The sequence below is a fragment of the Arachis hypogaea genome, chromosome 12, assembly GCF_003086295.3.
Source record: "Arachis hypogaea cultivar Tifrunner chromosome 12, arahy.Tifrunner.gnm2.J5K5, whole genome shotgun sequence".
Taxonomy (NCBI): Eukaryota; Viridiplantae; Streptophyta; class Magnoliopsida; order Fabales; family Fabaceae; genus Arachis; species Arachis hypogaea.
In genome coordinates, this window is record NC_092047.1 from 9,257,523 (window position 1) to 9,400,792 (window position 143,270).

Sequence of the window (143,270 nt, forward strand, 5' to 3'; positions counted from 1 at the left end):
CGTGGAGCTTATCCACACTCCCAAAAAGCGAAAGATGTCTTCCAGCCCGGAAGGGGCCCTTACCATAATGGAGAGGAATTTTGATGCTACCAAGTTCATTGACTCCCAACTGATACCCGGGACAGAAGAGCATTTTCATGAAACCGAACTGTCCGGGCAGGCGAGGTGGATGTATCGCACCTTGCTTCGTGGGGCCGTGATAGCTCGAAAGGCCGAGTTTGAGTTATCCGGTATGGAGGCGCTTCGGAGGAAGCTTGAGTCTTCTGTTAAGGCGAACAATGACTTTAAGGCTCAAGTTGAACTCCTCCAAGGTCAGCTGTCCGAGATGGGGGGAAGCTCAGTGCTGCTGAGGAGAAGTCGTCGTTTGTCGCGGAGAGGTTGAAGGCGTCCGATGAAACCGTGGCCCGGCTTCTTGAGCGCGAGATGACATTGGAGGGTCAACTGAACGCCGCTCAGGATCGGGTTATCACCTTGGAAAAGGAGTGGGAGCAGGCCGTTTCGGAGGCGAAGGCCGCTAAAGCAGAGGCCGCTGAGCTTAAGAAGAAGCTTAAGGTGGCCAAGGAGCAAGGGAAGAATGCTATCTTGATGACCGAAGATGCCCTGAAGGCTCAGCTGAAGATTGCTGCTCCTGATTTCGAGACGTCGTCAATTGGCGTTTTCAAGACTATCCAGGACGGAAAAATTGTTGATATGCCGAGGAAGTGAAGTCTTTTAACTTGGGATATTTTGTCGTTTTGTTTGTTTTGAACAATTTGCTTGTCCGTTCAATATTTTGACGCTTTATAAGTTATCGTCATTTGATTGCTGTGGTTCTTGTTTGTTTCGTTGTTTTGTCGTGTTGCCGTTATCGTGTTACCGTTTATTCGGGGCGGGCTTATTTCTTGTGCCCGTGTCGCCGTTTTCACATTTGGCGATAGTTCGGATTGATTTGGTCGCGTCGTTGTCGAATTGGTTGAGGCCTATGAGCCGTCTGGCTCCCGGGGTGATCAATCCCGGGGTGCCGTTTTCACATATGAAGTAAGAGAGTTTTAACAAGTAAAAAATTTGAACAAGTGAAAATTACTCGTCAGTTGGGCAAGTATTTGACAAAGCAGGTAAACATGGATGAATTAACATGTGGATATGGCAAATATCAACTATCTGGCTAGGCTCCCTTATCGGTGAGCCGGTGGGTCAGGAGTAGAATCTCTTTAGGTTACCTGCGTTCCATGTTCTGGGTATTTCCTTGCCGTCAAGTTTTTCGAGTTTGTAAGCGCCTTTGCCGAGTACCTCCTTTACCCTGTAGGGGCCTTCCCAATTTACCGCCAGCTTGCCTTCCCCTGGGGTCGGGACGCCGATGTCGTTGCGTCGCAGGACGAGGTCCCTTTCCTCGAAGTCTCGTTTGAGGACTTTTGCGTTGTAACGCAGGGCTATTCTTTGTTTCAGCGCCGTTTCTGTTAGGTGAGCCATCTCCCTTGTTTCCTCAATCAGGTCTTTCTCGACCGCTTCGCTCATGCCCGCAAGTAGTAGTCGGGGGCTTGGTTCGCTGATTTCGACTGGTATCACCGCATCGACCCCGTATGTTAGGCGGAAGGGAGTTTCCCCCGTGGTGCTTTGCTCGGTTGTCCGGTAGGACCATAAGACGGAGGGGACTTCGTCAGCCCAGTTTCTCTTCTTACTGTCTAGGCGCTTCTTTAGACCAAGAAGGACGACTTTGTTTGCGGCCTCTACCTGCTCGTTTGTTTGGGGGTGTTCTATTGAGGAGAACTTTTGCTTTATCCCCAGGCCAGAGAGGAATTCCATGAACTTCTTGTCGGTGAACTGGGTCCCATTGTCCGAGATAACGACCTCCGGGATGCCGAAACGGGTTATCACCTGCCTCCACATGAACTTCCTGCAGTTGGAGGATGATATCGTGGCTAGCGGTTCAGCCTCTACCCATTTGGTATAGTAGTCAATGGCTACAATGAGGTATTTGACTTGTCCTGGGCCGACCGGGAAGGGTCCCAAGAGGTCGACTCCCCATTGTGCAAAAGGTCGTGTAGTCGTTAGCGAGCTTAGCTCGGAGGCTGGTGCCTTGTGGAAGTTGGCGTTTTGTTGACACTTCGTGCATTTTCTGACGAATTCCTTTGAGTCATTCATCATTGTTGGCCAGTAGTATCCTGCTCGGATGAGCTTCCTTGCTAGGGCTTTGCCCCTGATGTGGTGTCCGCAACACCCCTCATGGACTTCTCTAAGCACGTAGTCCGTTTGGTCGGGGTGCAAACACTTCAATAGGGGCTGGCTGAGTCCCTTTTTGAATAGTTGTCCCTGTATGATTGCATATCTGGCCGCCTCCCTTCTTAAAGCTTTGGCTGCTTTCTCATCTTCAGGCAACTTGCCGAGTTCCAGGAAGTTGGTAATGGGGTCCAGCCATGAGGGGCTCGACTCCGTCAAGTGGAGGGCGACCGTTGGTTCCTTCACCATGCCCTGGATGAGCGACCGGTTACCCGATCCTGGCTTTGTGCTCGCAAGCCTCGACAAAAGGTCTGCTCGTGTGTTCTTTTCTCTTGGAACGTGCTGGATGACGACCTCCTGGAACTGGCTTGTCATTTGCTTAACCTTTTCCAAGTACTTTTGGAGGAGGGGGTCCCGGGCTTGGTAGCTTCCGTTTATCTGCGAGGTGACGACTTGGGAGTCGCTGCATACTTCGACCCTCGTCGCCCCGACTTCCCGAGCCAGCATTAGTCCGCCTAGGAGAGCCTCATATTCTGCTTGGTTGTTCGACACTGGGAACTCGAACTTGGTCGATTGCTCATAGATGACCCCTGCTGGGCTTTCCAAGATGACCCCTGCTCCTCCGGACGTTTGGTTGGAGGCTCCGTCCACATGAAGCCTCCACCGTGTGCCTGTTTCCTCGGGAGGGTCGCCCGTTACCTCCACCAAGAAGTCTGCCATTGCCTGGGCCTTGATTGCGTGTCGAGGCTCATACTGTAGGTCATATTGTGAGAGCTCGATGGCCCAGGTCATCATCCTACCAGCCAAATCAGGTTTTTGAGTATTTGTCGAATCGCCTGATCTGTCCTCACAACTATACGGTGACTCTGGAAGTATTGTCTTAACCTTCGGGAGGACACTAGGAGCGCCAGCGCCAGTCTTTCCAGTTTGCTATACCTCAGCTCTGGTCCCTGGAGTGCCCTGCTCATGAAGTAGACGGGCTGTTGTGTCTTTGCTTCTTCTGTAACGAGGACCGCGGCAAGCGCTTCCTCGGTTACTGATAGGTAGAGGTAGAGCGGTTCTCCGGCTCTGGGTTTCCCGAGGACTGGTGGTGCCGCCAAGATTTGCTTGAAGTGGTTGAATGCCTCTTCGCACGCTGGGGTCCATTCGAACGTCATTCCCTTTCTCATTAAATTGAAGAAAGGTAGGGCCCTTGCTGCCGATGCGCCGAGGAAACGGGACAAAGCTGTCAATCTCCCAGCAAGTCTCTGGACGTCCTTGATGCAACCCGGACTCTTCATTTGAAGGACCGCTTGGCATTTTTCAGGATTGGCTTCCACTCCTCTTTGAGTGATCATGAAGCCCAGGAACTTTCCGGCCTCCATGGCGAACGCGCATTTGAGCGGATTAAGCCTCATGTCGTGTTGTCGCAGGGACGAGAAAACGTCGTTAAGGTCGCTCAGGAGATCGTCAGGTCGTGCGGTCTTTGCGAGTATGTCATCTACATAGACTTCCACTGTTTTGCCCATGACTTCGCTGAATATCTTATTCATCAACCTTTGGTATGTGGCTCCTGCATTTTTTAGACCAAACGGCATTACCTTGTAACAATAGATGCCCCCTGGCGTTATGAACGCCATTTTTTCCTCGTCGGGTCGGTGCATCGGTATCTGATTGTACCCTGAGTAGGCGTCCATGAAGCTCAGATATCTGTACCCTGCCGCTGCGTCGACGAGTGCATCAATATTAGGTAGGGGGTAGCAGTCCTTGGGACAAGCCTTGTTGAGGTCAGAGTAGTCCACGCACATTCTCCACCTCCCGTTGTGTTTTTTAACCAGAACCACATTCGACAACCAAGTCGAGTAGTCCAGTTCCCGGATGAATCCCGCTTCTAAGAGGCTGGCTGTTTGCTTGGCTACCTCGTCCGCCCTTTCCTGCGACATTTTCCTCCTTCTCTGGGCCACTGGTTTGGCTCCTGCCTTTACGGCCAGGTGATGCGACATGAGCTGGGGGTCTATCCCTGGCATGTCGGCAGGTGTCCAGGCAAAGAGGTCGGCATTAGCCCTGATCATTTCCATCAAAGGCTCCTTTATCTCGTGCGGGAGGTTTCTGTTATGAATGTGAATTTATCGTCCTCCTCGCCGACTCTGAACTTTTCCAAGTCTCCTTCTGGCTCTGGTCTGGGTTTGTCGTCTACCCTGGCGTCCAGGTCGGCCAGGAAAACCCCTGACGCTTCCTTGGATTTTTTCCTGAGAGAAAGGCTGGCGTGGTCGCAAGCAATCGCCGTTTCCAAGTCGCCCCGGAGGGATCCCACGGATCCGTCATCGGTGATAAATTTCATCATCAGTAGTTTCGTACTGATAGCTGCCCCCAAGTCGTTGATGGTCTTTCTCCCCAGGATGATGTTATAAGCCGTCGAATCTCGTAATATCACATAGTCCGCCATGACTGTTCTCCGCCTTTGCCCTTGTCCCACAGAGGTCGGGAGTGTGATAATTCCGTCCGGCTTGATGAAGTGGTCACCTAGCCCTACCACACCGTGCTGGTGGGTCGTTAGGTCGGAATCTCTCAATCCCAAGGCATCGAAAACGTTTCGGAACATGATATTTGAGTCTGCCCCCGTGTCTACCAGGATTCGTTTGACGAGGCCAGTTCCGACCCTAGCCGTGATGACCATGGGCGGACTTTCCGGCGCCTCGTCGAACCATTGATCCTCCGGGCCGAAAGAGATAGTTGGGAGACCCTTAAGGCTTCTAACGGGTGAGGTGGAGATCGCTAGGACCTTGGCATCTTTTTTCTGTGACGATTTCGACTTCGGGGCGGTATTTCTGGCCGTTACCACGTTTACCACCGTGAGGCCGTGGTCGTCACCCCCTGGTTCTTGTCGTCGCCTCGTTGGTCGGGATCTATCTTCGGTGTTGTGGTCTCGGTTGCGTCTCCTTGGTTCCCTTATGAGGTGGGCGAAATCGGCGAGTTTGCCGTCTCTGATAGCTTGCTCGAGGGCATCTTTTAGGTCAAAGCAGTCTTGGGTCTTGTGCCCGTAACCCTTGTGATATTCGCAGTAGAGGTTCTTGTTTCCTCCCGTCCTGTCCTTCAGTGGTCGGGGCTTCGCTAGTATCCCCTTTTCTGCTATCTGTTGGTAAACTTCTGTGATCGATGCCGTGAGGGGGGTGTAGTTGGTGAACTTCCCAACTCGGGGGAACGGTTTGGGTGGTTTACTCGGACCGCCGTCCCTGGCGTGTTCCTTTGGTCTTTCTCTGGCTTCGAAGTGCCGGAATTGGTTGTAGGCGGGCTGCCGTTTATTGGCAGCCACAACCCGGCTGACTTCCTCGTCATTAATGTATTCTTTGGCCACGCACTGGATCTCTTGCATTGTCCAGACGGGCTTTGTGGTGAGGTGTTTCCTGAAGTCCTCATTCGAGAGTCCGTTCGTTAAACACAAACTTGCCACTGAGTCCGTCAGACCGTCAATTTCCAAGCACTCGTCATTAAAACGGTCCAGGTACTTCCTGGTCGGCTCTCCGGGTCTCTGTGTTACCCCCAACAAATTAATTGGGTGTTTGGCTTTGACAATCCTAGTTGTGAACTGAGCCAAGAAGGCGTGGCTGATGTCGGAAAATTGGGTCACCGAGCCTTGCGGGAGGTTGTTAAACCACCGTATTGCCGGGCCCGCTAAGGTGACTGGGAAGGCGCGGCATCTGACCTCATCTCCCACCCCTTCTAGGTTCATCCTGGCCTCAAAGGCCGTCAAGTGTTCCAGGGGGTCTTGCGTTCCGTCATATTTCATGTCTGTCGGTTTGTCGAAGTGTTTTGGTAGTCGGACCTCGAGTACAGCGCGGTGGAAAGGGGTCGCTCCTATTATGACGGGTCCTCGGGTAGTTCTTCTCGACTCATTGTTCTCGCGGTGAGCTTCCTCGTCGCCCCTGTTCGACGCGCGCCGCCTTTCGTGTCGGGCGTAGATGATGGGGTCGCGACTTCTCCTTCTGGGGCGTACTCGCCCCCCAGTGCTCTCCGACTCGTACTGGGGGCTCGGCGTGCGCCTTGAGCGGCTCCTTGAACGGGAACAGGTGGGGCTCCGTTCTGGGGAGCGTTGGTCGCGCTCTCTTTCTGCTAGCCTGCGCTCTAAGTCCTGCATTCTGTGGCGTAGTTCTTGCATTATCCTGGCGTGGTTATCACCCGTCCCCCTGAAGGGGCGTCTCTCGTGAGTCTGTGTCGCATCCCTTGGGGGCGACCGTTGCTGTTGCCGGGATTCCGTCGCGGCGGCGCCTCCCCCGAGCACGGGAGGCGCTACCTCGGAACCTGTCCCAGTCTGGACCAGCACGAAATCCATGAACCCGTCCCCACAGACGGCGCCAATGTTCGGTAGGTCAGGTACCGGACGGTTTGGGTTGGGACCCTGAAGTCAACGCTTGGGATGATGGAGAGGCTCGTTGGGTCGTGGTTTCCTGGTCCCGGGTGTGCAAGGTCCCGAGCACTTCGTATGTAGAGGAGGGGTGCCACCTGCAAAGACACTCCGACGCCCTTGTCAGAATATGTGCAGGCGGAAAGGAGGTGGTGTAAGAATGTGACGTACCTTGGGGGGAGAGCCAGTCTCCCCCTTATATACATGTCAGTAGTGGGCCCTTCCAGTGGGCAGGCCCGTACCCTCAAAGGTGTTGTCCCACGGCTGTGTGCAAGCCGTACGGAACGCGTGTCCGGGTCGGGTGGAGAGTGCATTACTGGGCCGGCGAGGACTCGGGTCGGGTTAACCCGCGTGAGTTTGGGTCAGGCCGTAACAATATCCAATATTAGCTTAACATATTTGTCATTTCATCTACATTTTTTTTTTGAAATATCATTTCATCTATATTTATCCGGAGGTTAATTAACATAATAGATCCAATAAACATATAATATTCTATCTACTGCACAAAAAAAAAAATGAAGATGATCAAATCAGCTATAACACTACAGCAAAAACTACATTTAGTAATAATAATATAATAATTATTGTATATTTTATTTAACTTATATTTTTACAATAATTATATATTTATTATTATTATTATTATTATTATTATTATTATTATTATTATTATTATTATAGTAATTATATATCTTTTACGGTTATTAAAATATTTTTATTAATAATTGTATAATTATTATTACAATTTTTAACAATAAAATATACGACGACTAATATCTAATTACTAGTAAATATATTAACGATTATTTTTATTATCGCTAAAAATAAAATAAATAATTAATAAAAATAATTTTTTTTAGTAGTGTAAAGATTATTTTAAGATCCAAATTTGTCGTCCCTCATTAAAAAATAGAATGAAAGTTCCTAGTAAATGTATAAAAACATAACATATAGTTCTATATACTGCATTTGAATTACAAGGTAGAATTGAAGTTGGTCATCAAATCAGCTAATAAAATATCATTATAAGATCCAAATTTAATTTGTCGTCCCTGATTAAAAATTAGAATGAAAGTTTCCATTAATATAATAATAATAATAATAATAATAATAATAATAATAATAATTAGAGTTTTGATATAACTTTTAAAATTTTTTGATATTACAATTTTAAATAAGTCAGTCGAATTTATAAAATTTTTACTGGGTTGGATAATTTGATGATTTAAATTTCGTTACAATTTTATATTTACACATTTAATTTACTTTTTTTATTTTACATAAATCTCGATTTTTTTATTTCAAAATTTAATAAAATAGACACAAGTTTAAGGATTAAAAATAGCAATAATAAATATTATAAATGAGTTTTATAATAATAAAAATAGTATGACTAAGTGAAAAAATTACAGAGCTTTAAATTTAAGAAAAAATTTATAACTTACTTTTACTTTTATATATGTATAAAAACTACATTTATACAGATAATATCAAATTTAAAAAAGAAAATATAGGAATTAAATTTATTAGCCAACATTAACTATATTTAGAGTTTAACTTTATAATTTAAAGGGTTAAGTATTTTTTTCGTCCTTAACGTCTTGGGTTAAAATCAAAATCGTCCCCAACCTTTTTTTGTTATTAAAATCATCATCAACGTTACAAAACGTTATAAAATCATCCTTTTTACAAAAAATAATAATACTTTGACAATTTTATCCTTAAAACAAAAATAAAAATAATATTAAAAAAAAGAGAAAAACCCCACCCACCCCACTCCCAGCCTCTTCGGTCTCTCTCCCCCCCTTCACCCCCAAAATTTTACTGACCCTCCTTTCCAAGTTTCAACTTCCTCCGATGATGCCGCCGCCTCCGATGGCAGGAAAGAAGGCGGCGCCGGTGGCGGAAGAGGATGACGCAAAGAGCAAGTATGAGGAGATGATGGAGATGAAGATGGTGGTGCGGCATTGGAATCACAGAAGTCCATTTAATTACCCGAAAAAATTGAAATCAATTTAATTGGAATCACTTGGATGCCAAGCACCAAAAACAGAACTCAATTTAAAACGAATGACTTGGTACATACCTTCCAACTTGTACTCTATCCTTGGTAGCCATGGATGCACCCAAGTGTGGATAGGAATGGTCTCGATGTAGTTCCCAAGTATTTGCAGACAATTCTGGCAAGATTATGTTGTCTAATATGGCAGTGAGGACTGAAGGAGGAAGCAACTTCTCCCACAAATCAACAAATCGTAGCATTGGCTCAGGATCCAGTGCTCATATCATAAACCTTCTTGAAAATGCTCCTTGATTTTATTTCTAATTAAAAGCAAGAAAGCAGAAACAGAAGCAATAGAAGCAAAAAGCAAAAAACAGAACTCGATCGCAGTTTCAAGCAATTGAGGGGTTTGTTCTCTTCTTCTTGTTTGTTTGTTTTGATAATTAGTTGATAATCAATTTTGGATTTTTTATTTGTTTCATTTGTATGGTTACTGAATTTTTGGGCAATTAAGGGGTTAAGTTCATTGGTTCTCCTTGACCATCACTTCTTCTCTGGATCCATTCCTCCCTTGATGAATCATTACTACTGCTAGTCATCAACCTGTTTTTGTTGTTCACGTTGTTGTTAAGATGCGCTTGTTGCCTCAGTCCCACTTGGACGGCAACAAAAACAGCATGATGATGTTGATAAGAAGGGTAGTTTGGAGGTGGTACTTGCTGCAGCATGTTCTGGAAGCTGAGAGTACCTAAAGAAGACGAAGAAGAAGAGACGAGTTGTTGGAAGTTAATGGCAGTAGTTGGAGAGAAGAAAGGAAAGAGATAAGGAAGTGGGGGTGCAGGTGGAGTAGGGAGGTTTTTTTTTATTTTTTAATATTATTTTTATTAATTGATAAGGGTAATTTGGTAAAATAAAATAAAAAATGTCGATTTTATAATGTTCTATAACGTTGAGGATGATTTTAATAACAAAAAAAAGTCGGAGACGATTTTGATTTTTACCCCAGACCTTAGGGACGATTTCAGTACTTAACCCTAATTTAAAATAGGGTAAAGTATACTTTTTGTCCCTAAAGTTTGCTAAAAATTTCAAAAATATCCCTAAGTTTTGATTTGTTTCAATTTTGTCCATCAAGTTTTCGATTTGCATCAATTTTACCCTAATTACTAATTTTTTGATAATTAATATTTTTCTTTCCAAATATACCCCCTTCCTTATACTATCAGCATCATCACAATCCTCTTTCTCTCTTTTCATCTCACCGTCGTCTTCACCACCATCATCATTATTGAGCAACACTGTCAATCTCCTCCTTCATCGTCGCCGGCCAAACCCCTCATTCTCCTTCTTTCTCCTTTCTTCTCCGACCCTCCATCTCCATCACCACCATCTCTGTTGAGATCCATTCTCGATGACCATCACCATTTTTCTTCTTCTTCGCGGAAACCCAGCACCGTCGAAACCATCGCTCTTCCTCCTTCTCTATTAGCAAACCCAGTTTCCTATCTTTTCATTGCATGTATATATCCTGTATACCCTAATCAATAATTATACTAATAAATTAGGCCCCTTTTGTATTTGACTGCAAATTGAAGCCTAATTGAAGATCCAAAGCTTTGTTATTACTTCTATGACTTTGTATTTGATGATTTGAAGAATCAAGAAAATTGCAGGCTTGAAAATGTTGTAAGTCTTATTATTATTATTATTATTATTGTTATTATCTGTACTAGTATTAGAGAAATTGAATATGCAAGAATCTTGTGGTGAAAAAGCAGCAGCTTGATATGATGATGGCAGAGATGAATACCAATTACTATTTGATGCTTTCTCAACCAAAAAGTTTGAATCTTGATCTTCGATGTTGAAGCTAATTTGGGATTTTTCACAAATTGTGAAGTCATAATAGTAGTTGTAAGAAGAAGGATTATAGAACCAAGGTGTGTTACTGTTATTATGATTATGATTATGGTAAGAAAAATCATGATGATTGTTGTTTGGGAAATTGGGCTGTTGAAGATAGTAGTTTATGGTGGCTTTTCTTGCTTGAAGCTGCAACCTTTTCGTCTTCATCCTCTTTTCTTTGTGAGCATTTTGGTGCCCTCCAAGTGCTTGTAAATTTGCAAATTCCTTCAAACAGTATTGGCACTCAAACTTTCTCATTATTATTAGTGGTTGTGGTTCTTTGATCTTGTGCTGTGGTTTTTTTTCCTAAGCTGGGTTTGCTAACAGAGAAGGAGGAAGAGTGATGATTTCAACGGTGCTGGTTTCCGCAAAAAAGAAGAAAAAGGGTGGTGGTCATTGAGAATGGGGCTCAACGGAGATGGTGGTGATGGAGATGGAGAGTCGGAGAAGAAAAGAGAAAAAAGGAGAATGAGAGGTTTGGCCGGCGACGATGAAGGAGGTTGACGGTGGTTGCTCAATAATGATGATGGTGGTGGAGTTGACGGTGAGGAAGAAAAGAGAGAAAGGAGAGGCAGAGGATTGTAATGATGATGATAGTATAAGGAAGGGGGTATATTTGGAAAGAAAAATATTAATTATCAAAAAATTAGTAATTAGGGTAAAATTGATGCAAATCGAAAACTTGATGGACAAAATTGAAACAAATCAAAACTTAGGGATATTTTTGAAACTTTTAGCAAACTTTAGGGACAAAAAGTATACTTTACCCTTTAAAATATAAGTAAAAAATTTATGATTTTGAGTTTAAATTTAAGATAAATAAAATAATTTTAAAAAGTTAAATATTGGATTAAAAAATTAATTATCTAATGTTATTCAATTTGAAAAACCTATTTTTTTTTAATTGCTCTCATCACATTATTCACTCACCTACTAATTCGTTGCCACTTGCTTTATCTTGATCCAACGTACAATAGCATTCACTTTATCAATAGCCATCATTTAGGCTCAAATGATCTTTTATTTATCTATGTATTTATTTAGACCAAAGAATAGCATTCACTTTATCAACAGCCATCATTTAGTCTCAAATGATCTTTTATTTATTTATGTATTTATTTAGACCAAAGACTAACTTTGATTTCTTTACATATAATAATAGAGTTGGAATTGGAGGGTGTGCTTGTGCTGGGCAGCTGGACTAGTCTACATTTTTCATTAAAGATTATGTTATGTGTAAATTAAAATTAGTCATTAAAATTAGTTATTAATATAAAATATATTCTAAAATATAAATATATTATAAAAATAAATTAAAACCTATATATTTATATATAAATATATTAATGGCTAATTTTAATAGCCGATTTTAATGTACAAATAAGATAATTTTTAGTTGATTCTTTTTATTTTTCAAATATTATTATATTAAAAATAAAAAATAAATATAAATATTTAAAAATAGAACAAAAATATAATTAATTATAATTTTAAAGAAAAATATAAAATAAATAAATTATTTTTGTAATTAAATTTAATTATTTTTTATATTTTTTTTCAATTGATTTTTATTGTTTTTTAAATTAATTTAGTTGAACTTAATTACCAAAATAACTATAAAATACGTCCGAGTACTAAAAAAAAAGAGAGAAGAAGAGTGCGAGAGCAAGAGTTTGAGAGAAAAACATGATGAGGAAGATGGCCATGCAGTCAGAAGAGATAAGGGAGAGAGTGTGGAAGGATATGCATCTAGTGTCAAAGAGGATTTTTCTCGAGAGAATTTAGAAAAGCCATCCAAGTTCTCTTCTAGAGATAAGGTTATTGGTGCATAGAAGTCTAAAGTCTTTGCATTAGTGGGGTTTTATTTCGGGATGATATCACGATGGTGATAGGTAAGCAAGGTGATTTTCGTCCACCGAGTGTCAGTTTTACGAAAGAGACAAAGAGCTGCTTGGCTGAACCAAACAAGGAAGCCATCGTGATCAAAGTGCTGGATAAGTATTATGGTTACATGGCTCTTATGCATAAGCTTCGAACAGTATAGCACATCAAAGGAAGGTTCGATTTGTTGGACGTGGGGTTTGGATATTTTTTAGTTAAATTTGATGCTGCTGCAGATCGTGAGAAGGTCATGTTTTGTGGCCTTTGGTTGATCGACGGTCACTATGTTGTAGTAAAGTCATGGGATGTGGACTTTAGGCCATGCGAACAATCATTCAGATCAACGCTAGTATGGATACAGGTCTTGGGACTTCCGATTTCGTGCAACTAGGAACAAGCAATGCTGCGAATTGCATCTACAATAGGGGTTTCAGTGAAGGTAGACTTGGCCATAAAGCTTGCAGAGAGGAAGATATGTCTGAGCTTGTATTCAGATTAATCTAGGGTTGCCAGTAATCAAATATATTATCGTGGAAGGCGTCACTTATGAAGTAGAGTAAGAGAATTTACAATTGATTTGCTCTACTTGTGCATGATATGGGCATGATAAATCATTATACATGGAGAAGGAATACTCAGAAGGGAAAGGTGATGTTTTCGATGATGGAAAGAATCATGAAGTCCTAACACTGGTGCCACACAAGGATAAAAAAAAATTCAAAAAGAGGTTGAATTAGAAGCTCGTGATTTGGGCAAGGATTCTTGTGATTTGGGCGAGGAATCAGAAGTTGTTAAAGAAAAGGATACGGGATCGAGATCATTGGCTCCTCACGTGCATGATGTTCATGTTAATGAGGCATGCATGGATGATAGAGAGGGCTCGTAACAAGTTCTATGTAAGAAAAAAATCACAATGGGTCATAAAGTCAGGTTTGAATGCCCAAGATGAAAGGTAGCATAAGTCTAGTTTGGGAAGGATCTTAAGGCCCAATTTGCATAGTAATGGATTCAAATCAATTGGAATTAGGACGGGGCAACAAGAAAAGCATGAAAGTGTGCATCTTCATCGCACAAAACTCCTGCACGTCGTGAAATTTTCCTCCGAAAGTGCTTGCGACCTTCCTCCTTGCAGAACTCCCCGGTCACTACAAGAGACGCGGGACTTAGTAGCCAAAAATTGTCGGCTGTTGTCCCAAACCGCTGCAGCTTCATTGAATTGATGCGGTTTCTCATGCGTAATTAAGCCTCGCTCCAATTGTTCTGACTTGAGGCGGTTTTGGGCATTCACCGCATCGAATAACCCTGGGCGCTACTGGCCTGGCCTTTCCTTTCCTTTCCTTTCGTTTTCCATTTCTATCAGACAACTCCAAAACACACAAACTGAAAAGTGAAAGGTGAAAATAGCATAGCACAACCCCCAACCCCTTTCCCTTTCCTTCTCCCCCCCTCCATCCTACGTGTTAGTCCAAAAAATTAATTAGGGCTTCATTGATAGAACACAATCAAGTATCAACCAAAGCCGCAGCGCACACACTCTCTTCCTCTCCAAATGCTTGTTCTCTTGCCCCAAATACCACTTTTAGGTTTTTAGTGAAGAGAAATAGCGAACAGGGAAGGGAGTGACCGCGGCGACGGATAAAGGGCGCGTGCCCGGCTGAAGAAATTGGCTGTGGCTCCGTGAACGACAAGCGGCGGCCGCGGTAACCGGAGGTGGCAGATCCTCTCCTTAGTTCCCTTGGTCTGTACTCTCCGTCTCTCTCTCTTCCTGTACATTTTGCTTTTTTTTTTTCGGTATTAAAAGGATAAGTAAAGAAGTTGTTGTTGAACTTAGTTTTAGGGTTTTGGATTACTAGAATTGTGCTGATCTTTGCAATGAAATGGTAAAGTTGAACCTAGACTTGATGAAGTGAAGATGATGATTTGTGTGTGAGTTGAAACTAATTAATTAATTATGGCTAAATGGTTAGAGTCTATTCCATAATGTGTCATCATATTTGATTAAATGCTTCCATTTTGCTTCATTTAGATATGATATCTTGATTTGGTTTGATTCACCTATTTATTACCACTTTGAGCTGAATTATTATTATTATTGAATATCTCTGAAAATGACATAGATACCAAGAAACTTATCTTCTGATTAGGAGCCTCAACATTTTGATTCATTTTCTTGGTTTGGAACATTTATATGTATCAATTCACCCATATCACCTCAAAGGAAACTTTACTCTGTTCTGTACTTGATAAAATATAAACTTATAAGGGACCTTCTTGATTCAGGGATTAGGGATACTGACAAGGATGATTAGGGCAATTGCCAGTTTCATGCAGTAATATTCCCAGATTGACAAGTTTCCTTAGTTTTCAAAAAAACAAGTAACTTTGAGAATAGAAAATTTTAAAAACATAGAATATTGCTGCAGCTCATTCAAAACTAAATGTAATAAAGAAATGCTTTGGATAGTTATGTTTTTAATTGATGCATCAGTATGAAGTTTAAAAGAATGAAAATTCTTCCCAAACAGATTTTTATGTGCTTGTCAAGCATAAATCCAAAGTTGATTATTGTTCTTTAGGGTATTCCATTCTCAAACTGAGTACTAGAATATATGAGACTTTTTTGGTGTGTGTTTCAAGGTTTGGAATTTTAACACAAGAAGTTAGAGCCAAGGATGTCTCTTCGTATAAAGGCTGTGGTAGATAAGTTTGTTCAAGAGTTGAAAGAAGCATTAGATGCTGATATTCAAGATAGGATCATGAAGGAGAGAGATGCAAAGTTATATTGAAGAGCGTGAGCGTGAAGTAGCGGAGCGTGAAGCTGCATGGAAGGCTGAACTTTCTCGTCGTGAGGTATCCATTTCTCTAAAATTTATAATATTTGTAGTGGGTTTTGCTACAAATCACTCTCATGATTAATCATATATCCTTGTATGATCATATGGATATATTTAAAATGTTAAAGGAATTAGAGAAACGAGAAAGCAGTAGCAATCTAGCAATGCTAGTGTCACTTGACTTTTGATGATTATCCAATGTTTTGATGGATAACCTGATTTTTGTTTAGATGAATGCTTTGAATTTGGATACCACTAAGTATCCCTTTATCCTGTAGTCATCCATGACCATTGACCAAGAAATGATTGTATGAATTCCAATTCTGATGTCTAGATGAACGCTTGACAAAGTGAGATGTAGCAGTTTAATTTAAAGTTGATGGTATTGAAGATTTGATATAAGTGAAATTTTAATGAACTTTCCTGAAACCATAGAGACAAAGTAATGTGGCTTTTAGGTACACTAGGCATTATACACAGCAAATTATTTGACTAATCAGTTAGAGTTGGCAAGTATCACTGAAACAGTGACTTCATGGTTGATTTATAAGATGCTTAGCTGCTGCAACTTTCTGCAAAATTAGTTCTCCTTAGACTAACATTTTTTATCTAAGATTTTTTAAAATGTTAGCTATACTAATAAAATTATATTTTTAGTAATATTTATAGAATAAATGTTAAAAAATATATTTTTTCTCAAATATTAGTTATCTTTTTTATTTTATTTTGTATATTCTCTCTTCTTTTATGTTATTGTGGTTCTTCTTTGTTCTTAAATTTTTTAGCAAGATTGCTCATACTGCTGCCTTGAGCTGTCATCAAACAATCATATTAAAATTAATTTTTTCATATGCAACATTCACATCGATTGTTATTAAAAATTGATTTAGTAAAAAAAAGGGGAAAATTAGGACTTCAGGTCTGATAAGAATAATAAATAATTTATTCAACATGTTTATGTGTGCCTTAGTATATAATAATTATCCTGTTATAGAAGTCTTTGAATGGTGTACTTTCACTCCTCATGATTAGAATAAAATCTCTATTGCTTCTTATGGGTAAATGCTCACACCTCATTTTAAACTATACTAATAAAATGTGTACTAGATACTGATTTTGTTTGAGACTGGAAACACACATTAATTTATTATTTGTTGTTTATGCTTTATTTTGGTATTTTTTATGTTTAGTTCTACCAATTGTTTGTGAAGTTGTTTGTTTATTCTTTATAGCATTTGATATCTTCAGTGTTGATAGAAAGCAAAGCACAATCATGCCCCTTTAAGTTTGTTCACACCAGTCGTGGCACTAATTTGATTTTGATTTTTGAGTTATGCAATTGTTGCTTTAACATTGCTGCCTCCTTTTGCCAAAACTAGATAATAATAACCAATGAAAAAGGTCTTAGATGTTAAAGGGCTATGATGATAACATATGAAACTGTGAGTGAGATCATAATTCAGATCCTTTCCTTTTTGTTAATTAAACTACTCAGGACAATGTTTTTTTTGTTAATTCATCTATTTATACACATCAGTTGCGATGGATAAAGTTACCAGCTGAGCTAAAGCTCATGAAGGAGGCTGCATCGGTTGCTTGTCAGGTACATCCATCTTCGTTGCACAGTTAATAGTCCAATGACTCAAATTCCTAGTGAGGCTGTCTGATACACTGTTGTTAAGTATATTCCTACCATTCGTTGGGTCTAGGTGCAAAATGATAAAATCTTGATACTTTGAACCTTTCTTGTCTGTCTTGAATAGGCCCTTTTGTTGACTATGCTGCATTCAAAAACATACCCTTTTAGAAGTATGCTAGCTGCAAAGGTTGAATATGAATGCAGAATGAAAGGAGCACAGCGAATGGGGTGAGTGCCTCTCTATTTATCTTTCCACCATGTAAAAAATTTTGGATGCAGATCTTGAAGGCAAGACAGATCTCAAGATTCGTGCTTTAGAGGTTGTGGAAGAACTTAGAACTAAAAGAGCAGACAAGCAGGTCAGTTATTAGTTATCACCCTTGAATGCTAAGATCCATGTGTCGTTATCAGTGTTGTAAACTCTGGATCATTGTTTGACCTTTTTCCTTTTGTTGTTTTCCCTTTGTCATTAAACTATTAAGATACTTGTCTGATCACTATTTTAGAGGAGCATACTAACAATTCTTTTGACTTTCTAACAATTTCCAAACAGTCCATGCTCCTGTTAGATGCCTTTAACAAAGACAGGGCATCTTTACCTCAACCTCTGCCAAATCCACCTCCTTTGGCTCCCATTCCTGTTGCTGCTCCTGACCCTCGAACACAAAAGATGATAAATGAGAAGTTGAAGAAAGCCAAGGACCTTGGTAAGCCACTGATCTGATATTCTTTAGCTCATTGGAAGACTGAGGAGAGATGCCTTCTTTAAGGAAAAAGCCCTTTAATTTATATTCAATATATAAGTTTGGATTAATGAACAGGCGAGCAAGGAAAGGTTGATGAGGCGCAAAAAGCATTGGAAGAAGCCGAAGCACTTAAGAAGGTCCTTCACTTTTTATAATATGGTTTTGTTTGTCTTGCTATTAAAATCATTTTGGGTACTGTTTGCTTATTTAAATCGAAGAGTTCATATATACCTGCTGTGATTTTTTCTTGTTAATTTTGATCTGTGTGTTAACAATCTTTGCTCTCTTCTTTTAGTTGCCTTTGTTGCCGAGGCACAGAGAGAGAGACAGAGAGTTTTTGGTTTGTGTTCTTCGTCAAAATTCCTCATCCAAGTAAAATTCCATTAAATTTTTTTTTCAACTTTAACTTTATTCCTCAGTTCATTGTGTTCCTCTGCCCTGGTCATTCCTAGAATAGTAGAATTATTCGCTTTTTTCAGCTAAGTTTAGTCTATGTTATTATCACCTCCAGAATTGGCATATTCTTGTGTCCCCATTTTTCTCAAAACCATCTTTAGTCTCTCGACACTTTATAAAGTTAATATTTTTTAAAATGAGTTGTAGTTCTTATACAAGTATCAAACCACTTGAAGGAACTAGCTTGTCTTTTGTAGCTTAAGATATATCATTGGACATGGGAAGGCTGCAAGGTGTTGAATATGGCTGCAGAGATGTAGTAATACACAGAATAAAATTAGAATGGGTATCACATGGGGATAACGTTCATGTTCATCCAACTGGCCTATTTGCAAGTGTTGGTCAAGCAGGGTTTGGCTTTGGTATTTCACCAAATCCACCACCTGCTCGAGACAATGCCGCAAAACTCCCCTTGGCTAATTCTTCCATGAAGAACGTGTTGATACCTGATGATTTTGGTTTTCAAACTACAACAAGGTTTCAAGGATTTTTGTTGAGTGGTGAGCATGAAGAAGCTGCAACTGAAGGTTAATTGTCATCTTAAATAGTATTGATGCAGTTTCTGACCAAGATTTTGTGATGGAGTTCCTTTCTGCTAATGCCATCACAGTGGTGCATCTTTCTCGGCTTGGTGAAGAATGGGTGTTGTGGACTTCTGAGGAGTTTGGATTTATCACTCCAAGTGACTCTATCTCTACAGGGAGTAGTATAATGCCTCACAAAAAGAATCCAGACCCAATGGAGCTAGTCCGTGGAAAGTCTGCTAGGGTCATAGGAGATTTGGTTACTTTGCTTACATTATGCAAAGGGCTCCCTCATGCATACAATCGTGATTTGCAGGTAACTAAAGAATATAAGGAAGGAAGTGTAACTTCTCTTAGTATATTTCCTTTGTCTTTTAGATTAACTAACATAAGTTCGTTACTAACATAAGTTCCTTTCTTGAAGTAGGAAGACAAAGAACCAGTATTTGACAGTGTTAAAACTATTTTGGGGATGCTTGAGGTGTCAGCGGAGTTTGCACTGAACATCATCTTCAATCGGGACAGAATACAAAATGCTTTACCTGCTGGTCATCTTGATGCAACAACACTTGCCGATTACCTTGTTAACAAGGTAAAGACATGTTATTCATTGGCTCTCTGGTGGTACTTGATAGTCTTAATGCTGTATATCACTGTCCAAGTTCAGATTTGAAATCATTTTCAACTCTGGCCCTCTAGTCGTCACACCTTTGTATAACTTTTATTGACTTATAATTTGTTGCTGCTTCTATTACCTTCCTTGTTTATCAGATATATTGTTTCATTTTATTTATAGAATTTATTGCTTATATTATATTCGAAACCATTGCAATTTTTTTTAAAAAAAAAAACCAACATAAATCTGCGGCGGTTTTGAAACCGCCGCAGATTTTTTTTAAATCCAATACAGAAATAGCGGCGGTTCTGCAACCGCCGCAAAATCGTCAACCTGATTTGCGGCGGTTGTGCCAGCGGTTCATTAGAACCGCCACAAAATCATATTACAACCCCCTAATAGGCGACGCTTCTGAAACCGCTGGAATTTCGTTTTGCAGCGGTTTAAAACCGCCGCAAATTCCTAAATAAACCGCCGCTATTCAGCGTGTCTTTTGTAGTGAGTTGATAGAAATGGCAACGCAATAGAGGGCGCCTCAGTAGATGGAAGCATGGAGGCAGGTGCAGCATTGGAGAGTCCGAGGGTGGCAAATATTGAGGATCAGGGAGTGCCAGCACCGCAGGACAAATCACCAATTGAGGTTGGTGATTCTATAAATAGTTTAAATATGATTGTTTGAAATATTAGGGGTGCTTCTAATAAGTTAGTCCAGGTGCATTGTAAGGAACTTGTTAGAAAATTTAGACTTATTTTTTTTTTATTGTGGTTGAAATTCACTCTCTTTTTCAACATTTAAAATTGTTCTGGAAAAGATTGGGCATCACTCTGTTGGTATAGTGGGGGACATAAGGGGACATTGGTTTCTATCATCTATGCAGGGTGTTTGTTGTAAGTTTATTGATCCCTTTGATCAGAGTGTTATGATTGAGGTTCAGTTTGATCATTTGACTTGGACGTGTAGTGGTATCTATGGTAGCCTCCAATTTAATAAAAGAGTTTTTCTTTGTGATTATCTTGTTGCACAGTTCATGATTTTCCAAGGACCTTAGATTGTTCTTGGTGATTTTAACGAAGTCATATTTTCTCATGAATCTAAGGATTACCAATTTTCTCATCAAAGAGTAGGCATGTTTGTTGCTTCATTAGGGGATAATGGTTTGTTTGATCTGAAGACTATTGGAAGACAATTCTCTTGGTACAAGAGGGTAAAAAATTATGTTGACGTGAAAAAAAGCCTGACCGAATTTGTATAAATAATGGTTGGTTATCTATCTTTCCAGAAGCCTATGTAAAAGTTTTAAATAGGCTTCAATTTTATCATTGTCTTATCCTAGTGTATTGTAAAGGTTGTCCTCATCCTAAAGGGAATCGACGCTTTATATTTGTTGTTGCGTGGGCTACTCATCCCGAGTACAAGGATATTGGGAACTAGTCATGGTGATCTGATAATAGAGGGATTCATTGCGAGCTTTCAGAAGTACAAAAGAATTCCTTAGAGTTTAATTCGAAGGTATTTGATAACATTTTTGTTAGGAAATGTGAAGTAGAGCACCAGATTAATTATTTGCAGAAGCGTTTGGAAGTGGTGGATAACATTTATTTGCATAAGAAAGAGTAGCAGTTGATTGATGATTATAATAATACTCTAGTGCAAGAAGAGCTCCTATGGTTCTAAAAGTCCAAAGAACAATAGGTAAGGTTCGGAGATAGAAATACAAGATTCTTTCACGTTCAAACTTTTGTACAAAGGAAGCATAATAAGATTCATGGCCTTTTCCTCAAGGATGGGATGTGGGAGACTGATCCAAAAGTTCTTAATTAAGAAGCAAAGTCTTTCTACAAAAGCTTATTCTATCATTTAGATGATGTTGATTTGGGTTGTCTTGGTGATGTGCTGCTTCATTCTCTGCCTAAGGAAGCTTGCAATGATCTTACAACGCCAGTTACTATGGAGGAAGTAAGGATAACTGTTTTTCACATGAATTCTATTAAACCTCCGGATCCTGATGGGTTCCAAACTTTTTTCTTCAAGGAATATTGAGAGATCATTGGTCCTAATATTTGGGATATGATTAAGTAGGCGTTCTCTAGTGTTGCTCTTGATCCAAGGATGATGGAGACTTTACTGGTTCTTATTTCGACGGTTGAAACGTTGGTATCCATGAAGGACTTCAAGCCAATTAGCCTTTGTAACATGGTTTAAAAGATCATTATAAAGGTCCTTGTTAATAGGTTACGTCCTCATCTTGCGAAGATTGTTGGCCCACTTCAAGGCGGATTTATTCTGAGATGAGGAACTCCTGGCAACATCATTATTGCGTAAGAGATTTTTCACTTTATGAAAAAGACTAAAATCCAAGAAAGGCACCTTAGCCTTTAAGATTGATCTGGAGAAAGCTTATGACATAGTTGACTGGAGATTTTTTGCCCATACCCTTCAGAACTTTGGTTTTTTCAGTCCTACAATCAATTTGATTATAGATTGTGTCACTGCTTCCTTTTTGTCTATTCTTTGGAATGAAAATCGTCTGAATGACTTTACTTCTAGTTCAGGGACTTAGGTAAGAAGACTCTATGTCATCCTATCTTTTTGTGTTGTATGCATGGAGAGATTGGCATACTATATTAGTCATCAGGTGGATCTGAGCGTGTGGGAGCTGGTTGCTATTTTTAGAGGAGGACCAAGAATATCCTACTTAATATTTGTGGATAATTTGTTTTTATTCTGTATAGCTACAAAGAGACAAGTACAAAATGTGATGGTGGTTTTGGAGATTTTTTGCAAAGCATTTGGGATGAAGATTAATGCGGAGAAGTGCTTTACTCCAGTAATGTCTATGCGACAAGAAAAGAGATTTTCATTGGGGTGTCCTCCATCAGATTTGTCCAGCACTTAGGCAAGTATCTTGGGGTTATCTTTAGCCATTCTAGGGTGACTCATTAAACTTTTAATATTGTCCTGGATAAGATTCGGGATAGGCTAGCAAATTAAAAAGAAGTTTGCTCAACTGGACAGGTAGACTCTATTTGGGTCCAATTGTTGGATACCGAATACCGATAATCTCAAGATGACTGTTTTTTGTGTCCTGAAAACAAGGGCTCTCACATTTGAAGGAGTTTTCGCAAGGCTTGAGAAGTGTTGAAGGATGGGTTTGTTTAATGTATTGGAGATTTGAACTAGAATTTTTTATTTTCTAGTTAGAGGAGAGAATAGCAATTATCTAATGAGATGGATTATGTTCACATTTCTGATTTGAACCTACAGATACAGGATATCTAGTTAGTTGGTAGGTGGCATTTGGAGACTCTTTATTCCCTCTATCTTAGAATATGAAAGGTAATATTTTTTTTTCTTACAATCCAAATGTGCAAATAGGTCCGAAAGTGGGTTGGTATTGGTATGGAGCTAGATCCAAAGTCTATGACTCGTGTAATGGTTACTTATAGTTGTGTAAGTAACTTTTTGGTTGGGAGGAATAGGGAATTGGCTTTAACTTTGGCGCCAGCTTATTTTGGAGAAGTACAAATTTTTAGCTTGACTGTGTCTTAGAGAGGCTCTTCCTACTGCAAATTTTCACTTCAGAAGAGGGATGTCATCATTGACACATTGCTCAAGATGTCTTTCTAGTTTGGAATCGGTTACATTGTATTTGAGATTGTTCGAAAGCTTAGCTTGTATGGCACATGTTAGATATTTATTGTCATCCTTTAGATTTGAAGAACTGGTTCTTACATCATAACAGAGAGTATCCATTCATGTTTTTTTGGAATTTTGGTGGATATGACCAAAAAAGAATAATGACATCTTTAATTCTCATGAGATTTACCCTATGAAAAAAAGTGATTTGTCTGGCTTTAGTTTTAGAAAAAGAGTTTAGGATTTTTTTTTAATTATAACGTATGTTCTTTCTCTCTATTCTAAGTGATTCTTGAAATCCTCCATCTATAAGTACTTTTAAGATTAATTTTAATGCTAGTTATCATGATTTTAGTGATAGTATTAGTTTTGTTTGCATTATCAAAGATTGTAATGTGTGTTGGCAAAGGGGTGTGTGAAAATGATTGAGAATAAAGGATATCATGCATTGAAATTCAAGAGTTAACTTTCGTTTGATTATGAGAGATATAAACACGTAGCAGATATCATGACAAAAATGGCAATGATGTTCAATTCAATCAAACAGAGCTTTCCTCTTCTTAAGAGGAGTTTGAGAGTTGTCTTAAGTAGAACTGTCCATTTATTTAAGCAGTTTCTGACTTTTATTTTTTTTCTTGTTTATTTAACTTATTTAAATCACCAAAAAATTATCAAAATAATTTGATCATATAGTCTCACAATTTTTTAATTTAATTAAAAACGTAAAAACCCTTTATTTTGGTTGTTAGAAACCACACTTAGCTTAACCAGCTCTAAGTGTGGTTGAGTTAATGTAACGTTAGAATGTTCTATATAAACAATTTTGTTAAGCCTAGCGTCTAAATGAGTTTTACCAGTGCTTAGTTCTCATTTTTTCTTATCTTCTTTGATTCGCATAGCTACTCCCTCTCACTCGCAACTCTTCTTTGCAACTAAAAACATATATAGAATTTCACATAAAGCTTGATAATTTTAAAGTGGCATATGCAGTCTTCACTTGAGTCATCACTCATCAACCAACATAAAAGAAGAGACATTACACTAAGGAAACAAGCTCAGACACAGAGTGAGTGGGTCGTCACTACTAATTAAAAGAGCTCATCACGTGAAACTTTGATTTATTCCCACAAAACAGGTTCTTAATCTATATATCCATCAGTAGTCTCACCATGTTGTCCATTTCCGTTTCTTTGATTTTTAATGATATTGTCTTGTAATTTCTTCTCATCATGTATTAATTAACAAGTTCTTTGTATAATATAATTTAGAATTGATTAGCAATTTGCTGTATAATTAATTTGTCATTTTGTCTCTCTTCTTTCGGCACTAATTGGGGTGGGTTAAAGCCTTTTAAAATGCATCATATTCAAATTTGTTGTTATGTTCACATCTATGAGAATCACACATAATTACATAAATAAAGGTGTATGTGTTTGGTTAATTGGTGAAATGGTTTACTTAAGTTGATTATAGATCAATTATCAACTGATATTTTTTTCACCGTTCTTTTCTTCTTTAATTCATATTTTTATAGCATACAATTCATATTTTTATAGCATACAGATACGTGAAAATAGATTTTCATTTTTTTTTCAGTTATTTAGTAAAGTGTGATTTTTTATTTTACATTTTTTCAGTGACACTAAAAAAAATATATAAAAGAATATATTAAATAATAAAAAATATATTTTATCAAACAATTAAAAAAAATATATAAAGAATTCGTTTCTCCTATAAGTCACTGGTGCTACTACTTGATATAAAAAATGCTATAGTTATTATGTATTTCAATATTTATGTATGAATACATATATTATTTCATTAATTTTTAATATATATTTTATATTTTATTACCTATTTTATAAAAATAACTAATTTAATAATAATTTTTTATATTTATATAATATAAAATATTAATTTTTAATTAGTTAATATTAATTAATTTTTTATTATTAAATTATTTATTAATTCATATTTTTAAAAATTTAAAAATTTATAATTAAAAATTTAGAATTTATATTTTAAAATAAAAAATAATTTTAAAAAATTAGTTAAAATGGTTGAACCCTAAAAAATTGGCTCCTTCCTCCTTGTTGGAGTAAATGTTACGTTGGCGTCGTAATTGAACATCTTTAGTCTAACTTTTGTTGTCTAACAATCCTTTTCTTGGAGTGATGTTTTTATCTGTGCATTAAATAAAAACATCAATCAAAATGAAAATACACTACATTTTTAAATTATTTACCTAAATTTTAATATTAGAATAACCAATCGTACACCTAATAAAATGAACATCCGATATATCTATTATTCACATTGTTTAATATTTTCATTGTCTACCTATATTTTTTCTTAAATAAAACTTGAGATTAAAAATGTAACATTATTGTATGCGTATACACTACAAAAGGTAAATTAAAAAATATTTATTTCTATATTTTTACTGTTTAATTTCTATTTTTGATAAATTAAAAGTTAAATAAAATATGTCCCAATACAAAAACTATCTTCTATCAATATTTATATAAAAAATTTCTAGACAACTAATTTTTTTATCTTACATTTAAATTAACACTAACTACTTTTTCCATTTTTTACGCTAAAAGATAGCCTTGTTGGCATTTAGCACTCATCTTTTTATATCTGTCTTTCACTAAACAACTTTATATATCTAGGTATATGTAGTTTTATATTTATATCACAAATAAAATAAAACAGTTTTCGAAACTTAAATCTTTTCTCCATTTTTGGTTTCTATTTTAAAGTTATCCTTTTGCTCCACAGCTATATAGGAAGTGAAGTTTGGTTAGTTGGAGAAACATGGCCACTGCTGCTACTGCTGCTCATTCAACATTGATTCCACCATTATTTGACATTTTGAATCACGTGATCGTTGATAAAGACCTTGAAGACTTGACTCTATCTGGTGATCACATGATCTACACGGTTCCTTCCAAACTTAGGAATATGGATGAAGTAGCTTTCACCCCTCAGTGGATCTCAATAGGACCCATTCACTTCGGCAAAGAAGAGCTGAGCGAAATGCAAAAGCTAAAGTGTATGTACTTCCAGGACTTTTGGGCGCGTTTCAACGAGGAAGCCATTACCATTATGAAGGAATACAAAGGTTTCCTTGAAAGTGAAGTTCAAAAAATAAAAGAGTGCTATGCGCAGCAGAAGTTCCCAGGGATATGCAATGAAAAATTAGTGGAAATAGTGCTGCTAGATGCTGTGTTCATCGTGGAGCACCTACTGACGGAGAGACAATATGCTGATGAATGTATGTTAACCAACTACGTTAGAAAAGGTATCCAGAGGGACTTACTGCTTCTTGAGAATCAGCTTCCATTCTATGTGTTGGAGGAACTCTATAATAAAGTCCCAGCCAGCAGAGATTTTCCTGTTTGCGAATTTCTAACACTTGCCCTCCTTTACTTCAAATCTCTTAGTCTGTACGCGAGATATTCAATAAGTAGATATGACGTAGTTCATTTCCTGGATTTTGTTTGGAGGTGCTGTGTTCCCGATGAGCAGTATCTGAACTTCGAAGAATTGTTTGCAGAGCATGCAATTTTGCAAGTGAACGCAAGCAAGTTGTATGAGGCTGGGGTAAGTTTTAAGTGTGCTGATGATAGTTGCCTGGTTGACGTAACATTCGGGACGATGCGGCCATTCAACGGCAATTTACTTTGCTTGGGTTGCTTGCCATCATCATGCTTGGAGAATTTCAAAGCTCTATTGATGCTCCCGCCGTTTAAAGTTGATAATGCAACAGTAACTGTTCTGAAGAACTTAATGGCCTATGAGCAGAATCGTTATCTGGAAACACCTTTCATCACCAGCTACGTGTCTCTGTGGTGCTCGCTCGTTCACACCAAAGAAGATGTAGAGTTGCTGGTGGAGAAAGAATGCATTATCCGAGAACAGGTGAGTGATAAGGAAGTGGTGAATCTGGTGAAGGAGCTTTCTAAGCATGTCATTTCCAGTAAGACGTGCTACCATCAAGTCATAACAGAACTCACACTCCACACCAAGAGTGGCTGGAAAAAGGCCATGGGAACAGTCATGAGAGTGTATTTCCGTGACACTTGGAGAGGCAGTTCCACCATTGTCGGCATTTGTGTCCTTATCTTCACCGTCGTCAGCTTCTATCGGAATATTCATGCTATAGTTTCTAAACAAAACTAATTGAGCTTCCTTTTAATTTCTTTTCAGAACCATCACTTTTGATCAAAACTTAGCTATCATTTAGCCAGCAGAATATTTTTATACCATCGTACAGTCATTTTAGAGAAATGTTAGTGGCAGAAATTTTTGTGATTTGTAACCATAAAGTAGCCATAATAATGTTTTTAATGGTGTGGAATTTCATCAAATGGTGTGGGATTATTCACTTTTCTTTTGTTGATTACATGTTGGTCAGAATTTAATAGAGTTGTTGATTACATGGTCAGAATTTAATAGAGTTGCTGCACTTAGACTTTTCCGTAATTTTAAACTCTCTCATCAAATCTGAAATGTTTATCGAAAAAGTCTAGGGGGCCAGCAATTTTGTTGCATTTTGGCCAGCATATAACCAGCAGAAAAATGTGAGCCATTGGATGATATCTCACACCAATCTCACACCATCAAATCATCATTGATGGCTAGTTGATGGCTACCAATCACAAATATTGCTGGCCTCCTAGCATTGCTCATGTTTATCAAAGGCAACCTAACTGAAATGTTTGCAGGATTAAATTCTAGAACTGGATGGGTATATATATTGCAGATATTGTCTGAAATTTTATATGCAGCTTTCAAGTATCTCTCTTGATTTGACATATTAGATTTATTGTAAGTTTAAGATCCAACGATTCATTTATCGCACTACAAGAAAATCGGCAGATAGCAGCGGATATTTAGCAGCGGTTTTGTTCCTCCGCTACTAAATATGATCTGCCAGCGATTCTTGTAGCGGTTTCAGAAGACGCTACCAAATGATCTCATTTTGCAGCGGTTTTTTGATAACCGCTGCAAAATGTTCCCGTTTTGCAGCGGTTCTAGGAGATGCTACCAAATAATATCATTTTGCAGAGGGTTTTAGTGTAACCGCTGCACAATATACAATTGTTGAATGCATTGATACACGTTTTGCAGCGATTTTTTGCTAACCGCTGCAATATTATATTTAACTTGAATTTCTTTTTTGTTGGTATAAACATTAATGTCATCTGAAAACAAGTCTAGTCCTCGCTATTTTTTTAGTGAAAAAACATTTTTCAAAAACTGCAACTTAATGCATTAAATAAATTGTCATTTTTGCGTTACACAAAAAATAATTCATTAACTAAAAAAATATTTATAAATGAATAACTAAAAATAAATTTACGAATCAGGTTTTCTCTTGCACTATCAGCCATTTTGAGTAAGTATTCAACCATAAATGGTAACATAAAAATCAAGTGAACGTCCGAATTCATAAACTTGAAACAAAGTTCAATAATGGAGCATAAAAATCAAAATTACTAAAGTAGACAAACAAGTCTTGAGTCAAAATTTCTCATCAACATCATATTGACCTGGCCAGAAATACTCTGTCAGAAATCCGCTGCAGTGACGTGATAACGAATCTGATAATTCATCTCCAAACCATGGCAACTTGTTCAGATCGAAACCCCTTTTTGCAGCACGTACGGCATCTTCTCTATGTTGGGTGTTTAAAGTTTCATTGTCTTCTGGAACCTTATTGAGCTCAACATCCCTGGAGATGTCATATCCACCGGAGGAGATAGCATCTAAATCGTCTTCTGAATCAATGTCTTCTCCATCTAGAGTGTCAGCAACTATTTCGCCTGAATATTCAGCTGACACTGAATATTTGAACATGCAACCAATAACATATAAATCTACTTAAAATATACTCATAACTTCCCGATCATTTCCTAGTTATTAAGGAGAAAAATTGCGGAATTATGGAAAGAGGACTTTCAGAATTAACAAATACAAAATTAACTATTACCATCTCCTTCATCGGTAGTTTGGACAGATTTCTTGGAAAGAAGCTCTGTAATAGCACGTTCTATATACTTCAATTCCTCTGTTGAAGCAATCTCCAACTCAACACCATGCGAGTTATTAAAGCGCATCTGAACCATAATAAAATGTATAGTTGATGGTCTTTCTCGTAAAGCATATTGTGTCTTTGTAATTCAATTTTTATGCCAGAAATTTATTTATAACCTTTAATTCAACAAGTATGTCTTCAGATGTCCTTCCAGCTACAAATGTCACAAAAACATAGCCAAATTTCTTCTCGTATCTTAATCCCCATTCATGAAGTTCCTACAAATTTTAGCATGAACGTAACAAGTATCATTGGTTAAATGTTGTACGCATATATCAAAGTAAAATAATGGAGACTCAAATAATGTTTAACTCAAGTGTTTAAGGGTACGGCTCATGAACAGACCTGCACAGTAGCTTCGTTCGCCGTTTCCAAGTATTCATTAGAACAAGATCGTCCTGATAAAGCCTCCAACCAAGACCTAACATTCAACTTACGGTACCATATGTCTCTGGCAACCGTAATTGCATGTTCCAATGAAGAGAATGGAGAAGCCATAGCCATTTCGTTAGCGAATGTTGTGCCTGCACAGCATGATGAGAAATCCTCCGTTTTCATTACTCCTGTTACAACACCATTTTATATTAAATATATTTGTCAATGATAACAATATCGAATTCAAGATAATTTACTAGATATCGTAATAGGCTTTATTGGAGGTTACGAACAATAACAATGATGATGAGCACAACAAAGCCTTGAAAACTAACTTTTAAAAGCAAAAATCGTTGGAAATGGCAAGGAACTGGTGGTCTTCAAGAAAATCAACTTAAAATGAAATCTTAATTCAAATACGAAAACACATATAGTAATGTCACCAGCAAACTGCGTACATCATGAACACTGTTAAACTTATCAAACACACACAGATACTCTAAAAATTATGTACATGTTTTGCCATGTTTTCACTATGCCAGATAATCGATGTTATCAGAAACATCTGCTATTGGGTCTTCTATATCGTCATTCCTTGTCAACTGTAACTCACTGACGTCACCTGCTGCAGACATGTTCAACCCGGGTTGAGGAGAAAAAGCAGCTTCAACATCTTCATTCTCTCCTCCCATGTCATACAAGTCTCGTGGTTTTACATGAACCACTACACTCCATTCTTGATCTACTTCATCACGTACATAGTACACGAGATGAGCTTCTGATGCCAATATGTACGGTTCATCCTCTTCTCGATCACCGGTGTGAATTGGACGAGCAAAATTGACGCTGGTAAGGTCCAGATGGTCTTGTTTGATTCCTCTGCTCGTAGTTGTATCAGCCCAAATACATTTGAATAAAACCACTATGAAATGGCAGCTGTAGTTCAGTTCGATTATGTCCATAATTTTTCCATAATATGGAACACTACCAACATCCACTTTGTTGTCACGCACGCTGGCATAACTTCTTGTATTGGATGAGACATAAACTCCACTATTTTGTGTTTTCAAACCGTCTTCCTTTGTGATAGTTCTAAACTTGTACCCATTGACGTTGTATGCCCCAAAACGTCTTGCCTGAAGCATGGGACCACATGCCAGCAACTTCATTTCTTTCGAATGGACGGTACTATCCATTGGAACCTAACACCATAAATTATAGTTTGTTTGTATAAAAAATTGGACTTTATAATTTATAATTCTAGGGCACAAATAAGTTGGTCAGGTTAAATTTCTACGAACCTCACGCTTGAACCGGCGAGGAAATTTTGCATGCACAACACGGTCTATCTTAGATTGCGACCTTGTTTGATCCCGTAATTTTCTTTTGGTTTCTGCCCTAAATGCACTTTACGAAGTAATAAGAAATTAGTCCATTGACTGAGTGTTTGAAATTGGTTATAATCGTGCTTAATTTTTATATATGCATACTTACTCAATAAATGGAGCAACGGCCTCGCAATTGACTATCACATGACGATGTGCCTGATCTCTTTCCATTGGGGTCAGTGTAAAATGTGATACAGCCCCTGAAGCTCTTCCAATTTCTGGGAACATATCACATCCTGTATTGTTTGTCGCATCAGCAGGTCGATCGTCAACTCGCGCTGGTCGGTTGATTCTAGTCTCAATGTTATCCAAATATCTGGAGCAGAATGTCAAAATCTCCTCGGATAAATAGCCTGCAATTGAGCCTTCTGCTTGTGCCCTATTACGCACGTATTGCTTCAATCGTCCTAAATACCTTTTACATAAAAACGACATAACGCTTAGTATATACGTAGCGAATTTGAAAAAAAATGTCTTGAATGCGTTTAGTATCAAGCTAACCTTTCTATTGGATACATCCACCGATAATGTACCGGGCCACCAAGTTTTATTTCATCAACGAGGTGCACTGTAAGGTGAACCATGACAGTGAAGAAGGATGGAGAAAAAATCATTTCCATCTGACACAGAGTTTGCACAACATGATTCTGAAGGTCACCAAGATTCATAGGATTTACAACTTTTCCACACAGTTCTCGAAAAAATGAGGACAGATTCGCAATCACATTTGATGCCGGACTTGGCAGTGCATTCTTCACCAAAATTGGAAGTAATTGTTGCATTAGAATGTGGCAGTCGTGACTCTTCAAACCATACAACTTGCGGTGCCGGATGTCAACACAACGCGCAATATTGCTCGAGTAACCATCCGGAAAGACCACGCTCTGTAGAGTCTTCAGGAATACATCCTTCTGTGGGTTCGACATTGTGAAGATTGCTGAAGGATATTTACCACCTTCGTCCGGCCACAATTCAGACCTTATGCCCATGCTTTGTAAATCTTTGCGAGCCTTAAGATTGTCCTTTGATTTGACGCTATCGTTTAAGATAGTGAAGACCACATTGTCACAAATGTTCTTCTCTATATGCATCACGTCCAGGTTGTGACGCAACATGTGATCCTTCCAGTACGGGAGTTCAAAGAACACACTCCTCTTTTTCCAATACGAGTCATCTTGATCTGCATCTTCACCAGTGCGTCTTCTTTTGGCTGTCAGAGTTGAGCTCTTCCCAAACGATACTTGCATGTTACACTGCTGCCTTAAGACATCTGCTCCAGAATACTTCTTCGGTGGATCTCTGCTTTCAACTTGTCCATCAAATCTAATCCGGTCAAATCTATATTTATGGCCCTGATTCAAGAAGCGGCGATGGCCCGTGTAACACCATTTTCGACTGAATGTTAGACGTTGAGGCTTAGCATCCACGTTACACGTGGGACACGCTAACCCACTATACGTGTTCCACTTAGATAAATTTCCCAAACCTGGAAAATCGCTAATAGTCCACAATAGTGCCGCACGTATCTTGAAAGTGGTCCCCTTATTAGCATCATAAGTTTCGACGCCATCCCAGAGTTGCTTCAACTCATCCACCAGGGGCTCCAAATAAACATCGATATCATTACCCGGCATTTTAGGACCGGGAATAATCATAGATAGTATAAAAGATGCCTGTTTCATGCATAGCCAGGGAGGAAGATTGTACGGAATAAGAATCACAGGCCAAATGGAATACGTGGTACTCATGTTTCTGAAAGGATTAAAACCGTCACTTGCTAAAGCTAAGCGAACACTGCGAGCATCGTTAGAAAAAGAAGGATACTTTGAATCAAAGTCTTTCCATGCTTCAGCGTCCCTTGGATGCCTCAAGTACCCATCGTTATTAACTGCCTCCTTATGCTATAACATGTCAGATGAAGTTTTACTACACATGAATAACCGTTGCAGTCGTGGTATTAGAGGAAAGTAACGGAGAGTCTTCGCTGGGAGAGGCTTTCCATTTTTCCTGACAGGTATTTTGAGTTTCGTAACGGAACCCTTTCGCGTCTTCTGCTTCCATCGTGAAGTCCCACACTGCTTGCATCTGGTCGCGCCCTCATCCTCACCCCGATACAACATGCAATCATTCGGGCATGCATCTACCTTTTTGTACTCAATCTCCAACTTTCGGATAGTTTTCTTGGCTTCATACAAAGTGGACGGGAATTTGGCTTGATCAAATGCATCCCGCAGTAAGTCCAAAATCATCGACATAGCCTTGTCACTCACACCACACATACACTTAATGTGATAAAGCTTCACTAGGAAAGACAACTTAGAGTACTTCGAGCAGGCGGGATATAATTCCTCCGCTCCATCCGCAAGAAGATCGACAAAATCCTGTGCCTCGCGAGTTGGACCATCGTACAAGTACGGTAACTCTACATCATCGTCTTCTACAGGATCCGCTGTTGTGGTCTCCTCACCTTCAGGAGGCATTGTGAAGTTAAATGCCTCGTGCACCATTTGAAGATATGGATTCACCTCGGGTGTAGGTTTCTCAACTATTGGTGTGCAAGTAGAGCTCTCCCTAGCTGGTTTCTCACCATGACGCAACCACAAAGTATAGCCAGGGGGAAAGGGCTTTATCAACAGGTGGTCGTACGCATCCTCTCTTGTTTGCATAAATTGAAACCCACATTGAGGGCATGGACACTTTATCATGTTATCCGACGATGCATTCGCAAATGCAAAGTCTAGGAACTTATTAAGTCTTCGTCTATATTCTACGCTATCTCGTGGCTTAAGAATCCAGGTTTTGTCCATATCTATTATACACCAAAGATATGGTTTAATAATTAATGTGATACAACTATTTCATCACTAAAATAATGTTACGTATCTTAAGGCATTCATTCCGCATGATATAATAAATACCGTTCTAAAAACATAATGTGCATGGTAAAATATGTGTGCAACTACGAACTTTAAGATTTACACTAAAATGTGCAGTAAAGGTAGAATTTAAATCTACTATAGAACAAAAAATAGGCCTCATAATTACAATTATAATACGACGATAAAATTTACGCCAATTACTTTTTGGCAAAAAATAACAAGATTCATTTTTACATATAATAGTCATTCATATAAGTTCATTCATGGAGTACCGTACGAAAATTTTGTTGTACCTATAACAATCCTCCTATTAACCTTTTTATATGAGGGATTCAAAATTTCTTTACTATTATTTGTATTCAAGGTTTATTTTTCTGTTTTATTTTAGGTATGTTAATAAAAAATTTTAGCATTAGTTGTAAAATTTTTTCTGTATTTTATAGAGCTATTTTTTTCTGGCTTTCCTAGAGGGGGCGAGTAGTGGCCTCGGCCCCCTCAAATTTTAAGAAACTATACTTATATACGAGATATGTATGTCAGGAATAAAAAAATATTACATAATTTAATAATTTTATATGTAATTTTACTATATTAACAGTTTAGTTCACTTATATTTTTTACTTAACTAACTTAATATCATACCCTCAAGTCTTTGTACCTTTCAAAATATGTTTAATTTAAAATGGATTTATTTTTAAAAACATCCTTTAATTATTTATAATTCTATATTTAATATTTATATTATTATATTCAAAATGTCTTACGTTTTTATATTTTGGTAATCACATTATGTAAATTAGATATTATGTTTCTTGTTAAAAATACTAATTTTTTTTCTCGTGAATTTTTGTTCTTAAAATAAATACTAATATAAAGATATCTTATATCTTGTATCTATAAGAGGATTTTGTAAAACCTTTGAAATTATAAATTTTTGAATAATAAGATATGTGATAATTTTTTATAAGAAACCCGGTATAAATTATTAGTTTTTTATAATTTTATTATGTACTCTTGGTATTGTTATATTTTTTCGTGTAATTATCATATTAAAAATAACACTCTGAAAAAAATTATATAATATATATATATATATATATATTTTGATAAATCTTTTCAAAAATCAACTCTAATAACTATATGTTAACTATCTTTATGGAATTAAAAAATTTATCTAAATTTTGACCCCTGCATATTAAACTGAAAGTATCCGTTTCTGTATATGGTATTAACTGATTAAAGTGTACATAAAAAAATTAAAAAATATAAAGTAACTTCTATAATAATAAATTATTTAATAATATGTAAAATTAAAAAAATGCTTTAAAATGATATAAGTCACGGGAAAAATTCTTTTGGTATAAATTAGAAATCATCAATAGAGTGACTACTAAATTGTACTCAGCAGAAAAACACATCAAAGCCCTAAAAAACGAGACAAACTATTTTAATTAAGTCTTAAATTTTTATAAAATAGGATTGATATTTATAGTTAGATAAAGAAAAAGTTAAATAGTAATTAAATATGTCAAGTAATAACAATACTCATTAATAAATGGCCATTTGTTAAATTTAAATATTCAAAACACCCATTAGCTCTATTATTATGATAAACAAATAAAGGAACAAATAATATGGGACATATTTCAAATAGTACAATATATACACATAAATCATTACGCACCTTATGTTTAGTAATCAAAGATGTCGAAAAAAATAATCTGAAATGGATAAGAAATAAAAATAAAAGAATTAGTAAACCAAATATAATGTCAAAAAATTTATTCTCTTCATCCAAACTTTTCCAAAGAATCCTATCATAAAGAATAACATAAGATAATTATATACTTAACCAATAATTAAGGAATAGTTTATATGTAATACCATATTTCACTTACAACATACCTAAAAAAAAAAAGAAAAAAAGATATCAACAATATAAAAAGTACACAAAACTAATTTATTGTTTTTTCCTATATAGAACATATTGATTAATCGAAAAAATATATATAGAAACATCGTTAAAAATTTTTAGTATAACAAATTTATAAACAATAGCTAATCAGATATAAATTACTTCCGGCATATCAAATAGATTTATTTTTGTTTTTTATTGTTTCGTTAGGTGTAGTCGGCTGATTAAGAAATAATTGGAGATTTTAAAAATTGAAATTAAATCGATGAACCGGCCGAGATCCGGTTTTGGCGAATCGAACCGTGATCTGGCCGGCTATTAGAAGCAACATCACAGTATCCTCTGTTTCAGCCCACAATTAACCCTAACTAGAACCCACACCAAGAGAAACGAAGATATGCTGCTTCTAAAGTTCAGAGCGCCGCCCTCACCCGAAAATCTCCGCCGAATCTCCTCAAGCGCGTCGCCCTTCACCTGCGGCCAGCCATATCTGCGTGCCGCCACCGCTGGTCCTCGGGTCGCTCCCTTTCACTCCGCGGCAACCCTCCTTCCCTTCCTTTAAGCAGCTGTTGTGGTCACCGCGAAGCCTTCCTCGCGCACCCAAGCCGTCGCAATCTCTGTTCGTGTCTCGGTCTGAAGGTGCGCCATTACTGCTACTCGCCTTTGTCACTCGGTGGCTCTGTCTCCCATCCATCAACGTTGACATTTGGTCGAGCTTCCAGGTATTTTTCTCTAGTTATTTAATTGACTATGCATGCTGTTTTTAACTGATTTTTGTTTGTTTATATAACTCGCTATTCATGCATTTTTATTTTTAGATTTAATTTTTATTTTTGTTTACGTTTTCAGTGTTCCTTGTTTGTTAATTTGAGGAGATTATTTTTGTTTGATGCACAGTGAATCTGGTCTCTGTGCTGCTATTTGCTATTAATTAATTTCAGTATAAAACTGTGTTGATTGTTTTGGAAGGATGTGAGCGATAAGTCACGGAGGCTAGCAACGGGGACAATGAGGAGAGGAAGAATGAAAGCATAATGAGGTTATCGAGGGCTTTTGTTATTTCAAGGCAAAAAGAAGATGTTCAGCGCGGGATAGCCATGCTTGAAAGTAAGATAACTTACACTAAATTTTTTTCAGGTCTTCAAGTTGCTTTTCCATTTATTTTTTTAAATATTTCTTCTTGTTTATATAATCACCTTGATCTGCTTTTAGTAATTTTTTCTTGTATAGTGTTAATGTTTACGTTGCTTTCTTTTGCCACTAGCCTTTTATGGTTATTTGAAAACAATTGTGTTCTCCAATTCTTCTAAAAACATTTGCATTTATTTATATGAGGGACAGAAGACTCTTCCGAGCCTTGGTCGATTATGCACAAGGGAAGAAGATCAAAACTTTGACTATTATCGAAGGATTCGAGACTTCGAAGTAAAAGAGGCTCTAAAGCAGATGAAAAATGGCAGGGCAGTAGGACCTGATAATATCCCGATTGAGGTTTGGAAGGGTCTTGGAGAAAAATGCATCAACTGGTTAACCAAGCTTTTTAATGAGATTTTAAGGTCAGAGAAGATGCCTGATGAGTGGAGAAAGAGCACCTTGGTACCTATCTACAAGAATAAGGGGGATATACAAAGTTGCGGAAACTATAGAGGGATTAAGCTTATGAGTCATACTATGAAGTTATGGGAAAGGGTGATAGAACGGAGGTTGAGAAAAGAGACACAAGTAACAGAGAACCAATTTGGATTTATGCCAGGAAGATCTACCACTGAAGCGATATACCTATTAAGAAGGATGATAGAGAGGTATCGTAGTAATAAAAGGGATCTACATATGGTGTTTATTGATTTGGAAAAAGCGTATGATAGGGTACCAAGGGAGGTCTTATGGAAGGTTTTAGAAAAGAGGAGAGTAAGGATCGCATATATTCGGGCAATTAAAGACATGTATGATGGGGCCACAACTAGTGTGAAGACTCAAGGTGGTGTGACAGAAGAATTCCCTATTGGTATAGGATTACACCAGGGATCATCCTTAAGTCCATACCTTTTCACATTAGTCTTGGAAGTACTCACAGAGCACATCCAAGAGCCTGTGCCATGGTGCATGCTTTTTGCTGATGATATCGTCCTTATGGGGGAGTCAAGGGAAGACCTAAATAAGAAGTTGGAGTTATGGAGAGAAGCTCTAGAAGTGTATGGTCTGCGCATAAGCCGTAGCAAGATGGAATATATGAAATGTAAGTTCAGTCTGAGAAGGGAAAACCCCAATATAGAGGTGAAGATTGGAGAAAACACCCTACGAAAAGTTAAAAGTTTTAAGTATCTTGGGTGCATCATACAGGATAATGGAGAGATTGAACAGGATGTAAATCATAGGATCCAAGCAGGTTGGTCAAAATGGCGGAGTGCATCTGGTTTTATATGCGACAAAAAAGTACCTTTAAAACTTAAAGGTAAATTCTATCGCACCGCTATAAGACCGGCTATGCTGTATGGTACGGAGTGTTGGGCGGCTAAAGGGGAGCACGAACATAAGCTAAGTGTGGCAGAGATGAAGATGTTGAGATGGATGAGTGGTCATACGCGATTGGATAAAATAAGGAATGAAGATATGAGGGGGAGAATTGGAGTAGCACCCATTATGGAAAAGATGGTTGAATCGCGTCTCAGGTGGTTTGGACATGTGAGAAGAAGACCGATAGAACATCCAGTCAGGAGGGTGGATGAGATGGAAGATGGACAAAGGGCGAAAAGCAGAGGAAGACCTAAGAAGACCATCCATGAGGTGGTCAAACGAGACCTACATGTAAACGGTCTCTCTGTAGACATGATACATGACAGAGCACAATGGCGTCGTTTGATTCATGTAGCCGACCCCACTTAGTGGGACAAGGCTTTGTTGTTGTTGTTGTTACTCGATGGCTTCAATTTTAATAATGCTAGAATCTATGTACAAAAATAAATCATATGATGATGATTATGGTATGTGTAATTGATAACTATAAATTTTGATAATACTTAAAAAATCAGCTTAAAATCAAAGTTACAATTTTATATTAAGAAACATCTATTACTAAGATTTTTACTTGCTTGAAAACTTAAGAACATTCTTAATTTGAGTTTAAAAACTGGAGAAGAGGTTAGTATCTAAGACTGAAACATGTGGTACCTGAATGAACGTGTGATTGAAAATTGATGAAACTCACAGTAGACTGGTGTTGGCTGCTAACATTTGAAGATAAGATGAGTGGAGACTTTTTGAGTTTAAAAATATATGGGATGAAATATGTTATTATATAGACGACCAAACACCTTTAAGATATAACTAATAATCAAATTTGTTTTGAAGATAAGAAATCAAAAATCGAATTTGCCATATTGACCGAATTTACAGTCACATTATTAACAGAAGGCAGTTGGTTCACATACAAATAATTAATTAAAAGGATAAATTTTTAAATAAAAGGTTAAGTTTGTTAGAAGTATAAACGGGGTACTCTAATCTGATAAATTAAAATTTTAAATTTGAAATCAAATAAGGTAGTTAAGGAAACGGTGAAAATCTGATTGAGATGAAGTTGTTAGGATTTCAAAACTTCACCCAATATTTTAGCAGTCACTCTCTCCTATTTTGTTAACATACTCTGCGCCTCCCTCACCCCTTTCCCACTTTATAATTCTGATTTCGTATAATCTTTTCACGTCTACTGAGCTTACTCTTCTACACAATAACCATGTCTTATTAATCATTGAGAAGAAGGCTCTTTAATTTAGTGGGTTTTGGCTCTATATTTTCTGCTCAGTCACTTAAGGTGAATGTATTTTATTTCATTTTTTCTTTTGTTCATTCTTATGTATTTACTTCCTGTAGTATCTGTCTTTTTGCATTTCATGCTTAGGTCAATGATGATTTCTCCTATGTAACACCTTTTCGTTTGCTCTCCTATTTGTTTTTGGATTTTGTTTTGTTGTTCGTGCAATGTAGTTTAAAATAACAAAGTTAGGCATGTAACTTGAACGTGAATATGAATAGAATTCATTTAGCTTTTCCAAGTTTTTTGAATCATCTTTACAAAATTTTCATTGCATATACTAAGAATCATTATTAAGTATCTCTTACTGTTTTTTAGGTCTTTTGAGTTATTTGTTTATTTGTGTTGAGTCGGGTATTAGGTAGCTAATCTGAGTCATACGGATAAATTGATTTAAAATATAGTACTTTATTGATAAATTGCTGAAATTCTTGTGTGGAAATTTACTACTTTATTTTTTTTATTTGAAATTATTGCTGGAACTAATGAGATTGTTTTATTAGTACATGTCTGATCAGATCAAGGTGGAAAGTGAGAAGACGAATTGAGATTTGAGAGTGGTAAGAAGGAACATAATTGAATTGGATCGAATTGAAGTCATGAATAGGGCTCAGTAAAAAGGGTGATATAAGAGGGGATAAGAGATTCTTCTTCATGTGTTGAGGGAGAGTGAGAGAAGGAACCCGAATGAATAATCAATAAATAAATATTACTAAGCAAGCATGGGTCCACCACATGCATCAGCTTCATGATCATCTCATAGTAAAAAATGAAATCAATATTCTACCCTCCTGCGTCCTTATCTTTCTCCCTCTCTCTCTTTTAAGTATTAACTGAACTATAAACACTCTTTTTTTTACATTTACAGAGAATTAAATCGAAATAACTGAGAAAAAAAAAGAATTCTTTTTTTTTTGCAAGTTAAAAAAATTTCTTACTGGCGAACCACGACAATTGCACCTATCAAAGCAGCTAAGAGTTTGAATCAATAGAGAACCTTTTCTTATGTATCTGTATGAATCGATATTATTACATTCCAATTCCTTCCCGATACTTCCCAAGGAAAATCGCGAATTGGATCTCAAATTGACGGGTTAGTGTGAGCTTATCCATGCGGTTATTACAGTTTATTTTAATTAATTAAATTAGTGAATTCCTCCTATTTTTTGTAAAGACGAAGAAACAAATTCGATTTTCTCTATTCTACTATTTACTACGGCGACGAGAGAATCAATAGATTCCTTTTCGGGAGCGATTCATCCTTCCCGAACGCAGCATATATATATATTAGTCAATTCGTTTTTCCTTTTCTGCTAACATTTCAAATACTACGATATGCTCAAAAAATTTATGCAAAAAAAAATACAAAATGGACTAAAAAATGAAATTCACAGAAATATATAAAAAATCTGTTGTACTTGTTTAATTAACCACAAATTTGTTAATATTTAATTTTTTTATTTGGATAAATATAAGGCAACTAATTATGTTGTGTAGTACATTTCTCTGAAGATATACAAAATTTTATTTCCGCATTAATATAAAAGGGTGAGTCTTGACACAATGATAAGTTTGCTACCTTGTGATCTCGAGGTCACAGGTAAAATCATGGAAGTAGCCTCATTTTGTGTGTGGTAAGGTGCCAAATTGCATTGTATATTATCTTGGGATACAAATGTGACTAAAGTTTTCATAAGTTGCTGAGTTTGGCGTCACTGCAAGATATTGGCCTGTATATATTTTGGGTGCAGTTTCCTTGACTTACAATTAGATAGAGTTTACCTTTGTGCTGCAAAATTCCATCCATGATTAATAATTCTTGTTAAAAGTTTGCCCTTACTAATGTTATTGAGGTTTTACTAAAAAATGTGAGTTGTAGTAATTGGTAAATTTATGGATTTAAGTTCTTGTTGAATCAGAATAAATCATACTTTGAAATCGTATACTTTACTTGAACTGAACAGGTGAAAAATTCATTAGAATAGAATTCAGTTGTTGGAATTACAAACTACATTGATCTTGGGTTTGAGCTACAAACAAGGTATTATTTTTGGCTTAACAAGTATATTCAAAGCTTTTATACATGTGTGCTAATGTGGTGAATCTTTTTTATTTTATTTTTTTGGTGTAAAGTGTTGATGATGCAATAGCAGCAAACAATATCTCCGACTCCACTTTTCAAATTGGTGCATCCTGGCAAGCCAATAAAAACTTCTTGCTGAAGGTAAAACAATATGCAATGTTACATAGTTTTCTTTTGAGTAAATAGAAATCACTCAAGTATTTTTTGTCTCATAGTTTCAGGCAAAAGTTGGACCTAGTAGCTCATCACTGGCACTTGCATTCAAGTCATGGTGGAAACCTTCTTTCACTTTCAGCATTTCAGGTGCCTATAGTGGGGTTTTTCTGTTCAATCATGCTTATGTTCCCTTTGCATGTGTGCTTTATTGGATATGGGGTAACAGAATCTGATGCTGTGACACTGACATTTCTATCCGAATGATTTGCTTTGTATTTATACTCTACTTATCCCAGCTCTGTCGTAAACATTGTTTAGGCTGACATAGATAGTCATATTACAATATTTAATTTAAATTTAATACTTCTTAAAATATTTAATATAAATTAAATTAAACTGGTATGTTAGTCTAGACTATACTTATTATTTAAACGTTTGTTATATTTTCAAACATTTTGATATGATCATCTGTGCCCTGAAAGTATTGATTTAGAATTAGAGTATAGGCTAATTGGTGGCAATCGAAACTACGAGAGTAATTCTTTTCACCGTTTATTTTGGGTTAGGGGAGGGTCCTTGTTTGCTAACTTTCTTGCGAGGAAGTTGTCATCCTTGTATAGTTGTATTGGATTTGAAGTGCTGAGGACGTCCTCTTCTTTTTTTTTTCCCCGCAGCCACAAGGGATCGTGCCGATGGTAAAGTACAATTCGGGTTTGGTATTCAAAGTGAAAGTCTTCGAGAAGCCAGGTTACTTTCTTTGCAAAATTTGATTTTTTTTCAATTCAATTAAATTATCTCCTAATAAAGTATCACTTTTAGTAGACATGCTGGTTTTCTGTTATAAAAATGAGAATTGCTTTCAGCTTTTTGCTTCTCTTTCTAAAATTGTACCTCACAGTGGTAAGCTTGTACATGTACTTACACTTTGTTTCACTTGTTTGCAGTTATCAGAGAGCTGATCCCAATTTTGTAATGCTCACTCCAAACTTGTACTCATAGTACGAATTGCTGTTTTGCGTGATTTTCATGATGCTATAATGCTATTCTTGATTTTGAAATGCCTTTTGTTCAGATATATGAGATATTGTTGCTGGGATTATTGGTTTTGTGAGTTTGAGTTGCATTTTTTCTTAAATGAGTTTCATTCTTAGTTCTGTCTCCAACCACTAATCTGTGATTCTGTTTTTATACTTTAAGAACCTGCTAACATTTTATTATTATTAATCATTCATCCATTGACGCCAATATTTGATTGTTCTTGGTAGTTAATTTCTTCTATTTTTTTGTTTAAGTCCTATGCTGCTTTTTATTGAGCTGGAGCTCTGGAATTTTGCTGTTCCTTATTGTTCCTTTTGTTTATGTTGATCTATTTTTTTGTTTTTTTAATTCTTTCCACATAAAAATTACATTCCAATTATAAGCTTCGTTTTTCTTTTGTTGGATTTGCTTCTTCCTTTGGGTTGGACAGGGAGGGTTAAGAGTATAAAAATCAAGGCATTTTTAATAAAATGAATATAGTATCATATGACATTAAAATATAATACACAGTAGTAACCGATTCCTTTGCATAGTCAAACACACCTGAATTAATTCTTAATATGTGCAGAAAAGTGTATGATAATATATTCTCGAATTTATCCTTATCTAAAAGGGTTTTATTTTACTAAAACACCTATCAAACATTGATTCAAAATAGAAATCTGATTTGCAGGCTGTTGGTTTTAGGAGCTCTCATCCGAACTTGAATGTGTGTTTTATCCCACAGGCCATAAAGGTACGTAGTACGGGCAGGAAGGAAGAAATAATCCTGTATATGTAATCTGTAATGAAACTAATACTGAGTCATTCAACATTCTTGCTTTGGTGTCTTTAGTGTTAAAATATTTGAGGTCTCATGCATGTAGATTTTTTACTTAATATTGTATTAATTTTGTTGTCTAAAGCTGAAATTGCAATGCCCCACATGTATTGATACTTAATTTTTCTCCCTTTGGTTCTTGATGATGTGTTGCTTTACAAGCAAGATAGCCCTGTTACTACGCTACCAAAAATTTACAAAATTAATTAGATTTACTTCTAAAAATTGTCGCTATGCAAAAGTTGAGTAACTATCAATATTCAATGACTCTTACCCCTACTGGTTTGGATTAAGGCCTCAAAACTGGACACGAATTGTTTAGGGAAAACTTAATGTGATAGATGTTTAGAGGTCGTATGATTCTATGTACAAACTACAGTAATGCTCGATTTGTTTTGATATAATTATAGGTCGCAGTTTCATTAATTTCTCACATCAATTGGAGACTTATTTTTTGGGGATAAAAAATTTTTGTCATGTCATATTTAAGAGAACCAAGTTTGTCTCCTATATTAGCACCTTTAAAAGTTGATAACAGCACTTTTTTTAATTAATTACTTTCATGTATTTATTACTATTAAGACATTAAAATTGTTAATTAGTGCACTGTTTTGTTTGAAACTTGATTCATGTAATTGATGTAATCATTGTGCACTATTGAGTTTTACGTTGTTGTTATCTTGCTAATTGTCTAATGACCATGTTTTGTGTAAAGGAAAAGTAAAATGCCAAGGAAACCTCGGTACACTGTTGGTACTGCAGCCGGACCTGTAGCTGCCCCTGATAGTCAAACACAGGCTACACCGGTGAATTATTTAATGCACAACTTAGATCAAATGTTCATTTGCCTTTAAGGATAGACTGTTATTCATTATAATTTGCGGGAATACTAAAAAAAATTGGTTGATTTACTAACTACTTTGATTTTAGCACACGGATGGAACACATGATACGGGTGCAAATACTTCTAGTGCACAGCGACGTGCTAGAGTGCCTCCACCTCCGCATTCCGACAATGGTGGTCGACAATCCCGGGTTAACGCTAGACCGTTTAGACCACCACGCAATGAAGCACGGCTGGCTTCGTCAAGTGACATTCGGGACGCTGGAACTCCTGCGACAAATAAAAAGCGTCTGGATTTACATGAAGTTGTGGATGACCATTCAGAAGATGAAGACTATGACCCGGATATGGATGAGGTCGAGTCGTTCGATGACCATGTGGACGATTTATTTGCTGCACGTGAAGTTGAACGCCAAGGCAATGCCAACGGCAAAAAAAAGGACACCGATTATTGGGTTGTTGATGTCATAGGTATTTTGTTGATGCTAGTTTCTTAGAAAGTGTAATTACTCTTCTCCGTGCATTCTAATTCGCTGAGTAAACTAACATTTAAAGTTCATTCCCTATGTTAGAAAATGGTGTGACTTATTGTATGGAGCTGACTGTTAAGGAGGCATTAGCAATTCCTCCTGGAAAGAAGATCGTGCTAAACCATAACAGAGAGTTGCAACAAGTTGGTCAGGCAGCGGGCCTATTGAGCGGGTTCTTGGGGACATTGGCGTCTGATTTTCAACAATTACCAATTTCTGAAAAAAGTTGGAAGACAATGAGCAAGGCTTCCAAGGAGCATGCCTTTGACCAGTTTAAGGTAATATTTAGTATTTCTTTTATAAAGCAAGGCGTTACCAATGCTTAGTTTAAAATGCTTTTTTTTATCTATTAAATGAACACTACAAGGAGAGATTAAGATGCACACAGATGATATTGACTGTACAGATTTTTATATAGAATATCTTATCATCTGAACTATTTGTAGCGAGTCTTCCACTATGAAGACGATGGAAGAGGGATCATAAAGCGGGGAATTGTAAAAAGAATAGGAAGTTCTTGGAGGAACACAAGAAATCATTTGTTCCATAAGGTTTATGACGAAGAACTGACTTTTGCGGAAAACCTCAAGCGTAAGCCAGCAGGAATAGGGCTTCTCACTGGAGAAAGTTTCTTGAATATCGGTTGGATGAGGACACACAGGTAACAAATATTTAGTTGATATTTCGTTGTTTTCTAATATAAATCGTTATGAATTACTACTAAATATGCTGAATTTATTGTGGTAGTGGAAAAACTACTACCAAAAAGTTTGTCACCTTATCCTTTTTTGTGTTTCCTGAAGTTGTACATGCCTGACTTATAGAACCATTAAAAGTGTAATACTTTATCTCGATAACATTTATGTTTGTCGTTTTGTGTGTAGGAGAAGTGTAAAAAAATGCCGCTAATCGTTCGAAACAACTGTACACACACACCGGAGGTTCGAAAACGATGGCAAGAAAGAGACACGAAGAAGTAATGAATTTAAATTCAGTTCCAGAATGGTGACATGTTTCTGATATTATAGTGTTGTCTGTTATATGATTGTGTGTTGATCATTGTTATAGGAGCTACGACAGGGAAGACCTATTGGTAGAGGAGAGGGATGGACCATGAGTCATAAGAAAAAGAATGGTTCGTATATGAATGAAAATGCGCGTCTGGTTGGGGTAAATCATCTTCTTTACTTTTTCAAATTTCTTTTTGCAATTACTACCATTGAATTTAAATTAGTGTAAATTCGGATTTCACATGTTTGCAGGAAGCAATTGAACTTATTGAGAGCCAAGACCCCTCCAGCAAGGAATTTTCACAGAATGATTCCCTTGCACAAGTGCTTGGGAAGGAGCACCCAGGAAGAGTTCGTGGACTCGGTTTTGGTCCATGTCCCAGTCAGGTTTTTCGTAACATTCCACAGCAGTCTGACTACGATGTACAGATTGAGGAGTATCAGATGGAGATTGTAAAACTTAAGGCGGAGGCAGCAAAATTGAAGGCGGAGGCAGCAGAACTGAAGGCAGCAGCAGCAGAGAAAAAGGCAAAGAGACAGAGAATGGAGGCAGAGGCAGCAGAGGAAAAGGCAACTAAACAGAGAATGGAGGCAGAGGCAGCAGAAGGGAAGGCAAAAATACAGACTATGGGAAATTTATTAACATACATAGTTCAGCAACAAGGAGGTAATTTGCCACCTGAGATAGCTGCAGGTCTGGATTCTTTGACAAGTGCACCAACTTCATCCCATGCGAGATGATGTGCAGGCAGCTACTGATCTGAATTATCAATGTTGGAATCTGAATACTCTCTAATTTTTCACTATCATAATGACTTTCGAGATATTTATTTGTAGTTTTTTATTCTGGTGACTCTATTCGTATTTTACAGTCATTGATGCAATGAATTCAAATGACTATTATAATGATTCACTTTTGCATATATTTTTGTTTTGTTTCGTAATTTATAGTTTGATTCGCTGTTAGTTATTTTAATACGTTAACACAACTGAGTTGAAGAACATATAAAGAATAAAAGAATTGGCATATTTTAGTGTAAATTCGGGTTTTTTTAAAAAAAAAGTGTAACTCAACATTTGGCAGCGGTTTTAGATCCGCTGCTATATCTTAACAGAATAACTCAACGGATAGTATTTTGCAGCGGTTAACAACCGCTGCCATCTCCAGGCAGTCATATTTTTACGGTTTTGTAGCGGAAAAAATTGCAGCAAAACTATACCGCAGCAAAATATCATTTTACAGCAGTTGTTCCAGCGGTTGTTGTTAACCGCTGTAAACGGTTTAGCCGCACGCTATCTTTTAGCGGATATTTCAACCGCTGCTATCCGTTTGGCCGCTGTTAAAAACCGCTGCTAATCCTTGCCATAACCGCTGCTATCTGCCGGGTTTGGTGTAGTGGCGAGGATCATTCTATTCTATAAATACTTTAATAATAACACAATTTAATCTCAATATAATTTTTTTAATGAAAACAAAATAATATATTAAAAAGAAAAATAACACCATAACAATAATATGTACATATTTTTATTCTCTAGTTTTTTTTTTAATAGAAAAAAAATAAAATAAAGGTTCTCAATCTAGTTACTCTCTTAAAAGATTAAGTGGTCCTTAGGAAGAAGCATTAGCCAGTATTTGAACAAATTGTCCAATCGGCATTTACAAACCCAGTGAGGCTGAGATCAGTGCTAAGTGGAAAAAGAGACCTGCGACAACTGGGGCTTTCTTGAGGTAACAAAGTATTTGCACAGCAGTTTTGTAGTGTTTATCAGTCGTTAGAAATTTTAGATACTCGCACTACAAAAAAATCGTTAAATATTATTAGATTTAGTGATGGAATAAATTTAATAGTATAAATCTTGTTAGTAATTATTTATCGGTAGATTTTTTTGTCCATTACTAATTACCAACAGATCCAGCGACGTGAAACTGAGAATTTGCTTAGCTTGAACACACATTAGCTTTTTTTACTTTCATAGCTTGGAGTCATAGTTAGCCGTATAATATATGTGCACTTATTTTACTTGTTTTTTGTAATGTGAATATATATAGATATATGTGAAGTTAATTATGACTATGTATTATGTATCCCGTAAGATAACTTATATTTTTTGTTTTCGAAATTTATTAAAAATTAAAAAAAAGTTAAATTTTATTTTATTTTAATTTTGTCTAAAATTTTTTTTATTTATATTAAATATATATCTATCAGTTAAATTTTTAGAAGTTTAGGACTAATCTAATAATAATGCATAACAATTATATATTTAATTTATTTATATTAAAGATAGTTTTTGTGAAATTATTATTAAATTGGTTTTAAATTTTTTAAAAAATTAGTTGTTAATGGTATATTTGATCTAAATCGAAAATTTCTGAGATAAAATTAAAATAAAATAAAAAGTTTAATTTTGATAAACTGATAGTGTAAAAAGTTTTACACAATCATGCAATCATATTCATTCTTTTGGATAAACATTCACGCGATTAATATGAAAGGTAGTTATTTTACTAATGTGGTATTATATGATTGGATGCATATGTAAAATTACTTTACTCTGATAGTGCATCAAAACTAAATTTAAAAATAAAACTTAAAAATATTTTTTTTTAACAAACTTTAACAACAAAATATATTTTATCCTGTTATATACTGTTATATTAGATCTTGGGTAATCAATAAACTAACTTATTATTTTATTTTGGCTTATATTTATTTCAAATTTATTACATATTCATATATAATACATTTATACGATTTTCTTTTTAAAAACTACTTGCTATTGCTATATTGCAATATACATTATACATATTGAACTGTTTACCTATAATTTCTTAGGTTTAATATGTTAACATACATATAGTTAATCAATGATATACATATTATATATAATAATAATTTTTTAAAAAAAATTGAAAGGATCATGCTCACTTTAGACCTCTTTGTTTGGTCACTGTTTGTATTATTTAATTTATTTTTAATATATATTTTATATAAATAATTAATTTTTGATATATCCTTATCATAAATGAATTTAAACGCATTGTTGGTGGTATATGACCGCATGACTATTGCGTTTCCTTGTGACCTCATTGTCCACATTTTATTTATTTTTGCACCTGTGGGTCATATTAGTAGGTTCTGGACATAAATTTAATTATTTTATTCATCATTGCTGTCTATGCATTATAGCTAACGAAAAGGGTCTACATTATTATTAAGAATTTGATGAGCCCATAGCTTGTTGACCAAAACCACATTAGCTTTCATCAGGTTCATTATTTTCTTAACTTGGAGTCATAGTTAGCAGTATAATATATGTGCACTTATTTACTTGTTCTTTGTCGTGTGAATATATAGATATATGTGAAGTTAATTATGATTATGTATTATGTAATGTATATTTTTTTGTCTTTTAAATTTGTTAAAAATTTAAAAAATATTCTTATATTTTATTTTATTTTAGTTTTATCTTAAAAATTTTCAAATTGCATTAAATATAAATCAGACAACTAAATTTTCAAAAACAACCACTATATTAAAACACTATTCCATCTCAAATTCTCAAATCCATTTATAAATTAGATTTATGTATACATATATAGTCCATTTCTTTAGTCTCCCTTCACCTATCACAGGACCCACAACCCACTCAATTAAGTTCACCGATCTACACACTATTCATCCAATTTTCACTGTATATTCATGGTCATTCTTCATTTTAATACATCAGGTTGTTATATACATACTTGTCATTTCATCTATTTATCCGTAGGTTAACATGATAGATATATAACATAGTCCTACCTACTGCATGTGAATTACAATATAGAAGTGAACATGGTCAAGTCAGCTACAAATATTATTATAAGATCCAAGTTTGTCGTCCCTGATTAAAAAATAGAATGAAAGTTACCACTGGTTATTATAATAATAATAATAAAGAATGGTGGATACCAAAATTAATAAAATAAAATAATACAACTAAAATTTGAAGATAAAAAACGAAATACAAATGTAAATATTTTAAAAATAGAACCGAGAGATAATTAATTATTTTTAAATTGATTAAAAACTTGAAACCCTTCATCTCTGGTTGTTGGAACCAGAGTTATCCAGCTTTTTTTTTTTTTGGTAATCTAACCAGCTTAATTATGGTTGAGTTAAGTGATTTTAGAATGTTCTATATAAACAATAATGTGAAGCCTAGCTAAATGAGTTTTATCAGATTCTTCTCATTTTTTAAAATCTTCTTTGACTCTCATAGCTGCTCCCTCTCACTTGCAAGTTGCAACTCATCTTTGCCATTACTGATCAAGAGCACTTGGAAACTTTGACTTATTCCTACAAAACAGGTTCTTAATCTATATTCATCACCAATCTCACCATGTTATGTCCATTCTATTTCTTTGATTTTGATGATTGTCTTGTGATTTTTCCATATATATGTTTTCTCTTTTCTGTACTAATTGACAATTTCTTTAATTTGTATAATATAATTTAGAAGTGGGGTAGGTTAGTTAAAGCCTTTTAGTCATTCACCAAAAAAAAAAAAAGCCTTTTTAGTTAAAATGTTCTCTTATATTCAGATCTAGAAATGCAAGAGATTCTATACTACACCATGGAAAGGTAATTAAACAATTGTCCTAAGTGTTTTTGCCATATCATCAAGTGATTTCTTTCTGATATGTTATGTTTCACATCTGATCTATGAGTACACATAAAGGCTGTGTTTGGTTAAATGATTTACTTAATTTCATTTCCTCGCCTTTTTTCTTTTCTTTCCTTGTTTTATTCATGTCTTTTATAGCATAACAAATTGGTTGGGACTCACATACATAAAGTACCCTCTTGTAAAAAAAAAAAAAAAAGACATTTTTTTTTAATCAAAGATAGGGAGATACGAACTCGCAATCTTAAATGAGTATGGAAAGACTATGCTATTTGAACTATAATTCATTAACATAAAAAATACAGAATATAATTTATTTTTTATTTTTTATTTTTTTAATTTTAAAATATTTTCATTTAATAAAGATAAAATAAATACATTAAAAACTTGAATTTTTTATATTTTAAATAAAAATTTCACTAATAATAAACTTATCATGTGCTCTTAAAACACATATTAGCTAAACTCTATTTTTTATTATTATATATATATTTTTTAAATTTTTTGAATAAAAAAAATTTGACTTTCATAATTTATTTCAGTTTATCACCAAATAAAATAAAAAACACTAATTTTTGTTTCTATGTCTTTTGTATCTTGTTCTCTGGTTTTGTCTTATCCTATTCTTTACGAAGACAAGACACTGAGACATGAATAAAGATATTGTATTTTGAGACACTAAATTAGTGTATTTTGCATTCTATTTTACAGAAAAGAAAAGACAGAGAGTTACTGAACAGATACATAACTTTTTTTATTTTTTTATCACTATCAAATGTTTATAATTATATTTTTTATTCTAAATTTTATGTGAAAAAATAAAAATAAAATAAATTTTTTATTATTTGTTCTATCTTATATTCAATTCACTACTAAATAAAATACAAAAATATTAATTTTTGTGTTTATATTTTCTGTGTCCTGTTTTTAGTATTTTGTCTTGTCTTATCTTATTATCAAAACCAAATCCAGTGTAATTGAACTAAAAATGCTAAATGGTCAATAAGATTTATAATTACTAATTAGGTAGGCCAAAAATTATGTTGTTAAATTATTAAACTAATAATATTAGATAAATAACTAAAAATATTGGCCAAAAAAAAATTTGTTGACCCTAAACTTTTCTCTAATTGAATATCTTTATTTTAACTTTTTTTTTCCTAGTGATGTTTGTATTCATGTATTACATAAAACATGAGATTCAAAATTTAACATTATATATATAAAATAACAAGATTATATCATCAACAAAATTTATTATTTTAGCCAATATAAAAATTTGATCTGTCTTTATTTTGGTGTCTTTCACTAAACAACTTTATATATCTCTACATGTAAATTTTATATTTCAGCCATATTAAGTATACACTAATAATAATTAGTCACTAAATTAGTCATATATATATATATAAAATAAATATTGAAAGTGAATTAAATATCAAATATATTTATACATACACAAATATAAAATCAGTTTTCAAAACTAAAATCTTTTCTTCATTTTTGGTTTCTAATTTAAAGTGATCCTTTTGGTCCACTGCTGTAGGGAACATAAGAAGTGAAGTTTGGTTAATTAGTTGGAGCAAGATGACGACTGCTACCACTGATGCTACTGATTCAACATTGGAGATGGTTAAACACGTGATCGATGTTGAAGACCTTGAAGAAGAATTGACTCCAATATCTGATGTGTGCATGATCTACACAGTTCCTTCCAAACTTAGGAAGATGGATGAAGAAGCTTTCACCCCTCAGTGGATCTCAATAGGACCCATTCACTTCGACAAAGAAGAGCTGAAGGGAATGCAAAAGCTAAAGTACAGGTACTTGCTGCACTTCTGGAAGCGTGTCTCAAACGACGAAGCCATGAAGAAATACAAATGTTTCCTCGAAAGTCAAGTACAAACAATAAGGCAGAGTTATGCACAGAAGTTCCCAGAGATAAGCAATGAGAAATTTGTGGAAATAGTGCTGCTAGATGCTGTGTTCATCGTAGAGCACTTTCTGAGTGAGTGGGAATTTGAACATCGATGTATGTTAACCAATCATATTACAAAAGGTATCCAGAGGGACTTGCTGCTTCTTGAGAATCAGCTTCCATTGTATGTGTTGGAGGAACTCTATCATAAAGTTGCAACTCCTTGTAAAGATTTTCATGAACTTACCCACCATTATTTTGGATCTCTTTATCTGTATGCGGAATATTCAAAAAGGGACAATAAGGCAGCTCATCATTTTGTTGATTTTGTTAGGAGGTGTTGTCTTCCGGAATGGAGCTTAGAATTGTTTATAAAGCAAGAAAATTTGCAAGTGAGCGCAAGCAAGTTGTATGAGGCTGGGGTAAGCTTTGAGTGCGTTGGTGATAGAAGACTGATTGACATAACATTCAAGATGAAGAAGCCATTCAATGGCTACTTACTCTGCTTGGGTTGCTTGCCATCATGGTTCAAGAGTTTCAAAGCTCTATTGATGTTCCCACGGTTGAAAGTTGATAAGGGAACAATATGTGTTCTCAAGAACTTAATGGCTTTTGAGCAGGACCATTATTCGGATGAACCTTTCATCACCAACTATGTGTCTCTGTTGGACTCTCTCATTCACACCAAAGAAGATGTAGAGTTGTTGGTGGAAAAAGGATGCATTTTTCGAGAACAGGTGAGTAATAAGGAAGTGGTGAATCTGGTGAAGAGTCTTTCCAAACATGTGGTTTCCAGTAAGACGTGCTACTATAAAGTCATAAGAGAACTCACACTCCACAACCAGAGTGGCTGGAAAAAGACCATGGGGACAGTTAGGAGGGTGTACTTTCGTGACACTTGGAGAGGCAGTTCCACCATTATCGGCATTTTTGTTCTCATCTTCACCATCGTTAGTTTCTATCGCAATATTCATGCTTTAATTTCTAAATAAAACTAACTGAGCTCCCTTTTAATTTCTTTTTTCAGAACAAAAATATACACATATATTGAGACACAAATAAAATGTCTTTGTTCTGTGTTTTAGTTTCGATATTGATTGATCATTTCATTGAGATGTACACTATATACACATGGAGTGTAACTAACTTGCATACTGTTACATCAACTAACTAATTAACTATCTTAGTTACTTAAGCTACAAGTAATCAACTAAACTGTATAGATAAATTTAAAAAAATCTATTGCATTAATTTGCTCTCTGCGAATTGTCCCATCTCTAAAATTCTGAAAAATATCATATAATCCAATAACTAAGTGTTACATCAAGCTCTGCCCAATATCTAAAAAAATCAGCCATCAGTAAGACTTAAAATAATGTTGGTTTTTTTTTTATTATTTTCAGATTATCAGATCTATGATTACCGTAACCCTCATTTTACATGCCTGCACCAGAGCTACTTCACTTAATGTTTGTGTTTGGATTTTTTTGTAAACAAAGGCTTTGAAAACATATTTTACTTGTGGGAGATTTAAATGACCATGGCATTCAATCGGAATTAGGGAAGGATCCTCGAATTTCATAAATTGGGGCAAAAAAAATTTGATTGTATAATATTTTGTTTCAAAAAGAAACAATAACTAGTATGTTTTTAACAAAATATATAAAATAAAAGGTAATTCTACAAATTTATGTTCTACGACTGTGAAAAAGGTAATTCTAATCTTGTTTTCAAAACAGAAAGGGAAAAAAGTTAGCTGATAAACTAATTAACTCCATGCATATTTTCCATGGATAATTAATTTTAGACATTTATTTGAACAAAAAAAAAGAAAGGTGCTTATTGCTTAACAGTTAACACAAGATAATTAGGTAATCATGTTAGAACTAGAGGGATCTATGTGGCTTAATAAGAGGTTGTATCCCTTTTGTTGTAATGACAGGAGGTTCTTGTGTAGGTTTGTGTTGAGTATTTGGAGTACCCGAAAAGCCTGAGCCTGTGTAACTAGATGGACTAATTGGAGGGCAAGAAGACACACTTGTTGGTGCTGACGTAAGACTACAAGTTACGCCTGAATCACTTTTCTTGAAAGTGTGGGAGCTTAGATCTCTCTCATGGAAGGTATTTAGCAACTTTCCAATGCGTGTTCTTATAGAACTACTATCATCAGGGAGATTATGGTTTAACAAAATATGTCTATGCTGATATATGAATGTGGCTAAAAAGATAACGAGGGCTAATAAGCAACAAATACCTACAACCAAGAACAGACCCCAGAAGCTTTCTAGTCCTAGGCTTGTAGAAGATACTTGTGCTGCATTGTTATTTGAATCTTGACAACTGCTTCCATTCAACCATGCATTCTCAATTCTTCTCATTTTGCCTCCTTCACTCACATTCAAGATTGCACGTGATATGTCTCCCACTAGAGGTGACCCTTTTGGAAACACCTGAATATACATAGCATATATATATATAAGAAGTTAAGAACACATAAATTATGTAAAGGTTCTAAACTATTATCTCTATAAGAAGATAATTGCATATGAGTAGCCATCAAATTAGTAAAAATTCAAGAACCGTTATTCTCTCATCTAAAAATTTTCAATTCTCATTTTCATGCGAAGACAATTACATGTAAGAAATAAAAAAATTAGTAAAAATCTTTTCATACGAAGATGATAATTAAAAATTATTAGATATTAAACATTAATATCTAATAATTTTTAACTATTATTTTCGCGTGAAAACTCAACTCACGTAAATAGTCATTGAATTATATATATAAAAAGTGGTGCAGTGGATAGATGGAACTTACAAAGCCAAAGCCACCAGTTTTAAATCTTGGCTCAACCATGGCATACTTGGAGCAATAAGTTCCAAGAAGGTGCATCACGTAAGGGACTTCGTCAAAAGCCGCATCGATGCCATTATTAGCACTTCCTTTTGTGAAGAGATCATTGCATTCTTCTGCAGATTTATATATCTTAAGCTGGTTTTCATGGAACCCCAAATCCTTCAAGATTTCATGAACAAAAGAACCTTCCAAATAACCAACATTCAACCGATTCTTTAAGAGTTGATGAACATCTGTAAATGCTGGGCGTAGTCGTTCAACTGTTAAGAGAGAGGTAAGACTTGCAGTGTAGCTTTGAACCAGAATTTGAACTACAAAAACCCATACTATCACCACAAATCTTCCATAATTGCTCTCCACTCTCTCTTCTGCATAATTGCAAAGTTAACATTTTCATACGGTGAAAATTCGTATGTAGTTATCTTCATGTAAGGTTGTCGGTTGATAATTAAAAATCATTAGATGACAATTTAGTCAAACTCGCCAAAACTGCAGATGAGTTTTTATCTTTTTATATATGCAATTATTTAATTAAGAAGAATATATCAAAATCAAAGTGAGTAGACATAGAGACTTACGATGAGAAAATACCATGGTTGAGAAGGAAAACCACAAGCTAGTGCCAATTTGATAAGGCATAGGCCCTCTAAAACATTCATTGATTCGGTGTTCAAGTACCCAAACAACAAATCCTATGAAAACAAAGGTAAAAAATATTGTTACCCAAAGGTCCCATGTCAATGGCTTCAAGAAGGCCCATGCATTCTTCTTTCTATTGTCTCTTACTGGAACAACCATAGTCACACCAGATTCTGTGTACGGCAATGTGAAATCGACATACTTGGACCTGTTTCCCGTAATTGTTGTGTCCCCCACCACAGCATCAAACTTCTGCACCAATAGACATACATTGCTTCACAATCAGATTAAACTCATGAATAATAAGAATTTAATTTTGACATACATGTAAAGTAGTTTTACACGTGCATTCATTCAATTATGTAATAGACAGTTTACTTACTTCATAATAAACTTGGGTGATCAAATCATCATATGTTCCTGCCATCTCATTGTTGGAATTTTCAAATGGAATGAATTCAAATGGAAGGGCATAAGGCAACGCTTCTACCACAGCATTAAACACATCAATGCAGAACCCGGTGACCTTTGTAGAATTGGTAATAGGATCATGGATTACTTTCACAAATTCAGAGAAGCCATTATCTTTTACTGGGACTCCTATCTTTAACTTGTTACCATTTGTGGGAATTTCCCATCCCTTTGGAACAGAGTAAGAGTCCCCTGGCCATAGAATTGCTCTTAGATTCTCCTTAGAAGTTGAATTATTTGCATCCATGTCTCTGATTAGTCCCTTCTGTGGTGTCCAAAATCCAATGTTTCTTTCACTATTACCAATCACATTAACTATCTCAAATGGTGATGTTTCTAACTTCCCACCACCCACTACTTTGAACTCACCACCAACACCTTTGAATCTAACATTTGATAAAGCTTCCCTCAGCTTCTCGCCGTCTCGTGAAACGCCTAAGTTTTCAAGATCAGTCACGTTGTTGGAGTTGTTGCTCACATTAGTGAAGCCGAAAACAGTGTTGTCAAGCTTCTCAACTGCCATGGCTAATGCAGCAGTAGCATCATAGGCCCATATTCCAAAAACATCCAAATTAACATCAACAAGTGTTGGATTGTCTCTTAAGAACTCTCTTTTCCATCGAGCTCTAAAATCAAGAAGCTGTTTTGTTCTTGGAATATAAGGCCTAACACCCAACACACCTTCCATGGATTCCATAACCGAAGAGTCCAATGAGTTAAAAAGATTAGCAATTCCAGCAGTCACAATCCAAACATAACCTTCATCCATCATTCCAATGTCTTTGGCAATGGAGAAGAGACGAGAGGCAAGACGGAATGTCATGTGAACAACAAAGACTCTAGTTTGCATAGTCATGAGCTTGTAGAGCTCTCTCTCAATGACATCATTTGTGGCTGAGAAATCAATGGCGCTGAGATAAGGAACACGAATGTATGCTTTCTGAAATGAATTGGTTAGGGATGCAATGAGTCCTTCGCCATAACCGTTGTCCACGTATATTGGAACCACTTGTTTCCACCCAAAAGCTTGAACAATGGCGCTTATAGCCTCGACTTGAGTTAAATAATAATCTTTCTGTGCAATTTGGAACAAGTATGGGGTGTGGAGTGATAAGAGAGAAGGGCTCATTTCTGAGAACGTGAGAATGGGCACGTGCGCTTTATCTCCGAGGTTGATCACAAACATGGCTTCCATTGTTGTGATTGGTCCTATCACAGCTACCACTTGCTCATTCTTTATAAGATCCACAGCTACATCGTCGTAAAAATAGAAAATAACGGAGCTGATTAATGTAGGAACCTATATGTCTTACTCTAGTGAAAAAAACAGTAAGCTAAGTCACCTTAGTGTACAATGATTAGATATACTATAGGAAAGTACGAAGAGCTATTTGTACAATGTGTACAATGAAGGTTTAGGGAGTATTAGAGATATAATAATTAGTGTTACTTTTTTGCATCAGCTGAAACTTTTGGGATGAGTGGTATCATGACCTAGATCGAAAGTCAAGAGTTTGATCCTTGGTGAACCCAAAAATCAGTTTAAGCTTTTAGGAAGATGTTTATTATCCCTAGTACTCGAATGGTTATTCTAGATAGTATCTGAGATGTTCATTTTGTAATTCAATAGCCCATTATACATAAGGGTGGCAACACTACCCGAATCCGCGGGTACCCATCCCGCCTCTACCCGCTCGGGGCGGGTAATTACCCACCCCCGTACTGGGGCGGATTTTAACGGGGTGGGTTCTTGGACGGGACGGGGCGGGGTCGGGTTTAGGCTAGACCCGCCCCTACTCGCCCCGGTATATATAATATATATATATATAAATATATATATTTTTAATATATAATATATGTAACATATATAAAATAATTAGTAAAATAATTAATAATATTATATTATATATAAATTTTTACTTTAATTTATGCTATGTATGTAAATGGTGGTTATATAATTTTTAAAATTTTATTTTATTTGTTGGATTTAATAATTATAGGGGCGGGTATGGGCGGGGCGGATACCCGCAGGAGCGGGTTAGGGTTTAACATTTTACTACCCGCAGGTAGGGCGGGGCGGTTTCATGCGGGTTTTTTGTAGGGCGGGGCGGGGTCGGGTAGAGCAAAAACCCGCCCCGTTGCCACCCCTAATTATACACATTGTACAAATAGTCCATTGGCTCCCTAGCAAGACTCCGAAGAATGTTAGAGGGCAGCAACTTTTGTGATTTGTAGCCATCAAATAGTCATCAATAATGGTTTTAATGGTGTGATATTGATATGAGATTTCATCTAATGACTCACTTTTCTTACATGCTAGCCAGAATTTATCAAAGTTGCTGGCCCTAAACTTTTCCGTTGTAATAATTAATGAATGTTCTGTTTTTTTTTTATTCCCCTAGTATTACCAAAAAAGCAAAGCTACTAATAATAAGAGGGAATATATAGATAAATAGATGGAACGAACCTTGAGCAGCAGCAGTAACAATGTCTCTTTGGGAGTCCCTTAGAATGAGTTGGAGCCTAGTTTTGTAATGTGGATGAGACACATAGAAATCATGGATACACATTCTGATGCTGTTCAAACCAATCTTTCCAACCATTGCTCCACCAACATCAAGCACCGCTCCCACTTTCACTACTCTTGTTGGAAGTGTTGTTGCACCACTACTGTTTCTTTGACCCATCACTACTATTGCTAACACACCAAAGAACCACCAGAGACTTAGATCCAAGGTGCTACGAGGTTGATGCTTCACCATTTTCCTTGGTATTAGTAATAATAATGTGAAGGTAGCCAAGCAGATAGCTTAAATGTTTTTATTCACGAAAATTCATTATATATGTTGATAGAGGAAACCTAGTAGTAGTAGGTGCGGTCTGTGGACACAAATATTTTCACCATCTTTATTTTAAAAGTGATTAAAATTTTATTGTGTAAATTTTACTATCTTTTATTTATATCTTTCAATATTTTTAATATAAATATAAACAGGTATTCTTAATATTTTATGTAACCAATATATTCATATAGAAAGCTATCAAATGTAAGAGTGATTATAGAAGTGTGTTATTTATACTATTTTTTAATATTATGTGTATCTTTTAAAAAATAAATATATACTACTTTAATAAAAATATACATTTTAAAGTATAACAGAAAATAATAAAAATATTATTTCTATTGATTATATGTTTGAACTGATGGACTATTTTTGTTTTACCAAAGTCAAGTCAGTAAAAGAAAGGTAGACTGTATCAATATCTCTGTACAACGTGCTTGTATTTGAAAAATTAACAAAAAAAAAAATACTATTTATATAACGTTGACGGATTGACCCTGCACCCATCTCACATCGTGATTCTACTCCCACATGTTGGGGGTTTATTTATATAACAATAGCAATTATATATGCAATTGTATTTGTGCTTATTAATTTATTGTTGTATATATTATTTTATGTGTACGGTATTAATAAAAATGCGAGGTTGGTTAAAATATGAATATACTTTGCACATTAATTAAAAAAATATTAGGTTCAAATATTTTAATAGTGATGTTACATAACTAAATTTAAATAAATTTAATTAAATTAGTCAAATTATTTATTGAGATAATAAAAATTATCCATACAAATATGTAGAAATAGATCTACTTGTATGTGTGTGGGGGTACAGTTGCCCCCACTAAATTTTAAAAACCAAATTGTAAGCACATACATACTTATATATATAATGTCCCCATAAAATAATAGGTTTGCCCCATATTTAATTTTTTAATGTATGTGTGAAAATTTTAGATTATATAATAACAACACAATAATAAAAGTTGTCCTATTATATAAATTTAATCTGTTTATATTAAAAAAAATAAATATACAATATTATAGAGGGTCAACTCTCTAATTAAATAATAAAAAATATTTGAATAATTACTTGATAAAAAAGAGACATTATTTATATATAAAAATATTATAATTGTTTGATTTGAATTTTTGTTTTTTTTTAATTATTTTTGTGTTTTTTCTTTAATTTTATACTGTTTATAAAATTTTTTTAATTATTGAACTATGATTTTTTGGTATTAGATAAAAATAATCAATAAAATATGAATTGATGAACATAAAAAATATTTGACAAGACACTAATATTAATAATAAATATATTATGCAATATTGTTAAAATATAGAAATAAAAAAATACTTTTAAATTAAGATTTAATTATTCTATCAATTTTTATAGTTTTATTAAATTTTTAATTAAATTTTTAATTAAATTTTTATATTTTTTTTAATTAAATTTTTATACTATATTAAATTTTATAATTAAATTCCTATTAACAGTTAACTTTAAAAAACGTTTATAAAATATAAATTTACTAATTTGTGAAGTCTATTGATTTATTCAATGCTAAATAATTTGGGAATTACCAAAAGTTTGTCTACATTTTACTATTCTATTCGCAATTGCATTGAATTGAATTACCGATTCTGCCATGTTGAAAAACTCATGGAGCCACATGAATCATGAAGCTGTGTGCATCACATAGAATTAATATAATTACTAATATAGAATCTTAAAAATACAATAAAAAAGATAATGTAAATTGCACTATAAATTAATAAGATTTAATCATCCAAAGATAAAAATTATATTTCCACCATTGCCTTTGAAATTTGAAATAGCTAGACCTCTATTTGGAATATAATTTTTGATGCGTTCACATATTCAGATATTCTCTTTTTATTTTTCACTCAAGGTGTCAATTAATTTTTTTTCTTCCACTATATTTAATTATTTATTTATTGTTTATTATTTATTTCACTTTTTCTTTTTCATTTTATTAAAATTAATCGCTAAAATTTTTTTATAAATTAAAAATTTGTACTCAATAAAAAATAAAAAGTACATCCTCCCAATGTATATATATAAGATAAAATAGGTCTAAAGGAATAATTGAACAAATACCTGATTGAATTCAATAAGTATACAATTAGAATTAATTATCAAATTACTATTTAAAAGATTTAAGCATCCGACAAAAAAAATTAATTCATAAGTCATAAGCAAAGTAAAATTATGTCAGATAGCTAAGAAAAATAACACTTATATATCAAATAAGTAAATAAAAGCACCCACACTTGTATAACCAAATAAGATATACCTTTATATCTTTGCGAATCTTAGGTGCACCCTCAAATAAACTTGCAAAGGCTCTTCGAACCAATCATAAAGAAATTGGCCAAATGTTTAGAAAAACTACAAAAATAACAACATAGTGTGACAGAAATCTAAAAATCATATTTTGTGCACTAACATGCACAATTCAAATTTCTCAACAGAGGGAACATTAAAAGTAGGCACAATCTCCATATTTCATAAGCTTCAGCAATTCCCTGCTATAAAGTTGGACAAATAACAATAAGAGTAATGCCACAAAAATTTTCTAATGACAAAAATGAAGACCCTATAATATAGTTGGAGTACAGTTGGAGTACAAAATTAGAAATTGTAGATATATCAATGCAATTTGAAAAACGATAATTAGAATCCTACTCCATTGGTAAATAATAATAAAGAAACAATTAAAAAAAATACATAATCTAAACAATTCTCTAATTAATCTGTTTGCCGAATTTAATCCACAAATCTGTTAGCTATCTTTTTCTTTTTTCTTCTCTGTAATGAAAGAGAGAGTGGAGACGGCCGGGTCTTTTGTTATAAAGCTACTCCCATCACTGCTTTCGACCCTTACATTGATGCCTTGTTTGCCATACTATGGTCGCCATTATCGTTATCATGACCATCAAATATTAGACGAGTATTTGGCGCTTTATCGTTTCAAAGTGTTACCTAAATATTTGTTAGATTATTAAATCTTATATATTATATATTTTTGATGTATTTTCATTATAAAAAAAAATCACAATAAATAAGTTTATATCTACTATTGATAAAAAAAATAATTTAGATAATATATTTATTGAGTTATTATATCTTATATATTATGTACTTCTTATGTACTTCTACTATATAAAAAATTATAACAAATAATTGTAAATTGATACAAAAATAACTTAAGTAACCCAAAAAAATATAGTAATCGAGTATAAAACCAAAATTAAAATTCAAACCGCACGCATGTAAATGCCAATGTAGTTCCTCAAAAGAGGGCCTGATTTTCGCAACGTTTGAAAGTTCGTTTGTCTTCTACTCCAACCTATAATCGTCGGGGACAATCACGGTCAATGTTCTAATTGCCATCAAGAATCAATCTCGAGACTAGAGAGCTTGAGTACGCGAAAGGCCAAAAAAAATAATATTTTATTATTTTATTTAAATTTAAATTTAAATTTAGAATTAATTAAGAATTTAATTTTTTGTAATTTCAATAACAAAAAAATTAGTTTGATATAAAATATTTAATATTTAATAATTTTAATTATCTAAATTTTAATTACCAAAAATTAGATAAAAAATTAATTATGACTTAATAATCGATAACATCTATTATATTAGTACGTAAATAATATTTAATATATAATTTATTTTTTTCAGGTTAATATATAATTTAGTAGGGGTTGATTTATTATAAATTTTGTAAAATCTAAAAATAGTGATTTTATTTTTTATTATTCGAAAAATTATTCATAATTTTTTATTATGTAGTTAACTTAATTTTTTACTCTGTCTCCCTTAACCATCGACTTTGATAAAGACACCACATTCAACTCAAAACTTTAAAGTAATAAATTAATAGGTTTCTCATCTTATAAAATCCTCACTTTTTTTTTTTATTTGGGACTAACTTCATGCACTTCTCACACTTGCAACATTAACAACCACGATTGATTTCAAAGAGAGTTTCACCAGCACGACCTGAGTTCTTCGTAGGTAGAGCCGAGCTAGTGAGCTTCAGCGTGGACCTGGTCGAGCTCAACGGACATGGTGGAGTCGACGCGAGAATCTACGTCGAGCATAGTGTCGCGTTCAACCTTGAGTTCTACGTTGGTGATAGCGAGAATGGTCTTGTTCACTGCCAATGTCTTATTCTTCCTCTGTTAATATTGACATCTTCCTCAAGTGTCACGTTCTAACTCTTTCTCTACTTTGTGTCTTCTACTTCATCTCCCACTCTCTTTCTTCATGATGTTGTTATCATTGAACCGTATGAATATTATTATTGTTGTTAATTTTTTTTCTTGAACAAAAGAGTTTAACACAGCAAGTGGATCAAAAAAACTAACAGAAAATTAAAAGAACAAAAAGAACAAAACAAGAAGAACTAATAAGCTTATCCTATTGTCATATTCACATTGCCATCAATAATAAAAAGAATTCACACTGCTCTACTCTCTATAGCACGGTAAAGTTGCACTAACGATTTCCTCCACATCTGATTCATTATTTTGATAAATTCTTCTATTCCTTTTCAGCCAGACATTCTAAATAATTACAAAGTAGTCATATTCTATTCGGTAGCTCGGGTACCGGACGATTCGGGGTGGTACTTCGGTTGGTGAGATGGGGTATCGCCTGATTCCGGGTTGCGGGGTTGGAGGAGGAGTAGCCGACGTCCCGAGTTCTTCGTGTGGAGAGGGGGGTGTCACCTGCAAAGACACTCCGACGCTCTAGTTAGTCAGATGTGCAGGCGAATAGTGGGAGGAATGGTATGTGACATACCTTGGGGGAGGGGTAGGACCCTCTCCATATATACCGTGTCAGAGGTGGGTCCCGCAAGGGCAGAACCACCTTCCTCGAAGCTTCCTCATACAGCTGTAGTAGAGAGCTGTCAAGGACGCGTGTCCGGATCGGTGGTTGAGCGCCTCGCACCGACCGTTCGGGTCGGGTGGACTATGGGTCGGGTCGGCCCGCGTGATGTTTGGGCCAGGCCGTAACAGTGCCCCCAACGCGTCAGCAATAATCGTGAGGGCCATTGGTGGCGTGTTATGTCCTCTCTTGTGTGTTGTCGCTAGATCGGCCGCTCAAGGAGAGGACGTGCCTCTTGCGCGCGTGTCTATTCGTTGCTGGGGATAACCATTCGTTGCCTCGTTCTTTGCGTTGGGCATTTAATGCTCATAATGGGTTGTTTCAAACCCTGCGAGTAAAGACTCTTTTGCCCCTGCCTTTCGCGCTTCTTGAGTTGGTTTTCTAACTCCCCCCACCCCAGTTTTGCATTCTATTTTCTCCTCAGTGCCTAGCTCTTTCCTACTTTCATCTTCTCCTCTCGAATTTCATACTGCAATTCCTACATCCTTGTGCATCCACTCCTTCTCACTCCCTTTCAAATCATCACAATCAATCCTGGTAAGCATTCATCCCTCGCTTTCTGTTTCATGTTCATTTTATCTTCGTTATTCATGCTCCTTTGTGCACGCTGCTCTCTTGATTTGACTTGCATGCTGGCTATCGTTAGATAGGTGCATTAGGGGGGGTTACCATTCTAGGACGTTAGTTTTAGGCTTTACTTAGGATTTGCTTCGGCCATGCTTGGTTTCAATTGTTGAATAGGCTAAAAGTAGTTTCTGGACATTTTTCGAGCTCCCGACCTCATAGACTAACCGAGTAGTGCCCCCACTGTAGGTATACCTCGTATCGTCTCACGAGCTTTCTCCTCAAGCGCGGGTTACGACCGGTATGCTTGGGTGACCTCCGACGTGAAGGACTCCCCAAACCAGATGGGTGAGGAGGAGCTTACAGAGTTCTGTCAAGCCGAGTATTTGTGCGGCGGGACTGATGAGGAGGCCAACTACGATGTTTTTGTTCCCGCCCCCAACGAACGGTTATACGAACTCAACCTCCACTCCCCCGAGTTGCCAACTGGATTTGGTTCTACAAGGCAATGTTCACCCAATTGGGGGTTCGCATTCCTTTCTCTTCTTTTCAAATGGCGCTCCTTAACCGGATCTCCGTGGTGCCGTCGCAGTTGCATCCAAATAGTTGGGCTTCCATCCGCTGTTTTGAGATGGTGTGTGAATACTTAGAGCTGCTGGTGTCTGTAGACATTTTTCTTTTTCTCTTCAACCTCACGAATCATTCCAAAGAAGGGAAAGCAAGGAAGGGGTTCATGTCCTTCCGATCTGCCCAGGGTCGGAGGATTTTTGGCTTGTTCGAGGACTCTTACCATGGGTTCAAGGACAAGTTCTTCAAGGTGCGCCCAGTCAAAGGTCGCCACCCCTTTTGGTTGTCGTTAGAAGGGCAACGCCTCATCTCGACGTATTGGAGTTTCGGGGCGGGGTCCAACACCTTTATTAAGGTGACCTATAAGGGAATGTCCGCTGTGGACAAAGAGATTGCCGACGTGTTGTTGGCCGTCTCTGGGAGAAACCACGTGAATTCTCACCTTCTTATGGGTGACCGGGAGGTCGCTAGAAATTATATTTGTGAGTAGCTTTAACTTGCCTTTCTTTCATTACTGTTGCTTGGATTTGTTATGCCGATTTCACGACTAACTTGTTTTACTATTTTATTGTAGTGGAAATGTCTGCCGAGGTGACAGGTCTTGAGAATTTGTACAATACCTTCCTGGCTGGTGACAGCGATGAAGAGACGGTCGACGGGAAGCCGAAGGCCCCACTTGAAGATAAGGAGAACCAGGCGGTGCCTCCACCTCATGATGTCGAGATGCCGGACCGCAATGTTGACGAGGCACGTGTCTCTCCTATTCGTGAGGAAGTGGTCGGTATTGGGGGCTCGACCTCCAATCCACAAGTCGAGGAGGACGACTTGAAGGTTATCCACAACCCAAGAGGCAGAAGTCGTCCTCCAGCCATGAAGGAGCCCTCACCGTAATGGAGAGGAACTTCAACGCCGGAAACTTTATAGACTCCCAGCTGCTTCCTGGAACGGAGGAACATTTCCATGGCTCCGACCTTGCGGGGCAGGCGAGGTGGATGTACCGTACCCTCCTCCACGGCGCCGCCATACTCGGAAGGCCGAGTTTGAGCTGTCGGGAATGCAGTCGATGCATAGGAAGCTCGAATCTATTGCTAAGACCAACAATCAATTCAAGACTCAAGTTGAAACACTTTGGGAGCAGCTGTCCAAAGCGGAGGAGAAGCTTAAGGCTGCCGAGGAGAATGCCACATCCGCTGAGGAAAAGTTGAAGACCTCTGATGCTACCGTCTCTCGGCTAATCGAGCGGGAGATGACTTTAGAGAGCCAGCTCAATGTTGCGTAGGGTCGGGTGGTTGCTTTAGAGAAAGAACGCGACGTGGCCGTCTCGTCGGCTAAGACTGCTCAAGCCGAAGCTGAAGAGTTTAAGAAGAAGTACAAAGAGACCGTGAAGCAGGGGAAGAGCGCGATCCTGATGGCTGAAGAGGCTCTTAAGGCCCAAGTGAAAATCGTGGCTCCTGACTTCGACACATCGGCAATCGGGGTTTTTAAAACAATCAAAGATGGCAAGATTATCGATATGCCGAAGAAATGATCTCTTGTACCTTTGCATGAAATTTGTAATTTTGTTGTAGAACTTGCCGCGCGGTTTGATGAACTTGTAGAACTTGTGATTTTTGAACTATTTTGATAGTTGCTTGGTCGGATTATGATTACCGTCTTTTTCCGCTTATTCGGCAGTGTATTTTCGTTCTATTTTATTATCGTTTTATTGGTATTGGCTTGTCGCTTGTGTTTGTTTACCGTTGTGTTGGTAATTTGACGAAGCCAAGTCGTGGCTTCACTATCACTGTAGCCGTTTGTTATGGCGTTAACTTGGTTGGTTTCCGGGGTGATCAGTCCCGGGGTACCGTGTCGTTGTCCCGTTTGACATGTATTATAAGGAATTTGTTGTCGTGGGATGTATAAATGGGGAAAAGTAAACTTAACAAGTGAACGTTAATCGACAGTTGAACAAGTCTATTGCAATGATAAGTACTTAACAAAAGTAAACTATTTGATGGTAAAGGGGAACCCGGGTCTTACTGAACTGGCCAAATTGCCTACTCGGCGTGTTTGAACTAAGAATAAAATCTTCTTAAGTTACCTACATTCTAGGTTCTCGGGACTTCCTTACCATCGAGCCTCTCCAATTTGTAGGCACCCTTGCCAATCACTTCTTTGACCCTGTATGGGCCTTCCCAGTTTGCCGCCAGCTTACCTTCCCCTTGAGTCGGCAGCCCGATGTCGTTGCGCCGCAGGACGAGGTCATTTTGTTCAAATTATCTCCTGAGTACTTTGGTGTTGTAGCGCAGGGCCATTCTTTGCTTTAGTGCTACCTCTGACAAATGGGCTATCTCTCTAGCTTCATCTACTAGGTCCTTCTCTACAGCTTCCTCCACTCCCTCCAGAAGTAATCGTGGGCTCGGCTCGCCGACCTCCACGAGTATCATAGCATCTACCCCGTATGTCAGGCGGAAAGAGATTTCTCCTGTGGACGATTGCTCGGTCATTCGGTAAGACCAGAGAACTGAGGCGAGTTCGTTAGCCAATGCACCCTTTTTATTATCAAGCCGCTTCTTGAGGCCTAGCAAGATGATCTTGTTTGCGACCTCAACTTGGCCGTTCGTCTGGGGATGCTCTATAGATGAGAACTTTTGCTTTATGCCCAAATCGGCGAGGAACTCTACAAACTTCTTGTCAGTGAACTGCGTCCCATTATCAGAGATAATGACTTTCGGGATGCCGAATCGAGTTATCACCTGTCTCCACATAAACTTTCGACAATTGGACGAGGATATATTGGCCAGTGGCTCAGCCTCTATCCACTTGGTGTAGTAGTCAATAGCAACTATGAGATACTTGACTTGCCCCAGACCAACTGGGAAAGGTCCCAAGAGGTCGACTCCCCACTGTGAGAAAGGTCGGGAAGACGTCAACAGGCTTAGCTCGGAAGCCGGCGCCTTAGGGAAATTAGTGTTCTCCTGACACTTGACGCATTTCCTTACGAATTCTTTGGAGTCCTTCATCATCGATGGCCAGTAATAACCAGCTCTGATGAGCTTTCTTGCTAGGGCTTTGCCCCCGATGTGATGACTGCAGCACCTCTCATGGACCTCCTTGAGCACATAGTTCGCTTGGTCGGGGTGTAGGCACTTCAACAAGGGTTGGCTGAGTCCCTTTCTAAACAACTGTCCCTGTATGGTCGCGTATTTGGCCGCCTCCTTTCTCAACGTTTTGGCTGTCTTGTCATCGTCAGGGAGCTTGCCGCTTTCTAAAAAGTCAGTTATCGGGTCCATCCAGGAGGGATCTCTCTTTGTCAAATGGAGGGTGACTGCTGGCTCCTTTACCAAACCCTGAATAAGAGACCGGTTGCCGGCCCCTGGTTTTGTGCTTGCTAGCTCGGACAGGAGGTCCGCCCGTGTGTTCCTTTCTCTCGGAACGTGTTGGATCTGACCTCCTCGAATTGTTTGCTCAACTCTTTGACCTTCTTCAGATACTTCTGTAACAGGGAGTCTCTAGCTTGGTAGGTCCCATTTACCTGAGAAGTGATGACCTGCGAGTCACTACATACTTCTAGCCTGGTGGCTCCGACTTCCTGTGCTAAGATTAAGCCGCCCAGGAGGGCCTTGTACTCCTCCTGATTGTTTGATACCGGGAACTCGAACTTGATCGACTGTTCGTATATGATTCCAGTGGGGCTCTCTAGGATGATCCCGGCACCTCCAAACGTCTGGTTGGAGGCCCCGTCTACGTGGAGCCTCCACCGTATGCTCGTTGTCTCGACTGAGTCCCCTGTTACTTCTACCAAGAAGTCGGCCATGGCCTGTGCCTTTATCGCGTGCCTGGGTTCATATTGCAAGTCATACTGGGACAATTTGATGGCCCAAGTCATCATTCTTCCCGCTAGGTTAGGTTTCTGGAGTACCTGGCAAATTCCCTAGTCTGTCCTCACGACTACCTGATGACCTTGGAAGTACTGTCGTAATCTACGGGAAGAGGTTAGAAGTGCAAGTGCCAACTTCTCTAATTTGCTGTATCTCAATTCTGCTCCTTGCAGTGCTTTGCTCACGAAGTAAATTGGTTGCTGAACCTTCCCTTCCTCCCGCACTAGAACCGCTGCCATCGCTTCCTCCGTTATGGCCAAGTACAGGTAGAGCGGTTCTCCGACCTTGGGCTTCCCGAGTACAGGTGGTGTTACAAGAATCTCTTTGAAATGATTGAATGCTTCCTCGCACGCCGGGGTCCATTCAAATGCTATCCCCTTTCTCATCAAGCTAAAAAATGGTAGGGCTTTCGCAGCCGACGCCCCGAGGAAACGGGATAGTGCGGTGAGCCTTCCTGACAACCTCTGAACATCCTTGACACAGCCCGGGCTCTTCATTTGGAGTATTACTTGACACTTTTCTGGGTTGGCATCCACCCCTCTTTGGGTTATCATAAATCCTAGGAACTTTCCTGCTTCCATGGCAAAGGCACACTTGAGTGGGTTAAGCCTCATGCCGTGTTGTCGGAGGGAAGCGAACACATTTTCTAGGTCGCTTAAAAGGTTTTCAGCCCGAGTGGTTTTTGCAAGGATATCATCCACGTATACTTCCACCGTTTTGCCTATGAGGTCTCTGAATATCTTGTTCATTAACCTTTGGTACGTGGCCCCGGCGTTCTTCAGGCCAAACGGCATTACCTTGTAACAATATATTCCTCCTGGCGTTATGAACGCTGTTTTCTCTTCGTCTGGCCGATGCATCGGTATTTGATTGTAGCCAGAATAAGCATCCATAAAGCTCAAATACCGATATCCCACCGCCGCGTCGACGAGCGTATCAATGTTGGGTAGAGGGTAGCAGTCCTTGGGACATACTTTGTTGAGATCAGAGTAATCGACACACATCCTCCATTTTCCATTGTGCTTTTTTACTAGGACTACATTCGACAGCCAGGTCGAGTAGTCGAGTTCCCGAATAAATCCTGCTTCGAGGAGGCTGGCCGTCTGCCTGGCCACCTGCTCTGCTCTTTCTTGTGACATTTTCCTTCTCCTTTGAGCCACCGGTCTAGCCTCTGTCTTGACAGCCAAGTGATGTGACATGAGCTGGGGGTCTATCCCCGGCATGTCGGCTGGCATCCACGCAAATAGGTCGCCGTTAGCCCTGATCATTTCCATTAGAGGTTCCTTCAGGTCGTGTGGGAGGTTTCTGTTCACGAAGGTGAACTTCTCCTCTGTGTCACCGACTCTGAACCTTTCTAAGTTCCCTTCCGGCTCGGGTCTTGGCTTATCGTTGACTCTAGCGTCCAAGTCGGCGAGGAATACTCCCGATGCCTCTTTAGATTTCTTCCTTAAGGAGAGACTGGCATTATCGCAAGTGACTGCCGTTTCCAAGTTTCCTTTTATGGATCCCACAGATCCATCATCAGCGATGAACTTCATTACCAACATCTTTGTGCTGATCACTGCTCCGAGGTCGTTGATGGTTTTTCTTCCTAGGATGACGTTGTAGGTCGTGGAGTCTCGCAGAACCACGAACTCAGCCATTACCGATCTTCGCCCTTGTCCTAGTCCTACAGATACTGGTAGGGAGATTATCCCGTCTGGCTTGATGAAGTGGTCTCCCAAGCCTACAACGCTGTGCTAGAGTTTTCAAATCGGCATCCCATAGGCCCAAGGCATCGAACACATTGCGGAACATGATATTCGAGTCAGCTCCGGTATCCACGAGGATCCGCTTGATGAGGCTGGTTCCCACTCTGGCCGTGATGACCATGGGAGGGTTTTCCACGACCTCATCGAACCATTGGTCATCCGGACCGAATGAGATGGGTGGAACCCTCTTGGAGCTTCGCACAGAAGATGCAGAAACCGCCAGGACTTTGGCGTCTTTCTTGTGTGCCGACCTCAACCTTGGAGCTGCGTCTCTTACTGTTACGACGTTCACTATGGTAAGGCCGTGCTCGCTGTCCTCTGGCTCATGACGTCGCTTTACTGCGCGGGTCTTGTCCTCTCCCTCGCGATCACGATCTCATCTTCTCCACTCCCTGATGAGATGGGAGAATTCGGCCAGTTTTCCGTCCCGGATCGCTTGCTCTAGCGCATCCTTCAGGTCGAAACAATCTTGTGTCTTGTGTCCATAGCCCTTATGATAATCACAATAGAGGCTTTTGTTCCCCCCGGTTCGGTCCTTTAGAGGTCGGGGCTTCGACAAGATTCTCTTCTCGGCTATCTGCTGATAAACTTCTATGATGGGGACGGAGAGAGGGTATAATTGGTGAACTTCCCGACTCGAGGGAACGGTCTGGACGTCTTGCCCGGACCGTCGTCTCTGGCGTGCTCCTTCTGCCTTTCTCCACCACCGTGCTGTCGAGGTTGATTGTAGGAGGGCTGCCGCTGGTTGGCAGCCACGACTTGACTGACTTCTTCATCGTTGATGTATTCCCTGGCTACGCTTTGGATCTCCTGCATCGTCCACACTGGCTTCGTGGTGAGATGCTTTCTGAAGTCCTCATTCAGAAGTCCATTCGTCAAACATAGACTAGCTACCGAATCAGTTAGCCCGTCAATCTCCAAGCACTCGTCGTTGAACCGGTCTAGATATTTTCTGGTCGGCTCGCCGGACCTCTGGGTCACCCTGAGCAAATTGATCGGGTGCTTTGCCTTTGTGATTCTGGTAGTAAATTGGGCTAGGAAAGCGCGGCTAATGTCCGAAAAGCGGGCCACCGAACCCTGCGGGAGGCTGTTAAACCACCGTATTGCAGGTCCCGCCAGGGTGACCGGGAAAGCGCGGCACCTCACTTCGTCTCCCACTCCCTCCTGATTCATCCTGGCCTCGAAGGCTGTAAGGTGCTCCTGCGGGTCTTAGGTTCCGTCGTACCTCATGTCCGTCGGCTTATCAAAGTGCTTTGGTAGACGGACCTCGAGGATGGAACGATGAAATAGGGTTGCACCCATTATCACGGGTCGCCGCGTTCTCCTCGGCCTTCCCCCGCTGTCTTCCCGGTCTCGCTCTGTGGCACGTCTCCTTTCCGGCCGGGTGTATATCACGGGGTCGCGGCGTATTCTTGGGCGTCCTTCTTCCTCCCGGGCGCTCTCGGATTCAGATCGTGGGCTAGGCGTTCGCCGGGAGTGACTTTTCGGAGGAGAACGGGAGTAGCTCGGTTCGGGAGTTCGTTGATGATGTTCCTGATCTGCCAGCTGGCGCTCCAGGTTCTGCATCCTGTGACGCAGTTCCTGCATTATTCTGGCGTTGTTGCTACCTGTTCCCCCAAAGGGGCGTCTTTCTTGAGATCGTGAAGACGGCTCGGTTCGTCGTGGAGGGGACCTCGTGCGCTCCCGGGAGGAAGCTACCGAGGCTTCCCCTCTGTGCTCGGCCCCGTGGCCTGGTTCTCCGGGACCCAGTACGACGTCCATTCAGGCGAAATTCCCACAGACGGCGCCAATGTTCGGTAGCTCGGGTACCGGACGGTTCGGGGTGGTACTTCGGTTGGTGATATGGGGTATTGCCTGATTCCAGGTTGCGGGGTTGGAGGAGGAGTAGCCGACGTCCCGAGTTCTTCGTGTGGAGAGGGGGGTGTCACCTGCAAAGACACTCCCACGCTCTAGTTAGTCAGATGTGCAGGCGAATAGTGGGAGGAATGGTATGTGACGTACCTTGGAAGAGGGGTAGGACCCTCCCCATATATACCGTGTCAGAGGTGGGTCCCGCAAGGGCAGACCCACCTTCTTCGAAATTTCCTCATACAGCTGTAGTAAAGAGCTGTCAAGAACGTGTGTCCGGATCGGTGGTTGAGCGCCTCGCACCCGACCGTTCGAATCGGGTGGAGTATGGGTCGGGTCGACCCGCGTGATGTTTGGGCCAGACCATAATATATTCTTAAAATTTTTAATGAATATTTTATTTTGACGTGCTATATTCTTAAAAAAAAAAATTCGGCTTTGAGATTATATATAAAACAGAGTGCATTAAAAATTATATTTCTCTTCTATTTTTGTCTTAATGTTCTTAAAATGTACATAAGGAAAAAAAAAACATTTTTCGCTTTGTCTTTTAATTTTAGAGTAGTTTCATTCTTTCATACCCGTATTTTCAGTTAAAAATATTTTATTGAAGTTGGTCCCAAATATTTTTTATTATTCATCACTTCTAGAAGATTAATAACGCTATAGTGACATATAGTAGTAGCTAGTAAACTAGTAATCGAAAAGGAAAGTATACACGTTAATACCATCTTGTTTTGATAATTTGCATATATTAATATTATTACCATTTAGACAATGTACTTTCTTCAACCGTTGGAGAGGCTCAATAATGAAAAGCATGATGCCTCACTATTCATATGGTGGGGACTATGGTCTATAGCCACTCATCATTTTCGTTTGGTAGCAGCGTTTATATAATAAAAACCAAAACAGCAATTAATTCCCACCGCTATTTACATACTATTGTACATGCATTATTCATTTACTATATGACTTCTTTTGTCTCTCACAAAACGCCTTTTATATAACTGCCCTTTCTCTCTTCTTTTCAAGTAAGTATCAATCAATGAATTACGTGTAAAAATTAGTACTTAAATAAACAAATTTAATATCTTTTAGAAGAAATTCTTAGGAGCAGTAAATTTTAGTAATTTTAGTTATTATTTAATTAATATATATTAAATTATTTTTAACAAATATATTTTATTAATTTATATGTATAAATTTTTAAAATATAAATATAAATTATATAGGTACAAATATAATTTTTTTAAATTTTTATAAATATAAATATAAATTATTATTGATTAAATATTAGTAAAAAATAATAATATTTACTAATTATATAATATTTTTTAATGCAAGAAAAATATCTAAAAATTTATGAAACCATTAAAATGTTAATAGTAAATGTAACAAAAAGACGACGTTGATATTCAATATATTTTTTATTTTTAGGATTACTTTAAAGTATGTATGCATCACTAGCTAAAATCATTAGGTTCATTTTTTTTTATATGAGAAGTATGTGTGTGTTGTGCATGGTTATGAAAAATGTGGGTGCTAGATATGAATGTGAGATAGTTTTTTCTGAAATAAGGGACGAAGAAATTGGATCATTCAATTTCTTTGTAAAAAAAAATTAAGCTTACTAATCGGACAGTCCGATTAGTATGGGAGAGAAAATTTAAATTTTGACAAAGGTAATTGGACCCTCCGATTTGTATTTAAAAAATAAAAAAAAATTTGGGGTATACAAATCGGAGGTGACTGTTTATGTCCGTCTGGGCATAGATGTTCTTATTTGGACATCTTGTTTGGGTTACTCTTTTTGTCTAACTCCCTTTTTTCTTTGTGAGTTTCGAGAGTATCCCATTCATAGGTCCGAGATCCACATCTATAAATTAAAAGGTCCGAATGATCTACTCTGTAATCAGTTGTTAGAATCAATTTTTTTTTCCTTATCATTCAAGAAAGACAAGAAGAGTTCGGAATAGCAAACGTTCTCTAGAATTTCGTTTAAATTACTCGAAATCTCACTTATCAGATTCCATTGTAAACCAGGATGAAATCTATGGAAGCATTGGTTTATACATTCCTCTTAGTCTCGACTTTAGGAATAATTTTTTTTGCTATCTTTTTTAGAGAACCCCCTAAAATTCCAACTAAAAAGACGAAATGATTTTTCATTATCTCAGTTGAAGTAATGAGCTCCCAATATACCAATAAAAGCAAGACGTGTAGGCGGATCTACTCATCAAGTTCCCATTGAAATAGGATCCATACAAGGAAAAGCACTTGCCATTCATTGGTTAGCTACTTCTCATTTTGTTTTAGGCGCCATATTCTAGGAGCCCAAATATGTGATTGAATAAATCCTCCTCCATCTGTTGCGGGTCAAAGGAGATTCCACTTTCTCATGAATTTATCTTGAATCGGGATCTTTTGGCTCAACTTTATCCCAGTTTTGTCGAGGGAGCAACTCTATTTTTCACCTTAAATTGGTCAAAATACGCAGATTCTACCCAATGCTAGATGCAAAGGCGCATAATAGATCGATAATAGGTTGCATTCTTCTACCCTTTACCCCGTAGGCTGAGGAGCAAAAGGAGGAATCCGCCCAAGGAGGGACCTTTTATGATCGTTGATCATAAAAATGAAAATATTGAAGGCAATTTTTTTACTTTTTTCTTTATTCTCTTTCAAAAATATAATCAAACGCCTTTATTTAAATTTAAAAATTATAAATTCGAAAAAATAGGCTTGAGATTCAACAACTAAAAGAAAGATTGATTCTTTGTTCGGATCCTTCCTTTCTTCAAAGGGAACGAACAGAGATAGAGTCGGAGTGATTCCCTAAATGCCTCTCTGGATATTCTTCAATGTGCCGACTATTCATGGAACGTGAGAAGCAGATGAAAAAATAATCGTAGAAATCCAAACATTTATCTATCCAACCATGAGGTAAATCGGCCGCGACTTCCCCGATACGGAAAAAATTATGCATCATTCTCATACCTGTCGCAACTTCGAATAGATCATATATTAATTGAAGAAGAAATCTTGTAATGAGGGGATTTCTATTTGTACAAATGGTACTTGGAACTTGGAACGAGCATGAAGGAATTAACGATACTTCTTTATTTTTTGAGTTGTTCTGCCGGATCGGTCGCTCAAGACCTTTGGTCTGTACCCGGACCTGATGAAAAAAATGGGATCACTTCTTATGGACTCGTTGAGAATGATTCTGATATAGTTCATGGCCTATTAGAAGTAGAAGGCGCTCTGGTGGGATCCTCACGGACAGAAAAAAGTTGCAGTCAGTTTGATAATGATCGAGTGACATTGCTTCTTCGGTTCGAACCAAGGAATCCCTTAAATATGATCTTGTTTTATCGTTGATCAGAGATTTCTCTATGAAAAATATGAATCGGAGTTTGAAGAAGGGGAAGGAGTTTGAAAAATATGTGATTTATTCAATCACATAGTTTGGGCTCCTAGAATATGGCACCCTTGGGGCTTTCTATTTAATTGTGTCGAAAGGCCCAATGAATAGGAAAATACGATTGATTGAGTCCTTGATTTTCGAAATAGTGTATAGTGCTTCGAATCATTGCTATTTGACTCAGACCTATTCTAAAAAAGTCGAGACATTTCGATTTTTTGTTGACACAGACAAATTCAAGGAAAACCTCTGAAATTATTTTAATATTGGACCTTGGACATATCATAGTTCCGAATCGAATCTCTTTGAAAAGAAGATCTTTTGTCTCATGGTAGCCTGCTCCAGTTCCCTTATGAAACTTTCGTTATTGGGTTAGCCATACACTTCACATGTTTCTAGCGATTCACATGGCATTATCAAATGTCCAAATTTCTTCTCTTTTTATCTAACTCACTTCCTTTTTTCTTTGTGAGTTTCGGGAGTATCCCCATTCATAGGTCCGAGATCCACATCTATGAATTAAAAAGTTCAAATGATCTACTCTATAATCAATTGTTAGGGTCCGATTTATGTACTCCAAATTTTTTAAAATTTTTAAATACAAATCGGATCTTCCGATTTGTGTACCCAAAAATTGGACGGTCCGATTTTTACTCCTGACACCACAATTACATAAAACACTTATACATTCTATAACTCTAAATTAAAAAGTGAAAATCATTATCTATTTACTATTTTGGTTTTTGTCATTGATATGAATGAAGTTAGAGTGAGACACGGTCGGTCCAATTTACTGTTTCATTTTTCTTTACAACTAGATCGCATTATGCATAGAATTCAAGTCCTGTACTTGCTTCTGTTGTACCACAATATAAAAGCTAAAAAAACATTAATAAACAAGAGAAGAAAAAAAAAATTTATTTGACCATTTAATAATAATATTAAACAAATTAAATAAAAAATAATAACACCAAAAATCAATTTTTAAATTAATTATTATATATTTATATATAAATATAAATATTATTTAATTTATGTTTAATATATATTTAAAATTATTAACTCATTTAATGATTGAATTTTAGAGTACATGTTTGTTAAATCAAAGTGTTTCCTCAATATTTTCAATTACATTCAATAATTTCATTTGTTATTAAGTTATATTTGATTGTGAATTAAGATGGTTAAAAGAAGAAAGAAAAGAAAAGAAAAGAACAAGTACATTATTATACCATTTCACAAGAGTTCATAATAATCTTCCCACCTTCCAATTAATTGTACCAAGCAAAAAGATAAAGTAAAATCAGACATATCGGTTATAAATTTGTTTCTCATTTATCATGGTCTTGTCTTTCTTTGAATTTTCTACTTTCCACTTGCTATTTCCATGAAGCACACTCATATAGGTTGTTGTCTTTGTAAAAAGCAGAAAGAGCTAATAAGAGAACTTAGAACTTGAAGAGTCACAAGCCAGAAATTGAGAAATTGCTTCTGGAAAGTGAAAAGATACAACCTTTGCTTTCAGGTTCTTAGTAGTATACTAGTATTCTGCACTTTACTTGTTCTCTGTCTTTAGATTGTTGCAGTAGTTCATATTGTTTTTTCACTAGTTTCAGGTTCTTAGTAGAATGCTCTTTCTTTTCTTCTTTTTGTTTTTGTTTTTTTTTTTTTTTCTTTTGAGATGATGTTGCCATTTGTTACTTAATAACTAGAACTAGAGCTAATCTATTTTTGTTCCTTTTTTAAAAAAATAAAATAAAATAAAATTTGTTGTCCCTTTCTTTTAGATTGGCCCTTGTTCTGTTTGAACTTTGAAGTGATATTTAATAATAAAAAACAGTGGCTTTAGACAAAGCGGCAAAGCCATTTTGTGTGTGGTATCTACACTTTATGTCTTTACATGGAAGAGGGGTTGAATCTTTTGTATATACCAACTTTTTTCATCTTGTTGAAAAGTTCTGTTTTTATTTTTACTCTAACAGTTAAGTTACATTACACACCATAAATTCCTTTTTACTTCCTTAATTTGAAAAGGCCTTTTTTCTAAATATATATTTGGTATATATTTACACAATTTATCTTCACAAGTGGAGAGACTATTTTCAATGTTTGTATCCTTGACCTTGATGTCACAACATAGAAACATTTGAGGCTCCTTTCTTTTGTGTTTAATTTCATAAAATTTGAACTTTATAAAAAAAATGTTCTATAATAATCACAACTTAGTTATGTCTGATATTGGATCTGCTATGCTGAATTTGCAACAGAAAAAGCTAAGCAGGTGTGATGGGATCTACATTTATTGATGAATATGTTATCCAACAAATAATTGATATTCCAGAAAACATTGATCCTGCAATAAGATGGCCAGAGTGCTGTATCTACAAGATCCCTAAGAGTCTGTTGAAGGTGAAAGAGGATTCCTATGATCCTCTCTTGATCTCAATTGGCCCTATTCACCATGGCAATACCAAGCTAGAAGAAATGCAGCACCACAAACACACATATTTTCATTTCTTCTCGGAACGCCTATCGAACAAACGCGTCCTAGAGGACTTCAAGGCCTTCATTGAACAACAAGAGCAGATCATAAGGCGTTGTTACCAGCCGAAGTTCCCTCACATTGGAAGCGAACAATTTGTGAGGATTATTCTGTTGGATTCTGTTTTCATCATGGAGCTCTTTCTGAGGGAAGCGAAACGGTGGAAACACAAAGATGATTATGTATTGACTCAACCATGTCTTAGCAAAAGCATCCAGAGGGACTTGCTGCTGCTTCAGAACCAGCTTCCAATTCAAGTTTTGGAGAAACTCTATGAGACTTGTGTCCCAAGCAATCTCAAAGAGCATTCCAGATTCATTAGGCTTGCTCATGAGTACTTTGCATCTTATTACCCTTATCAGAAATCTTCTGAGAGGAAGTTCGAGCCGAAGAAGTGGGAGAAATCGCTGCATTTCACTGATTTGGTTCGATGTTCTTATCTCCCCACGAACCTGAGTTTCAACGATGACAAGAGTCGCCACACTTACTCACAAAAGGAATGTATGCTGAGGACCGCGACAAAGTTGAATGAAGCCGGAATAAGCTTCGAGAAGGTTCATAATAGATCCTTGCTAGACATAAAGTTTGAGAAGAAGAGATTCTTCAGCTGGTTTCTCTGCTTGGGTTGCTTCCCATATTCCAAGTGTTTCAAGGCTAGATTTCAGTTCCCACAGTTAAAAGTAGACCACACAACAGAATGTGTTCTTAGGAACCTAATAGCATTTGAGCAGTGTCACTATCCTGAGGAGCCTTACATTTGCAACTATGTTTCTCTGATTGATTCTCTTATTCACACCAAGGATGATGCAGAATTGATGGTTGAGAAGGAAGCTATTGTCCATGAACTTGGAAGTGACAAGGAATTGGCAACACTGGTTAATAGTCTATGCAAACATGTTGTGACAAATAAAACATGTTACCAACAAATCATTGGAGATCTTAACGAACATTACAACAATGGTTGGAAATGGACTATGGGAACACTGAGGTGGGTGTACTTCCGGGACCCTTGGAGAAGCAGTTCTACCATTGTAGGGATAGCTGTTCTAATATTCACCATCTTCAACTTCTGTCGAGTTGTTCAATTAATCTTTTAGTTTATTCTGTTTTATGTATGTTTAATGGTTGAACATGTAACTCTAGTTTCCATATACTAATAAAATAGCCAATTCTCTGGTGCATTTAACTTTCATGCCGAAATTTGTCATTTTAATGGAAGAGTCTTGTCCTAATCTCATTTGTGAGAAAGTTATTCTTTCACCTGGAGAGGGATAATCTTGGATGATCACAAACCCAAGTAGCTAGTAATAAAATCAAACTATGATGTAATTCACTAAAACCTATCATGACAACATCAAAACCTTTCCCTCACTGGATATGGCTGGATGCATGAATCAAGCAAAGCTAAGTTTTATAAACAAGCCATATTGGGAGCTATCACAAATTCACAATTCACAATTCACTAAAACCAAATAAGTTAAAAACACTTGGCAAATTACAGAGTGTTAAAATGAAGACTCAAAAAATCCACGGTCAAATAAACAGTGAAATTTGGCCGAGGAAGAAGAAGAAGAACCAGCAAGACTAACAAATACTGCTTAAAGAAGAAATCATGCCAAAACACTCAAAACATTTTGGTCCTAGTGACTAACAGAAAGCTCCCTCCGCTTGTAGCGGACCATCACTTTTCCTTTCACTCCAACAACCATGGCGTTCCAATCAATCTCAGGGAAAGGTGACACCAACTCCAGCTCGAAATTCCTTAGCAAGTGAGACCATATTGCTTTTATCTGCAGATATGCAAAGGGCTCGCCAAGGCATCCATGTCTGCCCCCTCCGAAAGAAATGTATGAGAAAGCCCCTGCCACCTTGTCCTCTTCTCTCCCAACAGTGAATCGATCGGGATCATATGTATCGGGATCTTTGAAAATGTGAGGCAGCCTGTTTGCAAAAGCAGGGGATGTGGCAACTATATGACCCTTAGGAATATCATATTCTTTCCCCTCTCGTGTTGTGACGCTGAAATCGGTGTGTGAGCTTCGCAAGAGCATAATCAATGGAGGGTGGAGCCTCAAGGCTTCTTTGATGCACCGATACAGGACATCCATTTCGGCCAAGACATCATGATCAACTCGATCCCCGTGCTTTTCCATCAAAATCTTCTGCTCATCAACCACAGCTGAAAGGTACTTGCTGTTAGAGAGAAGATATGCTCCAGTCCAAGTGGAGGTAATTGAACTAGTGTGCTGCCCTGCGAAAAGAGCAGCAATGAGCAGTCCAGTCACTTCGGCTTCTGTTGTTGGGCGGCCATCTTTGTATTTTGAATCGATGAAGCACTGCAGCATGTCATCCTCCGATTTACCAGTGCTTTTGCGAGAAGCTATGATTCTTGCAAAGATTTCAGCAAGCTTCTTGCGTGCTTGATCACGGCGCCGGTGAGCTGGGATGGGAAGGTATGGAAAGAGAACACTGATTGGTTGCATCCCATTATCAAGGTCATGGAACAATGCAGACACATCGTCGAAAAGCTTGTCACGAACTTCACGTCCCAAGAGACACCTACTAGCTGTCAAGATGATCAAATGTTCGAGCTCATACTTCAAATCAACCTCACCACTTTCTCCCCACTTTGAGAAGTAGTCCTGTAAATCAGGTCCATGTTAGAGAACCAATAGCCCATAATGCCAATTCAGTAAAATACTGATGAAAATTTTAAGGGAAGACTTACTATTAACATAATGAGACAATATTAAAAATAATGTCAAGTACAAATGGAGCTGAAAAGCCTCTCCAGCTTATCAAATTAAAAACACTGGAATGAAATAAGGTTCCAATTCAAATTTTGGTTTTCAGTATTATTAATAGACCCACAATTATATCATAACGCTTATCTAATGTTATTGCTGAATTATAGCTGCAATTTATTAGCTTGGAAGATGCAGCATGCAAAAGTTCATGACCAAATCCAATGAAGTACTGAATGCAGATTCACACTATATCCAAGTAAAAACAGAAGGTGAAATAAACACAAACTAAAAAGGCACAATTTAAATGGATCTGCAGAATCTTAAATTTAGTAACATGATCATCAAATTCAACTCTAGGAGGAAAAAATAAGTCAAACCCAACAGGCAAATTGCTAATGTCACAAATCAAGAGTCAAATAACACAATATATTAGATCAAACAAAAATAAACACTAGACATGAATCAACATTGACCTGAGCTTCAGTAACCATCTGATCGACATAGCTCTTGAGCTTGTTAACCCTAAGGGCCTCAGTGAAGAACCTGAACTGTTCCTGGCGAACAGAGTAATCAACATCAAAGACAACACCGGGTCCAAAAGTTGGAACATTGAACTGATACACCTCTTGCTGGCTGAGTTCAGATTCTGGGGCCTTGAAGAAATGAGCAGAAACTTCGGGACCGATCAAAAAGGTGATGTTTTTGTGGAACATCTTGAGGGTGAAGACGCCACCCAGTTTAGGGTACTCTTCACGGAGCATAAAGATTGGACCTTTGAGGAATCGGGGTAAGCCTCCGATGAATGGAAGGCCCTTCACGATTGGGGGAAGGCGCTTTCTTGATTTAGGGACAATGAAGGCTGAGATGAGCTTGGCCACAACAATGGTGGCCACGAATAGGAGGCATGTGTTGAAGAACTTTGACACATCAATGTCCATCGATTGGATGAATTATCCAGAGAAAGACGACAATTGCTGAGAAATGGATCGAAAGCAAAACCAGAAGAAGAAGCAGGAGAAGGTAGGTTAGGGAGTGGGGAAGATAGTAAGAGTGATGATAGATCTATGTCCAATAAAAGGAAAGGAAGTGTGAAGTTGTGGCCACTGGCTTAGTATGGAGAGTGTCTATATATATATATATAGATGAATACATTATGACTAATTTTTTATGTGCTTATAATATTTTTGTTTAACTAATACATTATCAACATGCCAATGAGTTATAGTTCAAATGACATCATCTTTTCATACTTAATTAAAAAGTTGCGGGTTCGAATCTCTCTATTTTTAATAAAAAAAAATACATTACGAACATGTGATAAGTTTATTCATCTATTTAAATAAATATTGAAAATTTAAATTTTATTTTATATATATATATATATATATATATGACAAATTAATTCTTAGTTTGTTGAATTAAAAATGTCATGAGTAACAAAAAAAAAATTAACCCAAAGTGTTATGTTTAGGATTTCGATTTTTAGATAATGATGTATATAGAGTAACTACTAACTAGTAGGTTTTGTGGTCAATTTACAACCATCAAAATGTGAATTATATTTCAACTAAGTTAGAAATTAGTTATTGGTTTTCAACGCAGGGATAGTTGAGAATTTTACTTCCAATAAAAAGAAATTTTAATTAATCAAATTTAAATTGAATAAGTTGAATAAACACTTAACTTAATCTTTAAAAATTTTAAATAAGACATTTTGATTGTCAATAAATTTTTAATATTTTAATTTTTTTTAGACAAATTGATGGTTCAATAAGAAAGATTAATTTATTTTATGATATTTATTGAGATTTTAATTGTCTTATAATAAAATTTAAGTAAATGGTTAAATTGGTTTTCGAAAAATTATTTATTTTTTAAATTAGTCTTTAAAAGATTTTTTTTAATCAAATTCGTCTTTCAAATATTTTAAGTTAGTCATTTTAGTCCTTCTGTCATTTTTGTTGCTAACGACGTCAAAATTTATTGATATGACTACAACACACACTTAATAGTTCTAATTAGTAGCTAACATATGAAATTAGATCAACTCAATCACAAATGGAGAAATTTTAATGCCTTAAGTTCTCCTCTCAATTAGGTTTTGATTTGATCTAATTTCATAAACTTATCATGCTCATAGTTAATTAAGACTCTTATTTGTATTGTAATATCACTTATCGTGTTACATTAACAAATTTTGGTACCATCAATAAAAAAAATTACAAGAACTAATGTGATTAATTTAAAATTTTTGAAAAATAAATTTAATTAAAAATTTTTTTTAAGAACTCGTTTAGAGAACGAATAATTTTAGACAAATTTAATTATTTACCAAATAAAATTTATTAAAGTATTATTTATCAAATGCGCACACATACTAAACATTTTATTGTAAGTGTTAAAAAGATCAAACTATCTCACCGAATTAATTCTCAAAAATTTTAAAGTATATGATTTAGACTTTTTTAAGAACCAATTTAAATATATTCGAATAAGTTTATTATTGTTTTTTCACCATACTCAATATTCTATTTACATGTTACATTCAAATAGATGTAGAATAAGTTAATTTTAATGCGGTGTGTGTATATATGTCTAGTTAAAACATTATTATGTGTATAATTTTTACTGTGTATGAAATATTTTTGAGAAAAATCCAAAATAATTTCTGACAATTACTTCAAAAGACAACGAGGTTCTTGACAAAAAAAATTTAACCCAGTTCCTGACAATTATCTCGAAAGAACAATGAGGCTTCTGTGCCAAAAAAAGTCAATGTTGTTTTTTTTTTTTTGCATTGGAGCTAATCCATTCCAAAAAAAATCAGGGGCCAGATTGGATTTTTTTTTTTTTTTTGAGATCTCGTTATCCTTTTGAGATAATTGTCAAGGGCCGGATGGGTATTCACTCAAATATTTTTATACTATCAATTACTACAATAAATAAATATATATTGAATTACAATGATAATCATCTATCGTGATTTATAATTTTATAAGAATTTATTGACTAATAATGTTAAATAAATTAATAAAATTTAATTTCACATTTCTCCATATAAAATGACAAACATTTTTTTCCCCTGTTGCATAGCATGCTATTTGCAATTAATTACTTGTTGGTGGCAGATTAGTGTGTGCCAATTTTGTTATTGTGGACTTAGCTTAGCTGGGCTCATAGGATGAGAGGGTTTTGGAAGCAAAACTGTGGGTTTGGTTTTATAAGATGTCCAGAATATCTGTCTTTGTGCGACTAATCAAGTACAGTACACGGGGCAACTTTGGAATTCTCAATTTAATTGGCTTTACAGTTTACTCTTTGGCGCTTTTTGAGGAACAACATACAACTTTTTCGCTCCTTAGGGTTGACTTCCATTATTTTATGCTTAACGATATTAATTTTATCAATTTTGTTTTATAAAAACTTATATATTAATACGTATATTTATAGTTTTATACCGAAATATATAATTCGTCAATTCGATACCTGATTTTTAGTTTTTAGTTTGTAATTTTATAAATACAGACATATGAATATGTGTAAATTATGAAGTCTTGGAATTAATTGTGTGGGAGGCACATGGCATACTATAAAGTATAAAGAACACTAATGTCCTCAGCTATAGGAAGATGTTGCCACCGTTATAGATGATGTAATTGAATTGATTGTCACAAACACTTTATTAAAGCAAAAAAAATGGGAAATTATTTTTATCCAAAGATAAATGAAACCTCATAGACTTAACAATAAGATCTTAAGATGGTAGAATGCGCGATTTAGATGCAAAAAATGTCCGTGTAAGTCGCACATCTCTTCGTCTTGATCGCCAAGGAAGCAATCCTTAGTGTATTCTATGTAAACGTTTAATATCAATTTTTGTTTGCATTGTTTCATTCATTTTAACCTCTAAAAATATCGTTAGTCTGTCCTAGAATATCTAGCTTATTCTGAAATTGACTAAATAACCCTTCATATATTTTCTTACTGAACTAATAATCAACGAGTGCTAAATTGCTCTACTAGAAATTGAAGCAGCGACGACAAGGGTAGATTTGGCAATTCAAAATTCAAGCAAAATAATAGGAACGACGTGGGTAAGTTAGTGGGGAAAGCGGAGGTAACTGCCATATATAACCGCCAGAAGAAAACAGAGAGAATATAATAACAGTGTACGAAGTAGTAGTGTAGGTTGAAGGGCATTGAAATAAGTACAAGAGTGGTACATAACTAGATATATACTTAGGTTCTTGCATGAAGAAGAAAATGCATGGGAATAAGAGAAAGAAAGAGAGAGGGGATGAATTAGTAGATTACATAAGGAAAGGGCCATGGAAGAAAGAGGAAGATGAAGTGCTACTCAACCATGTAAGCAAGTATGGCCCCAGAGACTGGAGCTCCATTCGATCCAAGGGTCTTCTTCATAGAACCGGCAAGTCTTGTCGCCTTCGTTGGGTCAACAAGCTTCGACCTAACCTCAAGAAGTATGTTACAATTCATTGCATGCATGCATGCTTTCTCTTCCATCATCATATATAACCTTTGATTTCTTAAACTAATGACTATGTATTTCTTTTTGTGATAGTGGGTGCAAGTTTACAGCGGAGGAAGAGAGGGTTGTGATAGAATTGCAGGCACAATTTGGGAACAAATGGGCTAAGATTGCGTCCTATTTGAGTGGAAGAACAGACAATGATGTCAAGAATTTCTGGAGCAGTAGGCAGAAGAGGCTTGCTAGGATTCTTCAGGCATCAGCATCAACATCCACCTCCAAATCACACAGGAACAAACCTAAACTTCATCATCATCTTCCCACTTTCCAGGTAACCATTCTAACATTTCTCTTCTGTTTCCATGCCGTTTAAATTCATCCATTACAATACCAAAGAAATACACATGACTGATGAAAATTTGCATTGAGATTCTAATGATTTAAGCTAGTAGTTTCAACTTGGAAAATGGGTAGCTAGAATATTCTTTTTTGTTCACTTGAAAACTTTGCTAGAGAGTAAAAATCATGCTTTCTAGATTTTTTTTTTACATATTCTGTATGCTATGTACTTTCTCACACTGTATGTGAGTGTGAACCGAAAACTTTTACATACAATTCTGTTACACATGATTTTTTTTTTTTTTTTTTTTTTGAGTTGTAGGCTCCTAAATTGAGTTCTTCATCAGAGGGAGAATCATCATCAAAGCCTCATCAGCCATGCTCGTTCTCCTGCAATGACAATTCCGAGGTTATTAAAATGGTGGCATTACCAGATCTTATCAAGCCCAAGTTGCCTAATTCTGAGCAAGAAGAATCTGCACTTTTGGAGAGCAATAAAAGCAGTAGTATGATGGAACAAATTCCCTTCCCTCAGATTCCTGATGAACTCCAAACTGATCTAACACCATTCTCATTGGGAGACCAAGATTTCTTGACTAGAATTGATGATCCAAATTTTGCTGATTACTTTGGACCTCTTGGTGCATATGAGCTTGGGCTAGCCCCACAACACACCATTGGGTTCCCTTTCTTTGATCCATCAGAAGGAAGTTGCAGAATTGGGTCAACGGATATCATAGGTAGCTCCAAAAACTATGACAGCATCTTTGATGATCTCCCAGTTAACATGTTTGATCATATGGATCCACCTTCAATTCCTTCCAAGCTCTGACTTATATGCTAATTGTCATATACTGTAGGTTTAGATGTGTTGTAGGGTAAAAGTCATATCTAATATGGATATTGACATATTGCAATTGTATCTACATTGCTTATCTTACTAATTACACTTGTAATATGACATCTATTATCTATTGTTAAATGGGCTAACTCTAGTTTAACATATTTACAAATTTATATGATTGCATACTGAAAATTACTTTCCTTCCCAACAGACAAGTTCTATCATTCACAACCATGCATAAAACAACAACAATAATAATAATAACAAGTTCTATGAAGCGATAATACATCACCATTAAATTCAATTCTATCAAACATAATATTGTCCATAGCTTGATTTAGATTAATGTAAAATTTCAACTTATTTTGAATAAATGGAAGAATGGAGTCCACTTTTTTCTATCGCTTTTCCACCTAATTTCTTTTTCTCCAATGTTTACTAGTAGTCAATCAAGGCAAACGACATTGTGGGAAGCATAATCTAATGGTGCTTTAATTCTGCTACTAAATTCGAATTAATAATTCGCATTTGACAACACAACAGTGGAGTCATGAAATGGAGTCCAAGAGATAGTGATAGTGATTGTGATTGCTCAAAGGATTTCGGAGGAGATGAAGTTTACAGCTGTTTGGCCAGTTACTTCAAACTCCCCAGCAACAAATGATTGGTCTTTCTTGAAAATAGGGCGTCGAAGTTCCACATATCCACAGTAATCAACTTCATAAACTGTTGTACCCTTCTTGAATGAAGAAAGAGCAACCCCAACTCCTTCCCCTGCCAAAAAAAACAAAGTGGAATGATATGATATTGTTACTACAATCTCGTTATGCATACACCCTTTATAATACAGGCATATCCTTTATTTTGTTAAAAGGAAAGTCTAGTACATAAGCATCCTGCATAAAATGCAGGTCAAATCCAAAAAGTGTAATATACGCAACCTAACTTGACAACTACATCACTCACTAACCCATGACCTTCATGGGATGACAACTCATCTAATGCTCTCCTTCACAATTAATTAATGATAACTAACTGATGGCTACAAATCACACCGTTAAAAATACTAATGATAACTAACTGATGGCTACAAATCACAAAATGTGCTGCATCTAACACTACTATTAATTAATATTGAAGCATCTAACACTACTATTAATTAATATTGAAAGTATTTTATATGCGTGTCAAGAGTGTTTGGTATATGAACAGTATATGCATGGCAGGATTGTATATATACCATGTGTGACAAGCAGCAAGTTTTCGGTAGGATGTTTATCCGCGAGGTCTTTGACGATGTGCTGATATCTTGCCTTAGTTTGCAAAACAGGCTCTTCCCACCGGGGCAACTGATGTGGAAAAATAAATAAATAAAAGAGTCTCTCATCAGATGGATGCAACTGAAAAAAAATGAATATGAAGATGAAGTAGCGTGTATACCTCTTTATAGATTTTTACTGCATTTTCATCAACTGTGCCAGGTGGAAGCATGGCTTGGCGCTCGGATATATCAAAACCCCAATTTCCATCTTTTGGAGCAACATCAAGCCTGATAGCCTCTCTGCTCATCATTTCACACAATCCATATTCAACAGAAACCTGCACTTGATTTTATTTGATTTGATTTGTTCACAAGCATAGCATAAGAAAAGAAAAGAATGGATACGTTGACTTGAATTAAAAAGGAAGGTAGGGGAGTATGGGATGGGACCTTGATTTTGGAAGGATCGATGGGAAGGGCGTCGCCAGTGAGGGCGTCAGGGGAGTCGGAGACGGCGGAGAGGGCAGAGACAACTTCGGCGGCGGTTTGAATGCAGCGGAGGAAGGGGGAGACGAAGACGCGGTGGAGAGGGAAAGAGAGGTTGTTGCGAAAGATCTGACCGGTTTTGAATGCCCGAAGACGGCCTTGTTGAACGAGCGGTGGGTCCCAGGGGCGGGCGGCGGTGGAGACCCAGGAATGGTCGAAGTTGTCGATGCGGTCGCCGTGCCTCATTACGACGACGTTCTGGTAAAACTCCGGAGTGGACTCCATTTGATGAGAGATTGAAAGAAGTCAAGAAGGTTTTTTTGATTTCAGGAATGGTGGAAGTTGTGTATGCTTTCAGAGTTGGCTTTTCAGGTTTTGTTCTTAAAAAGGTTAGTAGTCATGGTGCTGCTGAGCTGCACAGTGGTGGTGGGCTCTGCCTTGTACCACCCAACTAACCAACCCACTAAATAGGGGCCAATTAAAAGAGGTAACCAAACTATACTTTTTCTTTTATATGCATATCTTCCTTTTACGTATTTCCATTTTTTTTTATTAAAAACGATTAATAAAAAAATTATCTTTTCTAACATAAAAAGAAATTAATAAATAAATATAAACATTATTTTCTTAAGTCGCTAATAGGATTTTTTTTTAAATATGTCAAGAAATATGTGTATCAATATTACTAATATGAATTGAATTTTATTCAAAAGTTGAGTGGTGATCTCATTTTGGTCTTGGTCCAATGCCAAACAACCCAGGAAACCTTCCCCCCCCCCCCCCCCCACCCCACCCCTCCCGGGTCGGGAAAACCGGGACCCTAACCTAATCCTCTAACACCCGCGGCACTTTCTTCGTCTCTCTCACTCTCAATCCCATGGCTTCCGTCAGCTGCGCAGCCGTCACCTCCGCCATCGACGCCAGAGACTACATTGACACCCTTTCACCCCGCCCCTCTTAGGTAGGGATAAGCAGAGGTAGCGGTTACCCAATATCTGTCTGAATCCAAACCGAACCAATTAAATTGACTCTGGAACCAATAGGTAATCGGGTCCAACCTAAACTAAACCAATAACTCTTTCTAGTAATTGGTTCGGGTAATGGTTCTGGGGTTGCAGAATCCGAACCAACCCGTAGACCCGACCATATATTAATTAAATAAAAAAAATAAAAATTTAATATATATATATATATATATATATATATATATATATATGCCTTTTAATATGTTTGGATTTTATTGTCTTTAGTGTTTAATATGTTTGGATTTTAATGTGTTTAGTTTTTAATGTATTTGGTGTTTAACATGTTTGGATTATTTCTATTAATGTTACATGTTTATTGTACTTACAGAATTTTTAAGATAAAAATTTCGTTTTTTTATTTTTTTTTTTTTTTATGAATTTATGTTTCATCGGGTACCCAATTACCCGAATCGAACCAATCCGTTTTTAATCGGTTTGGTTTGGTTCGGATACATACACAAAAAAATACAAATCCGAACTAAACCGAACCAATTACAATTCAATTGGTTCGGTTCTAATTCTACCTTAAATTTGAACCAACCCGACCCGTGCGCACCCCTGCTCTTAGGGGTGAGCACGGGTCGCGGGTATCCGATTACCCGTCCGAATCCAAACCGAACCAATTAAATTGGTTATGGAATCAACGGATCATCGGGTCCAATCTGAACCAAACCAATGACTCTCTAGCAATTGGTTCGGGTAACGGTTTTGGGAGTGCGGAACTCGAACTAACCCGTAAACTTGACTATATATTAATTAAATAAAAAAATAAAAATTTTAAAAATATATATGCCTTTTAATATATTTGGATTTTAATATCTTTAGTGTTTAATATGTTTGGATTTTAATGTGTTTAGTTTTTAATGTATTTGGTATTTAACATGTTTGGATTATTTTATTAATGTTACATTTTTATTGTACTTATAGAATTTTTAAGATAAAAATTTTATTTTTTTTATGAATTTCTATTTTATCGAGTACAAAAAAAATACAAATCCGAACCAATTACAATCCAATTGGTAAGGAAAGCCGAACCAACCCGACCCGTGCTCACCCCTAGCCCCTCTGCCTCAAAACATCGGTTCTTCTCTTTTCTAATCCATCTCCGTTGCTGCTGCAACCGACTTCCACCGTCGACGTCTGCTGCCCATTTCCGCAGTTGAAGTCGCCGTCCACCACAGCTTCGCCGGTAATCTTCGTCGCCAACAAAGCTTCTGTTGGCTCCCTAGCTGCGTCGAATTTCTCCTTCCCTGCTTGGCTGCCTTGCCCGGGTGTGTTGGTTCTATTTACAGTGGTGTTTCTCCTCTCCGGCGAAGTTACATCAGCATCGTTGGCGACTGAGAGAGGGTTATGAATTCCCGAATTTGGCATTAGGTCTCCACAGTGATTCCGCAAAGTTTTATTGAACAGAGGAAAGGGAAAAATAGAATCTGTTATTGAACTTCTCAATTGACGATTTATGTACATGCACTTTAATGATATTGAACAAGCCTGTGACTAATTAAGCCCTTATTCTAACTAACTGGTATAGCTAATTTAATTTCTAACTAACTTGTTAACTTATGCTACTGATCGGTACATCTAATATCCCCACTCAAGTTGGAGCATACATGTTGTATGTTCCTAACTTGGCCATGAGAAACTGAAACTGAGGTGCAGGGAGTGCTTTGGTGAGAATATCCGCAAGTTGATGCTTGCTTGGAATGTGCACCAACTTGATAATCCCAGAAGCGACTTTCTCTCGAATAAAGTGGCAGTCGATTTCGATGTGTTTGGACCTTTCATATAAGGATAGATTGATAGACATCTGAATAGTCGATATGTTGTCGCAAAAAACCATGTCTGAGTGGACCTCAACGTGCATGAATTTTAGCAAAGCAACGAGCGAAAGGACCGCACAAGCAGCATTTGACAACACCCGATATTCAGTCTCGGTCGAGCTTTTGAAAACCACATCTTGTTTCTTGCTCTTCCACGATATCAGAGAATCACCCAAAAAAGTGTAATACCCAATGGTGGATCGCCTTGTATCTAAACAGCCACCCCAGTCCGCATCAGTGTACATAGTGAGATTGAATTTGGACTTAAAGGAGAAAAGGAGCCCTTGTCCTGGTGCAGCTTTCAAGTAACGAAGGACCTCATGAGCGGCATTCAAATGGGGAAAGCGCGGATCGGACATAAACTGGGCCAATTTCACTTCTGCGAAGGTAATGTCTGGTTTGGAAATAGTTAAATACATGAGGCGCTCAATCAGTCTTCTATAGTGGGACGGGTCAAGTACGGGATCGCCTTCACCAGCTCGAAGTTTCAAATTTGTATCCATAGGCATGGTGGCAGGCTTACATCCTAAGTAACCTGTCTCTTTCAATAACGACAACGCACGCATACTTTCTCTAAGTAAGCGCGATGCCAGCTTTAGAGAGTGCAAGTTCTAAACCCAGAAAAAACTTGAGGTCACCCAAGATTTTGAGCTTGAAAATTGATTGGAGTTTCAGCTTAACATTGTCAACCATCTCTTGCTTGGGGGCAGCAATGATGATATCATCCACATAAATAATGAGGAAAGTAGTCGCATCACCTTCTCCCAAAGCAAATAGAGAGTAATCCTGTTTGCATTATATGAACTCGTGGCTGAGGAGAGTGTAGCAGAACTTGGTAAACCATTGCCGTGAAGCTTGCCTTAGACCATACAAGGACCTTGTGAGCTTGCAAACTAATCCCCCTTTCTGTTGAGGATGGCCCAAGAGTAACTCCATGTAAACTTCTTCATATAATTCACTGTTGAGAAACGCATTGTTGATATCTAATTGGAGAAGACTCCAATTCTTGACAGCAGCAATGGTGAAGAGAGTCCTTATTGTGGTGATTTTTGCGACCGAGCTAAAGGTATCCCTAAAGTCGATCCCGACTTGTTGAGTGTAGCCTTTGGCGATAAAGCGTGCCTTATAGCACTTCATTTTACCATCAGCCTTTAATTTGGCTTTGTACACCCATCGGCACTCAATTGCACATTTGACTTTGGGTAATTCAACCAAGACCCAAGTGTTATTGGCTTCGAGGGCATCTAGCTCTTCTTGCATGGCCTGCCACCACTCTTTAAACTTGACAGTTTGGTGATAGAACTGAGGTTCAGGAATGATGTCCAACCGAGCAATGGAATTGTGATATTTGGAGCCGAGCTTGTGAGTACTAAGGTGGTTAGTGAGAGGATATGGTGTTGAGTTATGGTACACATAGTCATTTAGATATGATGGTGGCTGAGTGTGTCGGGTAGATCATCGTAATGGTGGTGGTTGAGGCTGAGTGCTGGTGACGATGGAAGAAAGGCTTGGAGAATAGGGTGCGGGTGTGGAATTGGTGTGAGGCGAAGGTGGTAAATGTGATGGAGTAGGATCTATAATAGGTTTAGGTAGTGCAAAGTCGTGAAGCATATCTGTGTTGGATTGAAGATGAGGGGATTGATTAAAGGGCATGATGGTTTCATGAAATACAATGTCTCTGGATATGAAGAACTATTTGGTGCGAAGGTTGTAAAGTTTATATCCTTTATAGCCAATAGGATAGCCAACAAAGTCAGAGGGGTTAGCTCTTGGGCAAAATTTAGTCCTAGAATTGGGAGTAGTTGCTGCATAGGTAAGGCATCCAAAACTTCTCAAGGAATCACAGTTGGATGTCTTGCCAAAAAGGAGTTCAAATGATGACTTGAAATGCAGAAGTTTGCTGGGAGTTCGGTTGATAAGGAAGGCAGCAGTGATGATGCATTCACCCCAAAAGGAAATGGGCACTTTAGATTGGAAAAGTAATGCTCTTGCAACATTCAAAAGGTGTTGATACATGCGTTCCACGATGGCATTCTGTTGCGGATGATAAGGACAGGAGAATTGATACAAGACTCTCCGTTGCTGCAGGAATGCATCGGGAGCAAGTTCTTTGGCATTATCTGACCTGAAACACTTAATTCTTTGGCCAAATTGAGTTTCAATCAAGGCAAAAAAATTCTTTAAGCAGTCTGTGGCCTCAGACTTGTGAGTTAGCATATAAATCCAGCAAAAACGAGACGCATCAACAATTGTCAAGAAGAAACATTTTTCATTATAAGTTGGGATAAGGTAAGGTCCCCAAACATCACAATGTATAAGGTCAAAAGCATTGGAGGACACGTTATTATGTGATTTGAAAGGAAGTCTTTTGAATTTCGCTAAGTGACAAACTTCACAAGTGTGATGGTCTGACTTATTTGGTAATTGCAAAATGTTATCTAAATGCTGTAAAACACTAGAAGGAGCATGTCCTAAACGTGCATGCCATAATTGGGATTTGCACAAATTTATTTGATTAAAACTAGTATGAAAGGTCGGATTAGACTGAGTAAAGACATAAGGATCTGAGGAACTATATGATGATGACTTGGTTGGGGTGTCAAGCTTTCAGGATATAAAGTCCCTACTGTAGGCTACCCTTCCGAATCTTCTTCGAATACTTGTTGTCCTGAATAACGAAGTGAGTGTATCCAATAGTCACAGTGAGTGAAGAATTGGAAAGTAAGGGGGACACTGATAGTAAATTGACTCAAAATTCAAGCACATAAAACACATTGTGGAGTGTAATATTGTTATTGATGAAAACTGACCCTATGAAATTCGCAGAAAAAAAGTCACCATTTGATAAAGAAACTGAAAAATTCTTAGAGGTATGAATGGACTCAAAAAGTGATAAATCACAAGCAATATGTATAATGGCTCCACTATCCAAGATCCAAGCATTATTGGGTAAATTTGACCTTAACATGGATGTGTTGAGAACAATACCTACTGGGGTTGCGACGCCTGTGAATTCAGGAGTTGGAATTTTCTGAATTTGGTGATGGTTGAGTAAGGATAAGAGTTGTTGAACTTGAGCAGAAGTCAGGATGGGAGTGGCAAGTGTTGATGGTTCCAAATTGACAGACACATTGTGTACGGATCGCCTCGTGCCTCTCCCTTTGCCAAAATTTGGTGGGTATTCGTTGAGCTTGTAGCACTTATCGATTGTGTGCCTAAGAAGGCCACAATAAAAGTAGAGAGGATGATCTTTCTTGAGTGTACCTCGGCCACGACCTTTAGGCTGAGTGGCATGAGGATTGCGGGCGAGGAAAGCGACCTGAGGTTGTGGCAGTGAATTCAAGGAAGCTCCTAATGCTCGATGTTTCTCTTCTTGAGTCACCAAAGATAGAACCTTGTTAATCATAGGAAGAGGTTCCATGAGTAGGATTTGGCTCCAAATTTGAGATTAAGACTCATCTAGTCCCATCAAGAAGCAATGGACGTATTCTGCTTGAAAAAATTCTTGCATAGCTCGAGCATCACCACAGTTGCATTGTACAGGTTTGTAGGAGTTCAATTCCTCCCAAAGAACTCTGATATTGGTAACGTATTGTGAGATGGTCATCGTGCCTTAGCAGAGATTTATCAAATTGCGTTTTAACTCGAAAACACGAGGGCCATTGCCATGCTGAAATCGGTCTTTCAAATCATTCCAAAGTTTAGCAGCCAAATTTGTATACACCAGTGAAGTGGCTATCTCTTTTGAAACAGAGTTCAGAATCCAAGTGCTCACTACATCATTGACACACCGCCAGTTTTCAAATTTCTCTGATTCAATGGTAGGATCAGGTTGAGGAATATAACCTGTGATAAAACCAAAGTTTCTCTTGGCATTGAGGGCTTTTCGTATAGCGCGGCTCTAGGAATGATAGTTGTCCTCACTGAGTTATTGAGTAACTAAGATCAAACTTAGTTGATTAGCCGAAGAGAGATTGCATGGATCGATAGTCATGGATGAAGCTGAAGAAGTAGCCGAAGACAGTGAAATGGAAGGCTCCATGAACATGCACGATGAATGTCTTCTCTTCGAGGCTCGTTGATCAGAAATTGATATTTCGATTCAAGAACAGGGATGAAACAAGAAAGATCTCATCAATCTATATCGTGTGAGCCAAGAAGAGAGGAAGAGCGAAGAAGATCGAGAAAAGAAGATGCAGAAATGGCAGAGAGAAGAAAGAGGAAGAGAGAGAGAGAGAGGACGGTTACGGAAGCTTCAAGAAGGGTTAGCTTCTGATACCATATTAAACAGAGGAAAGGGAAAAATGGAATCTGTTATTGAACTTCTCAATTGACGGTTTATATACATGCACTATAATGAAATTAATCAAGCATGTGACTAATTGAGTCTTTATTCTAACTAACTGCTACAGCTAATTTAATTTCTAACTAACTTGTTAACTTATGCTACTAATCAATACATCTAATAAGTTTAGATTCCCTTGCCTCTGAATTTTGGAATGCACTGTGTTTTGAGTCTCGTCCAGTAAATGGCTTCGATTGGAGCAGCTATTCTGGTCTGTAGCCTCCCTCCTCAGTTATTCTGCTATCTCTCATGGGGGCTTCCATCTCCAGTTTTTCTTCAATTGGCTTATCAGGGAATATTTTGCCACTCCATCTGCAATCTTATTTCCCTTCTTAAACTCATATTACAAGAAAAGTCTTAGTAAATATCTTATTTGCACAATAAGCCAAGAAAGATCCAAGTTTAAAGAACAACTTCAATCCCAAATACAGTTAGAACACCCATTTAATGTTTTAGCCATATTATTATTTTATCATTAGACATTGGAGATATTATGTTAGTACTATAATATTTAGAGAATACTCACACAAAGATGATCTAAACATCTTTTTTTAAAATTATTAATGTGTCACAATTAGGGATGTCAATGGAGCGGGAGATGCCTCCCTGCTCCCCGTCTCCGCCCCCAGAATTAATCCTCGTCCCTGCCTCGTTCCTTGCCATGGAGGGATCATTGTCCCCATCCCCATTCCCCTCGTTTTCCGTGGGGCCCCATTCCCCCCTATGTTTAACGTTCATATGGAAATTATAGTAAAAAAATATCAAAAAAAGTAAAAACCAAACTACAAAATATTATTACAAACACACAAACATATCTTATTTAAAATTATAAGTCCAGAAAATACAACATAGCAAATTATAGTCCTTAAAATAAAATCTTAAAGTACAACTTCCATTCTAAAAAAAAGCAATAAAATAAAGTCTTTAATATCAAATATTCTTTCATTATTAGCATACAACTTCCAACAAACATCTCCATCTTCTCTGTTAAAACAACACAAACATAAATATGTTAACATACATCGTAAACAAGAATTTCACACAGAACTAAATTTTAAATAAAAGAATGTTGAATGGAATGAGTATCTCAACTTATAGGAAACAGACTTGTCAAGTGAAACTGATGGAAAGCATAGATGCATTCCACAAATGCTGTATAATTTCAAGAAGGGTTTATAACGTTAACAAAGAATACGGGGAAGATATGTATTTAATTTGAATATTACAACTTTATTATCTTGGTTTATGTGTTTCTTTTTTCATTGGCTTTACAGCAAAGAAGTCTAATATAAGTTAACATACTTTACTTAACATAACATATATTATATTGCCAATATTATGTAGCAGGCACAAACTTTACACCTCACTAGTCTTTCTTTAATGTTTAGTCATCAATTGGTTCAAATTTAATTTCATAATGGATCACATCAGCAAAATTGGAGAAGGAATACAATGCAATCTAAACAGAACAGCATAGCATAAATTGGTTCCAATAGAGTCTTACGTTTAAAAATTAAAAAAAAAAACATCTTTATAAACAGAACACAGCATAGCATTAGCATAAAATCATAAACAGAACAGCCAAGATCATAAACAGAACAGCATAGCATAAAGTCATAAACAGCCAACAAAATCAGAATTCAAAATTAATGGAAAATAAAAAAATTAAAGTATGAAAAAAATAAAAAATAGCCCACAATTATCAGAAAATTCATGGAACAAAGCATTCATTAACAAAAACAATAGCCACCAATATCAAAAAATCAAAATCACCATCAAATTCATGAAGAAAAAAAACTGAAACCTAAAGTATGAAAAATTACATTATCAAAAACTAATTATTAAATAGCATGCATTCAAATTAATGAAGTAAAGTGCCAAAATACAAGAAGAAGAGGAGAGAGCAGTGAATCTTACCAGGGATAACAGAGAAACGGCTGAAGAGGTCAAAGACGCCGGTGAAGAGAAGAGCAGAGGCGCGGAGTAGCAATGTAAGACAGCCTGACGGCGACGACGCAGGAGTTAAAAAGACTCAACTGAGCAGCAACGTTGGCGAAGGAAGAGGGCAAACGGCACGTGGGGTGATGACGCAGTGAGTGGGCCGGCTGAAACGGACAGTAGCGAGGCTGCGACGGTGGTGGTCAGAGGTGGCTGGCTGGGACGCTGAGTGCAAAGGCGAGGGAGAGAACGCATAATGGGAGGGGTTTCGCGAGGAGCAGGGTGAGGGTGTTTAGGGATTGGAATGCGATGCTCTGTGTGGGATGAGGAGTTAGGGTTTCTAACTTTTCTATATATATATAGAAGGTGAAATGACTAAAAAACCAAAGTAAAAATTAAATTATCAAAGGTATTTAAGTAATTTAATATATTCGGAGATTGTGGGAAATACGAAGACGGGGACGGGGATCCCCGCTCGGGTCCCTGCATCTGCTTCGGGGAAATTTTGTCCCCCATCCCATCCCCACAGGGAAAATTTCCCGCCATCGGAACCCATTCGGGGCGGTCCCCACGGGATCCCTGCCTCTTCGGGATTTTTGACACCCCTAATCACAATGTGATTGATAGTATTTTTCAGACCTAATTAGATTCGAACGGTTTACATAATTCAGTCTGAATTTACAATTCGAACCAAATTTACATAAATTGGCTGGGTCTTTTTTTTCTTTTCTTCAAAATACGATGTTGTTTAGCATTCCTTCCTAAAATCTCACCTTCTCTTCCCTCAGTGTCACTCTCTCACTAGAAGATCTGCATCGATCTCCTTCTTCCTCGAGCCAGAGACAATGGTACCATTGCCTGGTTCCATTGATCGGTTCTTCTCCCTTATCGCAAATGCTATCCAACTTCTACTCTCTTGCAATTCCTCGTGCCCCAGATGGTCGCCTCAGGTTCCATTCCTCCTTTCATTATTGCCACTTCTTCTCTTGCTTAGTTCAAGTCGTCTTCATCCCACAATTTTGTCTATGTTGGTGTTCCGTGACGCAGTCATTTAGATGAGGGACCCAGCGATGCGATGAGAGAACTCTGTTTTCCAATATGCTACTTGCCTCCTCGCCATTTTTCATCCAGTTGTTGCCTCTGTTAGCCTGCTTCCTTGCCTTTGCCTGGATCTTTGTTGGCGGTGATGTTGTCTTGTCCGAGGTCCATCGCCATTTTCGGAGTCTGGTTAACACTTGGTTTCTCAGCGGCATCATAATTCCTCTCCTTCTGCGCCAATTCTTCTTTCATGATGTTGCTACTGATTTCATCTTCTCCAGGAAGCGCTGCTATGCTGCAATTTACCGCCGCCCATGTCACGCTCCATAATTCCTCCCTCTTATTGGATTTCACGCTAACAAGTCCGCGAGTGGATATCTTTCCACCATTATTTTGTAACAAATTCTCAAGGCTGAATTCTCCATCTTGGATGGCATACTGTTGGGTCATTTCAGGAGCAAAAAGTGTTTCTTTTTTTTACTTCATCAGAACTAGATGCATTAGACCATTGTCCTCATCACAACAGTATAAAAAGTAGGTTATTAGCAACTTCAAAGTATCAAATATTGGCATCTGTAATGCTGTTTTTCTCTTTCATCACTTGGCATATCCAATGCATAATCAATAAAAGCAGCAACCTCTGACATTCCATGGATTTATCAAGATAGTACCAGCACCAAAAAACTGTGCAGCACCTCCAAACTGATAAATAATAAAGAACCTATAAATTCATACATAATTTATAATTTGTAATGGATTATTTTTTTTTTATCAGATGTAATAGATTAATTTTAACTCTTTTTATTGTTTTTTTTTTTGTTAAATATACACAATTTAAGTCCAATCTTGTGTTTGTCCAAAAATATTTTTTATATAAAAATAAAAAAATCGCTTAAAATGAACTAAATCATTCAAGAATTTGTTTTTTTTTTTTAATAATAATCAGTTCGAATGAACCAAAACACAAGTGAAGACATTTGTCACATCTTCATGCATAATTTTTGTAAAAAGTTATTTTTTGTATATGTAAGTGGGTGATCTCTATAATATTTATGTTAACACTGTATTAACGATAGTTAAATTAAAAGACCGATAGAAATTTATAATTTGTAAATTCTAGAAGTAATTTAGTCATTTTCAAAACTCTGAAATTATTTTTATGAGCATTATTGTAAATTTCAACAACCAAACAACACATTACGTTGAAAATAGTTATGGCTGTTAGATTGTGTTTTTTCTCCAACAAAACAAAGGAGCCTTTCAATTAGTTTTGTCGGGACCTACATCTGCAATTTAGAAGAAATTAAACAAAAGAGATTGTAGTGCAATATATTCCAATAAAAAAAACATCCCTGAGTATAGTAGTACAAAACTAGTTTGTTTTGTTGCATTCCCTAGTTTATTAGAAATATTATTTTTTAGAAAAATTTACGCAATTACAACAATTGAGAATTGTTTATCTTTGTGTTCTATTACTATTTTATGTAATTCGTGGAATCTTTTCATATTTTAGCATTATACAAATAAACTGTGGTATTTTACTACAATTTAAAAATTTTTTGAGTAGTATATTATAATAATAATATTTATTTGTCCTCACAAAATTATTGACTTTGACCTTACAATAATTTTTTATTTAATTTTTGGTACTCCATAGTCAATTTAAAAATTTTACATCAGATGTCAATAGAATGATCAATTCACAATTTAAATAAAATTTGTATTTTTTTATAAATCGAATCGAAAGAGTATTATTTATTTATTTTTTATATTAGTTTTGATTTTTTTTCCTGTAACAACTGCATTAATTGAAAGAACTTGCTCAACTATGAATCTCAATAAGAATTGGCTTCTAATTGTATAAAAAGTAAATTTCTAAATAAGTATTTACTTATATATATATATATATAAAAGAAGAGGTAATGACCAAATGAGTACCCAAAAGATTGAAACGCTGACATTTCGGTACCTGACTATTGTAATTGACAAAATGGTACCTGGTTAAGTTTAAAAACTGACAAACGTGTCCATGTGCTTGCCGGAGCACTTACATGCCATAATAGCAGTTGGGTGCATGTTAACTAAATCATGTCCAAAATGGAGCTAACAACAAACTAAAAAACCCAAGAATCTTAGCTCAGTTCTTGTCATTTGTGGATGGCTTTGATGGTGGTGGTCCGGATGGCTTTTTCTTCTTCAAGGATGGGGTGGGCATGAAGCCTGTGAACCTGCTCTGTATGGCTGGGCTTGCTGCTGCCATGGTCTCCCTAGTCACAGTTGGTGGCCTAAATGGTACTGTAGATTGGGCCTAACTAATGGACCTTGTGGCAATGACCTACTCCCACTACATGGGACTGCAGCATTGGATGGAGATGCAGGAATTTGGGATCTAAACCTAACATCAGGCCTGACAACCCTAGGTTGAACAGGGGGTGGTGGTGCAGCTGCTGCATTTTGTATTGGAGTTGGAGGTGTTGTAGTGGCTGCCAGTCCTCTTCGAGTGGTGCTGCCTCTTCCTCTTGGTGGAACTGGGTTGCCCCTTACAAAAGATGGTCTACCTCACCTCTTTGGTGCTGGTGCTAGTTCTGAAGTAGCTGTTGGACCAACCAAGTTGGTTGCTGCTGGTATAGTGGCTACATTAGGGGTGAAGCATTTGTTGTAGTGTTGCCATCATTGATGTTATTCTGCATCAATTTGTCCATTCATGAAAACAAACCTTTTATGGAAATAGATCCAACAGTTTGGAACAACAAGGTAACATAAATCACATTCTTTACCTGATTAGGCTAACTTTGTGGATGGTTTTGAGTGAGGTCTTCCTCATCTGCAACATGTGCAGCGTGTGCAGCCTCCATGGTCTCCTCCCAAATAACTTCTTGCTCCCTAGCTTCTTCCTCATCAAGATCTTGTTCTTCAGCTGCTGTTCCAGTTCCTTTCTCTGGACAAGTTCTGCTATTATGTCCAGCCTTACAAAAAGCACATGAGTAAGGAAAATCAGCATTAATCAAACTTACAGATAGGAAATGAAATGTAAAGTAAATAGATATTAATATTAATTTTTGTTTTACTCACCCTTTTGTAGGTTTGGCATGTTATCTGTCCGTATCTTCTCTTGGCCTTGTATTGGCTGCCAGAACTTTGCTCAGTGCTATCCTTTCTCCTCTTCTTTGTAGGTCTGCCAATAGGCCTCTTGTATGGAGGGGGCAGACATGGCAGCCCTTCGTGATGCTCCCAGTACTTCTAACTCGGTATGCTGCTAATGTAAAATATGTAAGTCCTATTATATGCCTCAATGGTGAGCTTGTGATGGACATAGTCTTCAGGCTTCTCATTCTTTCTCTGGATTGTTGCAATCCCATGACAGCATGGTAGTCCAGTCAGCTGCCATTTTCTGCATGAGCATGTCCTCTCTTGTGTATTGACTCTCACTCTATGTTGCCACTTTGTTACTTCAAACTGGTTGTGCTCATCATCACCACACCATTGTGCTTCCCAGTAGTTGGCTTGTCTTTTTTCTTTCTCTAACCTACTGACTTGTACAGGGGCTATCTGTCCAGTATAAGCCATCAGTGAGTCCTTGTGAGTTGCCATTGTCTTAATGATATAGAACCTAAGCTCCTCAAGCATTGTCAAAATGCTCTTCCCCCGAAAACCCACAATTGTTGAATTAAATGACTCACAGTTATTGCTTGTCAAACTATCTACCTTCGACCATTCTGAAAACCTTGATCTCAACCACTGTTCTTGTTTAAATTTTGATAAATACTCCCAACGGTCGTTAGTAATTGCCCCCCAAAGTAACCTTTCAAAAACGTCCCATCCAAAACTATAAAGGGTCTACACCCTGCTTTAAAGCCATTTTTGCAAGCAGCCAAATAGATGTACAAGTTCCTAAACCTAGGCAACCCCTCTGGTTGTGGAGTAGTCCCATGTTGGCTCTTGAACCAATATTAGCCTTCATGATTTCGTTCAGGTAGTCTCTAAGCCTTAGGTATTGATCTTTCTCTGTTCCCTCAATAACTTCTTTGGCCTTATCCATAGCCCTATACATCATCCTCTCATTGACTGAAATGTCATACTCCACTTTAAACCACTCCTGTGCCTCCCTATGTAGTATGTTGGGATGGATTCTGAGTTTTGGGACCAGTTCCTCAGCAACCCAAGAACATGAAACTGACTTACTCTTGTTGCTTCTGGGACACGTATGTTCGTCCACAAATGTCTTTATCTGAAAGGATGCTGGATAGTTGGTCCTAGCACAGTAGCACAACCAAGGACAGTCTGGGTCATAGCAAATCACCCTACACCTCTTCTTCTCATTCCTAAGATAGAATACCTGTCTCCCAATTTGTATGTTGTACTTCTGCACTGCTGCTTTGAACTGGTCCATGGTCTCGAACTCCATATTCAACTCCAGAGTTATTTTTCCATATGGCGTGTTGGGATTATGTTGAGGAAATACAGGTTCCTCTGCATCGTTAGATGCAGGAGGGCTACAGAGTTCTTCAAATTCATATTGGTACATCTCAGGTTCACTCTCGCCATCTTCTCTATTCGGGTTAGGCACCTCCACCCTTAGTACTTCATCCTCCTTTCCAGGTACAATTCTTTGCCCAGACGGTTGAAGCCGTGGATGATTTCTCCTTGCATTGGTCCTCTCACTTGTTTGTGTTACATTATCTGTTGCAGAATCATTTGAGATACATGAGAATTGATGCAATTTTTCTTCACATAGCCTCTAACAAAAAAAAACAACAAACTTACCTGTTAGATTTTTTTGTAACAGGTTCTTCTGGCCTTTTCTCATCCACAAAAGGTTCTCCAAAATCAGAACCTTCATTCAGATCATTAACATCATCAGCACAGGTCTCCTCTGTGGGTTTATTCACAGCTTCAGCTTCTGGAGGATTACTCTCAAGAACCTCATTTTCGGCAGCTCTTCTTTCTCGGGATAAACCACTAGGTGGTGGTCTTGGATGTCTCTTTCTAACCTTCTTAACACTTTTCTCTGGAGCTGATGCTCCTTCAGTATCTTTCTCTTCATTCCCGTCATTCACAGCTTCTTCCCCTGCACCAATCTCACCTTTGTTCGACTCGTTAACATCAACAGTGGCCTCATTTACAACCTCATTCACATTCTCCTTCACAACAACACTCAAAGCCATATTCAATTCATTAACCTCACCACTGGTCTCATTCACACCTTCATTCTCCTTCTCATTAGCCTGACCGTCTACCTTGTTAGTAACTTCAACCTCATTCACATTATCACCACCTGGATTGACTTCAACCACACTATCACTGCTACCATCAGACACGACTTCTTCATCAATGATTTCAGGGTTGATATCAATGGGGTGATCAAAATATAGGTGGACAGTGTTGTCATTCTTCATCGTACTCTCACACATTCTCATGGCTTCAGCTTTTGTCCTAAGTACTCTAAGACCCTTACCTAAGTCTAAACCAGGTTCTAACCAGTACACCTCATTGTATCCAGGGTAACCCAAGTCTAGAAATAACCCCTCAACAAAAAATAAATTACATGTCTCCACATTCACCCTGTGTATCTCAGTTACTAAACCCCCATCGTATATCACATTACCGTCAACACCACTTTTCAAGACACCCATGTGATGATAAACAAACGTAACGAGACGATCCATCTAAAAAATCGTAGAGGGAAGATACAATGAATAAAACAATCAAAATGATCATAATGCTGTCGACAAAAGCCATGTAAATGAGAGGATGGAATGAAGGCAAACTTACCTCTTCGTAGGTTTCTTCCTAGCGAAGAATGGAGTCGCAATGATGCTACTAGCAAACCTTCACTCTTGACGCTACGACTTCGACAATGTCTCTCACCTTGTTTTCGTTCTTCTTCGCGCCAAGATTCCAGAGCAACGTCTCTCCCTCTTTACGTGACCTTTCACTTTTACTCCTAGTGAAACACTAAGTCACAGTAAGTAACCAACCAGTAACAGCACTTGTTAATTTGGGATTAGGGCAAAGACCTCTAATTTGGGGAAAAATCAAATTCAATTTATCTAATTTCTACCTAGGCTAACAAATTACTTAATTAAAAATTACAACTCAAATAAAACATGTTTTGTCAGCAAAATCTGGTGTCCAGGTCAGCATTGTCCTCACCGGAGCTTTGGTCCGGCAAGCACATGGATACGTTTGTCAGTTTTTAAAATTAACCAGGTACCATTTTGTCAATTACAATAGTTAAGTACCGAAATGTCAGCATTTCAATCTTTCGGGTACTGATTTGGTCATTACCTCATAAAAGAAAGATGAATGTATAGCAAAAAAATATGAATGTATAGCATTAATCTATATAAAAAGAAAGATATTTCGATTATATTGTTAAAAAATAATTATTTAACTGTTTTTAAAATATGAAACCTAAATAATAAAATTTTAAATTATATGTTATTATTTAAATTACTATTTTAGTGTTTTAATTTGTAAATTAGATATTTTAAAAATTAATGATGTTATATATACATAGAAAATAACCACCTGTATATATATTGAAATAAAAATACATATTAAAAATAAATTAAACAATACATGTATTTATATACAAATATATAATAATTAATAAATAATTTAAAAACTGATTTTTATGTACACATAATATTTTTATTATAAAAATTATAATATATATATATTATTGCTCCCACTATCAATAATTTTCTAAATTCGTCGTTGTATATAGCTACTCATAAACCGTGGAAGGATACTACGGTTTATGCCCAAAATAATCTCTTCATAAACCATGAAAGAGTAATACGGTTTATATCCACAATGTTCACTTCATCATCCATAAAAGAGTTTCACGGTTTATGTTTATGATGCTTCCTTCATAAACCGTTCAAGCTTACCACAGTTTATGTGTTAGTAATAAATCGTAAAAAGGTTCCATGAATTATATAAAAATGCATCAGAACATGTAAGTAACCAACTCTTAATTGTTGCAATTGAGTAAACATTTCTTCCATTTATTTTATATAGGTAAATTGTCCTATTTTTTATATATTATTTTTATATATTTTTATATTTGATATTAAAAATGACTAATAAAATTTAGTACAAGATGAAAAAAAAAAAACCTTTTTTCCCAATAAAGAATGTATACAAAATGAAGGATTTTTTTTTTCATGTATACATAAAAAATGGTGAAAAACCATCATTTCAACCATATTGTTAATGAGAAATTAAATTCTTAGGTATTTTGAGGGTAAGTTAGTACTTTTATTCTCAAGAATGAATTATTTTTTAGATCATCTTTATATTACTACTATTTGATTTAAATTTTAAAAATATTAATAAAATATTTTTTTAAATTATGAATTCCTAATTCTAAATTTTAAATCTTAAAACTCTAAATTTTAAATTTTAAAATAAAAACTAACATATTAAACTAGCTAAAAAAATAAATGGTAAAAAAAAATCATTCGATAACACAATAAATTTTTTTTTTAATCATAATATTTTTAATCTGACAGGTCAAGGATTTATCTGTGATAACACAAACGGGGTCACTCAGATAAAGACGGTTAAAACGTCTTTTTTTAAAAATATTTTTCAGTAATTAAAATTTAACATATATAATCGATTAAATTATGTTATTTTTGTCAAAATTAGGCTAGACAAATTAATTTAACCGAAAAAATGGTTAATCAAATTTTTAATTGGTTTAAATTAATATTATTTTTTTTATAAAAAATGACTATAATATCTTTATTATAGAGAATGATTAAAATACTCTTATTATATATATATATTAATTTTAAAAATTCTAAATCCTAACCCTAAAATAGAAAAATAAAAGACTAAAATTTAGGATTCTCAAAATTAATATATAGTAGTAGAAGTATTTTAGTCATTTTCTATTTAGACAATGTGACGGTGGAAGAACCATCTTGTTTGATTGCCGCAGCAGCTTCATCTTTCAACACTCGCATCCTCTCATGAATCTCTCTTCCCTCATTTTCTCCCATCAAACTCTTCACCGCATTCGCAACTTCATCCTTCTCCACAACGCCACTCTCATCATCAACCTTTGGCCTTACTCTCATACCATCAGCAAGAATGGCAGCAATCATTCTCTGCTCAGAAAACAATGGCCATGCTATTATGGCAACGCCATGCACGATGCTCTCAACCGTAGAAAACCATCCACAGTGAGTGAGGAACCCACCGGTGGCTCTATGGCCAAGTACCTCCACCTGTGGGGCCCAATGGGAAACCACAAAGCCTTGACCTTTCGTTCTTTCCAAGAATCCAGATGGTAAGAAACTCAGAGGATCGTTATTACCAGATGACGAGTCTCTGAAATAGTTTGCACTTGGTTTCTCGTTCGTTTCTCTAAGAATGTTGATCGTATATTGGTTATTTTTATGGGATTGATATATATAATAAATTTATTGGGTAACACAACTAATTGATTGAATTGTGAAAAGAAGAGTACTAGGATCCAGCACTTTTGTTAAATTCTGGCCAGCACTTAACCATAAAAAAAATTGAATGATTCTACACCATTAGATACAATCTCACACAATTGAAAATAGGAAAACTATATAGAACCAAAAGGTTACCAGCCAAAAACTAAACAAAACCACATTAATTTATATTAATAATTAATTTTAAATTTTTTAAATTCAAAATTTAAAAAATTAAAAATTGATTAACTAAACCTAATTAAAACCTATAAAAACCTTCCTTTTCTCTCTCACATTAATCTACCCAACTCTAACAATCAATCACTCTCTCACCGGCAGACTCTCTCCGCCTCCCCACCGCAACCCACTCTTCCGATCGCTTTCGCTTCTAGTCGGAACTGTCTTTACCAGATCGGAAGCTTGTGAACCTTATGTTCGGACTTGGGTTCGAGTCTTGGAGTTTCCGCGCGTCAGTGCACGTGACTTCCCCCTCGGAGCCGGCGTCAACAGCGACAGGAACAGGCGCGTCGAGACCGAGTAGCTCCGGCATAAGCCTGAGGCCGATTGTGCTATCTAAGGAGGCGACGGAGGCCATCAATGATGAGTCGGTTTGTCCGAGGCCATTCAGTTTTGACTTTGAGCATCCAACATGCACTGAAGAGGAGCTCATATGGAGGGAATCTGTCAAGTTCAATCCAGATCCACCTTCTCACTAATTGATTTCTGTTACCACATAAATACTATCATCATCCTATGTAGATGATTTGTTAGGGACAACAAACTTCTCTTCCTTTGTAATCTTAGACTTAAATGTCACCAACCAGGTTATAAACAAAATTTCTCGTGGATGTTACAAGCATTTAAACAAAAATTTAAAAAAAACATTCATTTAATATGAAAAAAAAATATCCTAATATTTAACAAAAAAAATATCTAATTATATTTTAGCAAAAATAATTAAATATCTATAAAATTTTAAAAAAATATGAAATTTTTAAAGAAATAGAGGCATTCACATTTGCAATACAAAAAAATTCAAAAAATATATAAAAGAACATCCATTTAGTATGAAAAAAAAACATTCTAATACTTAGCAGAAAAAACATCCATATATATTAATTCGTAGAAATTTTGGATTTACCAAAAAAATTTTGGCTGGTTTTTGGCTAATACCCTTTTAGTTCCCTAGCATTGCTCTTGAAAATATTATTGATGGCTAATTGATGGCTAAAAACTATAAAATCTGCTGACCTCCTAGACTTTCTCTTGTGAAAATACATATTATTTTGATGATTTCAATTAATTGGGTAACACAAACAATCGATTGAATAAAAAAAATTCACATGTCTTGCAAAATTCAATCGTATCAATTTAAATTGATTGAATCTTGAAAAAATCAGACATTTAATCGATTATTTTATGCATACAATCGATTGATTTTTAAACAAATATGATTTCACAAACCTTACATAGGATCAAGGATAAAATTAAATTCTAATAAATTAAAATTGTCAAAATATTTATTACGATTAATAGAAGATCTAATTCGTTATTATTTTTATTTTTTATTTATATAAACATAATAGATAAATAATAAAATAATAATTTATAAAATAAAAAATAAATTTTATAATTAAATAATATATAAAAATTAATTTATAATTAAAATTAAATAAAAACTATTTAATAATTATTAAAAAATTTAAAAAATATATTTTATTATAATATCATTTAATAATCCAAACATTTTAAAGATCTTCGAATACTGTGCCTACTACAATACTACTTGGCCAAGTAGCCGTCTTCACGGCTTTAATGACCTTTTATTGTTTAACGTTACAAAATCATTCTATTTTAATTCTTTTATAGGATCCTAAGTTAGCTATTTTCTTAAACCATAAACCTTGTCCGTAATAGAATCATAAAGTCTAAACGGCTTTAATTAATTAAATTTCTTTTAATTAACTTGAGTTTATCAAATAACTATTTTTTTTATCTATTTAAATAAATATTAAAAATTTGAATCTTATTTTAAATATGTAATAATTTATTAATTAATAATAAATTTTTAAATAGAGTTTAAATTTATGACAGATTAATTTTTAATTTTAATAGATAATATAAGAGAATATATTCTCTACTTGTAACCTCTAAAAAATCATTTAAAAATTATTTTAAATTTGTCTAAAAATTTTTACCGAAAAAAATTATTTCTAGTAGTGCAAAAGAAAAAGAAAGTTAAAAAACACTTAATTCCTTTTGATTTTTGTTTATAAGTGTTTTTGCTCTTCTGAGTTTAAGAATTATCTGAACAAAATTGTAAAGAGTAGATTAGAGACACGATGTTGTCGACATCCTCCTATTTCGAGTTGCTAATTTTTCGAGTTCGTCATTCCTAATAGTGGGGTGTTCCTGAAAGGATTTCGACGCTCAAGTTAGCATGAGTCGCAAGAAGAACTAAGTTAAAGATCATACCTTAGTGCACATATTTGGAATAGTGCATATATTGTGAGGTTGTAATGTCATGAGCTTATCTCCTTACGTATTTTAGAGGCTATGAATTGTCTTTTAGGTTAAGTTGAACTAGGAGAATGAGTTGTTATTCTCATGAATCATTTGATACTCTATCGTGGTCTCATCATATGATTCTCTTAGGCCTTTATATAGTCAATATTTTAACGTTATCTTTTAATTATAATAGTAGAATGATGGTTACAATGCAACAATTAACCTCATAAAATTGAGTTATTAGACATTAGAATGAATTATGAGGAGTTAATTTCCTCTTTGTAACATATGCTTTGGAATTCGATATAATACTTAATTATCAAACCGATTCCTTAGAACTTCTTATACTCTTAAACCCGGTTCTTAGTATTGGGCTTATAGAAATATTCTAGACCGGATTCCCAAACTTGGTACATCTTTCTTTCAAGAAAGATTTTTCGAGTTTTAAATCTCAACCCAAGCATCTCATCCTTTAAGGTGAAGCTTTTTATTTTACTTACTTTTTTTTATAAAGTCTAAGACCATAACTTCTATCAATTGTAGGTTATCACCTCGATTTATGAGTTTGGGAGTTAATTTTTTTTTAATCAAAGTTGCATATTGTGATTCTAGGATCAAGAGTAAATGTTTTCAGTCCTTAAATGTTAATTTGATTTTTATTCGTTTTTCGATTTTTCGATTTTATCATGGTTTTTTCATTGTGAGTACCCAACTCGTAACTTGTAAGCTCGAGTATCCGAATTTTTTAGATTCCAACGAAGATATATCAAAATAAATTCAAGTTGTCAAAATCAATAGTAATTAAATTTACTATGGATGAAATAGTAACTCAATTATAAAAATTGAGTTTAAAATAAAAAAAATGATTTCTCTTAAAATTATTGCATAATAATTTTTTCATTTAAGTGCAATCTATCTAAATGGAAGTTTTTTCGATCTAAAGCAATTATTTGGACAATTGAATGATGAATTTTTCAAATTTAGATTAATTGACTCATGAATTTTTTCAATAAACAATTATTCAAAGATTATTCATTTATTTAATTTCTTCCACAAATTTTCATTGCTCTAAAATATTTTATAAAAATTTAAATAAAATAACTCATATATTTATGTGTCTAAATATGAGTGGTTTGACTTCAAAGAGCTTAATTAGGATTTTCAACATGAGAACAAGTTTTCGTCTTCCGACTTTATAAACTTCTATCTCTGGGTGTCAAGTTGTATTTTTGTAGTAAATTTGCAAAAAAAAAAAAATCGATTTCTTACCTCACAACTTTTATGTTGTTACTAATCATCCAAATCATTGACCATTTAATTGGTTTAACAATTATAAGCATTTGAAGCGTATAGTAATATGGTCACAAATTTAAATTTGTAAATATTTTCATCTCTTTGATAGAATTTTTGTATTATGTACTTTAATGCTTGTCTTTTTTGACCATGCATTTTTTTCTCTTTTTCCTACATTGTTCATCTTGTGAACATGTGTTGTGCTAAACTCATCTCGGGATAGAACTTAGAATGAAGGGAATGTGACAGAAGTGTTTTTGCTCTTTCGAGTTTAGGAGTTACCTGAACAAAATTGTAGAGAGTAGGTTGGAGACACGACGTTGCCGACATCCTCCTATTCCGAGTTGCTAATTCTCCGAGTTCGTCATTCCCAATGGTGGGGGTGTTCCTGCAAGGATTCCGACGCTCAAGTTAGCATGGGTCGCAAGAAGAACTAAGTTAGAGATCATACCTTAGTGCACATATTTGGAATAGTCATATATTGTGAGGTTGTGATATCACGAGCTCCTCTCCTTACGTACTTTAGAGGCTATGAATTGTCTTTTAGGTTAAGTTGAACTAGGAGAATGAGTTTTTATTCTCGTAAATCATTTGATACTATATCGTGGTCTCATCATATGATGCTATTAGGCCTTTATATAGCCAATATTGTAACATCATCCTTTAATAGTAGAATGATGGTTACAATATAACAATTAACCTCATAAAATTGAGTTATTAGACATTAGAATGAGTTATGAGGAGTTAATGTCCTCTTTGTAACATATGCTTTAGAATCCAATAGAATACTTAATTATCAAACCGATTCCTTAGAATTTCTTATACTCTTAAATCCGGTTCTTAGTATTGGACTTTGAAGGTTTCATAAGGTTTAGAGAATGGGGGTTAAATCTATGACATTCTTTAACTTTGATTTATTAAGCCTTGAACACAGAACTTGAAACTTGTTTTCTGTTAATCAACGCAACGGATAAATCAGGAGACAATTTAGTTTTGTCTCATAAAAACCAGAAAACAGAACTGAAGTAGAAAGGAAGAAGTTGACCTAGCCATATATCCTGCTTCAGTTGTCTTGTACAATGCAACTTACATTCAGTCTCCACCACAATTTTGGTGGAATTTTCACTATATTCTAAGTATTACATACACCAATTTCCTAGGACTCAATGTAATCATATCTGGGTATACAAGTTTCAACCTGAACTTGACTTGGTTATGCTAATACCTAGACTCACCACACTAAGTGCTTACCCAACTTAGTAAGGGATACCTCTCAGGTACATGACACAAGACAAAAATACAACCAATAGAAATTTGAAATCACTCTTGACTTTTCTCTCAAGTGTATCTCTCAGCCTTTTTCACTCTATGACTTTTTTTCAACGCCTCTCTTTCTTGTCTTTTACCTCTTAAAGAAAACTAAAAAATATATACATTAAAACAGAAATACAAAGCAGTAAAACATAAAAGAAATCGATGAATCACAGCTTTAACTCTATGCACTCAACCCAGCATCTGAACTCATAACCTTGTTCTTCATCTTGACAGAGTGCTCCTTTTAGTATAGGTGCAATGCTTCTAAGAATTCAAACTCAGTAGTGAGGATTCACTCTTAGCTCTCTTTCTCGGGTTCTCTCTCCTTGAGCTCTAATCAGATTCAACTTTTCTTTCGTACCTTAGTGAGAGCCAATGTTGGGGTTCCTCTAGAGTCAACTTTTTGAATCTTGGGCTTTTAGAAATCATCCATTCTCTTTCTTAAATCAACCCCTAAATTAGGAATTTCAAATCTGATTCATTTGCTTGACCGAGGAGTGCATTTTAGCAGATATGAGTTTGCTCAGTGAAACTCCCAAATCCAAACCCTTGAAAATGTGCTTTGGATCCAAGTAATAACTTTAACCGTCGATTCACAGCAGAGATTATCAACCACCATTTTCTTCATCTTTCTAAAAGTGGTGTTGCAGAGAGTAGGAGAAGAAGTGAAGAAATCAATTTGCATGCAAATAAAAATAAATCACCTTTAACTTCTGACTTAGCTTAACATGCCTTTGATTAATGTGATTGGACTTTGCTTTCTTAGTTAACCTTTCTCTTTCTTTCTTCTCTGATGTGTGAACTTTGATTGTGAAGCTCTCTTTCTCTTTCTCGTGTTTACCTGAAGAAGCACAATGCTGAGACTCAGCTTTGGGGTTACCTTTCTCTTTGGGATGCATTGGGCTTAGTTGGTGGATCACCTTTTATTCAACCCACTTGATTTCTTTGTTTCCTTCCTATGGGCTTTGTTCGTGAATCAATTAATCTTCGGCAGCCTTTATTTCTTTGTTTTCAATTTGTTGGGCTGCTGCAAATTTTGCTTTTGGACCTGCATCATTAAATAAAGCAATCAAAACTAATTGGGTGTTTAACCCAATAAATCAATGTTTGTCATCATCATTAAATTAATTATATTCTTAACTCAACAGACTTATAGAAATATTCTAGAACAGACTCTGAAATTTGGTATGTCTTTCTTTCAAGAAAGATTTTTCGAATTTTAGATCTCAACCCAAGCATCTCATACTTTTTATTTTGCTAACTTTTTTTTTATAAAGTTTGAACTCTGATCATAACTTCTATCAATCGTAGGTTATCACCTCGATTTATAAGTTTGAAGTTAGATTTTTTTTTAAATCAAAGTTGCATATTGTGATTCTAAGATCAAGAGTCAATATTTTCATTTCTTGAATGTCAAATTGATTTTTCTTCGTTTTTTGATTTTTCGATTTCATCATGAATTTTTCATTGTAGGTACTCCCAACTTGTAACTTGTAAGCTTGAGCGTTCGAGTTTTTGATATTCCAACGAAGATATATTAAAATAAATTCAAGTTGTCAGAATCAATAGTAATTAAATTTACTATGGATGAAATCAAACTCAATTATGAAAGTATTGAGTTTAAAATAAAAAAAAATTATTTCTCTTAAAACAATTGCATAGTGAATTTTTTATTTAAGTGAATCTATCTAAATGAAATTTTTTTCAATTTAAAGCAATTATTTTAATAATTGAATAATTTGAATGATAGGTTTTTCTAATTTAGATTAGTTAACTCATAAATTTTTTTAATAAATAATTATTCAAAGATTATTCCTTTATTTAATTTCTTCCACAGGTTTTCATATTTTTTTTAAAATAATAATATGCTCTAAAATATTTTATAAAAATTTAAATAAAATAACTCATATTTTTATGTGTCTAAGTATGAATGTGGTTTGCCTTCAAGGAGCTTAATTAGGATGTTCAACATAAGAACAAGTTTTCATCTTTCGGCTTTATAAATTTCGATCTCTGAGTGTCAAGTTATATTTTTGTAGTAAATTTACAAATTTTTTTTTTCGATTTCTTACTTCACAACTTTTATGTTGTTATTAAGCCTCCAAATCATTGACCATTTAATTGGTTTAACAATTATAAGCATTTGAAGCATATAGTGATATGGTCACAAATTTAAATTTGTAAACATTTCCATCTCTTTGATGGAATTTTTGTATTATGTGCTTTAATACTTGTCTTTTCTGCCATGCATTTTTTGTTATTTTTCCTACATTATTCATCTTGTGAACATGTGTTGTACTGAACTCATCTCGGGGTAGAACTTAAAACGAAGGGAATGTGACAAGCGACATGTTTCCACAAATGGCGCCATTATTCAGAAGTATTTTTGCTCTTCCAAATTTAGGAGTTACCTGAACAAAATTGTAGAGAATAGGTTGGAGACACAATATTGTCGACATCCTCCTATTTCGAGTTGCTAATTCTCCGAGTTTGTCATTCTCAATGGTGGGGTGTTCCTGCAAGGATTTCGACGCTCAAGTTAGCATGAGTCACAAGAATAACTAAGTTAGAGATCATATGTTAGTGCACGTATTTGGAATAATGCATATATTTTGAGCTTGTGGTGTCATGAACTCCTCTCCTTATCTCTTTTAGAGGCTGTGAATTACCTTTTAAATTAAGTTGAACTAAGAGAATAAGTTGTTATTCTCATGAATCATTTAATATTTTATTGTGATATCGTCATATGATGTTTTTAGATCTTTATATAGTTAATATTGTAATATTCTCTTTTAACAATAGAATTATAATTACAATGTAACCATTAACCTCATAAAATTTAGTTATTAGAAATTAGAATGAGTTATGAAGAGTTAATATCCTCTTTATAACATATGCTCTAAATTCTAAAAGAAAACTTAATTATCAAACCAATTTTTTAAAATTTCTTATATTTTTAAATCTAATTTTTAGTATTAGACTTATAAAAATATTCTAAAACAATTTTATCGCTTAAAGTATTTTTATTTTCGGGTAATTCACATAAATAAACTAACATTAATCCAATATTATGTATATCACCCAAAATAAAAAACGTAACGTGAATCATCCCAATCATACCTCTATGCAAATCGATACAGATAGGCTAGATTTAGCTCTCACTACAAGAGAAGAGAGCTATTTTAACACTGTCTTTTTTAACAGTCATAATTAAGTGTAAAAATTAATATATATTTTTGACAAATATCGCAAATGTCAAATTTTCTATATTTTCTTGATGAATAATTTGACCGTAGAAAATTACTTCTCAATTTTGACACATTTGTTTTCAATTTACTCCACTGTTCCTCTTCTTCTTTGGGCTCTGTCAATTTTGGCATCACACTGCTCTCAGTTTGGGATCATATTACTCATTTTTTATCTTCAAAATCTCAGTTTATTCTTCGATTTCAAGATCTCATCTCATTCTTTGTTGAAAATTTTTGTTGAAAATTTTTTATGGTCAATAAGTGTCAAAATAAATAGTATTTTTGACGGTTAATAAGTATTATATAGAAAATATATTCTCAAATTTTTCTAACAAATTATTTTTTGACCGCCAATATTTATCAAAATAAGATTTAAACTTTTTTCACAATTACTTATATGTTAAAAATACTATTTTTGGCAAAACTTTTATTAACAAATTTTCATAATTAAAATAGTGTCAAAATTTATTTTTTTGACAAATTTTAGTTCTTTTTTTACACATATAACCCTAAAAAATAATCTATATTGTTGTAGTGTCTCTATATAAATCAAAACAGTCTGATTCAATTTATACATATTTGCATGTTGTCATAGTAAATCTAATCAGGTTGTTTCGATTTATACATACATGCATGCTGCCCTAGTAAATCTAATCAGTCTGTTTAGATTTACTATGATAGTATACATGCATGCATAAATTGAAAGAGTCTGATTAGATTTACGTTTCGATTTTCAATTTGTAATTTAAGAAAAATAATTAATATATTATATCAATAAAATTATCATAATTTATAAAATTAAGTATAAAAAATATTTCTTTAAAATATTGATACACTATATATACACATACATTAGAATTTTTTAAATAAATATGTTATTTATGAATATAGGTCATTGTAGCATATTTATCAATTTTTATTTTTTTACATATTCCATTTACCGTGTAAATAAATTAAGATTGCTTATATCTCGTTTATACGGTAAATGAGATAAGATACGATTTTATTTGGCATTATCTCGTTTGCAAACGAGATAATAGAATTTTTAAAAAATACACATAACAAGATAAATTCATAGTTATCTTATTTAGGAAATGGATTCTCTCCATTTTTTTTTACTTGAGAGAATAAAGTGTGATCTCTGACCTTTAATTCTATAAGTGGGACCAGAAATTAATAAGAGAGAACAATGAATGGTGAGATCAAACACTGGACACTATCTAGTTTTTTTTTTTTACCGGAGAGGATCCACTCTCATCTTATTTATACTGTAAACGAGATATATTAAGTTATAAATATAAAAATATAATTTTTGAACATAATAAAATAATATTAATAATTTAATTTAGACCAATTTAAAAAATAAAAATTGATATATTTTGTTACTATTTAGATCAACTTTAATTAAATTATATCTCATCTATATTTTAAATTTTAAATGAATGACTTTTTCATATTTATTTATACTGATCTATTTAAAATAGATAGTTTCAAATAACAGTAGAGATAGACTGCATCAATATTTTAAAAAAATAATTTTTATACTTAATTTCATAAATTATGATAATTTTGTTGATATAATATTTTAATTATTTTTTTCAAATTACAAATTAGAAATCGAAACGTAAATCTAATCAGACTGTTTTACTAGGATAGTATGCATGCATGTATAAATCGAAACAACCTTATTAAATTTACTATCACAACATGCAAATGTGTATAAATCGAACCAGTTTCAATTTATATAAAAAATTAAATTTAATTTATCTGTTTCGATTTACATAAAAATGTGATTAAGATCAAGATGATTCACGTTATATTTTTTATTTTAGATGATATATGTAATATTAAATAAATATTAATTTATTTATGTAAATTACCCTTTATTTTCTAAAGATAGTTGGCTAATTGTGTGGTCCTCGATTGCCATTAAAAGCTGCTTTGCCGAATGATTCATCATTTATGACTCATGAGTCATGAGGTAGTTGATTTTGTGGACCTAGCTTTCTATTTACTGGCGCGAAGTTTAAGACTGGAAATGGTGGTAGTCTATAACTAACGGTGCATTTTATGATGTCTAAATTTTAGTTATAGAATTTAAAAATAAAAAAGATAATCTCATTTTTTTATATTTATTTTTAGGTAATTTAGACACAAAAATTATAGATACTAAAATTTTTTCATAATTATAAAATGCATTATGCCCAATTTGTCAGTGGTGTGTGAAGGCGTTTTTTTAATATGAAAGTAAAAATAGTGATATATCATAATATTATAATTTTTAATATTTTTTAAAATTATAAAAAGTACACAAATTGAAGGGTCTGATTTTTGTATCTCAAATTTTTTAATTTTTTTAACATAAATCAGACAATCCAATTTTTGTATCTCTATAAATCAGTCTGTCTTTAAACATAATACTTCAACAATTTATATTTTAAAAATACTATTACCATTCTAATATCAAAAACAAAAAATTCTAAGTGACTCAAATTCACAACCTCTTAATTAAATATGAAAGACTATGCCATTTGAACTATAACTCATTGGCATTAGAAGTTATTAAACAAATAGTTTTTTTTATATTTCTAATGTATTGAATACAAAAAAAAAATTAGAAGTTTTAGATTATTAAGACTTAAGATAAAAGATAGCTAAATGCTAATTTTATATCTAACGTGTAGTTAATATAATAAAATTGAAATTGTTGATTATATATTAGGAGAAAAAAAATTATCAACCATTTCCTTTTTCTGTTCCTGCTCCATGTTATAAGTACTTTTGGCTGGTTAAATAACTTTTCCTCTATATTTAATGGCTAATTTGAATAAGTTTATAAGTATTTTTTTAATTTTTAAATTATAAAAAATTATAATATTAATATTTAGTATAATTTTTAAAATTAAATTATAATTTTTTAAAAAATTATTTAAATATTTATAAAAAATTAAAAAAATTTATAATAAAAAATTTTTTATTAATATTTTTTTAAAATAAATATTTTTAATATTAAAAAATTAAACACAAAATAATTAATTTATAAATTATTTTTAATATAATTATATATTATTTAAATTTTTTTTAAAAAAGTTTAATTAAATTATTTATTAAAACTAGACCTTTTGCAAATGGCCACATAGGAGAGAGAGGGGATAGGGCAGTAAAGGTCAAACAAATGGTATGGATTCCGAAGTTATTAGAGTGTATTTGATTTATATTTTTGTTTATTATAAGTACTTTTTGGTTGGTTAAATAATTTTTTCTTTAATTGTAAGAGTCAGTTTAGATAGGTTTATAAATAATTTTTTTAATTTATAAAAAGTTATAATATTAATATTTAATAAAATTAAATTGTGATTTTTAAAAATTATTTATAATATAGGATATAATTTTTTTGCTTAAATCTTTTAAAACAAATTAAAGATAAATGTTATCTATATTTTTTTGTTGACTAAGAAAAAAGTTATCTCTATTATTTTAATCATTATATTTGTATTTCGAATATTTTAAAAGTAATTCGACATATTCTATCTTGTACTCTATACAAAAAATGTTAATAAAAAAGGTATATTTTTTCATATTCTAATTTTTTTTTGTAATTTAATAGATAAAAACTTAGCCTACATAAACGTAAAAATACAATAAATGATGAAAAGTAAGAAAAATCTATAATATCTTTTATTTTAATTTTATAGAATGAACGGTATACTATTATTAAATTATTTTAAAAAATTTAAAATACAAATAATCAAATAGGATAAAAAATAATATTAAGAAGAACATTATTACTTTTCTAGAAAAAATACTTTATCCTTGTCTAGCTTGTTATGCATGTGTGAGAGAAATACTTATTACACCATTAATATATGCGTGGACTAAAGATTTATACTTCACTCTTGTATTCAAACTTCTAAATGGAATAATATTAAAAAGGATAATCTAAAATTATTTAATTTAATTTAATATTTATAATTTTATGTATAATTATGTATTTATTATATTTAATATTATATATTTATTTTAGTTTGATAATAATTAATAAATATAAATAATAAAAAAAATTATAGCTACCTATATTTTTCAAACTCTGACACTAACAAATTTTGTTTGGTGTTAGACACTAACAAATTTTTGAGACATTAAAAAGTTGCCTAGAGATTTAGGACAGGACGAACGCAATTGAAAGCGCGCCAATTGGATTTTTATAGCTCTAGAAAATTTATTTTGAGTGCAGGAGGGTCAGAATCCAACAGTGTCTGCATTCCTTTTTCAGCCTCTGAATCAGATTTTTGTTCAGTTTCCTCAATTTCAGCCAGAAAATACCTGAAATCACAAAAAAACACACAAACTCGTAGCAAAATCCAAAAATGTGATTTTTGAATAAAAACTAATAAAAATATAATAAAAAGTAATTAAATCATACTAAAAACTATGTAAAAATAATGCCAAAAAAAGTATAAATTATCCGTTCATCACTATATATATATATATATTACTGTTGATTAGGTGAAGCATAGATAAATAGGAATTTCAAAGCAATGTAACTCATTATGTTGACAAGAGTTGGCTGTTGAAAACAATAGTATCTTGTGTAATTACTAAAAATAAATCACTAAATTAATTATTTATATAAAATACTATTGAAATAATAAAAAAATTAATCATATTAACTAACTTTAAGATTTAGAGTTTAATTAAAATTTATAATTTAAAATGTATAATTAAGAATTTATGAATTTAGGATCTACATACTATAATAACACTAGAGTACCAAATTTTTTTGATTAATTTAAAATTATTTTATTTATCTTAAATTTTATATTTTAATTATAAATTTTTAATTCTAAATTTTAAATCTTTAAAAAAAATTTTAGAATTAAAAAAATTGACTAATATAAACAAATTAAAAATTAATTTTTTATATTTTTTTAAAAAATAATTAAGAAGATGAATTTAGATTAACACTCTTCTGTTATGTGATTCTAAAATAATTAAATAATCTCATAACCCCATGGTTAGGAATTTAAGATAGTAACAAGAGTGATGTAAGCGGAATAACAAAATTTAACATATGAGAGAGATTAGTATGGACTGCATGGTTCGACTCAAAACATAAAAAAAAAAAAAACAACAAACAAATATTCCATTGCCCTCATACTTTTCCATTCTAAAACTCTAATTAAAGAGTTCTTGCACCCAATGATTCTCTAAATCCATCTTGATTTTGAAACATCAAACCTTAAGCCTTTGTATAGGTATCAATAAAGCCATACATGAATATAAATATACAAGTTGTATTCTTACAAATTTCTAATATGAATACAATCAAGTTACTAAACATAGATGAATACACAAACTCAAACCCCCAAACATACATGGATATGAATACAAAATTTTAACCTTTTGCATTCACATATAAAATCATCATGCATGTTTAAACTTAACCATTTGATCACACTTCGAACAAATTTAATCAATAATTTTTTTCTAAAATTCTATCAATGTATGTAACCACAGTTTGATCATCATGCATCCAAAATTGATTTTGATTTTCTTCACACCCGTATCATTTTCCAATTAATTTTTTAAATATAAAAGTAAGAGAGAAGAGAGATCCACCAGATCAAAGTAGTACTATGTACTCTTTGTTTTAATGTGTTTTCATTTAATAACCATAAATGCTTCCATAAAGTATGAAAACAAAGAAAGACAGATACGTCTCTACCCTTTCCGTATTATATTCAGTGGATTATTATTCTCCTGTATTCTGTTCCAAGTTAAGGAAAGTTTCCTTCCGTTATCATAATCCATGGAAGAAGAAAAAGAGAAACCACCAACACCACACATAGTTCTAGTTTCAATCCCTGCACTTTCTCACCAAATCTCAATCCTTGAATTTGCAAAAAGACTCCTTAATCTCCACAAAGAACATTGCTTCCATGTCACATGCATCATTCCTACTCTTCCCTCACAAAACAACAATGCCTCCAAACCCTTTTTCTTTGATTCTCTCCCTCCAAACGTTCACTGCATCTTCCTTCCACCGGTCAACTTCGATGATCTCAGAAACGACCCATCAATCTCCCTTGAAGCTCAGATTTCGCTTGCAGTCTCTCGATCCATGCCATCCATACGCGAAGCCTTGAACACACTCATCACCACCACCACCAACAACAACAAAAACAGCCTTGTTGCTTTGGTGGTTGATGCCATAGCACACGAGGTACTGCATCTAAGTAAGGACCTCGAACTCAAACTCAAACCCTTGTCCTACATATACTTTGCTTGCTCTGCCATGTTGCTATCTCTGTGCCTTCACTCACCAAATCTTGATCAAATAGTTCCTTGTGAGTTTAGGGATTACCCGAACCTTATTCAAATTCCTGGTTGCATCTCTGTTCATGGCAAAAATCTTCCTAACAGTGTTCAAGATAGGTCTAGCTTGGCATACAAGTTGTATCTTCAAAGGTGTAAGGACTACTTTCTCGCTGATGGGATCTTGGTGAATAGCTTCATGGAAATGGAAGAAGGAGCATTCAAAGCATTATTGTCACAATCACAAGAAGAAGCTAACCCTCCTGTGTATGGAATTGGACCCATTACACAAACTAGTGGCCATCATCAAACAAACAATAATGGGTGGGAATGTTTGAAATGGTTGGATAATCAACCATCAAACTCGGTTCTTTATGTTTCTTTTGGGAGTGGTGGAACACTCTCACAAGAACAGATCAAAGAGCTTGCTTTGGGTTTGGAACTTAGCGGCCATAGATTCTTGTGGGTTAATGTGAGAGAACCTAATGATAAGGCATATGCTAGTTACCTAAGTAACGAGGGTGCTGACCCTTTGAGTTTCTTGCCAGAAGGGTTCATAGAGAGAACAAAGGAGAAAGGTTTGATTCTAGGAAGCTGGGCACCTCAGATTGAAGTTCTTGGTCATGGTTCAGTTGGTGCATTCTTGAGTCACTGCGGATGGAACTCGGTTCTTGAGAGTGTGGTGAAGGGAGTGCCAATGATAGCGTGGCCTCTCTTTGCTGAACAGAGAACCAATGCTGCTATGGTTACTGATGCACTCAGAGTTGCTCTCAAGCCAAATAATGATGATGATAATAAAAATAATAATAATGATTGTGTGGTCCTAAAAGAGGAGATAGCTGATCTTGTAAAGAGGCTCATGCAGGGTTCAGAAGGAGAAGAAATTAGAAGGAGAATGGAGAAACTGAAAGAAGCTGCTGCTTGTGCTATCATGGAACATGGATCTTCCACAATCACACTCTCAAAGTTGGCACTCATTTGGAAGAGCATGTCAAATTAAGATGTATTTGATTTATATTTTTATTTTTATTTTTATTTTTAGTATTTTTTATATTTTAAATTTTAAATTTTTTATTTTTTTATAAAATTTTAAATACAGAAAATACTGAAAATAAAAATATAAACTAAAACCAAATGCTGTCTTGGCCTTTTATTTGTTTCTTCTCCTCTTATATATGTACTGTATTTTGTTTTGGTGTGTTATCTTTTCACTTGAATAAAATAAAATAATAAAATAAATTTATATAAATCTTTTCAGGTAAGTGGATGTTATTATTTATTTATAAATGGTAGAGATTTAGTGTGTTGTTGGATTAATATTGGTAAACAGAAATTTGTATAAAATTGATTTTGATTAAGAGTGAATTGATATTAATGTAGTTTATGTTTGGTAATTTTTATTTAAGATGGATTATAGTAAACTAAATATTATTTGGATTACATTATTCAAAATATTTTTTAGATGAAAAATTACAAAAAAAAGATATAAATTTAAATAATTATTTTATGTTATCTTATATATTTTTTTAGATATTTAAATAAATTTTAATATTTTTTTAGTACTCTCAGTATTCTTTAGTATTTTGATAAGATTAATAGAATTATAAAATAAAATAAATATTCTATACAAAAAAAATAACAATAACAATAAAAAACTCGTATAAACAAAAAAATAATAAAAGTTTTATAAAAAATAATAACCATAAGAGAATATTAAAAAAATATTATAAAAAAATAATAAATATATAAATAATGAAGGACATGGTTGGTGCATAGAAAATAAATTTTAGTCCAACGTGAAAAATAAATACAAAAATTAGAAGTTATACTTTTTTTGTAAACATGGGTGGAAGGTAAAAATCATTTTTGCATTTAAGAAGATAAAAAAATTGCCAAACAAAAAATAAAGCGTTCAAGAGACTCAAGTGCGCACTTCTCTCCTCTGCAATACAAAATTAAACACACTCTTACTCATAAATTTAACATTATATTTTAACACATGAATTGTAACATGGTTATGGACTTTTAAATTTGTACATAAAATCCACTAGTTTAGCATAATTTATATAGAGACAAATTAAACATTCAATAACTTGTCATGATTTATGTATAAATAATTAGATGCTTGACCCATCAAATTTTGTAGAATAAAAAACAAAGAGGACATAAAAAATATGTTATAAATAACAATTTCATATACAACAAAAAATTCATATATATATATATATATATATATATATATATATATATATATATATATATTAGAAATATTCAAAAAGGTTGAGGTAACTGTTCCTCTTTTTGATGTTATTCAACAGGTACCTAAATATGTAAAGTTTTTAAAATATTTATATATACATAAAGACAAAATTAATGAATTAGAAACTATTCCTTTAGGTAGTTCCATATCTGCTTTAATGGGAGGATTACCTGAGAAGTGTAGTGACCCAGTCCTTATTAGTTGTACTATTGGTGGAGTAGTAATTTATGATTGCATGTGTGATTTAGGAGCATGTGTCAGTATAATGCCTTTGTCTATATATGATATTTTGAGGCTCTCTCCCTTAAAAAGGTCGGCAATATGTATATATATATATAACCCTAATGTTACATTTTAAGGCAAAATTAATAGAAAAAGTATTATAATTACTCGCAAACTAGTATTTGAAACATATTATACTTTGTCTAATTAATTTTTTAAATATGTATGACTACACTTGTAAAATAAAAAAAAATATGTTAATTAAATCTTTGATGAATAGGTTTTTTTATATTAGTTGCTAATTAAAGTTTTTACAAATAAACAATTAGAATTTGAACATTATTATTCTTAGTCATATTGCATTAATATTTTGGTTAATTTTGTGTTTAAAAAGGTTAGACTCACAATTTATTAGGGTTTATTTAAATTACATAGCATCTAGAACCAAATCTCTCATAAGAACTAATATATTTGCCTTGTGTTTGTGTATCTCCTTTTTTTTGTTAAAATTAGGAATACTATGATTAGGAAAATTTTATACCATTATTTTTTTCAAATAAATATTATAAAAAAATTATCATCGGGAAAATATTTATGATTTTTAGAAGGGAATCGAAAAGATGTAGTCAGAAGTTTTTGTCTATAAATTCATCAAAGTATATTATGTTTGTTTAACTTTTTAATTGTTTTACAAGTGTAGTCATACATATTTGAGAAATTAATTATAAGACAAAATACAAGATGTTTCAAATACTTAGTTTGCGATTAACTGTAATATTTTATTTTTTTATTAATTTTGTCTAAAATACAATATTAGGGTCATAAGTTTTATATATCTTTTTGAATGAAATGCATACATTATTATGATTGTTTTATTAGAGATTTTACTCCATCAATTTAAACTTTGTGTATTATTGTTTGATGTTTTCTTATTTTAAGTTTATAAATATTATTCATAACTTATATTTCTTCATCTTTTGTTTGATTGTTGCTCAACAAAATTCAATATGTTAAGCACTAAATTGGTTATTGTACATAAATCACACTAGGATATTAAATATTTGTCTCTCTGTAAAAATAATGTGTGTTGGATTTGTGAGTAAATACTTTTGTAAAATATTATTAATAAATCGTAACAGAATAGCACAATTCATACAAATAGTAATAAATTTCAGTTTAAACCTCTAATAAGTATAGATTTTCTATTTTATTTTATTTACGTCCAGAAGTATTGTATGTGTGAACGTTTTGGCTTTTTATATCTTTTTATTTATCTATTTAGTATAAAAATATTTTTTTGACAAAATATAATATGGTTCTACAATGAGAATGTGACCCAAAGAGATTTGTGTTTGTGAAATTTGGTTTTATTTATAAAACATAAAGTGAGAATTAAATTTGACTAATTCATTGACCAACTATATCATTTTATTTAAAAAATATATATTTTTGTTTTTAGATTGGTCTTTCTAAAATATAATATTTATTGCATAGGACCACACCGTCCCACCACCATCTTTAACGGTGCTTTGAAAACATCGTTCAATTATTGCTCTCTTCTTCCCAAGTAAACATTAAGTCGGTGGATGTTATAATAGTTTTGTATTATTTAAAATCTTACAATTTTTTTATATTATTAATATTATAATATGTATTATTGGTGTAATATTTTAAAGAATATTTTATTAATGAAGCTTTTAATATATATTAATAAGATTATTAAATAATTAATGTTTTTTTTGTAAAACTACAAATACATTAATTATAACTTCTAAAATATATTTTTCATAAAATAGTAATTATGATTATTATTGAAATTTTTTGTGAAGACTTATTATTTAAAATTTATCATGTTCTATTGATATATAAGTTATTAAAATTATTAAATTCATTTATAAATTCTAATTAATTAATAATTTTAAATTTATTTATTTTAATTATTTATTTGATATTATAATTTATTTCATAAAACTTGTCCTATATATTTTTTTTTCATCTATAGTATCATAATTTTAAAAATTAACTATATTATAACAGAAGTTTAATTAAGATTAGGTAAAAATTATATAAATTTTTAATAAATTTTTAAAATTAAAGTTAAATTCATAAATATTTTTAAGTAATTAATGGCATAGAATTTTTTTTCCTTCTAATACGCTTACACAAAATAAATGGTATTTTGATCTTTTTATTTTAATACATTTAAATAATATTAATACTAAACGAATTTTTTGTCTTTTTAATTAAATAAATTTTAAATTAAAATTAAATAATTTCAATCTTAAAGGATATTTTTTAGTACTTTAAAATTAATACTAAATATATGTTTTAATTTTTTAAACTTTTTATTTTTGTTTCAATTATAATGTTATAATAGTTTTTTTAATGTTATAATAGTCTAATATGAGTACTCATATTATAAACTCAAACTGACCCAAAGTAAAATATTAATCTTAGTTCAAGGAGTATAGAATTGTGTCCCCATTAGGTCATGCCCCATCAACTTATATTATAAACTACCTAGCATTATTATTACTTTATACATATCTCTATTTGTACCGGGGACCATCAAAACCAAACCCTGTCTCTAAGTCATTATGTATCTAATAATAATACTTCCTTAATGCCAAATCCAAATAAATAGTTTCCCCCATGGTACTACCATCAAGTTAACATCAATAAGTGGTACATGTAACTCGTTGTTTCACTCTCTTGCATTGGAGATAGATAAAAATGGAGGTAAATCACAGTCTAATTAATGTTTATAAATGATTTATAATATGAATAATGTTATATGGATCTCATAAAATCATTAAATCAGTCTTATAAAATATTATAAGCATTTCAGTTTAAATGGTAATTTCATTGGATTATAAAAAATTAAACAGTTTAATAATGATTATAAAAACAATAATATTAGAAAAATAATAATTTAAAATTATTCTATTTAATTCAAAATTTGTCTATTGTGTCCTAATTTCTAAAAATACATGTTAAGATTATAAAATAAAATTTTTTTATTAAAAATATGAAAAAATTAAGTTTTTAATATATTTATTTTATATTTATTAAATAAAAATATTTAAAATTTTTTATTAATGATAAGTTTATCACGTATTCTTAAAATATAATTAGCTAAATTTATTAATTTAATATTTATAATTTTATATATATAACATCAAAATTATATATTTATTATATCTAATAATATTATACATTTATTTCAGAGACAACTTTAAATTTATTTTGACTTATTTTTTTAACACTCAAAATTTCGTAAACAATATCATTTTGGTTAGCTAGTTAAGTTAGTTTCGGTTAGAGTCAGGTAGGTGTTAAGCTTGGTTAATTATATATATGAGTTGTTTATATGAAAATATGAGAATATAATTATCATAGTTGGTTTAAATTTATTGGTCAAGATTAAATCTATTTAAAAGCTAAAATTAAAATTACTATTTTCTCTATTTCTCTGCTAAAAGCGGAGTTTTTTCTCACATTTTTTTTTATATTTGGATACCAAAAATTAAATTCTTAATTTTTTAACAACTTTTTGTGTTACGTTATTCCCTTCACTACTAGGTTAGTCATTGTCATCGCTCTTTCTTGTGCTTATTATGGTCGTCGTTGCTACTATTGATACTGATTGATGATTCCAGTTCGATCCTCTTAAATTAGAGACTACATTCCCAACCTTGGCTAATAGTTCATGAATTCTCGCCTAGAAAAATTGGCGACGATAGTAAAATAAAACTTGCAAATATAATTCTCGTCATTGTCTATCATAAACGAGTTGTACTTCACCCCATCACGAATATATATCAGAAATCAGAATTTTATTAAATAACTTCTCTATCTATTTCATCCCATGAAGTCCCAGTTTCTATAGTATGATATTCTGAAAATCAATAAAACTCATAAAATGTTTGATAAAGACACTCAACAAATCTTTATTAGTAAATTTTATTTTTGCTCACGTTTTTTTCTTAATCGTTTACTTTTGTAGTGTACTAGACCTAAAAAACTATCTTTATTAATCATTGTGAATTTACCTTTATTGAACACTCCACGTTCTGATCCTATTTATATAGCACACGCTCCTTAGTAAATCGAATTAAATCAATTCGATTTAATCAAATGCATGCCTATGTTAATAAATCGAAACAAATTATTTCGATTTAGAATATGTTATGGGCCTCCATAATAAATCGAATCATATTGATTTGAATTATATAAATACAACGTAAATCAAATCGTATTAATTTGAATTACGTGAATGCAACGTAAATCAAATTATATTGCTTCGATTTATGTCAAAATAAGATAAATTAAATTATATTAATTCGATTTATATGAATGGAAGGTAAATTGAATTAGATCATTTTAGGACTTTTGCATAATCTTTTTATATTTAGGATATTCATGTAAATTAAAAATTTTAATGATTTATTTATGTGATTTTCCATAGACAAAACGTGCATTTCTTTAAAAAAAAAAAAGATTTCAGTTAAATTTGTGGCTTTTCATTTGCCATGACGCATAGATAAAAATAACAAAAATATTATTTACACATTTAAATTAATTATTAAAATTAATTATTATATATTTTTATATAAATATATATAATTTAATTTATTTTTATTGTGTATTTTGTATTTTATATTTTTAATATACATTTTATTACAATAAATAATTTTAATTATTAATTTTGATGAGTATAAATATATAGTTGCAACAATAAAAGAGAACCACGAAAAGTAACGGATTTTCCAAATGCAACGTGTCATTTAGCGGATATTAATTAGAGATGTAATGGCAAGTTTTGATGTTGATTAGTGATATATGTACAATTTTTTTTTTTACTTAAATATTAGAAAAATAAAAAAATATATAATTTTATTTTATTTGATATTTATTAATTATTATGATAATTAATAAATATATTAATTATTATGATAATTAATAAATATTAAATAAAATAAATTTAAATTATTTTGGTTAATTTTTTATTTTTCAAATATTATTATTTTTTATATCATTTTTATACATTATTTGTTTTTAATATTAAAAGAGACGTATATATGTTTCACTATTAAATATTATTTTTACACAAAATATGTCTTTTTCATAAAATATAAAAATACAAAAAATATTAGGTAGATAAATATTTTTATAATTAAGTTTACAGTGGAATTTTATTATACTTTAATGAATATTTTAATATATTTCAATTTTTTATCTTATTTAGAGCATCAATTTACACACATCTGTTGAATAGTTTTTGTTATGACAATAGATTATTAGATTAATTTAGTTAAATTTAATTATTAAAAAAATTTAGTTATGTAACATCATTAAAAAAAATTAAAGACTAATAATTTTAATTTATATTAATTAATATTTTTAATAAGCAATTTAACATTTTAATCTAACGGTCTAATATTTTTTTAAAATATTATTAATTAATTATTGAACAAAAATAATAAATTACAATGACTTTATAACAGTGATAAAAAAATTACTACTTTTATGGTATCAACCAAATTCAAGTGTTTCTAGAAACAAAATTATGAACCTAACCCAATTAAAGTTTAGAATGTATATATAGACAGAGAGACACACATGGGTATATAGACAGAGAGACACACATGGGTCTGTTGTCTATGAAAAACATAAATACTTCAACGGAAATGTTTGGTAACCAAAGAAAATCGGCTAAAAACAGTCATAAATTATCTTATTTAACATTCATTAATTATTGCGACAATTAATGAATGATAAATAAAGCAAGTTCTGGCTGTTTTTTTGTCTTCCTAGCATTACCCATAGTCCCATACTTGAAATGTTAATTTGGGTTTCGACATGAGGTCCAAACTTCTTGTAGAGTAGCGTCCGATTTGTTCCAATGTTGAAGTGTCGTCGTCCGAATTTCTCGTGAGAAGGTAGGAGTGGTATCTGTAAGAGATTCCGATACTTAAATTAGTAAGGGATTTAGGTAGGTTTTAATAGATTATAACATGAATATACCTGAAGAGTGTCGGTGTATTTATAGTAGAGGTGATAACTACTTTTGTTGGAGTAGTTCCACCTTTATTAGTGAATATCTGTTCCTTTTATCTTGAGAATTTGTTAAAATTTATCTTTTAAGAAGATAAAAATAGTAGAAGATATTCGGAGAGACAGTTACTTGTAAGCGTTTATCCGAATTTCTTTCACCGTGTGCGACCTCTTTAAAGAGATCGGGTACGTGGTAAAACTATAAAAGTCATCTTTTATAAAAAAAAAAGCGGGTACGTGGTAAAATCCGCTAAAAAAGGCGGGTCGGGATAGGATTTGGAGCCGCCAAATTAAAAAATCTGCCAAATTCGCATCGCCAAATTGACGGGTTTTGGCGGGCCGGTCTGCCGAGCTTGAAGATTTTTATTTTTCTTTTTTTTATTAAATAAAAAGAGTGATTACTATTATAAAATTAATAATTATAGAATTTTTAAACACTTTTTTTCATTTTTTGTTTTTATTCCTCTTTTAGTTATTAACTTTATTTATTTTATTTTACAATTTCGTATATATGCTCAAATTATGTGACTTATTTTTTAAAATAAAGATGATTCTATTGACAAATATTATTTTGAACAATTTGTTGAAGTTAAAAAATTTTAAAAAAAATAGTAAAAAAATTATATTATAATTTGACTATTTTTTATTTATATTTAATTTTTTAATTATTATTTTTTGGTTAATTTTAATGAATTTTATTTAAAAAAAAAAAAGAGTTAAGCGGGCTAACCCACTAACCCACCAATTCACCATAAAGCAGGACGGGCTAGCATTTTGAACCCATTTTAGTAGGTGGGGCGAATCGATCCGCCCGATTTATAGAACGGGCCTAAGCGGAGCAGGGCAGGTTAGGACGAGCCGGCCCGCTTTGCCATCCAGTCTAGATGTTGATCGAGCATAGGAAAGAAGGTATGCATTGCAATGGTTCCATGCCCTTGCCATGGCCATTTCGTTCCACTCGTTGAGGACGTTGATGCAACAAAAGTTAGGTGAAGTTAGTGGCTCTCCATTCGCCATGACGCATAGATAAATAATAAATGAGGCCATGATGAGGACTTCTACAGATAAATAAATGAAGACCGAGAAAGGTAATGGATTTGCCAAAATCAACATGTCATTCAGCGGATATTAATTAGAGATTAAACATTTATCTGCATTTGTTTTTATATAAAATTAATAAATTTAACTAAATTAACAACTAATAATTTTTAATTATTAACCTTACATAAAAATAATTATAAATAAATTTTTATCTAATTAGAGATGTAATGGCAAGTTTTAATGTTGATTAATGATATATGAACAACTTCTTTTTATATATTTTTCTATATTATTTGTTTTTAATATTGAAAGTAATGGATAAAAAATAAAGAAGATAAAAATGTTATTTTTTTACCATAAAAAATTTGTATAAAAGAGAGTAATTCAAGTATATATCATTTCTCTTTGATATTACCCAATTCGTTATACTCTTATTTGCAAGTATTAAAAATTTGTTCTTTAATCTGTTATGTTGAATATTCATTTTTTCCAAATATACTTGTCACTATTTAATTTAAATTAAGTAAAATTTAACATATAACAATAAAATATGTATATAAATAAATAATAAAATATATATGTATTTATTTGGCTAAATTTTAATTTATAACTTTGTATATTTTTATATGTACTCACCCTAGCTAATCGGGTTGAGGCGGTGGGAATATTCGTATATTTAAATCATTAAATGGTGTTATAAGAGAAAAATTTTTTCTTTTTTTTCTAAAGAAAAACAATTGATTTCCATTATATATTAAATAATTTATATTTACTTTATATAAATTGAGAAGATAATTAAAAGGATATATCCTTTTTTTTAAAATATATAAAAGTATAAATTACTAAAAATTATAATAATATTGGTCTTTATATTTATTTAGAAGAATACCGTTAGGATATTTGTTAAAAAATAAAACTTATTAATATAGAACAAAAACAAATTTATTAAAAAGTATTCTAATAAAATTTTCAAATAATGTGTTTTATCTTAAAAAAAAAGAAAAAATTTCAAGTTAGAAAGTTAGTTTAAGATTCTAATTAATAATAAAGGTGGATTAATAAATTTCATAGTAATGTATTATAACTTGATAAATGAGAAGATGATATTTATAAAGTTATACCTTTTCAAATATAACAATTGACATGCATGCATACTACCCTTTTGTTAGTTTTTACTATTTATATGAAAATATTTTTATATAAAAATAATTACAAGATATTATAACTAAAAACCGCTAAACCATTTAAGAAATATAAATTTATTAAATATTATTTTCACACGAATATATTTTTTAAAAATATAGATATAAAAAATAAATACTAAAGAATTATCAAAATTTATTTTTTTTACCATTATTTTTATCCATCAATTCAATTCTCCAATCCTTTTAGTTTAGTAATCTAATAATATATTTTAGTTCAAACTTTTAAATATTGATAATTAACGGAGTATTAAAAATAATAAATTTTTATTTTTCTATAAAAAATAGGTGAATACTATGGTGTCTATCACTTTATATCTAAGTTATTAAAAAAATAAATAAATAATATTTAATAAATTTTACATAATTTATTTTTTATTTTAAACATTTTATTTTTTACTTAAAAAAAATTAGACAAATTTTTTGATGACTCAAAAAAAAAAAAAAAAAAGACAATTTAACACCATAACAAAAACATCATAGAACTCACCTAAAAAATATTACTACTTTATGGTATCAAGCAACTTCAAATGTTTCTAGAAACAAAATTATGAACCTACCCCATTAAAGTTTAGAGTGTATATAAATAGAGAGTGTGACTTGTCTATGAAGAACATAATAACATAGTAGCTGTGTGATCGAGTGAGTATGGAAAAGAAGGTATGCATTGCAATGGTTCCGTGCCCTGGCCATGGCCATTTGATTCCATTCATTGAGTTTGCAAAGCGATTCCTTCTTCATAATAACAATAATGGTGTGTTCTTCCATGTCACAATCCTTGTTCCAACACAGGGCCCTCCTTCTTCTTCCACCATAGCCATCCTCAACGCTCTACCTTCAAACATGGACTTCACCTTTCTCCCTTCCGTCACCATGGACCACCTTCACAACCCTCCTACTCACCCCATTCCACGAATGAAGCTCATCGTTCAACTCTCTCTTCCCTCTCTCCGCAAAGCACTTACCTCGCTTTCTTCTCGCACTACCCTTGTCGCTTTGGTTTCACACTTTTTCTCAATCGACTCGCTCCTTCTTGCTCAAGAATTCAACATCTTCTCTTGCGTTCTCTACTCTGCAGGAGCTACCTCACTCTCTTTCTCACTTTCTTTTCCAATGCTTGACAAAGAGAGTAATAATAATGGAAATGATGAATTTCTAGACTTAACTAAACCTGTGAAAGTTTCAGGTTGTTCTGTTTCTTTTCAGGTGAAGGATCTTCCTGATCTTATTCACTTTCCAACATCAAGTGAGGTCTACAAATCCTATCTCGATGTATGCAAAGCCCTGTCTCTTGTTGATGTTGTCATTTTGAATAGCTTCAATTCTTTAGAAGGAGACACCATAGCAGCCATACAAAAAGAGAAGACTGGTCCTTTTGTTTATCCCATTGGACCCATTATTCAAACCGAGTCAAGCAATGAAGCGAACAAGTTAGAGTGCGTGAGATGGTTGGAGAATCAACCACCAAAGTCAGTGATTTATATATGCTTTGGGAGTGGTGGAACAATCTCTCATGAACAACTCAATGAGATTGCACATGGCTTAGAGTTAAGTGGCCATAGATTCTTGTGGGTTCTAAGACCCCCAAGCAAAATCTCTGGATCTGGTTATCTTGTAACAAAAAATGATGACCCAGTAGAGTATTTGCCTTCAGGATTCTTGAACAGGACCAAAGGTCAAGGCTTGGTGGTTCCATCATGGGCCCCACAAATTGAGATCCTTGCTCATGGCTCCACCGGTGCTTTCTTGAGCCATTGTGGTTGGAGCTCGGCAATGGAGAGCATCATCCATGGTGTGCCAATTATTGCATGGCCACTGTTTGCAGAGCAGAGAATGAATGCGACATTGTTCACAGATTTGCTCAAGGTGGCACTGAGGCCAGAGCAAGGTGATGCTGATGAAAATGGCATAGTAACAAGAGACCAAGTTGTTAAGGTTATAAAGAGGATCATGGAAAGCGATGAAGGGTTGGAAGTGCGTAAGAGAACAAGAGAGTTGAGTGATGAGGCTTCTCTTGCAATCAAACACAATGGCTCCTCCTACATGGCACTCTCTAGCCTTGCGCAAAAATGGCGCCTGAAGAGCATTGCTTAATTTCTGTGCTTGTGGTGTACGTTTATATGCCGGATATTTATTTGCAGTTATTTTTATATGAAATTGATAATTAAAAATGGTTAAATAATAATTTAGTTAAATATATTAAGTTATCTAATAATTTTTAACTAATAATTTTATATAAAAATAACTGCATATACATTTCTACGTATTATATGTGGCATGCTACTCTTCTTTCTATCAATAGTAATAATCTATGCGTTTGTTATGCTATATTTGATATTCAGTTTCTGATTGAAAATGATATCTTTTAGTTAATATTTGGATGGGTGACACTACTTCAACCATACTTCATTATGAACTTTAAATTAAAGATGTTGCTTATGTAATTTCCATTATTAGTTTGAACCGAATCTTAGCTTAATGATTTAATAATATCTTCTATTACAATAATGCTAGATCACAAAAATTCAGTTATCAATTAACCATTATATAATATATAAATATATGCTTAATATTTTATAAAAAATTATTATATTATTATAAATAAATTTAATTATTTATTTATTACAAATATAATTATTATAAAATATTACATATATATAGAAAGAGAAAATTAATTATTATATATTTATATATAAATTATGTATTATTTAATTTATTTTTAATATATATTTTATATTTTAATATATATTTTATATAAAAAAACTAATTTAATAATTAATATTTTGTGTATAAATAATATGATTGTTATTATACTATAATAAATTTGAGTAATTTTTAATTTCAAAATATATACATATATATAAATACATAAATATATAATAATTAATTTAACAACTAGTTTTTACTTTTTAATATACAGAGAATATTTTTCTTTCATTAACGTTCACAAGGCATGCATTGATTCAAGATCAAATAAAAATGACATCTAGGTTGTATTTGTTTTTTAAAACTGAGTCTAACATTAAAAATTGAGATTGAATATTGTATTTGGTGATGAGAGACTAAAATCACTACAACAATTTCTTAAGATAGCGACGGTTATTTTGCGGTGGTTTTGTGAAATTGCCGCGAAAAGACAAACTGCGGCACATATAGCGGCGGTTAGAGGTTGGGGCTGCAATCAGGCCGATATTTAGCGGCGGTTTTGTCAAAACCGCCGCTATATTACTGTCAGGTTTACATTTAGCGGCGGGTTTTTTCAAACTGCAGCTATATTGCCGGTCCGGTTTGCATTTCGTGGCGTCTTTTCGAAAATCGCCGCGATTAGGGGTGTCCATGGATCGGATCATATTCGCAGATCCGCGGTAAATATCCGCATCCGATCCGAAAATTGCGGATACGATCCGATCCGCAAATTGATCGGATCGGATCCGCACCCTTTGCGGATCGGATCGCGGATATCTGCTCTACATCCGCGTATCCGATCCACGGATCCGCAGATCCGCACTATAATAATTAAAAAATAAATAATATATATATATGTTTGGTATTATATTTACTTGTTTGTATGTTTTAGTTAGTAATTATTATTCATATATTGTATTATTTTATTTTTGTTATTTAGAGAGAGTTTGATTAAAAATATTTTAGGAATAAATAAGTTTAAAAGTATGAAAGAAATATTTTTATCGAATTTTTTTACATAGAAATATGATTAAAAAGAGAAGGTTTAATTATGCAGACATATCCGATCCGATCCGATCCGCAAATGTGCGGATCGGATCTGGCACTAAAAAGTGCGGATATTATATCCGATCCGATGGAAATTGTGCGGATCGGATCGAATTTTCGGCCATATCCGATCCGATCCGATCCGCGGACACCCCTAGCCGCGATATGTCCGCCGGTGACTTCTTGTTAGGCATTTTGCGGCGGTTACGTTTAAACCGCCGCAAAATGAGTGTTACCACATATTGCATTGTTCTCTTTAGAAATAACCATTTGGGTATAATCTAGTTAAGTGAAGACTACTATCTGAAGCTACATATGTTTAAATCATTGTTACTTAAACTCGTAACACTTTTTCTACATTCGTTTTACGATAAAAAATTCACAAGTTACTTGTAACCTTTATATGTTAACTCATGTGAACAAATTTACCACTAAGATTTCTTGATTACGTTATTGGCATTTAAAAATTGCATTCAATCATGGATATAAAAAAAATTAAAGTTTAATAAACATTCTTTGTCAAAATAGGCAAAATAATAGAAAATCTAAAATTTTAATGAAAAATTTGAATTTGGCGGCGGTTTTGAAACCGCCGCAAAACTATAAACTTTTTCTTCCTATCCGACATTTAGCGGCGGTTTTTAACTGCCGCAAATTAGGAAATAGCAATTTTCCTTAATATACTGCGGCGGTTATTCCCAAATTATATTTTGTGGCGGTTATTCCAGCGGTTGACTAAAACCGCCGCAATCCGTTTTGCCGCGCCCTATCTTCCGGCGTTTCCAGGAACCGCCGCAAAATATTTTACGGCGGTTCAAAACCGCCGCTAAACGGCTCTAGGAACCGCCGCTAAATGACGTTTTTGTTGTAGTGAACTAAAATTTTAATTTTGGGATACAAATTTCAGTCTCTTTAATATTTTTAAAAAATAAAGACATAGGAGACTAAAATTTGTAGAGATGAAAACTAAAACTTCTATAATATTTCTTTTCAAAAATACTTTTATTTAACTTTTTAAATTCTAAATCTACTTCTTATCATGTTTATCTTAAATTAAATATGATATTGAGATATAACTCATTCCATTATATTTTACACCAAATACACTACAACCTATATCTTCCAGTCTCAGTTTCCTTTTCAAATACCACTCTAGAGTCTAAACAACTAACTAGATGTTTCCATTGAAATCTCATTTTCGTTCTACTTTATCGAGTTTCACGTGATCGTTGGTCTCACATCACATATAGAGGTAACAACGAGGTGGCTAGAGGCGAATTTTCGTCCTATCCGATCCCGTCTTACTCTATAATAATCCGCACATAATCCGTCTCGCTCCTACCCCAGGTAGTAAAAAATTGAACTCTAATTCGTCTCTGCAGGTACTCGGTCTACTGCTATAATTATTAAAATTCAATAAATAAAATTAAATTTTAAAATTTATATAATCTTTATCACATACATAATATAAATTAAAATAAAAATTAAAATTTAAAAATAATATAATATTATTAATTATTTTATATATATTATATATGTTATATATTAAAATTATCAATTCAACTAGGTATCCTTTAAAAGTTGTACAATATTCAGCTTTTTATTACAGTAATTAAAAAAAAAAGTAAAACAAATACATCTAAAAATTATAAATAGATTTAATATCTTTTTAAAATTAAATACACATTCAAAATACAAACTAAATAAAACTGAAATTTCAATTTTAAATTTCTATTTCAAATTTAATATATTTAATTATTAATATATTATAATTTAAATACACATCCAAAAATCAAATCAGTTAAAATTCAAAATTTTGATTTTAAAATTTTAAAATAAATCTTAAACCATCTAATTATTAATTAATACCATACAAAATCCTGAAAGAAGCAGAGCAGTTATATTCATCGCACATCATAATTACCAGAAGCGCACTAGTACCCTAACGCCGAAATCGGAGGATCCGATGGGGACCGAATTGTCAGCAAAAGCATCGGCGCTGAGCTTACTCTTCAGTGGATTGAAAAAAGAAGGTCTTGGAGGCAGGGGGTTCTTCAATTTGGCCGGTGAAGGCTTTGAATTGGAAGCGATGACAATGAAAATATTGGGATCCGAGGGAGGGTCTGTGCTTGCGAGAGTTTCTCGGCGCACTTTTTTCTTAATATTTCTTTTTCTGATAAATTTTTCACCGTATATATGATTTCTACCTTGTTTTTTCTAGTCACAAAATATAATTTTTTTCATCTTTTTTCTGGTGATCTATTTTTATCTAATTCTCTGTGCTACATAGAAAAAGAATAATATAATTTTTTAAAATATATACACACTAGCAACTCAATTTTATTGTGCACTCAATAAGTTTTTGCTTCATAACTCTCATTGAGTTATATTTTGATTATTTTCTCACGTCTTTAATATGTCTTCCTCCTCCTCGTCGCCGTTCGTCCGCATCAGCTCGCCGTTTATCCGTGTCGAAAACGTGTTTAAGGTTAGGATGGGTTTCTGTTTATAGAGTTTTTTTGCGCATTATCTGATACCATTGCTTTTTTTATTATTCTGTATATATAAAAGTTTTTTTTACATAAATTTTGGATGTGTTGATAAAATATTTAGAGTGCATTCTTATAATTTTGGATGTGTATTAGAGTTTAATTTTTGCTGTGTTCAATATGTAATTTAGAACTACAATGACATTAATTTAGATGTGTTAATACATAATTTTGAATGTATTTATGTTATTTATTTAATTTTAGATGTATTTTTGATATAAATTTTAAATATTTTAAATAAAAGATAATTGAAGTGAGTTTAATTGATTTTGAAAACTTCATTAATTTTTTAAAAATTAGTAAACAAAAAGTTGTTGAAAATTTTATGGTTTGATTTGCAAAAAATCAATGCATTGTAAATAATTATAAATTTTACGGTGATAAATATATATTAAAAATAAGAGTGATTCCTTAAAAATAAGAAATATGATTAATTAAAAAATTAAAATAATAAAATATCAAATTTAAAAGTTGAATAAAAATTAAATTTTATTGTATAAGTAGCATTTTTCTAAAACTATATATTTTATATATTATAAATATACCAGACGAGTATATCACCTAAACCCTCCTAAAGATCCCTTCCCGCACCAAAATAAATACCGATAAATTTGAGTAGTGTTACTATCCCTAATGACATGGACTTCACATATGCATTATAATGCTTCAACTACCTGTCCGACCATCGAATAAATGAATGACTTAGCTTGTTCAATTCATAGCTACTCAACATCTTAGTATAGTACACCAGAAGATAAAAGTGATATATATATATATATATATTTTCCATTTTGATTGATTAAATTTAGTACAAAAATAAAAATATACAAAAAATTACATAAAAAAACAATGCATATAATATTCTTTCGACCATATATATATACCTATCGTTTCTCTTAGCTTCTTATTAAAAATATCCACAGAAAATTCTCTTTATTTAAAATTTCTCAAAAGATATTTTTGTCAAAGACTCATATAATCCACACGCATTATCACAAAAACAGATGAATAAAAAAGTACGAAAATATCTATATATGTACTTTTTCAGAAATGAATGACTTCGTTGATTAAATAACAAATGAAAGGCAAATCCTTGGAACAACAGGTTTGTGCAATTTATCAGAATTTGATAATGCAGCCTAACCTTACAGAAAATCAACCAATAAAAAACTATACGGTTTTAAATATAAGAAGTAATCTTTAAATGTTATTTTTATGTATAATTTTTTGTGTATATTTTATTATAGTATAAAGTTAAATTCTTTTTTTCTCACTTATATATCCCTTTCAAATATAGACATCTTAGAATAAGGACTTAATCACATCACACAACAAACATTATAAAGCAAGAGTGACCATGCCAAATCCCATATCTATCTTAGACTCTTGAACACATCATAAATAATCATATTATGGGTGTTATACTTATAACAATAAAATATAATCAACTTCTTAGAGTCAAGGGCGCCCTAGATGATTTTACAAAATTTAAAACCATTATATTTTGTATGAATTTGTAAAAAAGAATAATATTATTAAAATATAAATGATGTTATCATCTCTTATAAATAAAATAATTATTTTTTATAATATAAAAAATACGTCAATACAAAGATAAAATATATATTAAGATTTCATAAGATAAATAAATTGAAATAAATATATAATTATAAAAAAAACTACGTTTAGATTTTGTGGTAAAAAATAGACGAAAAAAATACATAAATCATACTATTACATGACTATCATGCTTAATTAGAAAGTGATTAGTGGTAATGTAACCTAATTAGTTATAGCTTATATATATATTGGTACTATGTTTTTAATGATTCAGTTCCGTTGTTCACCTTTGCGTGCCCTGTTTTTTTCTCTTCTTCTTGCTAACCTCTCCATCCTCACCTTTGCGTGCCCTATTTTTTTTCTCTTCTTCTTGCTAACCTCTCCATCCTCTTTTATTCATTGTTGCTATGCTCCTAATGCCTCTGTTCTTTATCATGGTGCGGTGAGCCTTTCTCCCCCTCTCTTCTCTTTCCTTTACACAACTCACTCAATAGAATTTGATGAAAGTGCATTGCCTCATTTTCTTGCAATTGTGCAAGATAGTGACTCCGATCAACGAGTAGGTAAAGATAAGATTTAGATTTGTTCAATTTCGTGGTAACTCCATGGCAGACTCCGTTTTCAGCGTCGGTGCTTCTCTAGGGTTTGATGTTCACACTCTATCTCATTTCCTCAATCAACTTACGCACTTGCAGTCGTAATTGAATTGCAACAGTGTGAGTCCTCTTTTTGATCCCTCAAGTGTATTCTTTCTTCATCCAAGCGAAAATCCTGGGGTTTCAATTATTTCTGTGAAATTAGATACCAAGAACTACAATGAATGATCCAGAGCGATGTTAATTCTGCTAAAATCTAAAAATAAACTTAGATTTGTGGATGGCACATTACCGAAACCTACACTACAAGAAAAATACCCATTCAGCCACACTTTTTTTAAGCTACATTTGAAAAGCGTAGCTACACTTTTCTCCGTGTTGCCTTGTTATAAGAGAAAAAGATACACAATTGTGACATCATTTAAAAAGTGTAGCTTTAGGTATTATAGAAATCACTTATAAAGCGTAGCCGTAGGTTGATATCTATGGATTCACTTTTCGTATCAAAGCGAACGCTTTTAAAGAGTAACTTATTTATTATATTTTGAGTGTATTTTAAAATGATGCCTAATCTATGTAGGGCAAATCCTAACACTTAGTGAATTTTTCGTTCCCCTTTCAATTCCCTCCAGAAGAACACACGCACAACCCACTTCGCGCTCAACAAACCCTCTTCCTTCCAGAAGCACACCCTTTCGCCATTCTCATCACCTTCACGCATAACCCTCACCTTCGCCAACCCTTTCGCACACAACACACCCAGTCACCCAGTCACCCTCACTTAGCAAAAATTTGCCCTCACCCAGTCACCCTCACTCACGCGACATACACCCTCATCCTCACTCCATACACACACGAAAGAGGGAAGAAATCCAAAAGGGGGAGAACGGGAAGAAGAAGAGAAGAGAGGGAAGGAAGGAAAGGACGACGCCGGCTAGGGCTCTGCTGCCGTCATTGTCGAGCGCCAGAGAGAGAGAGAGAGAGAGAGAGAGAGAGAGAGAGAGAGAGAGAGAGAGAGAGAGAGAGAGAGAGAGAGAGAGAGAGAATGTGATGAAGGAGAGAAGAAGGGGGTGCTCCGTCGCCACTGAAGCTCCACCGCCGCTGCTAGGGCTTGTTGCCATCGCCGTTCTACCACTGTTGGGCTGCTGTGCTGCCACCGAGGAGCTCGAAGGGATGTCTCGCCGCCGTCGTGCTCTGTCGCTAAGCCGTTGCGTCGCCGCTCATCACCATCGTTGTATCCTCTGTCACCACGTAAACATTCTTTGTTCTGTATCATCCCTTTCTTGCTCATTCTCTAACTCGCTCTTACTTTTCAGTTCGAAAGTGGGTATGGTTTTGATAGTGATGATGAACTGCAACGGCTAATTAAGATAGAGAAAGTATGTATCAATTTTCAATTGGTTCTGTGAATTTTTGGGGGGTTTTAGGTTCAAATTTTAAGTTTTCAACTAGTTTAGCATCTTAAGAAAAAATTAGTGAAAATAACAGATTTCACACTGAAATATTTTGATTTATGTCTTGGTTCATACGCATTCCTTGAATATAGTGGTTGCTTTCAATTTCTAGCTTGAAGCTATATTCCTCTCTGATGTTTTTTTTTTGTTATGTTTTCTTTGCTTTGGGTATTTTACATGGAAATTTGATAACCAATTTAAATTCTCCTTAATCATATAAACTAGGAATTCATCTGAAAACTAAAGAAGCCTGGAACTTATTCCTGTGATATCTTTGTAGCCTTACTAATCAGGTGTGAGTTGCAGAAGGATCTAAATGTGGGTGTAGATGACTATTCTTATTCTTATTGTCATTACTAATCAGGTGATCTTTAGTTATTGTGCAATGTGCATGCATGATCATGAATATTTTTTGTTTTTAAACTGACTTATTTTTCTTTCTGCAAAGGCTCTTTAAGTGTTTGCAGT

At 34.5% G+C, this 143,270-nt stretch overlaps 16 protein-coding genes and 1 long non-coding RNA gene across 23 annotated transcripts; 11 read left to right on the plus strand and 6 right to left on the minus strand.

Annotated features, from left to right (window-relative positions):
• Positions 1 to 9,881: 9,881 nt before the first annotated feature.
• On the minus strand, positions 9,882 to 10,745 carry LOC140176615 (uncharacterized). Its single transcript, XM_072208144.1, has 2 exons — positions 10,304 to 10,745; positions 9,882 to 10,220 (listed from the first exon to the last, which is right to left on the minus strand). Exons 1-2 carry the CDS (start codon positions 10,743 to 10,745, stop codon positions 10,144 to 10,146), a joined length of 519 nt encoding a protein of 172 aa, XP_072064245.1. The 3' UTR covers positions 9,882 to 10,143.
• A 2,373-nt stretch (positions 10,746 to 13,118) lies between these two features.
• On the plus strand, positions 13,119 to 27,604 carry LOC112726727 (argininosuccinate lyase, chloroplastic). 6 transcript variants are annotated; one of them, XR_011869016.1, is made up of 12 exons: positions 13,119 to 14,106; positions 15,006 to 15,218; positions 16,740 to 16,805; positions 16,966 to 17,200; positions 17,395 to 17,548; positions 17,663 to 17,724; positions 18,241 to 18,570; positions 18,654 to 18,883; positions 18,995 to 19,159; positions 19,669 to 19,823; positions 23,811 to 23,955; positions 25,605 to 27,604. XR_011869016.1 is itself a non-coding variant. In XM_029290556.2 (12 exons), the coding sequence occupies exons 8-11, from the start codon at positions 18,261 to 18,263 to the stop codon at positions 23,910 to 23,912; spliced, it is 807 nt and encodes a 268-aa protein (XP_029146389.1). In that variant the 5' UTR covers positions 13,119 to 14,106; positions 15,006 to 15,218; positions 16,740 to 16,805; positions 16,966 to 17,200; positions 17,395 to 17,548; positions 17,663 to 17,724; positions 17,883 to 17,959; positions 18,241 to 18,260; the 3' UTR covers positions 23,913 to 23,955; positions 25,605 to 27,196. The 6 variants fall into 6 exon arrangements, 4 of the variants coding, with proteins under 4 accessions (XP_029146389.1, XP_072066268.1, XP_072066270.1 ...); XM_029290556.2 differs by lacking the exon at positions 19,669 to 19,823 and adding an exon at positions 17,883 to 17,959 and having other exon boundaries at positions 25,605 to 27,196; XR_011869017.1 differs by lacking the exon at positions 25,605 to 27,604 and having other exon boundaries at positions 19,683 to 19,823; positions 23,811 to 24,101.
• LOC114923995 (putative UPF0481 protein At3g02645) lies at positions 25,641 to 27,008 on the plus strand. Its single transcript, XM_029291019.1, has one exon. It carries the CDS (start codon positions 25,641 to 25,643, stop codon positions 27,006 to 27,008), a length of 1,368 nt encoding a protein of 455 aa, XP_029146852.1.
• Positions 27,605 to 29,834: 2,230 nt separating the features above from the next.
• LOC140176616 (uncharacterized) lies at positions 29,835 to 36,189 on the minus strand. The gene is made up of 6 exons (XM_072208145.1): positions 35,958 to 36,189; positions 32,702 to 33,498; positions 31,191 to 32,590; positions 30,796 to 31,104; positions 30,603 to 30,699; positions 29,835 to 30,503 (listed from the first exon to the last, which is right to left on the minus strand). Exons 1-6 carry the CDS (start codon positions 36,187 to 36,189, stop codon positions 29,835 to 29,837), a joined length of 3,504 nt encoding a protein of 1,167 aa, XP_072064246.1.
• A 5,076-nt stretch (positions 36,190 to 41,265) lies between these two features.
• Positions 41,266 to 42,295, plus strand: LOC140177274 (uncharacterized). Its single transcript, XR_011869092.1, has 4 exons — positions 41,266 to 41,335; positions 41,428 to 41,518; positions 41,599 to 41,680; positions 42,208 to 42,295. It is a non-coding gene; the product is annotated as an uncharacterized lncRNA (long non-coding RNA).
• Positions 42,296 to 44,112: 1,817 nt separating this feature from the next.
• Positions 44,113 to 45,091, plus strand: LOC112726729 (uncharacterized). The gene is made up of 3 exons (XM_025776241.3): positions 44,113 to 44,197; positions 44,322 to 44,706; positions 44,808 to 45,091. The coding sequence occupies exons 1-3, from the start codon at positions 44,117 to 44,119 to the stop codon at positions 45,089 to 45,091; spliced, it is 750 nt and encodes a 249-aa protein (XP_025632026.2). The 5' UTR covers positions 44,113 to 44,116.
• Positions 45,092 to 45,740: 649 nt separating this feature from the next.
• On the plus strand, positions 45,741 to 46,693 carry LOC140177275 (uncharacterized). The gene is made up of 2 exons (XM_072210436.1): positions 45,741 to 45,935; positions 46,028 to 46,693. Exons 1-2 carry the CDS (start codon positions 45,879 to 45,881, stop codon positions 46,514 to 46,516), a joined length of 546 nt encoding a protein of 181 aa, XP_072066537.1. The 5' UTR covers positions 45,741 to 45,878; the 3' UTR covers positions 46,517 to 46,693.
• A 3,300-nt stretch (positions 46,694 to 49,993) lies between these two features.
• On the plus strand, positions 49,994 to 53,451 carry LOC112726730 (UPF0481 protein At3g47200). Its single transcript, XM_025776242.3, has 2 exons — positions 49,994 to 50,132; positions 51,996 to 53,451. Exon 2 carries the CDS (start codon positions 52,037 to 52,039, stop codon positions 53,357 to 53,359), a length of 1,323 nt encoding a protein of 440 aa, XP_025632027.1. The 5' UTR covers positions 49,994 to 50,132; positions 51,996 to 52,036; the 3' UTR covers positions 53,360 to 53,451.
• A 559-nt stretch (positions 53,452 to 54,010) lies between these two features.
• Positions 54,011 to 59,175, minus strand: LOC112729634 (glutamate receptor 2.8). Its single transcript, XM_025779801.3, has 5 exons — positions 58,802 to 59,175; positions 56,246 to 57,585; positions 55,803 to 56,115; positions 55,186 to 55,592; positions 54,011 to 54,817 (listed from the first exon to the last, which is right to left on the minus strand). Exons 1-5 carry the CDS (start codon positions 59,094 to 59,096, stop codon positions 54,254 to 54,256), a joined length of 2,919 nt encoding a protein of 972 aa, XP_025635586.1. The 5' UTR covers positions 59,097 to 59,175; the 3' UTR covers positions 54,011 to 54,253.
• Positions 59,176 to 77,359: 18,184 nt separating this feature from the next.
• Positions 77,360 to 79,855, plus strand: LOC112726732 (UPF0481 protein At3g47200). Of its 2 annotated transcripts, XM_072210170.1 has the most exons (3): positions 77,360 to 77,418; positions 77,551 to 77,646; positions 78,389 to 79,855. In XM_072210170.1, exon 3 carries the CDS (start codon positions 78,408 to 78,410, stop codon positions 79,758 to 79,760), a length of 1,353 nt encoding a protein of 450 aa, XP_072066271.1. In that variant the 5' UTR covers positions 77,360 to 77,418; positions 77,551 to 77,646; positions 78,389 to 78,407; the 3' UTR covers positions 79,761 to 79,855. The 2 variants fall into 2 exon arrangements, with proteins under 2 accessions (XP_072066271.1, XP_025632029.1); XM_025776244.3 differs by lacking the exon at positions 77,360 to 77,418 and having other exon boundaries at positions 77,507 to 77,646.
• A 202-nt stretch (positions 79,856 to 80,057) lies between these two features.
• LOC112726731 (obtusifoliol 14-alpha demethylase) lies at positions 80,058 to 82,535 on the minus strand. The gene is made up of 2 exons (XM_025776243.3): positions 81,884 to 82,535; positions 80,058 to 81,305 (listed from the first exon to the last, which is right to left on the minus strand). The coding sequence occupies exons 1-2, from the start codon at positions 82,346 to 82,348 to the stop codon at positions 80,304 to 80,306; spliced, it is 1,467 nt and encodes a 488-aa protein (XP_025632028.1). The 5' UTR covers positions 82,349 to 82,535; the 3' UTR covers positions 80,058 to 80,303.
• Positions 82,536 to 85,673: 3,138 nt separating this feature from the next.
• Positions 85,674 to 86,407, plus strand: LOC112729635 (transcription factor DUO1-like). Its single transcript, XM_025779802.2, has 2 exons — positions 85,674 to 85,891; positions 85,993 to 86,407. The coding sequence occupies exons 1-2, from the start codon at positions 85,674 to 85,676 to the stop codon at positions 86,270 to 86,272; spliced, it is 498 nt and encodes a 165-aa protein (XP_025635587.1). The 3' UTR covers positions 86,273 to 86,407.
• A 249-nt stretch (positions 86,408 to 86,656) lies between these two features.
• On the plus strand, positions 86,657 to 87,070 carry LOC112729636 (uncharacterized). The gene has a single exon (XM_025779803.2). It carries the CDS (start codon positions 86,657 to 86,659, stop codon positions 87,068 to 87,070), a length of 414 nt encoding a protein of 137 aa, XP_025635588.2.
• Positions 87,071 to 87,355: 285 nt separating this feature from the next.
• On the minus strand, positions 87,356 to 89,370 carry LOC112726733 (uncharacterized). The gene is made up of 4 exons (XM_025776245.3): positions 88,794 to 89,370; positions 88,523 to 88,681; positions 88,323 to 88,431; positions 87,356 to 87,856 (listed from the first exon to the last, which is right to left on the minus strand). The coding sequence occupies exons 1-4, from the start codon at positions 89,112 to 89,114 to the stop codon at positions 87,675 to 87,677; spliced, it is 771 nt and encodes a 256-aa protein (XP_025632030.1). The 5' UTR covers positions 89,115 to 89,370; the 3' UTR covers positions 87,356 to 87,674.
• A 17,529-nt stretch (positions 89,371 to 106,899) lies between these two features.
• Positions 106,900 to 108,046, minus strand: LOC112729637 (UDP-glycosyltransferase 72B1-like). Its single transcript, XM_025779804.1, has 2 exons — positions 107,880 to 108,046; positions 106,900 to 107,377 (listed from the first exon to the last, which is right to left on the minus strand). Exons 1-2 carry the CDS (start codon positions 108,044 to 108,046, stop codon positions 106,900 to 106,902), a joined length of 645 nt encoding a protein of 214 aa, XP_025635589.1.
• A 13,425-nt stretch (positions 108,047 to 121,471) lies between these two features.
• Positions 121,472 to 123,378, plus strand: LOC112726734 (hydroquinone glucosyltransferase). The gene has a single exon (XM_025776246.3). The coding sequence runs from the start codon at positions 121,624 to 121,626 to the stop codon at positions 123,127 to 123,129; it is 1,506 nt and encodes a 501-aa protein (XP_025632031.1). The 5' UTR covers positions 121,472 to 121,623; the 3' UTR covers positions 123,130 to 123,378.
• A 10,015-nt stretch (positions 123,379 to 133,393) lies between these two features.
• Positions 133,394 to 135,419, plus strand: LOC112726735 (hydroquinone glucosyltransferase). Its single transcript, XM_025776247.2, has one exon. The coding sequence runs from the start codon at positions 133,560 to 133,562 to the stop codon at positions 135,003 to 135,005; it is 1,446 nt and encodes a 481-aa protein (XP_025632032.1). The 5' UTR covers positions 133,394 to 133,559; the 3' UTR covers positions 135,006 to 135,419.
• Positions 135,420 to 143,270: the final 7,851 nt, after the last annotated feature.

Coding starts and splice junctions, on each gene's coding strand:
- LOC112726727 (XM_029290556.2), top strand. CDS start 18,261: ATGGGAAGGCTGCAAGGTGTTGAATATGGCTGCAGAGATGTAGTAATA. Junction 18,884..18,994: donor CATACAATCGTGATTTGCAG/GTAACTAAAGAA, acceptor TTCTTGAAGTAG/GAAGACAAAGAACCAGTATT. Junction 19,160..23,810: donor CCGATTACCTTGTTAACAAG/GTAAAGACATGT, acceptor TGGCATATGCAG/TCTTCACTTGAGTCATCACT.
- LOC114923995 (XM_029291019.1), top strand. CDS start 25,641: ATGGCCACTGCTGCTACTGCTGCTCATTCAACATTGATTCCACCATTA.
- LOC112726734 (XM_025776246.3), top strand. CDS start 121,624: ATGGAAGAAGAAAAAGAGAAACCACCAACACCACACATAGTTCTAGTT.
- LOC140176615 (XM_072208144.1), bottom strand. CDS start 10,745: ATGAGAAAGTTTGAGTGCCAATACTGTTTGAAGGAATTTGCAAATTTA. Junction 10,221..10,303: donor CTCTAATACTAGTACAGATA/ATAACAATAATA, acceptor ATCATCAAATAC/AAAGTCATAGAAGTAATAAC.
- LOC112729634 (XM_025779801.3), bottom strand. CDS start 59,096: ATGGTGAAGCATCAACCTCGTAGCACCTTGGATCTAAGTCTCTGGTGG. Junction 56,116..56,245: donor TCACCCAAGTTTATTATGAA/GTAAGTAAACTG, acceptor CTATTGGTGCAG/AAGTTTGATGCTGTGGTGGG. Junction 54,818..55,185: donor AAACTGGTGGCTTTGGCTTT/GTAAGTTCCATC, acceptor ATGTATATTCAG/GTGTTTCCAAAAGGGTCACC.
- LOC112726731 (XM_025776243.3), bottom strand. CDS start 82,348: ATGGACATTGATGTGTCAAAGTTCTTCAACACATGCCTCCTATTCGTG. Junction 81,306..81,883: donor AGATGGTTACTGAAGCTCAG/GTCAATGTTGAT, acceptor CCTGATTTACAG/GACTACTTCTCAAAGTGGGG.
- LOC112729636 (XM_025779803.2), top strand. CDS start 86,657: ATGGTGGCATTACCAGATCTTATCAAGCCCAAGTTGCCTAATTCTGAG.
- LOC112726730 (XM_025776242.3), top strand. CDS start 52,037: ATGACGACTGCTACCACTGATGCTACTGATTCAACATTGGAGATGGTT.
- LOC112729637 (XM_025779804.1), bottom strand. CDS start 108,046: ATGGCCTCCGTCGCCTCCTTAGATAGCACAATCGGCCTCAGGCTTATG. Junction 107,378..107,879: donor AACCCAAGTCCGAACATAAG/GTTCACAAGCTT, acceptor CAACATTCTTAG/AGAAACGAACGAGAAACCAA.
- LOC112726732 (XM_072210170.1), top strand. CDS start 78,408: ATGGGATCTACATTTATTGATGAATATGTTATCCAACAAATAATTGAT.
- LOC140177275 (XM_072210436.1), top strand. CDS start 45,879: ATGAGTCATAAGAAAAAGAATGGTTCGTATATGAATGAAAATGCGCGT. Junction 45,936..46,027: donor AAAATGCGCGTCTGGTTGGG/GTAAATCATCTT, acceptor ACATGTTTGCAG/GAAGCAATTGAACTTATTGA.
- LOC140176616 (XM_072208145.1), bottom strand. CDS start 36,189: ATGTCAACGTTGATGGATGGGAGACAGAGCCACCGAGTGACAAAGGCG. Junction 30,700..30,795: donor GCCGTTGCTCCATTTATTGA/GTAAGTATGCAT, acceptor AAGTGCATTTAG/GGCAGAAACCAAAAGAAAAT. Junction 30,504..30,602: donor CTCGCCGGTTCAAGCGTGAG/GTTCGTAGAAAT, acceptor TTATGGTGTTAG/GTTCCAATGGATAGTACCGT.
- LOC112726729 (XM_025776241.3), top strand. CDS start 44,117: ATGCCAAGGAAACCTCGGTACACTGTTGGTACTGCAGCCGGACCTGTA. Junction 44,198..44,321: donor GTCAAACACAGGCTACACCG/GTGAATTATTTA, acceptor CTTTGATTTTAG/CACACGGATGGAACACATGA. Junction 44,707..44,807: donor TTGGGTTGTTGATGTCATAG/GTATTTTGTTGA, acceptor TCCCTATGTTAG/AAAATGGTGTGACTTATTGT.
- LOC112729635 (XM_025779802.2), top strand. CDS start 85,674: ATGCATGGGAATAAGAGAAAGAAAGAGAGAGGGGATGAATTAGTAGAT. Junction 85,892..85,992: donor CTTCGACCTAACCTCAAGAA/GTATGTTACAAT, acceptor TTTTTGTGATAG/TGGGTGCAAGTTTACAGCGG.
- LOC112726735 (XM_025776247.2), top strand. CDS start 133,560: ATGGAAAAGAAGGTATGCATTGCAATGGTTCCGTGCCCTGGCCATGGC.
- LOC112726733 (XM_025776245.3), bottom strand. CDS start 89,114: ATGGAGTCCACTCCGGAGTTTTACCAGAACGTCGTCGTAATGAGGCAC. Junction 88,682..88,793: donor TCGATCCTTCCAAAATCAAG/GTCCCATCCCAT, acceptor AATCAAGTGCAG/GTTTCTGTTGAATATGGATT. Junction 87,857..88,322: donor CTTGCTGCTTGTCACACATG/GTATATATACAA, acceptor TTTTTTTGGCAG/GGGAAGGAGTTGGGGTTGCT.